The sequence below is a fragment of the Artibeus jamaicensis genome, unplaced genomic scaffold, assembly GCF_021234435.1.
Source record: "Artibeus jamaicensis isolate MK-2021 breed Jamaican fruit bat unplaced genomic scaffold, CSHL_Jam_final contig_497, whole genome shotgun sequence".
NCBI lineage: Eukaryota > Metazoa > Chordata > Mammalia > Chiroptera > Phyllostomidae > Artibeus > Artibeus jamaicensis.
This window is the reverse complement of record NW_026521863.1, coordinates 70,316-202,087: the sequence shown is the minus strand read 5'-3', so window position 1 is coordinate 202,087 and position 131,772 is coordinate 70,316. Positions and strand designations below refer to the sequence as shown.

Sequence of the window (131,772 nt, the reverse complement as noted above, 5' to 3'; positions counted from 1 at the left end):
CGCCGGTGCTCACCTCCCGGCGGCTCCTAGGTGGAGGTGCTGCCGTTTGCAGGGCAACGGCAGCCTGGCGTTTGGGGTGCTCGGCTGTGAGGGGTGGAGGGCCTTTCCGAGGGGTAGGTGTGATGAGCGGGAGGCCATGTCCCTCCACTCAGCAGGCCCCACTGGCCAGGAAGGCAGAGCCTGGTAAAGAAAATGGAGAAAAGGAGAAAATCATTGTCCACACAACACCATGGAATTGTTAGATCTTCCCATATTCTTCCCGAAGTCTTAGAAAACCAATCAGCCCCAAATACAGGTGACTCCAAGTTGAACACAGGCGGGACCACCGAGGTCTGTGCTCTGGGTTTTCCAGGTGCACCCAAGTTTTGTTTGCCCCCAGGGTGCAGCCTTGCAGGCGCAGTGCCACCCCAGCTCATTAGTGATGCGTGTGGCCACGGGTGACCGAGGAGCAGGCTGGGGCAACAGCCCTTCCCGGGGTTACAGCACAGGAGGGGTCCCTCCGGCTCTGTCCACACGTTCTGCACCCTGGGATCCGACCCACTCAGGCCCCAGCCAACATCAGGGACACACGGGGCGGGCTGTGGGCCCTGGACTGCCACCGTCCCCACAGCTTCCATCTGGAGGGTGCCCAGGCTTGTGCACCGTTTCCCGGGAGACCCCAGCAGGCGCCTGGGGATGCTTGGCTTTGTGCCCTGAGCACGGCTGTGGTTCGGGAGCTGGGACAACGTCTGGGTCCTGGCTCAGCTGGGACTGACGAGGTAGACGTGGGCGCGCGAGTAACCTGAGGGAAAGCACAGACCCCTGGGGCCCCCTCGGCTGGCCCACGTGTCCCTCTGGCCCCTGAACGCTGCTGCCCTTCTTTGCCTCCGCCCCGTCCCCCATGAAATAGACACGACCAAGCCTCTGCCTAGTCCGTCACTGCTGTGGGTCGGGCCTGCAGGGCACCTCCTGGGCTCCAGGCAAATCCTCAGGACCGGCAGCCCCAGCAGAATAGGGCAGTTCCCAGAGGGGTGGGGTGTGCACAGTGTGAGAACAGGGTCTTGTGAGTTCGTGGGCCGGGGAGCCAGGACAATGGGTTGAGGATGAGGACTGACGGTGGGTGTGTCCAGCTCCCCCAGTGCCCACCTGAGTGGCCCCACAGCTGCACGTCCACGGGAAGCCCAGGCCACAGCCAGCCTCCTGAGCTGGGTGTGGCATCGGGGCCTGGGGTCCAGCCGTAGTGACACAGCAGAGGTGGCCCTGGGCAGCCCTGCGACGCCCATGTTTGAGCCTCATCTCAAGGGGCTGTGCACAGTCCAGAGAAGGCTCACGAACGAGTCAGCTGCAGCCCAGAGGTGGGTGTCGGGCCCCGGGCGCCAGGGACCTGCCCATCGGACTGTGTCTCTGCCCCACCCCACAGGACACTGAGGAGGCCCAGGGACTGCCGTGGCTCATTAAGGGAAGTCTGACTTCTCCCCAGGCAGTCGGGGTCCTTCAGGAAATGCCCCCTGCCCAGCTTTGTGCTCCTGCAAGTCGCCCTCGGTCCCACAGAGCCCTGAGCGGCCCGGGTTCGGCCTGGGCAGGCGCTGAGCAGGCCCGGGCGCTGCCCACCCTCCATCTGTGCCCACCCTGGGCTCACGGAGCATATGCTGCCTGTTGCTCACTGACCATCTGTTTCGGAGCTGATGAAGTGTCCCTGTTACCGTGGTGACAGAGCCCTTGATTGGCGGTGGCACCACAAACATTCCCTACTCAAGTTTCACTTTTATCTGTGCTCTGGAATGGGGCTGGGGAGGGGCCTGTGGGGCAGAGGGAGGGGCGTGTAGGCTGGGGCAGGGGTGGGGGCAGCCTCCCTCCACCTCTTCCCACACCCGGTTCTGCCTCCCTGACCAGGTACAGGGGGGAGTCCAGACAAATCAGGGCACTGGGTGGGCGCTTGTTTTTGTCTGGTGGCTCATGACTCCCCGGGAGCCTTCCAGAATTCCAGGCTGGTGTCTGAGGCTGAGCCTGTCCTGGGACCCTCTGTGCCCCCCATGCTGTTTGGGGAGCTGCCTGGGCCCTGACAGAGGTGCCCATCCCAGGGCCTCCAGGAGGCTCCCTGGCTGTGCGGCCCCCAGAGGCTGTGTCTGCAGCTCGGAGACGCCTGAAGAGCATCAGGGTGTCCCCAGCCGTCCCCAGAGGAGATGGAGCGAGGCCCGTGAGCTGTGCTGCCGGCACAGGTGGCAGAGGCCGACCCTCTGTGCATCTGGGGCAAAACTGAGCCTTTGTTACTGGGGCGGGGGTTGGGCCCTAAATTGAGTGACTCAGAGTCTGGATTCTGTTCATCCTGCTAATTGTCCATCTGGTAGCCAGGGCGGAGGAGGGGCTGTGGCTTCAGGAGGGACTCTGTCTGAGGCTCTGCTGGTGGCTCTGGGGAGACTTGTCCCTGCACACGGAGGCCTGTGGGGCCCGGAGCTGTGTGCACAGGGACATTGTGTGACGGTCCCCTCCCAGAAAGAAGGGCACCAGCCATGCTGTGCACTGTCTGTGGGCTGGGCACACCTGTGGTCAGGGTCTGCCCGGGCCCCTCAGCCTGCGTGAGGCCACCCCCGGGCCTGGGCACAGTGGGCGACTCGGGCCACCTGGGCACCTGCTGTGCTCCACAGCCACCGGGAAGCCAGGGTCCCTGGACCATTCCGTGCTGGCCCACCAACACATCTCCCCGCCTGCAGTCTGTCCTGCAGGCCCTAGGGAAGGCCAGCTGGCCCACGCTCTGGGCTAGTGCGTGGCGCCGGTCCCCAGAATCCACCCCATTCACTTTACAGGCCCGTCTGCGCTTCAGAAAGTGGCCTCCCCAGGTCACCAGGTGCCGCTGCTGCGGTCTTCCCCCCCTCCCCCCGCCGCCCCCAGGCCCCTCTGCGTCTGGTAGGACGTCAAGCTTGGTGGAGCGGGCACTTCAGGCCTAAGTGACATCGCCCTGCGTCTTTCGGCAGTGCTGTGTGAAACCAGCCTCCAGACTCGCCATCCAGCTTGTGCTCAAGGTCACCGAGCAGAACGCCAGGTCTCACCCACTGCACAGTTCCTGCTGTCTGTGCGCTGAGGGTCCAGTGGGTTCCCTCCCCAGCCCTCATCCGCACCCTCTTCCTGACAGGAGCACACGAAGGGTGCGTTGGTGTGAATTGCCACCTAACAGAGCACGAGAGAAAAGCAGCGCTCTCACCCTTACAGGTTCTGCCCCACGCTGTCTGAGACGCAACACCCATTCTGTTTCTAAAAAGCTACCGACAACTTAGAAACGACTGCATCGTCCCGAGTGACCTCTCTGGCCCGGCGGCCCAGCACCTCGGGGAGCAGGGGACGTCAGGGACGCACCACGCTCACCGCCCTGCGCAGCCTCACTTCCTTCCGGCCCGACCCTGTCTGTGTCCTCTGTCTGGGACTGGGCAGCGTGGGGCACAGGGCCTCGCAAAGCCCCCACTCTGGCCAAATGTCCTCAGGCTCTGTTGTCAGGTCCAGCTGCAACTCTCAGACCCACGTCAGGGGGTCTCAGGCTGCCCAGGACTGCAGACCTGGGCCCCACCCAGACTCAGGCAGGTGGGCTTGAGAACCTGCCTCGCAGCGAGGTCCAAAGAGTTGTTGGTGCTGCTGGCTGGGACCAGGCTCCAGGGACCCAGGACATGTGTGGGTGCTGCTCTGTGGAAGGTCCAGGGCCACTTCAGCCACAGCTGAACACCTCAGAAGCCCTTCCTCTCTGATCGGGGACCCAGTCCAATGTCAGCAGCTGCTCTGTGGCCTTCAAGTCCCCACCCTCTCTGGAGCTTATTTGCCTGCCCCGTGGCCTCTGGGCAAACAAGCTGCTTCTGGAGTCTGCCCTCCCACATTGGTGAAAAGCAGGAGAGAGGAGCTGGGCTCCGCAGATGCCCTGAGCACCAGGTACTGCTCCTGTCCCTGCTGCTGCTGCTTGTTCCGGATGCACCAGGGCGACACCCCGACAGGCAGGTAAGGGAGCCGCCAGGCCCGTTCTCCCACAGGCTGTGCCTGCCACGTCCCCATGTACCAGCTCTGGTCCTGTTCTGGGAGCACAGTCGGCACCACGTCACTGTCACAAATCCATTTCCAGCTGAGGAGACTCCACGCCCACCCTGCCCACCTCCCCAAGGGTCATCACCGCCCCACAGATGGGCCATCGGAGCAGGGGGCAGCGTCCAGCCCCCGTCCACACGGAGTGACGGGTGGCCCAGCATGCTGCCTGGCAGGTGGGGAGGGCCTGGTGAGCATCGGTGAGCGCATGCCTCTTGGCCACAAGTTCAGTCCCTGTTTTCACAACCATCATGTCCCTGTTGGTCTTTCCGCCATCCCACCCACATGAAGTAGTGTCTGGCCCTTGGTCTGTCTCTCTGCCATGCCTGGAATGGCCTCCTTGGTGCAGCCAGATCTGCTAGCGTCAACCACAATAACCAGGTTCTAGAGCAATGGCGGCCTCAGCAAGTGGGCGGGTTTCCCCACAGAACAGGAAGTCCAGAGGCACGGAGCTTGGGGGCCATCACCACTCACTGGCGACAGGACATGGGCAAGCAGCTGTCCTCACAGTCACAATATGGCTGCAGCAGCCCCAGCGGTCACGCGTTCATGTGAGCCCCCAAACCCAGAAGGAAAGATGTGTGAAAGCGTCCCCTGGGAGGACTCAGCAAAGAAAGGTCTCAGAGGGGAGGAGCAGCTTTCTCCATCCCCTGTGAACCCACCCGAGCCCATTCCTTTGGTGGATGGGATCTGTGTGGACCCACCCAGGGAACAGGGGAGATGGGGGTGCCAGGTGCCATGCCAGCTTCGTGGGCAACAAAGCTGAGACTGAAAGTTGAACTGAGCACCATCTGAACCATTTGCCTAAAGCAAACAATATGGAACATGGATCTTGAATCATCACAAGTAGTTGAACAGGTGGGCAGACGGCCCAGGTGGGCGGTCCAGCCCGCCCGCTGGACCCAGAGGCGGGGGTGGGCGTCCAGAGTCGGAAGACCCAGGGCAGACGGAAGCTGCTCCACGTCCCAGGCACCCAGGGCCTGTGGCTGGCAGCGTTGTTATGCTAAGCTTCTTAGCCAAGTAGCTATTACAGTTATGCAACTGTTAAATACGTACAAATCCCTCCTACCAAATGGCAAGCAATGATGGGAAGCGGACAGCTTGCTGCACAATTTAATCTATGAAATGTGCATGAATTCACGCCCACGCGGGGCTGCCACCCAGCTGCGGCGAGAGCCACGTGCAGGAGGGGCCCGGAGCTGCAGGCTCGGGTCTGCCAAGTGCAGAGGGGCGGGGGGGTGGGGGCTGAAGTGGAAGTACGAGGGCACCTGGGGGCTCAGGGGCAGCCATGTTCGGACGCAGCCCAGAAATGCTGGGTCGTGTTCTGAGGGACAATGCATGACAATGCGTGACACAACATTCACAAGTACCTGGCACACAGAAGGCACCTAACAGATACATGCTGAAAGATCGGCTAGTGATAGAACATTTGCATTCTGGTGTAACTTGTATCATTATGTAATCACAGACATCCAGAATTCATGGTGACACCGGCCAAGCCACAAGAGGCCCTGCCTTCCCTGACCCTTTGTTCCTGCCACTGTTCGCAGCCAGCAGTGCCTGCCACGTGACGGCGCAGAAGCACCGGCCACAGAGACACAGTGGGGTGTCAGGAGGCACGGACCCGGGAGGTCTGATTGGGGCACCTCCACAGCCCCTCTCAGCCTCTGAACCGGCAGCCAGGGCCACAGTGCTGGGCGGGGGGGAGCGCCCAGAGGGACGGGCCGGTGGGAGACAGCACAGGGCCGTCTGGGAGGGCGTGCTCCTCAGGGCAGTGGAGGACGGGAATCCTCTTAGGAGGGGTGGGGGTGGCTTTGGGATCCACGGAGCAGCTCAGAAGTTGCCCCTGCAGGGGGTATTTGAGGGGCTGATCGCTCACATAGTAAATACACCTGAGCCCTGGTTGGTGTGGGTTCAGCCTGTGAACCAAAAGGTCGCTGGTTTGATTCCGAGTCAGGGCACAGGCCTGGGTTGCAGGCCAGGTCCCCAGTAGGGGGCGTGTGAGAGGCAACTAATCAATGTTTCTCTCCCTCTCTTTCTCTCTCCTTTCCCCTCTCTTTTAAAATAAATACATAAAATATAAAAAAGAAAATACACCTGAGACAGGGAAGTGGACCCAGTGAGCACCTGCCCAGAGGAGCCTGTTCTAGAATGGTCGGTGGCCCAGGAGAGCGTCTGTCCTGGGCATCCCTCCCTGCTGGACACAGGGCCATGTTCTCAGCTGTCCGCACCTCCCCAAAACACAGAGCAACAGGCCGGCAGCCACTCAGACCAGGGAAGCCTGTGCCCGCCACGCCGAGCACCGCCTGTCTGGCCACGGACCACCGGGCAGTCCCAGCAGCCACCTTTGATCCGCAGGAAAGGCCAGGGGTTTCCTGGGCGGCACGACAAAGGTGCAGAGGCCAGTCTCAGAAATCCTGCAAAGAAAAGAAATCCCCAAGGCACATTTAGATGTCACAGAGAATTTTGACAACAGCTTTTAAAACGTTTGGTAACAAGTTCTGGAATTTTAATGTCGTCTGAGGACTGAAGCTGAGCCTGCAACGGAGCCACAGGAGCGCGGGGGCGGCACTCGCACCGAGAAGCCGGAGCCTGGGCTTTGTTCTCAGGATACTTTGTCGCACCCTCTGGAACGTTGTTTGTGGCGGTGTGGCTTCCACGCAGGCGAGTAGTTCCGTGTGGTTTTCATCTGTGGCCAGTGTCCCTGTCTCGGGGACACACGATGTTCTCAGCACCCCAGCAGCCTGGCCGCACTTTTCACTCAATACGTAGAAAACCCTCGATGAGCCAAGAAAGTGCCTCTCCAAAGCATGAGGGTTTTAAATGGCATGTGTGCAGTGTCACCAGCAAACTCCATGGGAAGCCACCGTGGTGCCACCCGAGGGCGGGGAGGCGGACACAGCGCAGAGACTCCCTCACAAACTCCACCTCTGGGGTGTGCGGTCCCGAAGTCCCCCCCCAGGCGAGATGGACACACGCACACGCATTTGCATGCGTGCACACACACAGCCACACACACCGCTTCCCTGGGGGTGGGGGCTGCTGTGGCTGCTGAAGCAGAGCGAGCGGGCGGGCCACTCAGCCCCTCAGCTGCTGCCCCACCCTGCTCGTGCTGCCGACGGTGGGAGCCCCTGGGCATGGGTTTATGTGTCAACTGGGTAACTCGCAGAGAGCCAGTGGGCTTGGCACTCCCTGCGGACGTTCAGGAGCACCCGCTACGTGAGTGCGAGGTCCGTGTCCGCAGTGCTGGGCGGGGGCGGGGTGACGAGACCAGCGTCCTCACTGAGGCCTGAAGGGCGGCTGGTCAGGCAGGGGCCACACCCCCACGGCACTGCAGCCGGCCAGGGACCTGCTCTCCCTCCTCCGCGCCGGTGGACGGGCTCCCTCCCTGATGGGACCGAGGGAAGGACCAGGGTCCCTATGTTGGTCCCAGAAACCACGTGGTCCAGGTGGCAGCCAGGCTGCTTCTGCGGGTGCGAACGGGGACACTTGGGGTCGGGAACCTGCTTTCCCTGCCTGCTGACAGGACGACCTCTGCCTGTGGGCTTTTTCTGGCCGAAGGACAAACTCAGCCCCAGTGACTAGCGCCCTGGTGGACCAGCATGGCCTGCACGGAGACACCCCCCACCCCCACCCACGTCCGGACCCCAGAGGGAGAGGCCCGGCTGCAGGGGGTCATGGGAAAGCACAAATGGGGAAGTGACAGCCAGCAGGTGTGCTGGGGACCCTCAGCCTAGCCCCAGGGAAGCCCCTCCCGGGCCACCTCTGGGGTCAGTTTTCAGGGCTGGAGGGGAAGAGGCCCCTTTAAAAGGTGAATAAGTCATTTCTGAGCCCTGCAGGAGGCCAGCAGACCTCCTCTGATAGCAAACGCCCAGGCCCTGCCCAGGGTCTGCAGAGCCCCGCCCCCGCCGCTCTCCCCTCTGCGGTGTCTGCCCTCTTCCGAGGGGCGGCCGTCTCCAGAGGCCATCTGTCCCCGCTTGCAGGTGCCCTGCAGGCTGGTCCATCTGCCCCCTGAGCCGAGCAATAAGCTGAGCCATCAACACTTGGCTGAGAAAGGGAGGCTCTCACCTTCTTCCTCCCTGAGCCACAAATGCCCCAAGAGAGGCCGAGATCAAAGCACCCGGGGCCCTCCCGCCAGTCTGAAGTCACCCCAGGACCGGAATTCACAGCCCCCAGGTGTGGGCTGCTGAGTGGGGAGAGGCCGCCTGTGAAGGTGGCTGAGTGTGAACTTTCAGAAGGTGGCCCCCAGGGGTGGCACCGCCCTGCACTACAGAGGTTTGTGGAATTTGCATCCCAGCTGGTCCTTGCTTCCCAGGACCCCCCTGCTTTGAAGGGGCCCCCCAGCCAGGCCTAGGAGCTGGAGCCGGCTGTTCCGGCTGCTCCGGGGATTCCGAGGGCCTCAGCATTGCTTTGCCAGAAGGAGCCAGAACTGGAAAAATGGAAGTGCGGGGGGAATGTGGGGAAGGAGGCTCCCGGACACGTAAACATAAGGGCTTCTGTGCACAACCATTTCCTGAACTCTTCCTGCTCAGCTGGCTTTGTTTCAACTGGAGCAACCACTCTGTCCCCTTGCATGTCCCTGAGGCCCCTGGTCCAAGTGCCTGAGGGGCTGCCTGGGCTCATCAGGGTGGGTCCTGTGACCACGCACAGGCGGGCTCAGACTCCGGACTCGGTGTGGGCGGGGCAGCCTCCATCGGGGACAGCGACTCACCTGGAGCGATTCAGACAGTGTCTGGTGCCTCCTGCCAACCTCAGGCAGCATGTTGCAGGGACGGCTGAGTGGCTGGGCCTCTGGCCCCTTGAGATGCCCACCTCTGTCCCTCGATGGCTCCAGGCCTGTGAGGATGCCCTGCCAGGAGCAACGGGACGTCAGTCCCCAGGAGCTGTCTCAGGAGTGTGCTGACACACCGAGGTGGCGTCCACAGAAACCCTGGGACACATGCTTTTCTGTCCCGAGTTTGCCGGCACGAGATCCGGGTCCAGAGGACTCCAGCTCCTAACAGCGGTGCTGCGGCCGGACTCGGGGCTGCATCCCCCGTGGCCCATCCCAGCTGGTCAGGGGCGTCCTAGGGGGTCACCAGCCACAGCAACAGAGCTTCCTGCCGCGTCTGCCGTGAGTGGGACGTGCGCCTCGTGCAGAGGGGCCCTGCTGCGGGGCTGGACCTACTTCGCCTCAGGCTGGCCGGCGCGTCCCGCAGCCCCCGCCCCAGGCCCAGGACACACCGAGCGACGTTGGGTGCTCACATTAGGTGTTGGCGGGCTGTTCGTGCAGCACGTGAAGGGAAGGGTTAATGGTGTGAGGGCCCTGGGCTGATTTCATCAGCAGAGGTGCCGCTGAGAGAGTGGACCTCGACCAAGACACAGCTGTCCCTCCTACCCACAGGAGGCCCCCCTCCCGTGTCCCTCCCCAACAGCTGTCAGGCGGCCGAGCCTTTGGTCCCTGTGCCCAGCGAGCCAGATTCAAACAGGTGGTCTGTGCAGGTTAAAAAGTCCCCTATCCAGTTTCCCTTCCCTCCTCTGGGGAGGCCCCTGCTCCGCGCTCCGGCGGGGAGCTGCCTCTCCTTCCTGCCTTCGCACACGCCTCCTCCCCTGCGGGAAGGCCAGCGCAGCCTGAGTGCGGCCTGCCGTGCCCGGTCCTCCCACGAAAGCCCAGGGGAGGCTGATGTTGGTCAGACGGCCTCAGAGAGGTCACCCCGCTGCCCGCCCAGCACCAGAGCCGTCTGACCAGTCAGCCCCAGATGGGGGCAGCAGTTCAGGGAGGCGGGTCCGGCCCGGCAGCCAGGAGACAAGGGCTGAGATGGGTGTCCTGGGTTCTGACCTCGGGCTGTGGCCCAACCCTCACACCCGTTGCTCCAGCCCTTCGTGGAGGGGCCCGGCATGAGCAGGAGTGGCCTCAGACAAGCTGCGTCACCCCTCTGATCCACGGTGCCCCTTTCGCAAGAGACTCCCTGGGGGTGGGGGTCGGGAACCCCCAGCTGGCCCCCAGCACAGAGGCCGACCCTGCCAGCCTCCACCACGAGTTCACCTTCCCTCCCACCCCTCCTCCCAGGCCCTGAGACCCGTCACACAGAATGCCTCTGAGCAGAACCTGAATCTGGACGGGACGGGGGCGGGAAGCTGCGGCACCTGGCCCCACACTCCCTGCAGCCACACACGGCGCTGAGTGTGCCCCTTGGTTCTGCCCCCAGCTGCTCGCTGGGTCTGCCATCCTCCCTCCCGAGCTCAGGCCGCCTGCGGCTCTGGTCACAGAGGCCGCGCTCTGGCCAGTGCCGCCCTGGGCCCTGGCTCTGGCTCCACTCGGCCCTCACGCACAGACACGGAGCGTGGAGGGGACCTGGAGGGGACCCTAACCCACTCTGGGTGCTGTGGCATCCGGTGGGGCAACCCCGGAAGGTGCTGAGCCTCGAGAGCCGTTTCTGGGCAGCCATCCCTGCCTCCTCCTGGCCACCCAGTCCCTGGATGCGTGTTCAAGTCCCCTGCCTCAGCCGTCACAGCTGCTGAGGCTGCTCGGGCTGGGTCCCCGGCCCGGCCGGCCTCTGTGGAGGGCTCAGGGGTGGCTTCCTCATGAGCGAGGAGCGAGCTGGCCAGCCTGCCCAGCCCCCGCTGCGGGACTTGATCAGCACGGCACCGTTCTCCCCCCACCCCCCACCCCACCCCCCACCCCCCGGCCGCTGCCGTCCCCTCCCTGCAGAGGGATCTCTCGCCTCAAGGCCCCTGCGCTTTGCGGGCCGACCTCTCGCTCTGACTCTGGACCTGCAGCCCCTTCCCCAGCCTGCGAGGGCCCGGCCCCCGGCCGCAGCTCACTGACCTGTGCGGGATTTTGCAGGCTTGCTCTCTGCCTTTTAAATTTCCTCACAATTGTTTCAGGAATGAGGAGATTCGGAGGTTTGGAGTCAGACAAACTGAGCAAACCAGACACGCTCCTGACACTCCCTGAGCCCGTGTCTGGTCCACTGACTCGGGGCTTGTACTCCAGGGGGCAGTGGCCCCCCGAGGCTGACAGGCGTGTTCCCTGCAGCAAACACTCCCTCCTTCCTGGGCCTCTGCTCCCACCTCCCCGGCTGGGGATCTCTCTGTCCCTCTGTCTCCCTGTCCCCATCTCGGTCTGTCTCTGTTAGGAGTACAGGGCAGAGGGGGACAGGCACGCCCTGGCCACCCCTCCCACGAGATGGCCCTGCAGTGCCCACGGCCCCCTAAAGCCATTCCTGGTCAAGGGCACACTGCCTTTGACTGAGCCCTTGGCCCGGGAGGTGGAAGGCCCAGGGGGCTGATGGGGACTAAGGGGACGGCCAGCTTCCCGGCAGGAGCTGGGGCACGAGCCAGACAGAAAGAGCTGAGCAGCTGGCGGCAGCGACAGAGCCAAAGGCCCGCAGAGCAGGCAGGGGCCCCAGGCCTCAGTGCAGGCACGAGGCGGCCGCGCCGGTCGCTGCGGGTGCCGCCCCCACCCTCCCCACCCCCGCTGCATCCCTCTCTGAACCTCCCCCTCCTGCAGCAGCGCTCAGGTGAGAGGTCAACCCCAACCAGGCCCAGGCCTTCTGTTCTCTTCCCTGGCCTCGCCCTGTGGGGCCCGGCCGGGGCCTCCGGGTACCTGCCCTGGGCTCTCCAGAAACGAGTGTCCTTCCGGCGAGCAGGCGAATCAGCCGAGGAGCCCCCGTCCTCTGTGCAGGAGGGTGGGGTGCAGGCACCTCGGGAAGGGGGCACCAGCTCTGCACAGACAGACCCCGCTGTGCAGGGCTCCCTCCTCGGTTTTCCATCTGGAACAAGCGAGAGGGTTTATCAAGGAGCCCTCACCCCTCGTCCGCAGCAAGACTATAACCATCCAACCCCCCCTCCACTCAGAGATTGTGCTGCGTCTTTGCACAGGGGAGCCTCCAAATGCCCATGCTCTGTTCAGGGTCACCCCTGTGGTGACATGGGTCGCCGGACAGCTGCCTGTCCCTGAGGGGGGAGCCGAATGACCCTCAGAGAGCCTTCCCACCCCCGGACAGAGGCGCAGGGCTACCCCCACCGTCTTCCGGCCACAGCTCCCTGTTTGGGGTTCACTGGAGAAAGGGAGGGTTGTCTGGAGGAAGCCTGGGGGCTGGGCCTCGGAGGCCCCGTGACAAGGGCCGCAGATCAGCGAGCAGACCCAGGGGTGCCGGGGACCAGGCCGAATGTCAGGCAGACAAAGAGCCACGGGGAGGAACAGAGAGACAGGTGGTTGTCACTCCAGTGCCCGGGCTCAGGTGCAAGACCTCCATGGAGGGCGTGCCTCGGGGGAGGGAGAGCGCCGCACAGCGGGGGTCGGGCAGCCCCGCGCTGCTGCCTTAAGGCCAGAGCCCCCACGGAGTGAAGGGTCAGAACGTCCATGGGCCGCTCTGCTTGTGCATGAGACCCCCGTCCCCGAAGAATGCACCCAGGCAGTGGGTGAGGCGCCAACCCCGTCCATCTGTCCTGAGGCCCGAGGTCAGGGAGGCGGGGAGTGGAGGCACCACAGTGGGTTTTGGAGGGCAGAGCTCAGAGATGGCCCTGGGACATTCAGCTGGTGTGCCCCCCAGGCTCAGGTGTCCCCTGGGGTTGGAAGTGTGGCAGCCACCGGTGTTCCCAGGCGACGGATCGCAAAGCAGCTCAGTCATTAGCCCGAAGCCCCACAGCTGGTGCGCAGCCAAGTCCCACCACGCTGGGGGCCCACCGGCAGCAAGAGACATGGGTCTCGGAGCGTCGTTGCTCCGGGGCTTTGTGGGTCACATTTCCGCACATCGAGTCCAGACACACCTGCCACAGTGACTTCACAGCCTGTCCATGTGCCATCTGCGGTCCTTCCCTACGAGTCGTGGCGCCCCGCTCCCCTCCCCTGGCAGGGCTTTGCCCCTCGCTGTGGACAGAGGGTGGACGGTGAAGGCCAGCCACCCGCACTCACTCTGCCCGGAGCCCCTGCCAGGGGCGGCAATCAGCCAATCCTGATCACCAGTTGCTCACTGGAGATGAGGGCGGGGAAAAGGAGGGAGAGCAGCATTTGCCGTCCTACTGTGCTCACCTGGCAGGCCACGCCGCCGCCGCTGCGTGGAGCACCGTCCGGGAGGCGCCCCAGAGGACTGCTGAGGGAGAGGAAGCCAGCCCCGGAGGGTTCCATGCCTATGGTTCCATTCACACAACGTGGTCTTGTTTCGTTCTGTTTTCTTTTTTAAATATATTTTATCGGCTATGCTATTATGGTTGTCCATTTGGCCCTTATTCCCCTGTGCCCTGCACCCCCCACCCACATTTCCTCCCTTTAGTTCATGTCCATGGGTCGTACGTGTAAGTCCTTCAGTGTCCACATTTCCTATACCATTCTTCCCCCCCAGTCTGTTTTCCACCTACCACCTACCTTCCTATTCCCTGTACCTTTTCCCTCTTCTCCTCCTCCCTGCCCCAGCTGATAAGCCTCCCTGTGATCTCCATTTCTGTGGTTCTGTTCCTGTTCTAGCAGTTCACCTAGTTTATTTTTGTTTGTTTGTTTAGGTTTGGTTGTTAATAGCTGTGAGTTTGTTGTCATTTTACTGTTCATATTTTTTATTTTCTTAGATAAGTCCCTTTAACATTTCATATAATAAGGGCTTGCTGATAATGAACTCCTTGAACTTGACCTTCTCTGAGAAGGACTTTATCTGCCCTTCCATTCTAAATGAAAGCTTTGCTGGATAGAGTCATCTTGGTCGTAGGTCTTTGGTTTTCATGACTTGAGATACCTCTTTCCAGCCCCTTCTTGCCTATAAGGTCTCTTTTGAGAAATCCCCTGATGGTCTGATGGGAACTCCTTTGTAGGTGACTGTCCCCTTATCTCTGGCTGCTTCTAGAATTCTCTCCTTCATTTTAATCTTGGCTAATGTAATGATGATGTGCCTTGGTGTGTTTCTCCCTGGGTCCATCTTCTTTGGGACTCTCTGAGCTTCCTGGAAGTCTATTTTCTTGGCCAGATTGGGGAAGTTCTCCTTTATTATTTGTTCAAAGGACTTTTCAATTTCTCGCTCTTGTTCTTCTCCTTCTGGCACCCCTATGATTCAGATGTTGGAATGTTCAAAGTTGTCCCACAGGATTACCTTTGCTTCTCCAAATGCCTCTCCTCATTGTTTTGAATTTCTGTTTCTTCATTCTTTTCTGGTTGAATGTTTCTTTCTCCCTTTTGCTCCACACCATTGATATGAGTCCTGGTTTCCTTCCTGTCCCCGTTGGTTCCCTGTGCATTTTCCTTCATTTCATTCTTCAAGACCTTTACTCTTTCCTCTATTTTATGACCCTACTCAACCATTTCTGTGAGCATCCTGATCACCAGTGTTTTGAACTGTGCATCTGATAGGTTAGCTGTCTACTCATCACTTAGTTATATTTTTTCTGGAGCTTTGATCCGTTCTTTCATTTGGGCCTTTTTCTCTGGGTTCACCTGTTAAGTAGTAAGGGGCGGAGCCTTAGGTGTTCACCAGGGCGGGGCCACCCACATCACTTCCTTGTGACGCTGTCTGGGGAGGAGGGGTCTAAAAAAGAACATTGCTACTTGTTCAGCTCTTGGCTGCTTTCAGTCACTTCCCCGCTGCCCACAATCAGACTGGGCCCTTCTGGTGCTGATTCCCAGGTGGGTGGGTTTGTGTGCGTTCTGGGACCCTGTGGGCCTCTCCAACAAACTCTCCTGTGAGGCGGGAGTTCCTCCCGCTGCCGCCTCCACCCACACAGGTGTTTTCAGTCAGGGATTTGAGGCTTTCTCCCCGCCCTGGAGCCCTGGGTTGCGGGCCTGTCTCGCTCCCCAGGTGCCCCTCCCCGTTTATCTGCTCCCGAATGTGGGGCCGCCCCGTCCGAAACTTGAGCGCTCTGAGTGCTGTCTGCCCGGCTCCTCCCCGCCCATCGGTCCGGGTGAGTGTTTCTTTTTAACTCCTTGGTTGTCAGCCTCCCCTACGGTTCAATTTTCTGTCGGTTCTGGTCGTTGCTGTTTTTAAATCGCTCGTTGTCCTCCTCCTGGTTGTGCGAGGAGGCCCGGTGTGTCTGCCCACGCCTCCGTCTTGGCCGGGAGTCCTCTAGTGTGGCCGCCGTCCTGTTTTTCTAGAAAGCCTAATCTTGGCAAAGATACGACAAAAGAAAAAGGAGGGTCTAGGACCAGGAAGCTGTGGGACAGACCCCACCGGAGCCGGGGAGGCCGCACGGCAGAGGGGACGGAGCGCCGGGTCTGTGGGGAGGAGCCGCGCGTCCCCGTGGGCCCCGCGCCCCGTGGATGTCGACGCCCGGGCTGCGGGTCTGCCACCCTCTCCACTGAAGGAACAGGTTTCGCCCTTCGCAGGCTGCACCCTGTGCGCCTCTGCCCACGGGACGTCCTGGAAGAGGCGAAATTAAAGGCCCGCAGAGCAGATGGGGGTGGCAGGGGGTGGCCGACGGGGGTGGGGCCCAGGACAGACGGCGGCCTGCCTGTGTGGCGTGAAGCGACAGCTCCAGGTCTGGGAACACACACGCCACCGCAGAGACTTGCACCTGAAAGTGTGGACTCTGTGTCTGTGACTATTTGTGTGACCACTTGTCCAAACGGAGAGCGATGACAATGGTGAGGAGGGAAGTGGGCTCTCAGATCTGCGTGTCCTGCAGTGGCCGCAGCTCTGTGGTGGCCAAGGTGTGCAGGTCAGGTGACCGTCAACTGGGACCAGACAGCTGGCAGCGGCAGGTGCGGCCGCCGGGGCTGAATGGGAGCCCAGAGCAGTGGGGTCAGCGAGGAGGGACTGGTTCCAGTGAGTCACCCTCGGCTGTTCCGGGACAGGCCTGGAGGGCTGAGTGTGGTGTCCACGGCCCCCACGAGAGCAGGTTTTCTCCGCACAGGGTGTGAGCAGGTGGATCCCCTCCGCTGGGCTCGTGGGTGGTGAACGGCGCCGGAGAAGCCCTGTGCTCGGAAGGCTGGTTTTATGGCAGCGACGGACCAGGACCCAGGGGTAGAATTTCATAACTTTAGTCCCAGTGCAAGGCTACTGAACTCCAATTTCAAATAGTGTTTCATTGGGATCCTTGGTGGGGGCTGGGGCTGGTGAAAAAGGGACGATGGTTGGACTCAGCCTCCCACACTGCAGAGATGAGCTCCGCCTGGGAGCTGCTTGGGGAGCGGGGCCGAAGAGAGGCGAGGGCGCCCCCCGTACGTCCCACCCCAGGGTCCCCGCTTCTGTCCTGAAGGAAGGCCAGGTGACAGGGAGGAGTTCCTCCCACAAAATGAGGCAGGTTTCCCCGCCACCCAAAAATGAGCAACCCCAGACGCAAAGACGACCCACCCGTCACCCACAAACCCTGAGCTGACACCCACATAGCGGGCAGGGCGACAGGGTCGACCCCGAGCGGGAGTGAGGACTGTGGCGCGGCCTCACCGGCCGGGGACAGCAACCACTGGACACCGTTTCTGCTGTTCGTCTTTTTTCCTCAAAATGAAGATTCTCTTCTGACTTCTCCCTGTGTGTGGAACAGGTACCAATGTAGGTCTTTCATGAAAACTGAGTAGGATCCAGTGAACTTGGGAAAGCGGGTGCCCCAGCCGCATGCCGGCCAGGTCGCGGGCGGGCGGAGCCCCAGGAGGGGCAGGCGGGAGGCACCAGCTTGTGCAGTGGGCAGCGAACGTCCGAGAAGCACGACGTGGAGAAGAGCCCAGAAGGCAAAGGTGCGAGAAAATGAGAGTTCGGTGGCCTTGCCGCGGGTGCAGGAGCCGCCGGAGTCACGCCGGCGTGTCCTGAGCCCGCCTCCCCCCCAGGCCTTCATCCACAGTGAGGTGTATCTGCTATGGCTAATTTCTGTGTGTAGAAACTAGTACGATTAGCAGAAGAAAAAAATAATAATCCCACCGCTGTCCACATTTTATGCATTTTTCCCGGCTGTTTTCTGTGTGTGTGCAGCTGGCCTCCGCAGGACTTTGTTTTCTTGCAGAAGTCAGTCACGCCAGATGTGCTGTTTTTACCTTGCTTCAGAAATGTTATAGTGATCGTGAGTCGTCAGTCGGAAAAACTGGTCGTGTTCTCGAGTGTGAGAGTCCGAGGCGGAAAATGCGGACCTGACTTCTCCGTGTGGCCACCGTGTCTGGATGGTCCGAAATAGTTCTGAACCCGAACCAGGCGCCACATCAGAGACGCGACTCAGTGCCCACGACGTCACACAGCGTCACACAGAAACCGGCGCCCAGACCAGAGAGGAGTCCTTGCCGGGGCTCGGGCTCGGCGCTGGAATGCGAGGCCGCCGTGTCCGCGGGCTGTTCACAAGGCTTTGCCCTTGTTTCTGTCCACGCTTTTCCTTTCCAGCCCCTTCCTCATGTTCTGTGTCTTTGGATGGTCCCTGCGCGAAATCTGCGGTGACACAGGCAGGAGCCTGAGGGTCCGTCCCAAACCTCAGGGTTATTTGCAGCAAAGCGGCCCGAAGGGACCTGAGGGAGTGGCCGAGGGCTGGCGGCCAGCTCGGGCGGCGGGCCAGGTGGGGGAAAGCGGTGGCAGGGGAGCCTGGTCAGCGGCAGAGCCGCGGGCCCCAACCTCTGCGGCAGCTGTGTCTCCTGAGCCGGGAAACACGCGCTTCATCTGCCGACCGAGCTCCCGCCAGGGCGGGACGAGGGCCCGGCTCGGGGGTTCTGGTTCCACAAACCTTCTCCTGCCCCCACTGCCCACCCTGTGCTGGAAAGGTTTTTCCTGCAAAACTGTATTTAGTAACAATTCTTCATAAATCAAAGATAGGTATAGCTGCCAGGCCAAGTTTTATTCAGGCAACCACTGAATTAATTACCTAAACAAACATTTATTAAGTGAAAATGGTCAACAGGAATGTGGAGCCAGGTCCCCGCCCACTGGGGGTCATAGGTGGAAGTTGTCATAAGTGAAGACTCCCTCTGTGCAGGGACCTGGGCAAGAGCAGAGAGGACCCAGGGTGAGGAGGAAGAGGAGGAAGAAGAGGTGGAGGAGGCGGTGGGGGGATGGGGCAGAATTTGAAGCATGCACAGGATAAACGAGAGTTTCCAGGCAGGTAGGGGTGAGGTGGGCTGGGGGCTCTCCGGAGGGAGGTGAGCCGTGCCGGCTGTGCCGGCAAAGGCAGGGACAACCCGGGGGAGCCTGGAGAGGCCCCCACGGGGCAGGGAGAAGCGGGGGCTCCTTCGTCCTCGGGCCCTGTGCCCGTGTGTGTCACAATTCCCAGAACACTGTCCCGGGCCTCCGCCCACCAGGGCTTGTTCAGACCGGGCCTCTCCGGTGCCAGAGCCTCCCCGACTTCGCCTCCTTGTTCCCCCTCCTGGCTGGTGCGGGGCGGAGACAGGCTGGCCCAGCCAGGCCCACAGCCACACTGCGACGGCCACTTGTCCGGCAGAAGCTCAGCTTGGAACAGAGTCACAGAGAAGCGGGACGAACTCGCCTGCGTTTTCTGGACAAGTCTGTGAGGTGCCCTCTGCCCCAAAGGCAAGACATTTAGTTTTGCCCAGAAATGGGTGCAGCTGGGGGGGGCCATGTGTTTCCTCCTGTGTCACCAGCCGAAGGGAGCGGTGACAGAGAACCCCGCCCCACAGCACTGTCACAGGTCGGCCCACGGCGGCGCAGAGTCAGTCTGCAGAGGCTCCCTGCAGACTGCAGCTTGCGGCTGTCACGGGAAGCTCAGGTCCCAGGCTCTCTGAGGCCGGGCCCCTGGGCGCTGGCCAGCAGCCTCTCCTTTGCAGGCTGTCAGGCATCTGAGCCTCAGGGTGAGGTGTCAGCCCTGTGGAAAGTTTCTAAAAGGGAATCTGGGCTACCTGAGCCTCCCAGAAGAGGCAGCAGCCACACTGACCCTGCGGCCATTTGTGCCGGGCAGAGCCGCCCGCAGAGCAGGAGGGCAGGGCACCTGTGAGACACTCCAGCTGGCAGGTTAAATGCGGCCCACAGCTGTCGCCCGGGCTCACTCCCAAAATAGCTGCCGCACAGAGACGAGAAAGCAGACAGCGGCGGTGAGACTGGCCGCAATTTGTTACTGCTTCCCTAGGAATGGGGGTAAATAATAGGAAACCTACCGATCTCACATGTAACAGATAGGCACAGTGTAGAAATAAGTGCGTTAGCCAACGTCCGGCACGAGAAGCGGTGTTGCACACAGCCCGCGCACGCACCAGACAGTCTGCGGAGTTTGTTTCCCGAGAAAGCACGTGGTGTCCTGGTGTCTCGTGAGCAGGGAGCAGAGCCGCTGCTCCGACTCTGCTGGCCACACGGGTCCACGTTCGGCCCTGACACTCACGCTCCACAGGCCACCACGGCCGCACAGCGTCCGGGCCGCACTCCGTCCACTGCAGCACCGCTGCCCGGCTGTGCGTGTCGAGGGGACGGGGCCAAGGTGCCGCTGCCGGACAGGCCCTGCCTGCAGTGGCTCCGGCTCAGGCGCGCGTCCCCAGCAGGTCCCCCACACTTGTCAGAGGGAGCCGTGAAAATGGCAAAACAAGAAGTTAAAACTTCCGTAAATACTTGTAGCATCAGCGCTTCAGCCTCACTCTGGGGCACGACACGGGAATTCCTGTCACTGGCTTCTTTCCAGAAAACCTGCGACGGTGCTGCCGTGAGCTGCCCCACACCGGGAGCACGCGCTTCTCAGAGTGAAGGGCTACGTCTGTGCTGCCTTAGCCCAGGGCCGGCAGGGACGGGGCCTCGCCGGAAGCGGGGAGAAGTCCCCGTCCCCCAGACCCTGCCGTTCCCGGCATCAGGCCTTGGCCCCCCTGCCACCTTCTCCATAACCTTCTCTCTGGAGCAGACGCCTGCCGATCTGCTCCCTCACACAGGGGGTTCCCGCCCCAGCCTCCGGGGCTGGCTGGCTGGCGGGTCTGTGTTCTCGGGAGAGCGGGACACGCTCCCCATTCACAGTGTGGCTCCCAGTGGGGCCTGGAAAACCCATATTGAAAGAACAGACCAAGCTGGTGTGTCTCAGTGGATTGAGCACCAGCCTGTGAACCAAAGGGTCACCAGTTCGATTCCCGGTCAGGGCATGTGCCTGGGTTGCAAGCCAAGTCCCCAGCAGGGGGTGCATGAGAGGCAACTGCACATGGATGTTTCTCTCCCTTTCTCCCTCCTTTCCCCTCTGTCTGAAAATAAGTAAATAACAATTCTTAGAGAAACAGACTGTTCATCGAGCACGACGGGCATCTGAGCGACTGTCTTCACCTGTGAACAAACAACATCCAGCAACCTCTGCCCTCTAGGAAACCCCCTCACGATGTGGCAGCCAGGCCAGCTCCTGTTCCGTGGGGCCCGGGGGGGACCTCAGGAATCACGGGGCTCCTGGCGAAAGCACGGATGGGGTGCCAGGGGCCCGAAGCACTCTGGAGGGGTTCCCTGAGCGAGGGACGGTCCCAGCAAACCCCAGGACGCAGGAAGAACAGGGCCGACTTCCTGGGACTCTGAGGAGCAGCGGGAAGCCCGGAGAGGAGTGTCCTGACATGAAATGAGGAGCAGCAGCAGCACCGTCCCGACTCCCAGGCCCCTCGCTGGTCCCCAGGCAGCTCTGAGAGCGGATGAGAACTGCAGCACGGGACAGCGAAGATGCAGAAGAAAAGACAGCCTACGGCGTTTGAAATAGTTAAAAATAAATAGTTTAAAACAAATGAAAGGACCCTGGCTGGTGTAGCTCAGTGGATTGAGCTCAGGCTGTGAACCAAAGGGTCGCTGGTTCAATTCTCAGGGCACATGCCTGGGTTGTGGGCCAGGTCCCCAGTGGGGGCCATGTGAGAGGCAACCACACACCGATGTTTCTCTCCTTCTCCTTCTCCCTCCCTTCCCCTCTCTAAATAAATAAATAAATAAATAAATAAAATATTTTAAAAAATAAATTAAAGGGAATTCCTGTCTATTACAAATGTTAATATTCCACAGAGCCAGGAATTCAAATATTTGGTCAGATTGAATATCATAGCACATCTCCACCCCTGGCTTAAAAACGTGGTCACTATCCCTACAGAATTTTCTTTTGTCTCCGGCTAGAGCAGGTCTGCCTTGGACCGACTTGATTTTTTTTTCTGTGCAGAGAAAAAAAGCAGCACTGTCTCTGATCCACAAGGAAACCCACTGGCCTCTCTCAGTGACCAGTGGAAGCAGAGTCCAGACCAAGTCCCTTCCGTCCTCTCAGGCACCGGCCGCGGGCAGAGAGCTAGTCTGCTGTTGCTGTTCCTGGGGTGCTGTTGGGCCGGCAGCAGCCTGCTTGCTGGGACTTAGCGTCTCATCCCTCCCAGACTGTGCCACACGCCTCTGTGGGTAGCTCCCACATGAAACCCTCGACCCAGGTCCTTAGATTTTCAGAACAGTAAGGTTGATGTGAAAGGAATTTACCCAAGTACGAGAAACTACAGGACTTGCAGGGAGCAGAAAACAGAACAGTGAGAGAGAGGCCTGTAGAATTCCGAGTGTCGAACTCAGTTCTGCCAGCGGCCAAACCGTGAGTCCTGTTTTCAAGCAAGTTTTGCCTTGATTTTTGGAGCCGTGAGCAGCCCCTCCTGCCTCCCTCCCCTCCCATGCCCTGGACCACAAAAATTGTTACCTACCAACTTTCCACTTTCCACCTGCAGTCGGGTTGGTGACCGATTTTGCTGGGTTTGTCTCCTGCCCTTTCCACCAGGTCTCAGCGTAAGCTGAGGTGTCCCTCCTCCCAGGTTAGGCTCCGGCCTGGCAAGGGCACAGGCACTGGAGACCTGGGCCTGCTGTGGGCTTCCTTTGACCCAGGTCTGCACCGGGCAGCCACACTGAGCAGCCCGGCACTGCCACCTGGTGGCCTCCGGGACAGCGGGCTGCGGACCTGCCAGGTGGGCCATGGAGTCTGTCCCTCTCCAGGGGCCCCACTAACCCCTCCAGCAGCACAGGCCTCCGCTGGGTGCTCCCCAGCGGCGCCTGGGGGCAGAGACGGTGCAGCAGGCAGGGCTGCCGTGGGGCACTGTGGCAAGGTCGGGCCCTGGGTCGCCCGCCCGAGCCAGCTCAGCACCGCAGGCATCTGTCCACTCCCCACATGCTGTTCTGAATGCAGGTCTCTCCCTTGTAGAAAAACGCTTTCCAGAGATGAGGAGCTCCCAGGAACCACTAAGACCAGGGTGAAGGCCACAGGTAGGCATCTGAGAAGCACCTCAGGACAGAGACGGGGGTTGTGGCCAGGTGGCCAGGGCCTCTGTCTTTGTGGGATATGTCCAGTCACGACATGCACAAAGCACACGCACAGGCTACGGGGAGCCCCCTGTCCCAGAAACCTCACCCCAAGGTGCTGGCCAGCAGGCATCCTCTGTCCAAGCAACACAGCCCAAGGGTGACGTTGCAGCTCCCCTGTGCTCCTGGCCTTCTGGCTCCCTCAACAGCCCAACTGGTCCAAGGACACAGCAGCCACCTCCTCTGGGAGCACCTTCCCATGCTTCAGAGGGGACTGTGGCTGGCAGGGGAAACAGGGGCAGTCACAGGGCTGTGTCTCTGGCTGCAGGCCCTCCAGCCTCTCCCCAGAGGCAGGTGTGCCAGCACTGAGGTGGAGGTCTAGGGGTAGAGGCCAGCGTGGCCACACACACAGCCCCAGCTCCCAAGCTCATGTCCCTCCCCGCCCAGCATCTGGCTCTCCGTGGCCCACAGAGACTGTGTAACTAGCTCCTCTTAACTGTGCAGTCAAACCCAATAATCCCTTACACGTCTCCCAGGCGTGTTCCTGATTGAAACTCTGCAGAGGATCCAAGCGACCTTTCTACCGTGTATGGGAGTGTTTGATGGGCTAAACTGCAGATTTTCATGTCCCGGCCCCTCGACGCAGTAGGTGTGTCTGGGATGGGCCCCGGGAGATCACCTATATGACAAGTGCTTGCATAATCCTGACACTGGGGACCATCAACAGACAGAGTGGTCCCCCAAGGACGCCAGGCTTGCAAAATGTCTCATGGGACAATTTCTCTGCTTGCAAATCAGACTGGCAGCTGCCTGTCCCAGGCCCAGTGGGACCAGCACCACCCTGGGTGGCCCAAGCAGCAGACTCAGAGAATTGCCCCCACTGAGGGAGAGGTCCAGCGGCACTGCAGGGCAGTGTGCGGGTCCAGACGCAGCCAGGCCTCGGGAGAGCCAGCTGTGCCCTGCAGCGCCTCTCAGATCGCCGGATGGTTTCGATGCTGTTGTCCCGTGTGGGAAGCAGGAACTAACTCTAGACAGAACTGCAGCTTTCCCAGCAGCACCAAGGGTGGCTGGCGGTGAGTGTCCCTCAGATCTGTCCAAGTGCCGCAATGCTGCCTTCCCCGGGTGAGGAGTTGGGGCTGAGTCACCTAGAAAATCTGCCCAAGTCACCAGAGCCTGAGTCAGCCGCAGGACCTCCAAATGAGGCAGGGTTCAAGGCCTGGAGGAAAACCAGGTGCAAGAACGTATAGCTGAAACTGAGGAAAGACATCACAAATCTGGAGAACTTCCCTGGGAACCTTGAGAGATGAGGACCTCATAGAAAATTCCAGATACACACAAATTTGTATCACTTCAAACAGTGGAAAACTGAATCCCCAATTAAACAAGAAAGCCTTTGAAAAAGAAAGAAAATACTCCTCATTTATACGACTGCAACAGTTAATTTTGTGTCAGCTTGACGGGGTCACAAGGGGCCCAGGCTCCCGTGTGTCATCGCTGGGTGTCTTGTGATTTGTACGTGAGCGTTCGGTGATCCAAATGCTCAGTGGAGCCGGTGGAGGGCAGGAGGGCCTCACCCAACCCATTGGAGGCCAGGAGGAACCCGAGTGAGGGTGCGTCTGAGCAGGGACAGCAGTCCCCTGGTCCTCAGACACGGGGCCCCACACGGCAGCTGTCCCAGGTCACAGCCTTCAGGCCCCACCCGCAGCCTCCGCCTCCAGCTCTCTGGCTTGCAGGCGGCAGCTCACAATCAAGAGTCAATTCCTCAGCACAAACGTGTCTGTACTGTCAGTCCCATGGCTCCAGAGAACACGGGCGCAGTGAACACGGACAGTCTGCGGCTCCCCCATGACCTTGTAGGAGCAACGTGGGGGAGGCCTCACTATTGAGTGGAGTGTCTGTGACTAAGGACCCAACAGATGTTTGTAGAACCAATTTCTAAACAGATACCCACCACTAGCAGCTTTAAATTTTTTAACTAGTTTTTTTTTTAGAGGGGAAGGGAAGGAGAAAGGGAAACATCTGTGTGTGGCTGCCTCTTGCACGCTCCCTACTGGGGACCTGACCCACAACCGAGGCACATGCCTGGTTGGGAATTGAACAGGCGAACCTTGGTTCGCAGGCTGGCGCTCAATCCACTGAACCACGCCAGCCAGGGCAATTTTAATTGGTTCTTAATGAGATCAACAGTAAAATCTGTTAGGCCACAGAGCAAACCCTAACCCCTAGGTTATATTATATGATTTGACTTGCTCAACACTAAGAAAACTAGTCCAAAATTGTATGTAGTAGAATTAAAATGTATGTAATACATCTAAAAAAACTACTTTAGCTCTATCAAAATATTTAGGTCTCAATTTTAACATTTCTAAACCTTAGGAAAATTATCCCAGATTTCTGGCATTTGAACCAGACCATTTGAAGGGCTAGTTTGCTTTTACAATTTGCTTCTATTTTGGTGATTTGAAGATGTGTCTACAAAACCGCCTCTACATTTTTTTTAAGTACTTATTTTTAGAGAGGGAAGGATCTATCGGTTGCCTCTCGCACGCCCCGACCGGGGACCTGACCCCAACCCAGGCATGTGCCGTGACCAGGAATCGAACCAGTGACCTTCTGGTTTGCAGGACAACATAACCCACTGAGCCACACCAGTCAGGGCAAAACTTCTTTTATTCATGTCCATTTAGTGACTTAACACAACCCAGACAGACTGCAGGTCAGACTGGACGGCACGAGCGCCCTCTTCGGAGACAGGCCATCTGCACTGACTGAAAAGGAAGCTTTTTCAGTTCAGTTTCCTGCTCATAAACACACAGAAAAATAAACATGGGCTGTTAGGGTTTTTTCATTCTTAAAAATGCAAAAATGGTCTGAAAGATAGAAAACCGTGGGAAGGATGAGGGAAGTGAAAGGAGAAAGAACTTCAACTTCCTGGCCCTGCCTGCTGAGAAAAGCCGAGCTGCAACAACAGGCCCGGTGGCTTCGGGACACAGGCGGCAGTGCCACGGCTCGGGTCTCAGTCCCTCCTCAGGGGCACGGTCTCCTCCCGGATGCCGTCCTTGGTCACGATGCAGACCTTGAGCGTGTCCCCGGTGTACACGTCCCTCTCAGCAGCAGAGATGAAGACGTCCTTCACGAGCCGCATGGCTCTGTCCAAGGTCAGAGGGACGTGCTCCACGTTCTGCATGTTCTTGAAGCCAACCTGGGGGGCAGGGGGTGCGGGTGAGGCATCACGTGACAGCAGGCAGGTGGGCCGAGCCCCATGCCCCCAGGGGTCTAAGAGCCCAGTCTCTCCCCACAAGGGGTTGTGGAGACAAAGCCCTGGCTCCCGAGAAGCACACGCCATGGGGGGCACGGCTACAGAGTGTGCCGCGGCTGGGGAGGAGGAGGGGCCATGACCAAACCCACCGGAAGGAAGGACACTCAGGTCGGGCTGACGGAGACACGTGAAGGGGTGAGACTGTGGCAGGTTGGGGGTGTGGAGACGGGACAGGCACCGTGCTCCCAGGATGTGGCGTGAGGGCCGGCAGGAGAGGAGGTGGGTGTGCCACGACCACGGCAGGGCCTGCGGGGACCCACTTCTGGGAGGCCAGGAGTCTGCAGGGCAGACTTCAGGACATGAACACGACACCCCTGCCGGACGCCGCGCAGGTCGCCCGGGGCCAGCAGGAACGGGCAAGGGGCGGGTTAGAAAGTATCGGTGGGGTTGGAATGTCGTTGGGAGAAAGGTGTTTTCACAGAACTCGGGTGAAAGGGGTCAGAGAGCAGAGACCCGTGGTCCTGACGACACAGGCGCAGCGAGGCTGAGGAGCCTGGGAGGTCAGAGGTCAGAGCGGGACGCCTGCCTGGTGCCCCCCCCACCAGCTGACAGAGAGGACTCCAGAGTGAGTGGGACGTCCCCACCCCTGGGGCGGGGCCCTTACCTGGTTGTCGAGCAGGGGCTGCAGCATGGCACTCGCTGACCCTCCAGCCTTGAAGGAGTCCCTCTGGTAGGACCCCACCGGGTCGAAGCTGTACACGGCCCCCTTCCCTGGGAAGGGGAAGCAGGGAAGACAGTGTCTGTGAGGCTGCACCCCAACCCGGATGCCACATGGCAGCGAAAGTCAACCCAGTCGCGGGGTGACACCGAATGCACCGCCGACTGGGCTGCAGCCCAGCCGACCCGCAGGGAGGAGCATGGCACTCGGGTGCCACCGGCCTCCCCGCGTCTCAAGACTCGTGGCCCTGACCTGCCCTGCCGAAGTTCAACAGTAGCTGTCACCAGTGTGGCCAACGCCTGAGTTTACTGGTCTGACATTCAATTCAGACCTAGTTTAAGTCAAAAAGGCACCAGACATGCTGTGCTGGGTCAGGCAAGCCCCTGGGTGGCTGAATGTAACGACCCAGGTCAAGGGTGGCCGATCTCTGCTGGCCGATTCCTCTCCTGACATTTCCTCTCAGTTCTCACCAGAGGCTCACAGCCTCCAGAGACACTGCACACACACGAGCCACGGCAGGTGAGAGATTGAAGCTCCCGGAGCCCGAGCGTGCCGGGAACAGCTGCGAGAGGGGACAGTGAAAAAAATGCCCGGGGGGACAGAAGGACGCCGGCCTGGAGCGAGGGGACTGAGGGAGCCTGGCCTCCTCCCGCCCTGCACTGTTCCCTCGAGGTCAGACTCCTCTCACGACGTCCTCACCCAGATGCTGTGGAGATTCCTCTCTACCACCAACCACTCGAAAGGGTGGGGCAGGCCTGTCCTGGGAGGTCACCTCTGGTCTTTGGAAGCAACCAAGCCAACACAAGTCGGACCTGGGAGAAGCACCAATCAGTGCACTAACAGCAGCACGAGGGAAGTCCCTGCTCTGACTCGGCTCGAAAGTCAGGGGAGTTTCAAGAACGTTCCAAAGACACTGGTGGAAACACATGCAATCCTTCTAAGGTGTCACCGTGTGAAACTTTTTGACATCAAAGACATTTGTTAATGGAACGTTGCGATCAGGTTGAGCAGTGAGGCTTGTTTGTGCGATCAAAGTGGTTACTGTTGACCTCTGAGCTCACGCATGACCCCGAGGAGAGAGTGGAGTGACTGGCTGCCTGACGGGCGCCACCTCACGCACTCCCCCTGCAGCTCCAGTGTCCTCGTCCCTTTCCTGGTCAGAAAGGACAAGCGGGGCGGGCCGGCCTCCAGGGCTCTGACCTCTGCACAGACACGCCCGCCTCGAGGAAGCGCCAGCCCCTCCTTTCCACGGAGCACCCACCTTCCTCATCCAGACCCCCGATGATGTTGTAGACGTAGTAGGGAAAGAAGCGCCGTGAGTAGAGGATCGTGGACAGCATCGCGGCGATGGCCCCCGTGGTCATGGCCTTGTTGTTGGAGTGCTTGTACATCTGCGATTTCCAACACAAACAGGTGTGAGAGGCGCGGCCAGAGCAACGGGCAGTCCCGTGAGGAGGAAGCACACGCGTCGGGAACAAAGGCGCCTGTTTCCTTCTTGACCAAACCGACGACTTCGCTGAGATAAAGCAACAACTGTCAGCCCCCTGTCACTCTGGGGTCTGTGCCCATGTGTGTGTGTGGGGGGCTTGCAGACCATTTCCATGCCACCCTGCCCTCAGGACATGGATGCCGGCCCAGGCTCGGACACATGCTCACGGGGCAGAGGCGCGGAGCCCGCTGTCAGCCCACCAGCTGTATCTGTATGCCAAGTGCGGCTGGGCCGCCCCTCTTATTCATCACACATGTCCCCGCCGGCTTTGGCAACAGCAGAACCGAGTCGCTGCAGCGACCACGTGGCCTGCAAAGCGAAACACGTTTCCTGTCGGGGCCTTCACGGAGTCTGCTGGCACGACCCAACCCAGGACAGGGCCTCTCTTCCCAACCCAGGGCGGGGCCACAGCCCCCCACTACAAAAGGACTCCAGGTCAGGGCGGTGGCCTTGCTCCTGGGCGCACCTGCAGCAGAGGACAGAGGTCTCCGAACCAGGGCCTCCACCAGTGATTTCCAGCCCTGCACCTGTGTCTCCTTCTGGACCCCGACTCACCTAACAGAGACCCCAGGAACAGCAGACAGAAAAGGGAATCGAGTCCCCATTTTGCCAGCGATGTAGCAAACACCTCCTTCAGGAAAGACGGGGCACTAAGTCGAACTGAGTGGTTCTTGTTTGATTTAACAAAACACTCTCCCTGTTGTGTCTATTTTTGGCCCGAGTTCCATTTGTAAAATATGCACCAGAAACCACACACACAGGTCAATACATGTCAGTCACTGACGCTTTCAAATATTAACAGCTGAGGAACAGGGAATGAAACTGTTTCTACACGTTCATAAAGCAAGTGCCAGGCAAGGGCACCCCCGCCCCAGCCCAGCGACCGGCACTGGCGCGGACGCCCCAGGCGGTCCTGCTCCTCGGCACAGGCTGCCCACCGTGGCTGCTGCTGCACTTTTCCCAGGTTCTGGACGGACTCACCCACCACTCAGACACCGGGACACACAGCCTACAAGGCCACACAGGAGGACTGAGGGCCGCGGGGCCGGGGACTGCAGGTTTCCCACCAGCCCCGGCGAGCCCCCCAAGGCCGCACTGCGGGAGAACCGCTGCCACTCTGGACGCCAATGATGGTGGCTGGGGCCCCACCCCTCCCGGGCCTGGGTGTCCTTCCTGGTTACTGCAAACACCTCACACAGTCCACACAATCCCAGCTGACTCTGGGAATCACAACAAGCAAACCTGCCTACTGAACAGAGGCCACAAACCCAGCCAGACCCGGTCGGTTTCACAGAGAGCGGGCCCCCGCTCTGGGGGATTCAGGCAGCGCCGGGGTCAGACCTGCGCAGTCCCTTCTTTCCGACACCGCCCCTCTCCCCTAGCCCACCTGCCTCTTGCCAGCCAAAGCCTGTGACGGGGAGATGACAGCCCCTGGCACGTGTCCTGTCTGTAGGGTGAACACCAGCCAACAGGGTCCCTACCAGGCTCCTATCGGAAGCTTGTCTTCTCGAGAGAAATCAGTGGGTTTTGTTTATCAGGGAAGAGAGTCTTCAGGAGAACCACTTGCCTGCAGAACCTTTCTAGTGGGGACTCGGACCTGTGGGTTCACCAGTTTGTGTCCTGGACTTGAAGGAGGAACAGGCCAGTGTCCTGAACTCACCTGGTGCTTCTCCGGCTGCTGAGTTGCAGCCGTGCTGCGTGCTTAAGGGTCTACTGAGTTACCAACTTCCAACACACACGTAAAAGGCATCTACCTTTAGTCTTGCTTCGATAATCTTCGTCAGGGTAAGACAGTCTCCATGGAAACCACTGCATCCAATGACCGTTTTATCTGTTCTGTGAAGAACACATTTCAGGAAACTGAGAGGGTCAGACAGTAAAGCCCAAACATCTGCTGGGCAATTTTAAATTTAAAACTCCTACCGCCAGTATTCACTGAGGGGGGGGGGGAGAGGTCTGTAATCTGATACCTACCTTCCAACACCAAATACACTGCAGAAGAACCAAACATTTAAAGAAGTGGTGAAACTAGGAATGGACTACGGAAAAACAGGGTGATTTTTAAAGAGCAATAATCCATGGCTGAGGGCAGCTAATTTAAAAATGCTACAACCCAACATTCACACAGAAAAGGTTCATATACTTAACTACATAAAAAATAAAACTGCTAGAGAGAAAAATACAAAGTTTTAAAGGAAAAACTAAAAAAACACATCTGCAGTCCACACAGTCGATGTCTGACTCCGTCTGCAACTGGCACCCCCAGGTGGAAACGCCGTGAGCACGGTGAGGGCCCATGGGCGCCACCCTGGCTGACCCGTGTGCGAGAGACGTGTGAGAACTTTTAGGACAGACCCTAAAAGTTCTCACAGGCAAAATCCTTATGCAACCAGGCGCACGGACAGGTTCCCACTAGATCAGCTGAGGTCGCGCATTGTGACCAGCACACACTGACCGGAGTCATGACGCTGCCCCCCTGAAACTGCGGTGGTGAAAGGGGGTAAAAGGTCACGTTCGATGAAACACAAGTCACCGTGAACATGTGAAAAGCGCCTCCATGTCACCTAGAAAGGCAAACCTCAGCAGGACGTGGTTTCGTGGCTTCCACCCCATCACACCGCCTGACGCCTCCACCTGTGCAGGTGGCCCTCTCAGGGGCAGTGGAAGGACACGTTGGTCTCACCTTGGAGAAGGGCCCTGGCAGAGTCCACTGAGAGTCCAAAAGCATGTCGCTGTCACTCCAGGGCTCTCAGGGAGGACGGGGGCCAGCCCCGAACCAGGACAGACAGAGCTCCCTTGTCTACTGACTCCTTGCAGCCCCACCAGACAGAACCTCATCGGTCCTTCCCTGCTGCAGTTCAGGGTTAACAGGCTCTTCGGACTAGTCTGGGAATTAACCACCATTTTAACTGTTCCCAAGAATCTTAAATACAAACCACTGCCACCCTGCGAAATGCATTTAGGTAACTTAGGCAAACAGTTATTTTCTTTCTGCACATAGGACTTTATTTTTATGTTTTAGAAACAAACGTAGCCAGCCCATTAAAACTGTGAGCCATGAGTATGATTACTCAGGACATGGCTAAATGTTTCAGGTCAAAAAGAAACTGGGCAGATTATAATGGGTTAATGTTTGGACAGAAAGATGTGGCAAAGTAATCATGTAAAATGCTAAGACCTTGGTGGTAGCATATGATTGCTCATTACCAGATTTTATTTTTGTTGTATATTTGAAATTTTTCAGGGTAAAATGTTAACTAAAAATATTTAGTTTATCAAAAGTTAGTAACCTAAAAGTTTGGATACCTCTTGGTACCCAAATATGGCAAATATCATGAAGACAGCATTGTCAATTATTAGGAAATGTTAACTTAGAAGACTGTTTCCTAACAAAAATGCAAACTAAGCTCCAAAACAGACAAACTAGGAACTCATGAAAATACATTGTTTGGAAGTTAAATCTCTTACAGCATTGAAGAATCACAAGGTACTGGGGAGATGTATCATTAGGAATTTTTACTTACAATTTGTAACATTTGGGGCTGTCTCGGCTGTGGATGGAAAAGCCTTCACTCAATCGAGTATCAGAAGCAACAATTGAAAAATCTTCTCCAGCAATTGCCAATATCGTACTGAGGAAAAAAAACAGAGAAAATGAATGAGTTCTTCCGGATGGTGAAGAAGCCTGCACCAGCGGAGGTGCGAGGGTCCGCCCCCAGCCACGGCGGGGAGCAAGTGCAGAGTCATGTACACTCTCCTATCATCGGTGTGCAATACATTATCTATTTAAAAAGACACACATGTTAATTAAGAAATGTTACTGCTAGAAACGCTAACCGTCACCTGAGCCTGTGGGGAAAACAGCCCCCACCGACTTGCTCCATGCAGGGTTGCCACAGACGTTCCCTTTGTAAAAAGAAAAAGCGGGGGTGTCTGCGAGCAGAGCAAGGCGCAGTGACATGAGGTGTGTCTGCACTGGGACCAAAACCAGCAGACGGAGCAAGAGCAGGAGTCAGGTAGAGGAGGAAAGGTCAGGGAAAGGAGCCCCAGCCACATGTCATCTGGAAAAACATCAAGAGCTCCCTAAAAACACTGCCCTACATCACAGGAAGGGTCCCTAGAAGGAGGGAACAGAAAAGCCACTGAGTTATCATTATCAAAAAACTAGCCCTGGCTGGTGTAGCTCAGTGGATTGAGCACAGGCCTGCAAACCAGAGGTTCAATTCCCAGTCAGGGCACATGCCTGGGTTGCAGTCCAGTTCCCAGCAGGGGACACACGAGAGGCAACCATACACTGATATTTCTCTTTCTCTCTCTTTCCCTTACCATCTAAAGATAAATAGATAAAATCTAAAATAAATAAATAAATAAACGCCAGCCTGGCTGGTGTGGTTCGGTGGATGGAGAGCTGGCCTGCGAACTAAAAAGCCCAGTTACATTTCCAGTCAGGGAACACCTGGGACGTGGGCCAGGTCTCTAGTGGGGGGCGCGCAGGGACAACCAATCAATGTTTCTCTTGCGCATCGCTGTTTCTCTCCCTTTCTCTTCTCTCAAAAAATAAAATCTTAAAAAAAGCAAACACCTACTTTGTGCGAGGCACTGATCTTACATAACAGCCGAAGGCCACAGCCCTGCCAGCGGGGCCAGGAGGAGACAGAGGCACGACACCCGTTACCCAAGCTCAGAGAGGAGGTTAGGGCACTGCACGTCTAGCACTCAGCAGACACCCAAACACCTGCTGAACAATGAATGAACAGAGAACAAAGTCTTTGCTTTGCGGTTGTATGATTTACGACGACAGTTTACTGAAGAGGCCGAGAGTTTGAAGTCCAAAAGCAGACCATACACCATCTCAGTCCGACTCTTCCCGTTTGCAGATCTGAGATGCTTGACTTCTCAGGGCCTAATGTCCTCATGCGTGCACCGGAGATCACACAGTAGCTGCCCTTTAGGGTGTGACAAGATCAAATGAGTTAATCATCGCGGTGCCTGAAACACAGCTGGTCCCCAGAGCAGCTCCGGTCACAGGCGTGGGAGGCAGCACCGTGCTGTCCCTGAGCACCTGGGTTCTGCACTTTTCTGAGAGCTGGCCTTGTCCCTCATAGAGCTCTGTGAGCTTGACAAATTAACCAAGTTCAAGTATCTGTGTCACAAGGTGACCTCAAGAGCTAACTGACACAATTCACATGCAGCGCCCAGGACGGTGTCTGAGAACAGAAGTGCTCAGGAAACTCCCGCCACCATTTCCAAGGAAGCGGGAAGTGCACACGGGTGAGGCAGGAAGTGCACACGGGTGCGGCAGGAACAGGCGGCAGCCCAGGCAGTACAGACCACCCAGGAAAGGAGATGGGTAACGGTTCATGTAAACCCTCCAGCAGCTTACAGAGGTGTCCCTTTGTGTGTGAGCAGGTGCAGGGACCCGACCGTAAACAAACCCCAGTGCCAAACTAGACTCCAGCATTTCAGTGAGAAACCATCAAGGCTACAGGAGCAAGAAGAAAAAAAGGCTCCCTCTACAAAGTGGAGTTTTAAGAAGGTTACTGTGACACTCACACAACCTGGGAATCAGGGCAGAAACACTTCCGGTAAGGACTGAAGCGAGAGGAGGGCAGTGGTGAGAAGAGGAAAAGTGGGTAAATCCTAACTAACAAACACCCAAAACGTACAAGTTTTCGTAACTACCAAAATGTGCTAGAAGCTGGAAGAGCCATTCACGAGATCCCAGACTTTAAACCTGGGTGAGCAGCCTGACGCCTGATTACAGGGAGTGCAAAGGAGGGACCGAGGGATCGTGAGCTGCGGTCTGTTTTAATGCCTTGAGGTGTGGGGAGAGCAGACCCTCCCAGCAGAAATGTTTTACCTAAGAAGCCAGAGTTGAGAGTCTCCTGAGAGGTGAAACTGGAGCAGCAGATTTGGGGACTTCCATTCAGGAATGAAATGTGTGGCACACCCGGGGCTAAGGGCTAGGAGTTCAATCAACGGTATAAAGACTTTACCTGGACCTGACGAAATGGGTCTAATGACTCGTCTAACCACGTCATTAGTTGTCACAGTAAGCGTTGGAAGGGAAAGTGAAAGTGAAAGCATCACTCAGGGCACAGAGCTAAGGATTTGAGTCTTGGCCCCACCCCAGGCGCTCCATTGTTACCAAGAGAAAAAAAGGTATCTTCTCAAATTCACAAAGGCTGGATTCTCCCCGCCCCACCCCAGGAGCTGAGGAAGAGCAGGGAGGGCATCTGCATTCAAAGTCTGCCCTTCTGCAGCTGAGAAGAGGCTGCAACGGAGCCTTCCACTTTTCTCCCAGCACTTCCAACACCTGCATCAGGGTTTCAGACCCTCATGCCAAGGGACCTGGTCATGTTCCCCACCAGTGTGCTCCCGTCGGGCGTGAACACTGTCAGCACAGTCTGGTTGGTAAATGTAACCACTGCCCCAGCCTACAGCTGCCCAGACTCCTACGGGCTTGGCAAAAGTCCGTTACATTTTTCCTGACAATGGCTTTAGTCGTGCTTAGTTGTCTAACTCCATCTGAACCAATTTTTAGATTGTATTGTGACAGATGCTGTATCGATGTGCATTAAAAAAAATCCAAACTAGTGAATTTTTGTGGATCCATTTTAAAGTTGAAGATGTATGGAAGTATGCAACATTTTTGGTGTATTATGCTTTATTATTCCAAAAAAGGTAAAAACGTAACTGAAACACACAAAAAAAGATCTATGCAGGGTATGGAGAAGGTGCTGTGACTGATTGAATGTGTCAAAAAGTGGTTTGCAAAATTTACTGGCACTATTGACAATTTGGCCAAATAATCCTTTGCTATGGGGCTGTCCCTGGCCTCTGTCCACCAGAAGACAATGGTGGGAGAGAGCCAACATACTCAAAGTATCCAAATCAATGAAGTTATTAGTGAAAATGAAAAATGTGTAAAAAACTAAATGGACTTTTTGGCCAACCCAATAGTCATCTTCCTACTAATGAGGAACTCAAATGTTTGAAAGGTTTGTTTAAGTAATAGCTAATAAACTCAGTAATCAATACATGTCAAAGCTATTGTTCATGGAACTGAAGGTGTGTGTGACCCACGCTGACTCCAGGAGACCATAAGCAGTTCCACCTTTGTGCCTCAGGAGGACTGCATGGCATTAAGATGTTATCTGAACCATTGTGCTCCAGGGTGGGATGCCCATGCCCAGGACACTGCTAAGACAATGACCCAGGGAACAGATTAAAGAATGCTACAGTTTTTTACCTGATTAGCCTTTTCCCTGAATTCCAATTCTCCTACACTCACTTTTCTTCTTATAAAAAGGGTGGGTTTTTGATGGAATGTTGAGACAGTCTGTTAGGGTGCAAACCCCACATCTCAGATCACCACCATCTGAAGAAAGCGACCATCGAGATTCAATCCCTGTCTCTGCCTATTGAGTCTGGGAGGTGATAGGCAGCAGGAATGCCGGCTTTTCCTGTTTCATTACAACCCCAATCCTTTCAATGGAGGTCAAGAAAAAGTACCACTTAAGATACAGCTGGTGTTCTTTTTAAAAAAAGAACTTGACTATAATATGCAAGAATGACGTTTTAAAAGGCCCCCTTCTGAGTATTCCCCCCCTGAACTTAAGTATGGCCAATTAATCCTGCCTTCCATCCAAATTAACAAAAACCATTGTTTGATTAGCCCTTTTAGCTACACACACAACTACGCATCTAACATCTAACAACGTGGACCGATCCACCCCCATTCTCACTCCCCACAGGATTCTGCACTCGCCGCCGCTGGAGCGGAGGCCGGGCTTCCGCGTCCACCTGCGGCCTCACTGCAAGCCTGGCTGTCCACGCCGCGATGCCAGCGACCCAGGAAGGCGCCGCCGAAGACCGCGGCGGGCGGGGCCCCCGCGGAAACAGAGGCCCCCGCGACCCCCGCGGGAGTGGGCAGGGACTGGACGGGGCGCAGCTGCCGGGACCTCACCCTCCGTTGAAAGCGTAAGGCGAGAAGCGCAGCTGCACGGGACCGGCGCTGTGCGGCTCCATCACCGGGTTTCGGCCGGGACCCCAAGACACGGTTGCACAAGACGACATCGCCGATACCACTGCTGTCTCACGGCGAGATGGCTGCCCAACCGGAAGTCGGAAGTTGCGCCACGTTCGGCTGCTTGGCGGCGGCCCTTCCCGTCGCTCCGGCGCGCACCCAGGCCTGGCTCCCGGAGGTCCGCGTCGCAGAGGTCCGGCCCCCCTACTCTAAAGCTGACGGGGATGTCACGGTTTTCTTCCTTAAGAAAACATTCGAATTCACTCTTAATGGACAGAATTTTAAAGTCTAACCATACAAAAAACTGGCAACACTGTGGAGCAAGGAAAAGTCGAATCGTCTATCGGAGTGTAAACGCAGCCGTATTTGGAAAGAGCACTGGCATCACCTGCCTCCGTTAAAGAGGTGCACACCTGAGTCCTCAGCAGTTAACTTCTAAGTATGCATTCCACCAGAAGGCATGTCCAAGAATGTTTACACAAAATTGTTCCTAATAACCCCAATCTGGAAATGAGCAAATGTTCATAAATTCAGGGATATGTCGCAGTGAGGACCATCAGCTGACGCCCGCTATGGGTGGGTCTTAGCTCAGAACACAGCATAATTTAGGAAGACAGTGAGTAGGAAGGGCCTGTTTCTCGATTTATAACAATGTGTTAACCTGTACACATTGTTAATCTGTACATGTGTGTACTAATTTCCTCATGTGAATATCATATATTACAATTTTTTTAAGTTATTTTTAAAACGGACGAAGAAACTCAGGCGGAAAGACAGGTAACTTGCCAAAGGTCACAAAGATTGTCGGTTTAGACATCAAAATCTGGCCTACCAGGAAACGACCAATCAGAAACGCTCTCACCAGGCGGCCCCGCCTCGGAACTCCAGAATAGCCCCGCCCCACCTTGCGATCCCGTACGCCGATTACCCAAGGCAACACAGGAAGTGACAGACGCCCGCACTTATCATGGTCGTCGCTGCAGCCAGGGCCCCTCCCTGAAGCCGAGCTCCGCACTGGCGGAAGTGACACCATAAACGCGCGCCAGGAGTTCATGAGGGGTCGCGGAGGGTCGCGGTGGCGGGCGCCGGGGCTGCCTGCCGTTTGAGTTGTTTTTCGCGGGTGGGAGTCGCCGGCGGCCGTGGCTCCAGGTAACAGCCGTTGTTGCTTTTTTTCTTGTCTGAGTCTGAGCGGCGAGGTCGGGGGAAAGGATGGGTGGAGGCCGGGGACGGGCAGGCCGCGCGGAGACGCTCCCCGCCGTCCCAGCCGCCCCGCCCGGCCTCCGTTGCGGTGGAAGCGAGTCCCGCCCGTCAGGCTAGGGGCCGCGGGGACCGGGCCCGGCGGCCGCGTGCCCGAGGCCAGGACGCCCGTCCAACCGCCGTCTCCTTCTCGGTGGTCTTGCATTTGCAGCACTTCTGTGGTTTGGGTGCAGCAACGTTCCAAAAGTAACTTTTCTCACATCTTCGACCCTTCCTGGAGCAGCGCCCTCATTTTTCTCTGTCGCCGGTGGTGCGGCGGTGGGTACCGGGATGTGTCGCCTGTGCAGCCCTTTGCCCTCTAGGCAGGGGTCGGCGCCCTCGTTCACTAGGGAATCGCCCGCGCCGCGGCCGCGCAAGTTGGAAGCGCGCGGGGGGGGGGGGGGGGGGGTTCGACTTCTAACTTGTGACTAACACCCCCAAGGCGCAAGGCCGAGGGAGACCGTCCGGGTGGGGGGCGGTGTTTACGCCGAAATCGGGTGGGAGTCGCGCTCCGCGTCCTGTGTGACCTCGTGATGTGCCCGGCACCTCCCGCGCACGGCTCCGACGGGACACACGGTCTTCGAGCGGAGGCGCTGGGTTCTTCTGCCTGACAGTTACTTCGGACGTGAGGCCGAGATGGAAGCAGTGATTTCGGGAAAGCCCGGGGTGCGGTCTCGTGGTGTTTCCGTGCTCTGAGGAGCCGAAGCTCTCCCAGCGTCTGATTAAACAGCAGCTCCACCAACGAGCACGCGGAAGTGTATGGGATCCACTGAAACGTTTATTGAACGGAACGCCCGAGACATCGCCGGTGCAACACTGATCCACCTAGCTGCGCGCCCGGAGCCGGCCTGTAGCGCCGTGTGTGCCGCGCGTACTGTTTCTGCTCAGGCACGAAGTTCACTCAGGGGTTTGTCTTCTCTGGGAACTTTTCCCCCCGAGTCTTTAGTGCTGACTGTGGCACCTGCATTTGGAACATCCCGAGAATTTAAATGGAATGCGTACCAAAACAAGCTGGTTCCGTTGCACTTTGCGTCGTCACAGGACACACGGAATGAATGCGATTCTGGCAGCACAGACAAAAGGGAGCGTGTCCGCTGCAGCTCTGTTCTTGGGTTTGGGGGGTGCGTGTAGCCATGACTGGTTATCAGACTGTCTGGCTGTCCATATTCTCACATTAAACTTCAAATTTCAGAGCAGCATCTCTTTCCAGGCAGAGGGAGGACGACCTGGAGGGCTGAGGGAGTGGCGCGGAGTCCCGTGGGGATGCCCTGGAGGAAGACTGGGTGCTGAGCGGCTCCCTAGCGAAGCGTGATTTGCCGGGAAGTGCGCGGCGCCATGGATCAGAACAGCAGCCTGCCGCCCTATGCCCAGGGCCTGGCCTCCCCCCAGGTAAGGAAAGCCTGCTGGTGAACGCTGATCTGTGTGCTTCAAGCCTCCAGTGTGTTGTTGAGAAGGGCCACCGGGCTTTGAGTAGGTCTGATGGTGGGGAGTTTGGGGAGTGCACTTGGAGGCAGAAATAGGTGTTTGTAAGAGCTTTTTGCCAAACTCGATGGTGTTCAGGTGAATGATAGGCTCTTTGATTTTGAAAGTGACTCTCACCAATTATTTTCTAGTTTCATTTTTTCCCTTTTATGTGTAAGGTCCCAGATAACTTTTCTAAGTTTTAAAGGATCTCTGTTGAGATGTAATTTACTCTCAGTAAAAACACCCATTTTAAGTGTATGTGTAACCCCCTGCGTATAAGCTTATAAATTAGGTACAGGAAGAGATGAACAACAGTAACTAATGAAATGGAATGATTGTGACAGTGCGGTAAGAGAAGTTATGAGACTGTGGTCGTTCTCAGGCCACAGAACAATTCTCACTGTGCTGCTCTTCCGGCGTGGAGATGCTGGGCAGAGGACTCCTGTTGGCCGCCCCCGCCCCCATCTGGGATGGAGCAGGGTGCGAGCTTCCATCATGCTCCTCAGAACTGCGCACAGTGTAACCTGGGGTGTTGGTTTCTTGAGTTTCCCACGTAATATGTTTGGGCCGTGGGGAACTGAACCCACAGGAAGCAGGAGTGGGGGTCCAGGGACAGCAGTGCTGAGTTCCCCCCACTCCCCTCCCCCCCGAGACACGTCCTGCAGGCGTTCTGCCCGTCTGTGGCTTACTGTTTATCATCTCAATGGTGCCTTTTGCAAAGTAGTTCACCTTTTCTGGTCTCTTTGTCACTGTTGCTTCATGGTTTGTGCTTCTGTATCCTGTCAGGAAATCTTCACCCACTCGAAGTCATAGGCGTTGCCCCTCATAGTCCTTGCTTTTATATATGTCTGTCATTCATTGTTACGTGCAGCATAAAGAAAGGCACTTGATGTAACCTGCAATTTTTATAGCCAGTACTTTTGCAGAAGTTAGAGAGAGATGCAGTGGAACGATGCCCAGACACAGGGCCACAGTGTAATGTGTCCTCCTCTCCTGTTCTTTCTGCCACCGTGCCAGGAAGACAGTGAGACATACACATCTTGTGCCTATTTGGTTTCGATGTTAGGAGGCGCACAGCTGTAACAAACTGTGCGGCCCCCACGGTCTCTGTGGGTCTCAGTGTCCGGGGAGGACTGGGCTGGGCGCCGGAGAACTGGGGTGGCGACCTTGACTGAGGTGCTGCCAAGACCTGCGGTCATGGGCAGCACAGCCGCCTGTCCTCTGGTTGGAGCTCCTGAGCTGCACGTAGGGAGCGGCCTGTGTGTCCCCTTTCCCAGAGGGCTGCAGTGAGACTGGGGGGGATCAGTAACTGTCACCCTGTCCACAGCGTTTAGGAGCTGATAGACAAGTAAATCGGTACTATTTTAGTAAGTCCATTGGATTTTGGTGGTAGAAACTTTGGGGAGCAGCGGTCGGCCTTTTTGACAGCACTCAGACAATCAGCACTGACGCTTCAGTGTTTCCTGCGTGCCTGCCTCCGTGTCAGGTGCCGCGCGCAGAGCTCTCTGGGGGGCCATGAAATTCCTCCCAGCGGAGGTGGGGTGCAGCCCAGATAGTATGTAGGATCAGAGTGTGAACAAGGACGTGTGGTCACTCTGGTGCACTCCCCGACTCTCGTAATCTTAGGGCATTATTATCCCCTAAGTAGGTCTGAAGTTAAGCAACTTCCTCAGACTCGTGTGGTAGTGAAAGAGTGGGATTTCACACCCAAGTTCAATTCCAAACCCTTACCTACTGTGTGCTGGTAACGAAGAAAGGGATGTGTTTAAGAACAGTAAATTTCTCCCTTCTCATGCCTGATGACCCATTTATACCAAAAGGTACCTGTCTTCCCACACCTCATCTGTTCTGTCACCAGGCAGATCCCGCACACGCTGAGAGCCAGCCAGCCTAACTCCCCATTTCCCTGACTTTCCACAGGGCGCCATGACTCCCGGGATCCCCATCTTCAGTCCGATGATGCCGTACGGCACAGGGCTGACTCCACAGCCCATTCAGAACACCAACAGTCTGTCCATCCTGGAGGAACAGCAGCGGCAGCAGCAGCAGCAACAGCAGCAACAGCAGCAGCCACCACAGCCACCCCCTCAGCCGGCCACAGTGACCACAGTGACGGCTGCGGTTCAGCAGTCAGCGACCCAGCAGGCGACTCAGGGGCCCTCAGGACAGACGCCACAGCTCTACCACTCACAGACTCTTACGACGGCACCCTTGCCGGGCACCACGCCCCTGTACCCCTCGCCCATGACCCCCATGACCCCCATCACGCCTGCCACGCCGGCCTCAGAGAGCTCTGGGATCGTGCCACAGCTGCAGTGAGTACCCGCGTTGTGTCCTCTTGCCGCCCTGGAGGGTCCCTGGGAGCCGTGCCGCCGACCTTGTTTTCAGAGGGATTGCAGGTTCAAGGGTGTGGCGCTAGCGGTGTCCCGGATCTTGGCTCACTGTCTCTTGGGTCAAGGGATGCAAAGCCGCCTGAGTAGGAAGTGCTCTTGACGTGTTTAGAGGTCAGTAGCCCGTGTTTGCACACTTGGACCGGTGAAACCCCAGCTGCACTCCGTCGTGGCCACTCCAGCACTTCCCTGGAGCCGACAGCTCCGCCCAGCCAGGCAGTCTCCTCCCCTGGGGTATTCTTCGGGGAGACCGCTCCTCACACGCAGAGCAGCCTGGTTCACAGCGGTCCTCGTTTTTCTGCATCGAGTGTCAGGAGGGCTTTCCACACGTCCTTGCTGAGCTGTCTTTCTCACCAGCTGAGGATGGCTGTTCTTGCCCTAAGTGGACTTTCCTGCCTCAGTGAGGTGGGGCCTGTGTGTGACAGAGCCAGGGGGTAGGGACAGAGTTGCAGGGGTGGATGGTGGTGACAGCTGCACAGCCCTGGGAGCCTGTGAGAGACAGGGGAAGAGGCTGCACTTTACCTTGTAGCCAGAGACAGCTCTTCACAGAGAGGAAGAGGGTGTGTGCATCGGCTACTTGGCTAAGTTTGTGAGAGGTGGCCCAGAGGTGACCAGGTGCCCTTCGTCAGTGGGCCAATGCTGTAGGCAGGTGTGTGGGGGCAGGGCTGACTAGAAGGACACAGGTGATGTGGAAATGAAGACACTTGCCACCCGGATCACCCACAGTGGCCTTCCAGTTGTGCCCTCATGCAGACAGGCAGGCTGTGAGCCACCACGTCTGCAAAAGTGTGGCGTTCTGACAGTAGGAACCAGAAGGGGCAGTGAGGGGAACCCATGGGCCATGGACCCGCGGTCTGGCCTTGGGGTTCACAGGACAGAGACGGCTTCAGTCACGGGTGCTGCTTTGCACACACAGATCTCTGCCGTCAGAGCCAGGAAAGTGCAGAAGAACTTAGTGTTGCTTTTAGGTTTGAATTTTTATTAAAATTTCTGATGAAGTTGTTTTTCACTACATATTCTTTTGTAAGTGATTCATAAAATATATAAGGGTACTAAAACGGGGGCATTCACTGATAATATCTGAGGGTTAATCAGAAGAAAACAGTGTTTTCCTTCCTTTGCCAAGATACCGAGTTGTTTTGTTTTTTGTTTTTTTTTAAGATCTTTCTTATTTACTAGGCCCTGGCTGGTGTAGCTCAGTGGATTGAGCATGGGCCTGGGAACCAAGCAACCACGGTTCGATTCCCAGTCAGGGCACATACCTGGGTTGCAGGCCAGTTCTCTCCCTCTCTCCTTCCTTTCCCCTCTAAAGATAAATAAATAAAATCTTTATTAAAAAAAAGATTTTACTTATTTACTTTTAGAGAGAGAAGAAGGGAGGGAGAAAGAGAGAAACATGTCTGCCGTTGCCCCAGGTGCGCCGCCTACTGGAGGCCTGGCCCGCAACTCAGGTGTGTGCCCTGACTGGGAATCCAACTGGTGATCTTGCGTTTAGCAGGCTGGTGCTCAATCCACCGAGCCACACCAGCCAGGGCCAAGATATCAAGTTCTTGATCTTCCAAAAGATACTTACTTTGAGAGGACGGAGAAAGTCATCCTGCATTTTCCTTTGTAAAAAGCAGTTTCAGGATTGGGAACGGTGGTGGTTCACAGCGCAGGGCAGAGCTGCGCCAGCTTCAGTGGGCAGCTGGGGCTCTGGGCAGGTGCACCCTGTTCAGGCCTCAGCATCTTCGTCTGAAACAGTCACGACTCCGCAGTGCACGGTGAGTGTGAAGCAGTAACATGTACAATAAAATGCTCACTATGGTTCGTGGTACCTGTGAAACACTGCATAAGTGTCAACAACTTACTATTTGAGAAGTTCCCTTAAAATTAAGAGAATTTAATGAAGTTAAATAAGTTCTTGCGGAAGAAATAGGTTTCTAGGCAATCATCTAACATCTCATCCTGTAAAAGTGAGTAAATTGTGTTTTCCTTTCCATTTTTTTCACAGAAATATTGTATCCACAGTGAATCTTGGCTGTAAACTTGACCTGAAGACCATCGCACTTCGTGCCCGAAATGCTGAATATAATCCCAAGGTGAGACCAGCTTACGTGTTTCACACCAGAGGACAGGAATCACTTCCGAAGGCTCCAGGATGAAAAGGCTGTGCCGTGGCAGGACGTTCCTGCTCTTTCCAAAAGCCGGTGGGAAACAGGGGTCACTTCAGTGCGAACGGATGTGCTTGGAGTCTATGTATCCATTCCCTCGGGAGGGGAAGGTTTTATCCAGCAGGAGGGTGACAGTTGCAGAAGCCAGTCACGAGGAGCAGCACAGGACAGGGAGAGCAGAGGCCCTGGAGTTGACTGGGGGTGCAGTGAGTGCAGGGGAAAGCTGCAGACACTGCTGATCTCACGGGTGCAGGGAAGAACGCACAGGCTGCGGTCCAGCTCAGTCCTCACAGCTCTGCCCCCTGTGCACCGTTCACAGGGGGGCCGGCGTGGGCAGGGGGCTAGGGAGGGTGCTCGGCTCAGGTGCCCTTCTCGGTCGCTGTGGGGCTCCCTAACCCCCCACCCTCTCCGGCCGCTGCAGCGCTTCGCTGCTGTGATCATGAGGATCCGGGAGCCCCGGACGACGGCGCTGATCTTCAGTTCCGGGAAGATGGTGTGCACGGGCGCCAAGAGGTGGGTGTGGGCGGCCGCTGTCTGTGTCGCGGGGCTTCTCGGGGTGGCCAGTGCTGTGATGAAATGTGGTTGGTTCTGATCACTGTGGTTCGCAGTAATTCCATTTTCTTCACAGCAGGCAGGAGTTTTAGACAGAGGTTACTGTTGCTTGTGTCCATGCAGCTCAGTGCATTTTATATGTGTTTGATAATACGTTACATCAGAACAACTAAGAAGGTTCCCTTTACGTAAAAAGTTGTGTACGTAACACAGATTCCTCTGCAAGGAGAAAAATGTGGTTAGGGATGAGGAGCCACAGGCCTCTGGGCTCTGGCGGTGCCGCGAGATGTCACAGGGCCACAGGTGCAGCTGCCCTTTTGCTGAATGACGTTTGCCCCAAAGGTCCGAGTCGTGCGCCAAGTCAGATGCTGCTGTCTGTCAAGGTCACAGAGCATTTGGGGGCTTGACTAGGCTACCTGGTCGCACAGCCCCTGACTTGGCAGCAGGCTAGCACAAGTGAAGTACGTTAAGCACTTAAAATTAGATGATTAAAATGCACTTGGAGGTGCGAAGCCCTAGAGTGGGCTGTGGGTGCCTTTGCTTGTTCTGAACTTTGAAGTTGTGTTTCGACCAAGCGAAGGCCGTTGGTGTGGACTTTTGGGCTCCGGTCTCAGTGTTTTCAGGGGGCAGGACAGGGTCTGCCCTGGCTCCGCCCCCTCCCTCAGGGGCCTGCTGTGCAGTGTCCTCGGGAGCAGCGCCAGGAGCCTGGGGGCTGCTGGGGCGGCTCCGAGCAGCTCCCTTCCTGGGGGGCAGTTTGTGCTGACTCTGCCGCTGCTGCCCAGAGCACTTGCTCAGACTGAACAGTGTGTACCGTTTTGGGTGAACAGTTTGTTATAAAAGAAACCGAAAATGAACTTATTCTCCTGGAAAAAAGCACCATGTGTGGTGTTTTCATCCCTGAGCTGCACCTGAGAGCCATGGCGGCCTGGGTGCTCTCACTGTGTTTCACCCCCTGTCACAGTCGTGTCCCGCTCACGGGTCCCAGAAGGGCCTCAGGAGTGGGCAGAAGCAGGGTGCACGTCCCCAGGCACAGGTCTCCAGAGGGTTTGTGGGCCGACACAGAGTAACAGCCACGCTAATGGTGACGGCCACATGTCTCACACCTGTAAGTTATGGGCTGACTGGGATTTTGTGCGTTGGAAGGGTGGCTGTTTCGGTAGCCTGGTTTCCTGCCAAGGACACAGGATGACTTTGCAGTCCAGTTGTTTGTGTCTGCTGATCGTTACTCTTACTGGGAAGGGGTGACCTTCCAGTCACCCCTTTTGGAGGAGCTGGTCGTCGAAGTAACCCCTTGAGCCGGCCTCGTGTGGACACAGCGCCCTGTCCCCTCTCCCTAGTGAAGAGCAGTCCCGCCTCGCAGCAAGGAAGTACGCCAGAGTCGTGCAGAAGCTGGGCTTCCCAGCCAAGTTCTTGGACTTCAAGATCCAGAACATGGTGGGCAGTTGCGACGTGAAGTTCCCCATCCGGCTGGAAGGCCTCGTGCTGACCCACCAGCAGTTCAGCAGGTGAGTCCCGAGTGGGCAGGGCCGCGCCTCGCAGCTCGGTTGAGATGTGCGTGGTAACCCGTCCGGGAGAGCGGTCGGCTCGTAGGAACAAACTGTCGTCCGCTGCGTTTGCTGTGGAGCGTCTCCGACAGCTGTGGGGCGTCTGGTTCTTGCCGGCCTCCTTTCCACTGCACGTGGTGATGTGAACCTCCCTTCATGGGTGGAGTTGCTTCCCTTTCTGGACTCCATCGGTAGTTTCTTAGCGAATGTGTTTCAAATGCGTGAATTAAACTCACCACCTTGGGCATCGACTTCTCCCCCCATTGTTTCAATCTTCGGTGAGCTCAGCGTTACCAGATCCGCCAGCGACGTGGGTGCCCTTTCCGTGTCTTCCCCTGCTGCTTCCCGCCGAGACCCCCCGGTGGGAAGCCCCTCTGCAGCCCTTCAGTGTGAGGCACCCGGCTCCCCTCAGGTTTGCCGTGGCTTCGGGGTGCCCGGACCTTTCATGTCTACTGAGCACCTCTTCCTCAGAGACACCTTCCTGAGTTTCCCACGGTTACTGAGTGACGACGTGATGTCGCCAGGGTCAGAGTGGGACACCGAAGCAGAGCGCTTGGTCGGCGGAGTGAGGGCAGGTCCATTCTGCACCCAGCGTGTTTTCTGTCACTTGGGTTAAATCGCCTGACCAGCCTGATAGCCAGAGAGTATTTCAGTTTAAGGAGACAAGGCGGGGATGATTAGAAGGCATACCGCCAGATCTGAGAGAGAAATGTTACCCCCAGACTTGTCCGGAGTGGCACCAGGTCAGGTGGGACAGCCTGCAGAGCGTTAGCGTGGAGCTCTCCCTCCACCGAGAATCCAGGTTCGTGGAGAGCAGAGGTGCCGAGTCCTGCGGTGCCGGTGCCTGCTGGCCGCACAGGCCTTCTGTCCCCTCTCCCGGGCCTGGGACTCGGGGAGCTTTGCCTCCTCCCAGTGGCCGTTGTTCACTCCTGCTCACACAGGTCTTCTCTCTGAAAGCGTGGGCAACTTCTAACTGACACATTGTTTTTGCCATTTTTCTTCTAGTTATGAGCCAGAGTTATTTCCCGGTTTAATCTACAGAATGATCAAACCCAGAATTGTTCTCCTTATTTTTGTTTCTGGAAAAGTTGTACTAACAGGTAAGTTTTGATAGCAAGTCGTATCTGAAGGTTTGAAAATTTCAGAATGGCACTCTTTCAATGCCGAGGAGTAATGGTGTGGACTCGGGACAGTTGGTAATGACTGGTAAAAAGGCCTCTTCTTGTCCTCCCATCCCAAGATGCTGGCCGGGTGGCAATGCCCCCCTCCCCCCACTGCCCTGCCAACTCCCACCATGAGGGAAACCGAACCCCGTACCTGCTGGGGCTTCAGCCTGGGCTTGGCCTGGTGGGGAGGGGAGGAGCTGAGGCTGACGTTGGCCATGAGATGCAGTGTTAAGTGGGAAATGGCTGGTAAAGCCTTCACATCCACCCCTGCGGCGTTTCGAGACAACAGAGGGAGATTCAGAGGTGCTTGGTGGAGGAAGGTGGCAACTGGAGAGGAAAATTCGGCCACTGTCACCGCACCTGTGCCTGCGACCTAGTGCAGGGGCTCGGCCACAGCTGTGGAGAGGGAGGCTGAGTCACCTGGGGCATCGCTTTCGTAATTCGAAAAGCCCTCTCATGAAAATACTGCTTTAAAACAAAAACAGGATGATGACAAGGGGCCCATCACTCGCGTTTTAATGCCTGTGTCTGCCCGTCTCACTGCAGGGAGAGAATGGTGCTAGTGGTTTCGTTGTGATGCCGTGATTCTACCTCTTCACAGGCCGGGCAGTGCCGGTTCAGACTCTCAGACTCTCACGGCTGCTCCGCTTGCCTTCACAGGTGCTAAGGTCAGAGCAGAAATTTACGAAGCCTTTGAAAACATCTACCCGATCCTCAAGGGCTTCAGGAAGACCACGTAACAGCTGCGGCCCTCCCGCCCTCCCCACCCGCTTGGTTCTGAAAACAAACCCGTTTTGGTACTTAGGTGGTGGCAGTGTGGGTGGTGGCCTGCACTCGCGCCAGACGGCACTGTCCTGGCGGCGCCTTGCGCCCTCGTACCTGGATTTAGAGTTTTAAACACTTCCTGCTGCCGACAAGTGGGTGTGAGGGAGAAACTTCAGTGTGAAAGCTGCCTCTGCAGTTGCCTGGGCTTTTCATTTTGTTTGCTTTCTTCCCCGTGAACCACAGTTTTTATATTTCTACCAGAAAGTAAAAATGTTTTTTAAAAGTGTTGTTTTTCTAATTTGTAACGCCTAGGGTTTACCTTTGTGCCGACACGTCCCGCCTCTCCAGGGTCGCGGGTCACGGCAGAGGGCTGCCGAGGGGAGTGGGCCTCACGCCTCCTCCCGTCAGCACGCTGTGCGATACACGCTGTTTGTGAAAGTGTTGGGTTGACCTTACAGACGATGCCTTGTAAGATTTCTGTGATCACACTGTTGGAAAAGTTGTATTTTAGATACAATGCCTGAAATCACCTCTGTGTGTGCCTGTGTTTTGTTTGGATCAGCATTTCACTGTGCGTTGCAATGAAAGTGGAAGAACCATCTGAACATGTGAGGTTGCTCTCCACACGTGTGTTGATCACGTTCCACGACTGAGCTCCTCCCGTCCCCAGAGACGTGGCCTGCGACTGGCGGCCCCAGCAGCCGGCCTAACGTCTGTCCGTCCCACGGAGATCCCTGTCCCTTTGTCACAGCTCAGTGGTGTGACCTTTCGTTAGGAATCAAACGTTTGGTTGACTTTCTTCCCTTTGACCAATCACTGATTTGTTAGGGGGTTGCGAATGATGAAAGTCTAATCATTTCACTTTTTCTTATTTTCACTGGAATAATTTTATAAAGTGATACACACTTCAAAAGTTTGCAAGATAAGAAACTTCATGAGTTCTTACCACCCAATTCAAATTGAGGACTACTGGGGTTCTATTTAACCAATTCCATGTTAAATGTTATCTTTTACACAGGAATTATAATTTAAAAAAACAGTCAATGAGTTCAAATGTTCCGTAATACATTTTTTCATGTTACACACACAGCAGTCATAGAGTACAGGAGACTACCACCAACTGATGATCAAAAGCGTTACAGTGTATTTTTCTTGCTGTGCTTTCTAAATTGTCAGAAGGTGCTGAGACCAGAACCCAGGGCCAGCTGGAGCGCAGTGCGTGGCTGTGCTGTCTGGCTGGGCGGAGCCGCCAAGCAGAGGTCTCAGAAGCAGGAACTGGGTGAGGAGCAGTTACAGTGTTTCTAAATGTCTTGCCATGTCTAGAGGTAACTAAGTTGCATGAGGTAGTATCTCACATATATTTTTGATATAGTTGCTGTTTTAAAATCTCAGTTTATTATAGGAGATGCGTAGGGAGCCACTCACAGGCTGTTGGAGGAAGGGGCCCTCCAACCTGCAGGGACTGGAGCCGAGACTGACAGATGTCAGAGGGGAAGGTCAGGGCCTGGGTGAAGAGGTAACGGGATTAAGGGGACAAACTCTCAGACACAGACTACAGTGTGGGGGGAGGTGAAGGGGGGTGAATGGCGACGGAAGGAGACGCGGCTTAGGGTGGTGAACACACAATTGAACATACAGACGATGTGTAGAATTGCACACTTGTGTGATTTTATTAACCAGTGCCACCCAGGAAGCTCAATTTAAAAAGACCCTGCAGGGAACGGGCGCACCTCTCCCTCCGGCAGTGAAGTAGTGGGTGCGCCGGACCTCCCGAGGGGCAACTTCTTTTCCTGCAGGTGAAGGGAAGTTGGGGTCCTAAAGATCAGGAGAGACACCGGGGTTTCACTTCTGACTTTACCAAGGGGAAGGGAGGAAGGTGGACAGCAGAGGCCTCATAATTGGTCCAACTGAGAACAAGGAGACCCCTACTGGGGCGATTTCCTCCGGAAGCTGAGGGAGCTGTCTGTCTTGTGTTCAGCTGGCTGGGCAGCCGTGTGGAGGAGGCCGAGTCAGTAGGTGAGTCTGACCAGAGAAAGGAAGGGTGCAGGGTGCAGAGGGAGTGTGCTCCAGGGTCAGCCTGTGGAGTCTGAGCCAGCTCCTCTTGTGTCTGTCAGTCCCTTGCTGCTTAAGTGACTGGAGTTGTGTCATTTGCAACCAAGGGTCCTCAGGCTGGGCTGGATGCACGTGCGGGCAGGAGGGCAGTGTTGGGGAGGACAGCGCCCGCAGTTTTGAAAGCCCATGGTGTCCTGGGGGGCAGGGGAGCACCAGGGGGTGAGGGGCTTGCGACACAGCCCACCTTGCAGATGGTCCTGTGGATCAGCACCTGTCAGACCTCACAAAAGACCTGCTTCTCTTTTCTAATTTTTATGCCATCCCAGGCCAGTACACTTGTGAAACCCGTTAAACAAACAATTAGAAAAAGGAAATAAACATGCACACCACGCTGGCTGAATTTTTAACTGTGAGACTGTGCTGACAGGAAGTCACCCTTTCGGGTAACCGAACGATGGCTCGCAGTCCCTGCAGGCACCTCGCTGCAGACGGAGGTGACCGGCTGGCAGCCCTCTGTGTGCTCACAGCCCAGGCTGCCACGGCTGTTTGGAACGTGTGCCGCCATGTAAGTTAAGTTGTTTAGAATGACTATGTCTTTGACGAGGCGTCGCAAAGTCGGCTCTGAACCCCACCCAAAACTTCTCAGACCTGGGAGGGACCCCCAGAGGCAGCCATACCAGACGGACGACACGCGTTGTTGATCTTGCTAGCACTCAGACGACCGAGTTAGGGTTTCACCCTTCAACGGACAGAGCCACCTGCGGGCGGCTGGGCTCACTTGGGAAGCAGCAGCTTTTGTGAGACAAGGTCAGTGCGTTCAGGGCATCCAGCCTCAGGACAATGGGTTTTTGACACTGGCGGGAGGGAGAGGCTGAGCAGAGAAGTGTGTGCGTATGTGCACACATGCGGAGAGCACAAATGTCGTGTCTTCTGCGTCCTGCCCTCCACTGCCTGACTGGCGGCCGTGTGACCGATCACACACAGGTCACCAGCCACACGCCTTCTCTCTGCAGCCCTGACATGCTAGTCGAGGGGGGACCTCTGCGCCTTCACTGCCGGTGCTTTGGTTTTCAAACAGACTGTCTCCTGTGCCAGAACCAGTGCTTCTAAAGGGCCCTCCACAGTGCATCTCTATAAAAGTTGTGTTTATTCTTTGCTTAAAAAAAATATGTTCTAAAGGGCAAGTAAATACCCTCAAACCCTCAAAATGGAAACATAGTCTTGGAGTGAATTTTGAAAAGATAGATATTTCAAAACTCTGCAAGTGATGGGAAGAATTCTCCACGTGGGGTTAAAACCAGGTGTCCCTTTTGTGTGGAACTAATAATCTGTAGGAAATGGTCTCTCCACCTGCCTCTGGCTGCCCAGCGCCCGCTGACCTCCACGAGCTGTCAGACACGTTTTTGGAGTGTCTTTGAGGATGATCTTGATGGAGTCCATTATTTTTCAACAGTGCTAATATTGTTTGCTACTCTGTTGTATGAGTCTTTTATGTAGTGGGGTATTAACCCCGTATCAGACACTTGGTTTGCAGATAGTTTTCCCATTCTATAGGTTGCCTTTGTTTCTTTCTGTACAGAGCTTTTTAGTTTTGTGTCGTCCCACTTTTTTTTTTTTTTTAATTTTGTTGCTTATGCTTCAGGGGTCATGTCAGAAAATGCATCACCAGCACCCACTTCAAGGAGCCTTTATCCCTTTTTCCTCTAGGAGTTAACATGGTTTCGGGTGGTACATGCAAGCCTGTAACCCGTTGGGAGTTCATGTTTGGGGGGGTGTAAGACAGGTGGTTTCAGTCGTTCACATGTGAATATCCAGTGTTCCCAGCAGTGTGTGTTGAAAAGACTGTTTTCTCCATCGAGTCTCCCTGGAGCCCTTGCCATGCACTTGACCGTGTGTGTTTGGGTTCGTTTCTGGGCTTTCACTTCCGTGTCATTGAACTCAGTGTCTGTTTTCATGCCTGTGCCTGCTGTTTTGATGACAGTTAATCCAGAGCACAGCTTGAAAGCAAAGTGAGACAGCCCTGCTCCGCTCTTTCTCAGGATTGCCTTGGCTATTCAGGGTCTTTTGTGGACCCACAGAAATTTGAGGAGTTTTTCTCCTGTAAAAAATTGCCATTGGACTATTGCTAGGGATGGCAGGCACTGAAGCTATAGATGGCTTTGGGTGGTAACCTTTTTTTTTTTAAGATTTTATTTTTAGAGATGGGGGAAGGGAGGGGAAAAGAGAGGGAGAGAAACTTTCATGTGCAAGACAGAAACACTGATTGGTTGCCTCTTGCAGGAGCACCGACCCCAGGCCTACATCCTGACCAGGAATCAACTGGCGACCTCTTGGTTTGCAGAGTGACACCCAGCACACTGGTCGAGGTGGGTAGTAACACTTTAACAATATTCTTTCGATCCATAAACAATGCTTTTTTCCATGTTTGTGTCTTCTTCACTTCATCGGTGTCTTAGTTTTCAGAGATCTTTCATCCCAGTTATACTCATCCCTGAGTGTTTTTTCATGCTATTATAAATGTGACCAATTTTATTTCCTTTTCAGGAAATCTGTTGACAGTTGCTTTTTTTTTTAAAAAATATTTTATTTATTTATCTTTAGAGGGGAAGGGAAGGAGAGAGGGAGAGAAACATCAATGTATGGTTGCCTTTCGTGCGTCCCCTGCTGGGAACTGGCCTGTAGGGAACTGGTCTGCAACCTAGGCATGTGGCCCGACTGGGAATCGAACCGCGATTGTCTGGTTCGCAGGCCCGCGCTCAATCCACTGAGCTACACCAGCCAGGGCTCAGTTGCTTTTTTTTTAAAGATTTTATTTATTTATCTTTTTTAGAGGGGAAAGGAAGGGGAGAGGGAGAGAAATACCAATGTATGGTTACCTGTCGTGCGTCCCTTACTGGGAACTGGCCTGCAACCCAGGCATTTGCCCTGACTGGGAATCGAACCTCAATCCTTTGGTTTGCAGGCCCTCACTCAATCCACTGAGCTACACCAGCCAGGGCGACAGTTGCTACTTTTGAACATGGTTGGAGGTCAGTGTGTTTTATTTCTGGTCTAGTCTAGACTCAGACTAGTCTGTCCCCCAGAGGGAGACCCTATGAATGCCCTGTGCATGCTCACTGTCACCTTCAGCATGGTGGGGATACACAGCTAGAGCACAGCCTGGCTGGTTCCTACCAATGTGCCTTTGAGAATGTCCCCATCTTTTTGGGTTTTTTTTTAAAGATTGCTTTAATTTTAGAGAGAAGGGAAAGGAGAGAAAGAGAGACACATCGACATGTGGTTGCCTCTCAAGCGCCCCCTACTGGGGACCCAGCCTGTAACCCAGGAACTTTCGGACTGGGAATTGAACCTGTGACCCTTCAGTTTGCAGGCCAGCACTCAATCCACTGAGCCGCACCAGCCAGGGCTGTCCACATAGGCAGACCTTAATGAATTTGCTGAAAAAATCCTTAGCAGTCAGGATGCTGTAATGACTGTAAGAATTATCTTAACTTGGGGTATGAGGCCCCACTCATCCAGTGTTTCAGAAGCCACTGAGCTCTTTACCCATGTGTGTGACTGTCATTAGTTGATGAGAACTTTCAGTGTGTCCTCCTTTATCCATGCTCTACCACCACTTGGGAGTGACTCGCAGATTTAGCGCCCCTCCCCCAGCCTCAAAACCTTTCTCTTTCAGGGTTGTGCCCGACAGTCTCCCTGTGGGAGGTCCGTACTAGTTTTCCGTGTGGTGCTGTCTGACCGTGTTTAGGTACACAGTTCTATGAGTCACGCATACTTTCACAGGATGTGGACTTTCCGATATAAATACAGGGAAACAGCCAAATGGCAACAGTAGCAGATGGTGCGGCCTCCACGAGGACTCGTTTCTGGTGGCAGTCAGTGCACCTCAGGCACAGCAGGGCCAAGTGTGGGAGGACGTGACCCAGGGCAGACTCAAGTGACCACGAGAGGAGGCAGTCATTGGTGTGCAACCACCGGCCGGGGCAGTGCCTCCAGGTTTGCGTCAGGGCTGGGCAGGCAGCGCGGGGCAGAGGGGAAAGGGGCACAGGATCACTGTACCACTAGAGGCTGGCGGGAGCCTTCCAGCGGTTGACAGCTCAGGCTCAGCAGAGGCCTGTGTGAACAGATGCACCTGAAAGGCGGCCTCCTGAGCTCGATGGGACCACCCGGGGGCTGCCCCGGGGCCACTTCGATGGCAGTGCCCCCATCCGTACCTGGTCATCTGCACCTGGTTCCTTCCCCGGCACAGTGGTGGGGGACGTGCAGGGCCGACTAGTGCCCTGCCTGCTGGTCTCGTGTGTGGGCTTCTCTCCAGTCGGGCGGTCTGATCACAGACCCGGTCCCCGTCTGCCAGCTCTGCTGCCGCCTGAGAACACGGGGCATCCCACCCACTATGCTCCGCAGCCCAGGGGGCCCAAGTGTCTCCTCGAGTTCTGGGCTTCCATGTGCACCAGAGCCTGTGACGACCGCCTGGTCATCAGACATGCCTTCTTGAGTACTTCTGGACTCAAGTACTTTTCTCTTTTATTCGAAATTCTAGGGGAAAATTATCTGAGTGATGTTTTGACTTAATTAGGCATATAACCCACTTTTATTGAAGAAAAATACAAGTAAACACTTCATTTCACATAGTACACCATTCTGGTAACCTTCACACCTAGTGTGCACCTTTCCAGATTTACTTCCATGCGCGTGCGCGCACACGCACACACACACACAAGCATTTTCTTAAACATTTTCTAAAAGCCCTACCAGGAACGCCATCTGTACCAGCACCTCAGTTCGAGGTGCCCGTGTGACCTGCGCCTCATGTGCTGTGCACACAGGTCTGCATCAGCGAAACCGCACGGCACCCCCTGGGCTGACCCACCAAAACTTCAGGTCGCCCCGTCACTGGACGTTTTCATGTCACTAATGTTGAGACACAGTCAACAATCCCTAGAACATCTTTTCGTCTGTCTCACGACATGCCCTTGGGACGCGGTCCTAAGGAAGTAGACGTGCAGGGTCTGAGAGGTCGAGAGGTCACGTGCATTCTGAAGGCTGGGCAACGTGGTTTCCCGGTGCTGCTGTCACGTCTTGCCTCCACACAAACTCCTCCGTGTAGCCCGCGCCCAGGCTGCAGCTCTCCGCACAGGTGAAGACGGCCAGGACGCCCCAGTCCACGCTCCTGCCCAGCCTGTCGGCCTTGAGGTGGTTGAGCAGCTGAGGCATGACCTGCGAGGGACGACACTGTCAGCAGCGCCACTGGCTTCCCGGCCTCCCGGCCACTGCAGGGCCTTGGGCTGTCGATTCCCAGGCACACGGCAAACTGGGGAACGGCGAGGGGCTGCCGGCGATGTGAAATTCTGTGCACAAGCTGGCCCTCTCCTCGCACCACGGGCTTCGGGACTAAGAACCCGTCGGCGCTTGATTTCCCCTTTTCACCCCAAGGAACACAAATTACCTGTATACTCTGTAAGGTCAGTGAATCCACAGTTAAAGATTTCCACCCAACCCCAGAATGACTGTGATGCTAACAATTTCTGTAGACAAAACATTGATGCTCACATCCATTTGTTTTCTTACTGACTCCACAATCAAGACTAAATAGAGAAGTTCTAAAACACTCCTCTCCCAAAGCACAGAACCAGACAGACCCTGACAAAGCTAACGAGAGGCGTTAAAAATAGCTCTGAGCGTGCACTGGGAGGTGGGTGGGGTCAAAGGGCTGGGAAGGGACCCTCACTACTGTGGAAGGCAGTCGGTGTGTCTGAAAACCAGTACCCTGACAAATATCAGAAACACTATCATTTAGGGATGGAAATAATTACCAGATAAAACAGTAAAAGACCAATTTTAAGCCCTGAGGGGGGCAGGAAACTACTGAGTTTCACAGCAAGACAACTTCCATAACAGCATACAGATCCCATGCACAGGTGACTTTGGACAAGTTCTGCAATGTTAAAACCGTACAGCAGTGTCTACAGAGTAAAACAGCCCCTGCTGAAGGTCATACCTGGAATTCAAATATTCTCTTGGCACCACAGGGGCAATCAGGGATATCCTCTTCTCGGGGGATACTGTCACCGGAGATCCAGATGGGGGCGATCCCCCTGCCGTATCTGAGAACCTGAAACCAATTAGGGTCGTGTTCCAACCTCCCACATCTCACCTGAGACACCCCATTTGCTCCCACTTTTGGTGGACACTCCTCTGAAAGGCAGGGTGCTCTTCCCTGCCCCACCCAGCCCCTTGTCAAAGCGAATGCCTCCTCCACCTCACCAAAGCCAGCATTTCAGCTTATGTCATGCAGGGCAGAGAAAGTACATTTCTTGGCTGATGACAGGGTTTGAATCTCAACCTACAACTATTCTGTCTGTGCCCATTAACAGGTTCTGAATCCAAATGCAGTCTGTGCTCACACAGATACACAGAACTCAGGCCAACACTGTCAAAGGGACCAGTATCACATGAAAGGTGTTTAGGCAAACATTATACGACCTCATACAATGGCCCGAGTGAGGCCTGAATTCTGCTACGAGCTCACAGTGCTCCAGACCACCTTATCAGCATCTCCAACCCAGAGCCACTCTTCCCAGACTCCCGTGTGTTGACTGGACCCAGGGACCAGCTTATGGGAATCTGGCCAAGTTTCCTGCCATGACTGCTGTTCCCAGGGAGGGCGGGAAGGGGAACAACAGAGATGAGCGAGGGAACCGTGCTGAGCATCTCCCTGAACCCACAGCCACCCTGGTTCCTCTCACTGTTGCTGTGACCTCAGCAGCAGGTCACAATGCAACACCCGGATCCGGGACTCTGCCCACAAAGCCAGTGTCTCAGTGTTCACGTCTCGTGCTGGTTTCACAAGCCAAAGGGCCTGATAGGAAACTGGGAAGAATATCTTTCCCTTCTGTTTTCAGTGCCTAAACCACGTGTCGCCCTCAACGCCCCACCCGACACTGTCCTCAGAAAACCAACCCTGCGTGGCACACGGCCTGATGGCCACTCATTCAGCGCCCAGGACAAGAGCAGCCCAGCAGACATATGCCTTCCACGCCAGAGGCTGTGGTGACGGGACCGGTCTGGGGACCCTGCCAGACAGAACCCCTCCCAAGAACACAAGGGCCAAGGGTGAGCAATATGCTCCACTTTACCTGTTCTGGTTCCAGGGCTATTTTAGTTTTAAACTTCTGGAAAATCTTATCTTCCATGGATTCGTGTTTTGCCAAGGAATCCAATTCTTCCTCTGGTGCTTCAGCTGAAAAACCCCCAGCATGACTGTCAGGCCAACAGACAGCACCCCACACCATGACAGCCCAAACACGCCGAGTGTCAAACCACCAGGCAAGCGCTGAGCCAGACAGGTGGGACTTCTTCCTGTCGCTGCTGCGAGACCAGCTGAATCCCAGGTCTCCGTGAACCGTGAGTTACTACTGTGCAGGCTCCTAGTGAGCACTGCTCTTCAGTAAAGCTTCAGGTCTAAAAGCAGACCTCAGTCCAGTTGAGATGGTGGCAGAGGTAAACATGGCTTGCCTCCTTGCGCAACCACATCTCAATCGCAGCTGAACTACCGAAAACCTCTGTTCAGAACTGTCAGGAACTGGGCTAATGGAAGGCCTACAGCTACAGAATTAGAGAAGAAACCGCGCTGTGACTGGTAGGAGGGTCGCAGACGTGGAACGGGCTGGTCCCACACCTGTGTGTGGGAATAAAAATCAGGAGGATATCTCGGGAGCAGGGGATCCCGGCCCCACAGCAGGCCCCCAGCCAAGGGTTCTAGTGCCGGGAAGAGAGGTCTCTCCCTAACTTCTGGCTGCAAAAATCAGCAAAGATTGAGGCTGTGGAAGACAGAAACCTCTGGAGTCCCAAGCAGTTTCCCTGAAAGAACCTACACACGGACTTCCTCGGACTCACGCCCTCCGAGCTCCAGGGCTGGGGAAGCAGATGGAAAGGTATCAGGGACACACAGGGTGGAACTGAGCTGCCCCGTGGGGACAGAGGTGCTGTCAGAGGCTGCCGTTCCTTTTCTGAGCCCTCCCCCACGGAGCCACAGGGCCAGCAGGCAGGGGCTAGAGATGAGACTCCATCAACCCGGCTCACACTGTGGGCACCACCCAAGTTTCAGGCCCACCCAAGCTGTTTCCAGTGGCTTTTCCATGTGAATGGCTTGTCTTGGCCCCTGCTTCAGATTTTCCTAAATTCTCTCAAACAAGCGGCATCTGGCGTCAGTGCACCCCACTCTTCCCCTTCAGTTACCCCAGGCCCAGCACTGGGAGCAGTGGCCTTGGTTCACAGCGTGGCCTCATTTGGGCACCTGCAAGCCCAGCACAAGTAGCAGCCACCTGCAGATCACTTTGTAGCTTTTGCTGTTACCCTGGACAGAACACAGGCGGCGGATGACTCTGGACTTGCCAACAGAAATCAAGGCTCAAGTACAACAGGAGGGTGTACTCAGCCCGTACCTCAAGGACCCAGCTTGGGTGATGGGGAGGCTGTGCCACTGGACCATAGAGGACACCTACTGCGTTAGGCCACACTATCAAGACACAGTCAAAGCAGCTGTACCGAATACGTAAAAAACGAACACAGGGAGGCTGCCAAAACAAGGAGACAAAGAAACACGGCCCAAATGAAAGAACAGATCACAATTCCAGAAAAAGAGCTAAATGAAATGGGGATAAGCAATCTATCAGATGGAGTGTTCAAAACACTGGTTACAAGGATGCTCAAGGACCTTAGTGAAGACCTCAGCAGCATGAGAGAGACCCAGTCAGAAATGAAGGACACACTAAATTGAAATAAAGAACAATTTACAGAGAAACAACAGTAGAGTGGATGAAGGCAAGAATCAAATCAATGACTTGGAACATAAGGAATCAAAAAACAACCCATCAGAACAAGAAAAAGAAAAAAAAAAGGATAGTGTACGCAGCCTGTGAGACAACTTCAAGTTTTCCAACACTCGCATCACAGGTGTACCAGGAGAAAAAGAAAGAGAGCAGAAAATCGAAAACTTATTTGAAAAAAATAATGAAAGAAGTTACACGCATGACCCATGGTCAATGGTGTGGGGCCTGAGGTGTGGGAGGGTGACTAAGGGGGAAAACTGGGATAACTGTAAGCATAAACAGTCAAATACAACTTAAAAGTAAAAAAATAAACAACAGACCCAAGTCCTGGGCTCAGGATGGCTGGGCCCAGCCCATGAAGGACCCTCAGCAACTGTGAGTCCTTCTTATTGCTGCTGCCCCTCGGCCATCTGGACTCTTTCTTCCAGTCTTCTCACATTTCCCGCCTCAGCCAGTCCACGCACTCACCCGTCACCCTCACTGGGGACCTGCCAGCTCCTTCCTCTGCGCTCTCAGCTCCTGGGACCCGGGTCCCTGTACCACTGCTGTCCCTAGCGGGAGTCAGTTTTTATGACAATTATTGGAGCATATTTCTGATGTCTTTAATATGAACTACAGACCTGTAATTTGACGCTCTACTCTGAAATCTAACCTTGTAGCAGTTCTAAGAGCACGAGTTCTATGGTCAATGAGACATGAGCTCAAACTCCAGCTGTGAAACCAAACAACTGAGGTCAGTTACATGGGCACACACATGGGGTGCAGCTGGTAATTTATTGTGATCTTCATGGGACCCTGAAGGAAAGTCCTTGGTGCACAGGGAAGAAGTAAATGCTGGCAATCAGTCTCTTGGGTGTGTGATCAGCAGAGGCACTCGAGTGTGATCAGCTCTAGAGAACGGACCAAGTCATGTGTCTAAAACTGGCCCGATGAAAGAGAAACCCACTTCGGTCCTGGCCGGTGTGGCTCACTGGACTGAGCGCCAGCCTGTGAACTGAAAGGTTGCTGGTTTAATTCCCGTGAGGACTCACGGCTGGGCTGTGGGCCAAGTCCCTGGTTGGGGTGTGGGAGAAGCACATCAATGTTCCTCTCCCTCTCTTTCTCCCCTCCCTCCCCTAAAAAAAATAATATAGTATTTTTTAAAAAATTAAGAAAGAAACTCAGTTCGGAAGCACCCTGCCTCCAGCAGTTCAACCTGAGGAGTGGACCTGGGACCCGAATGACCTCACTGATTTTCCAGCATCCCGTGCAGTCCTACCCAGCGACCAGCAGGACACTCACTCATGTTTTCATGAAACCAGAACGCCCGACTTGCGCCAAGGTGGGAGGCACAGGGAGGTGCTTGTCAAATGAGGCGATATCTGAGAATTCTATATTGCAGCCTCTAAAATGAGCTGACTTTTCCTCTTAGTACCTCTTCTTGACACACTGAACCCTGTTCCCAGCATCATGTTTAGTCGCCTAGTACATCAAGTTCTCAAACTTACCCATGGTCCCTGCAACTTCCGACTCATCTTCCCTCTCCAAAACTTCAGGTGTAATCTCATCTTCTGTTTCTATGACGATTTCAAATTCAGGAAAAAGGAAGTTGTGGTCTGGAACTGTATTGTCCGAATTATCTGAAAGACAAAAGGTAACCAGCGCTATTAGAGATGATTGGGTTTTGAAGACGGTTGACTGTTCTACTTCTACAGTACATTTCACGTAGTAACGGTTTCCCCTAGTAAGTGATGCCCTGGGCGCCAGCAGTTCAGGTTACAGGATGAAACTGGGTCCAAGACCTCCCGGCTCTTCTATCACACAGGTATTGCTACCAAGCTTGGGAAAAGGATTAGAGCTTTTCTAATTTTAACTTTTCTACACGAGATAAGTGGTCTAGGTGGAGAGATGGCATGAAACCAAGCTAAAATCCAGGCATCCGCAAGGGGGCTCACCTGCCTGTCCACAGGCCTGCCTGTGCCCGGCTCTCCAGTCCAGTGTCTGGTGGTCCCTGCCACAGTAGTGCGCGCGGTGGCATCCGGAGCAGGTCTTGGGGCCCAAGCAGCCGCACACCCTGCAGAGCCGTGGCCCGGACGTGAGCTGGAGGCGTATGGGTTCTCCGGTCTCTGGCGGGGGTTCCTCAGCAGGTGGCTCATGTGAGTAAAAGTCATTTTCTCGGGGTAGCTGATTCCTAAAAACTGAGGAAAACATAATATTTTAAATAAACAATATGTCAATTCAAATATATGAATACTCATTCCACTCAGGACAGACAAGACACTCGTCTCTTACAAACAGAAGGCAGTTTTGCTTTCCGGGAGCTTATTTTCTGAAAGGAGAGAAAACAAAACAAAAGTGGAAAAGAACAAGAAAGTCTTCGTCTCTGAAGCTTGCTCAAATTACGTTAATAAGGAGAATAACAGATCGTAAAGTCGCGGAAGAGCTACTGGAACCCAGCATTCTGAAAAGTAACACACGCAGCATGAGCACCGGCTTTTCGGGGCGAGGACGCGCGGGGGCAGGGACGCAGACGCCAGGGAAGCCGCCCCCGCCCGCCTCCCGGGGCGCGCCCCGCCCCCGCGCTCACCGCGCAGGCCCGCGCAGCAAGGCGGCGCGCGGCAGCAGAAGAGGAACAGGCCGCGGTGAAAGGCGTCAGTGCGGCCGGGCAAGGGTGCGTACAGCTGCAGCAGGAAGGCCAGCGGGCGGCCGCAGCGCGCGCACGCCAGCTCCGCGGGCCCGGGCAGCCCGGCCTCGCCCAGCCACGCCGGCCGCCCGCCCACCTTGCTGGGGAACTGCTCGCTGCGCAGCCTCCACGCCGGCGCCGCCTCCACGAAGCCCAGCTCCGCCGCCATGACACGCGAAGCGCCGTCCGGACGCTGCCCCGCCGGCCGGAAGTCGGAAGTCGGCTCCGGCGCGTGAGGACCGGAAGCGATTGGACAGCCTGCTGGTCTCGTGACTGGGCGGGGCGCGGCCCGCCGTGGGCGGTTACAGTCGTGGGGTGGGTGGCCGGCCGCCGGCTCGGAGGGCTTCGGGGCTCACGGGCACACTCCTCCCGCTCTGGGCCGCGCTCTGTGGCGCGGTTCCTGCTGCGACGGAGCGAAAGCTTCCGGACGCAAGGGGAGGGTTAGTAGGGTTTTAAGGACCAGAGCCTAGGGTTAAAGGGTAAAGGTTAGGGTTCAGACCTAGGGGCGTGTCAAGCGCGTAGACCGCTGTGCGGTCTTTCCTGTAAGTCCGCGGGGCCACGGCTGGGCGAGCTTCCTGCGGAGCAGCCCGGCACCACGGACTAGATGAGAGTCACACGGTGTAACTGTGCTCGCTCTCAGCTGTTACCGAATGCGGATTCCCTTCAAGTCACATTCCGCACCCATTAATATCCTACTCACGCTGTAACCGTCTAAGAACACGCGCACGCAGCAATCAGTGGGGGATAACGAACCGAGTCCCAGAGTCTCAGCCTGTGGGTCCGGGAGACAATACGGTGGCGGCAGGGCTGGTGAAGCCCTCGGTCCAGCAGGGCAGAGCCTTCAGCTGCCGATGCCCAGGGAGCAGCCCTCCGGTGTGTGGAGCTCGGCTGTCTCCGCAGTGGTCTGGAGCCTGACTCGTCTGGACAACGTTGCACGCAGACCCAGAGGGACCTGCTCACTTCTGTGATCCAGCCGAGTGGGCGTCGTGGACACCGACATGGGCACACTGAGCCCGGACACTGGCCCGGACCTCGGGGAGCGACACTGGCTTGTGCTGCACAGATCGTTTTTGACCTGGTGTTTGTGTTTGCTGAGCAGATGGAGTTTTATGTGATTGTAGGTTCTGTATCTCCCTGGTTCTCATTAAACAAAGATACTGCAGGCATCGTTCTTTGTGAGCATTTTCTGTGAACTTTGAATTCTCCCATCCAGAGGGGCTGAGACCCAAGAAGTTAAGTAACTTGCTGTCTCTCCCGAGGCAGGGATTCAAGTGCATGTGGAGGGTTTGGGACGCAGCTGGGGAGAGCCGGTGTGGACAACATCCGCGGAATCCCACGGAGCTTTGGAAACCCGCTCACAGCACGGGCCTGGAGGTGCCTCTGCAACGTTGGGGAGTCAGGGCCATTGGGGGCAATGGCCTTCTGTCCTCGGTGGAGAGCCGCTTCCAGGGGCTCAGGAGGTCACACAGCTAGGGAGTGGCAGGCCCCCAGCGGAACCGGGCAGTGCCTCTGCCCAGGTTCTCCGTAGGTTCCGGACATGCGTCCAGATGCGCCCAGGAAGGGGTGGGCGTCTCGAGCACCTGTCTGAGTCTCAGTATCTGCCCTGTCTCGCTTAAAATATGTGGGGCTTGGCTGTTAGAGGCTCCTCCCTGGTCTGGTGATGGGGAGCTCACTACCTTGCAAGCGGCCTGGGTTTAACTGTCTCCTTTGCGCTGAGCCCAGAGCTGTCCCTTCAGTTTTGGGCGAGACCCCAGCAGCCGCAGCCGACGGGAGAGGCCATCCCCGCCCAGGTCCTGCATCTGTGGCCTCACGCACAGGGGTGAGGGCTTCACTGGCTTTCGCTCGTCCTTCGCCAACGCCACCCAGCACGAGACTCCCTCCCGGACCCGGCTCGCGACCTTCCCTTTGGTCCGCAAGCAGCAAGGGTGGGCAGGGGCAACAACGTCCGGCCGCGGCCCCGCCTCCATGAGCCAGGTGCGCTCACTACCCTCTCCGTCTTCAGCATCGCGAGACATGGCGGCGGGGGCCTGTGCGGCGGGCGCCAAGGCTTCAGTCCCACCAGGAGGAGGACTTCTCGGAGGAGGAGGAAGACGCTTGGCGCTGATCATGTTCCGACCCCACGAAGAGGCCCGGATCTGGGCGTTCCCAGACTGCTGCGTCCTCTGGACGATGCACCTGTTCGCGTCCGGCCCGACAGCCCCCGTCCATGCGTGTTCCCTTCGGGGTCCCCGCCGCACCCCTCGGTCCCGCAGGGCTGCTGGGGTACCGAGCAAAGCGCCGGCCGCCCCCAAGCTGAGGTCTACCCAGCAGCTACCCAGCACCTCCCTCAGCCTCTTACTTCTATGTTTGCGCTCCTTAAGAATTTTATTTATTTGGCTCTTGGGGTCCGAACTCCTTTGCGGCAAAATGGCTAAATGCACCAAGAAAGTCGGAATCGTAGGTGAATACGGCACCCGTTATGGCTCCTCCCTCAGGAAAAGGGCGAAGAACATTGAGATCAGCCAGCGCGTCAAGTACACTTGCTCCGTCCGTGGCAAAACCAAGATGAAGAGGCGAGCGGCGGGGACCTGGCTCTGTGGCTCCCGCATGAGAACGGTCGCCGGCGGCGCCTGGACTCCCAACGCCCCTTCTGCGTCACAGTCCAGTCCGCCGTCGGAAGATTGAAGGAACTGAAAGATCAGTAGAAACTCCACAATTTGAAACATTACTAGCCAACAATGAATGGGTTAATTTATGTTACAGTTAAAAAAAAAATTTTATGTGTTTTTAGAGAGCGGGGAAGTGAGGGAGAAAGTGAGGGAGACATGTGAGAGAAGCCCGGGTCAGTTGCCTCTCGTACAAGCCCCAACCAGGGACCGTGCGGCTGCACAGCGACCAGCCTCACCACGGGTCTGCGCTGGCGGGTACTGAACTAGCGACCCCTAGCTCCACTGAGCGGTGATGCCAGACCCACTGAGCCATCAGCCCGGGCTGCGCCTCTCTGTTCACCTGATCCTGCAGTGGTCCTGCGGCGGCCCCCTGCAGCCGTTCCCCAGGTGGCCCCGTGTGTCCAGGCGCTTGTATATGTCACGCCCCAATAGATTAAAGTTTAAAAAGCAAAACCACACAGCACACGCTGGACCCATGAAGCCACCGCCCAAGAGAAGGTTGTGACGGGGAGAGCGGCGGTCACGGCCGCGACAACCCCACTGCCACCCTGAGAGGACTGGAGCCGCGCCGGTGGGAGAATCTCCAGCCTGGGGTCTCAGACTGGGGCAGGCGGGCGGCCGGAGGCCCGCCCACCCCACTCGGCCCTACCCGCCTGCCCGAGGGCTGTTCCTCTCTCCGTTTACTCAGTGCTGGGATTAGACCCTCAGTTTATGTGGCTGTATTTCCAGTGGGGGGTGTCTCCTCCTGGGACATGAAGTCTGGGCGTGATGCGCTTTTGTTAGGGGGCGGGGGGGGGGGCTGATTGCCTGAGCATCGCCAGCCGAGCCGCGCGCGGGTTTGGCTGTGGTAGCCCTGCCGCTGCCGCCCACGTGCCCACCTGTCCAGGGCGCTCCTGCGGGCCCCCAGTCCTAGTACCGCAGCTGCTGCGCGTGTGTGCAGCGGGACCTCCTCCCAGAACGCCGTCCGCCTTTCCGCTTCGGGGGCCACGAGTTCTGTGCGCTGCACAGCACAGCGCGCACTCGTCTCCTGGGACAGGGAGAGTCGACAAGGACGCAGCTGCTCTGAGCGCGCGGAGCGCCAGCACTTGCCAGTAAGGGCGCTGGCTCAGCCCCGAACGCTGGGCCGTGTCCGGCTCGCTGAGCCCTCAGCGGCTCCTTTGGCAGAATGTGCTGAAGTGAGGCGGACGGCGGTCGAGTCCAGCCAGCTCCCTGACACTGAAAGGACCTTGCGATCAGGCACCAGCGGTCTCACAGCACAGACCCAGGGACGAGGCCCGCTGTGACAGAGGAGCCGCTCCCACCGACCCTTTGCTGTACCTTGTCCCGCAGTGGGCGTCCTGGGGCTGCGGCTCCCACCTCTTCGGTCCGTGCATGCGCCCCCCCCCCCACCGCCCCAGGCCTGCACGTATGCGCTCTGCGCCCTTGGAAGAGGCGCCTGGAGGACCAGGTACCATTGTCCCGAGCGTGAGGCCCCGGGTTCTCCAAATGAAGGCGGTGCCTACGGTCTGCCGCAGCCTGATGTCCCTGCTATGCGGGACCTCCACCCTTCCTGGTCGGGCGAAGGAAGGACGCGGTCCCTGCTGGTCTCGGGGCAGCCTGGTCCCGCTGCTTCCCTCCAACGGGAGGAGCGCGCTGGCGGTTGCCAGGTAAGAGAAATCTCCGCCTGAGACGCACAGGAAGGTTCCAGAACCGACTTAGGCAGCACGGAACTGGGACTGGGAGCCTGTGCCCCACACGCTGCGGGACGTCCAGTCGGTGCTGCGGGTCGCGACTATGTGGCTGCGGAGACAGGTGCGCCACCGGAGGGCGGGGAAGACTGCTAGTGGGGTGTCCTCAGAGGGTCGCAGAAGAACACTGCCTGTGGGTCCCTCCACCTTCCAGACCCTTCCAGACGCACCGTTTCCCACGAGGCACTGAGGTCTGCGCGCATCTGTGTCTGTGCCGAGTGGGCGCTGCAGGGGAGGTAGACAAACAAAGGCCCCGCTGAGCGCCGACGCCAAGGGTGGACGTGGCCCCGCCCTTGGTGGGGGTCTGGGCAGGAACCTCCCGAGAGAAGATGATCATTGAAACTGAGTGGAAACAAAGCCGAGACCAGTGGCTCCTGGCGCGGCCCCGAGCAGCCCTCGGCACTACCCGGTGAGAAACAGCAGGTAAGTGGGGTGGAGAGCTAGCGGAGGCCCAGGGAGAAGACACCCGAAGGCAGGTGTGCACTGGACGGGGGCGACTGTCGCCTGCTTCTCACTGAGGCCTTTTCATCAGAAGTCTGGGTGGGAAGAGTCATCAGCAAAGTCACATTCCCCTTGGACAGAGCTTGCTTTTCGGTCGTTTCTCAGATAAACTGGGGACCCTATGGGGGTGGCGTCCTGAGGTACCACTGGGAGGGGGGCGTGACCAGGTGGCTCTGGCCGCTCTCTCTTCTTTGGGTTTGGTGCCCAGCGCTCGGCATCATTTCGGTGCTGGGAACGAAGACCCGCCTTCTGCCCCGCGTGGCCTGGAGACGGTCGGCCCGACAGGCACGTCCCGCCTGCACGCGTCCCTCGGATCCACATCCTGAAGTGGGGAGGGCACCTCAGCTGGTCTCCTGTGCGCGGCTCCCTCCCGACAAGACTGGGTTACCGACAGGAGCAGGAACGCCTCCTCCCGGCGGTTGATCCCAGAAACCCCGAAGTCTGAGCAGGTTTTTAAAAACAGCCGCGCGCACCCACCCACCTTGACTTCAATGGGTTTGTGAGGGTTTTCTTCAGCGATGGACTGCAAACAGAGCGTCGTTATGCTCCTGGGAGGCAGCAGGGTGGTCAGCAGCCCTTTTCTCGTTGTTTGGCCTGTTGTGAAGCTTTTATATTGAGCGTCGGCTCCTTGTGCGATCAGAAAACCAGCGCCGAAGAGGGAATCCGGGAAAACACATGTGACCCCTCCTCGGACTCTTCCCTCTCCTAATAAGTCCAGCTCACGGACCAGGACCACCCACTGGCACCTAAGAAATCAACTTGTGACGCTTCGAGTAGGTGTTTCCCGCCCCAACCCCCAGACCGAACAAAGCTTCGGAGTCCGGTGTCGGCGGAGAGCTGCAGACTGGCCCGGCCAATCCGACCGCCGGGACCCCATGGGACCCGTCCTCCGCTTCGTCTGCCACTGTGACCGCCTCCTGGGGCCCCTGCCTCAGCATCTTCCTGCCCCCCTGGGACCTGGTCCCCGTGTTCTGTGGAGACAGCGCCTAGACGGTGCAGGAGCGGAATCCTGGGACAGGGTGAACGGCCCATCACTTACCGCCTGGGGGAGGGGGCGGTGCGGTCTGACAGGGGCGAGGGGCGGCCGGGGGCTTGTTCTTGGGGAGATGGAGACGCGTGGGAGCGGAACACCACCGCGGACTTGCAAACCTGACGCAGAACCGAGAGCGCGGCGTTTCTCCAGCGCTCTCCGCGCACGCGGGGGCGTCAGGAGGAGGGTGTCGCTGCAGCCTAGGCTGGCCTGACCCACCACCTGGGAGACCAGCCCCCGGCTTTGCAGACACGCGGCTTTGCAGACACGCTTCCCCACCGCTGTGCCCAGCTCTCCGTACCTGGGAGCGGGCGAGGACGTTATCTGGGCCTGCGGTGAGGGGGTGCAGTGGTGGCTGGTGGGGTCCCTCGGGTTCACTCACTGGTTCCTGGGGACCGCACAGGCGGTGTGGACATTAAGATGCCGGCCTTGGGTGTCAGGGGAGGCGCAGGCAGGCTCTTCAGACCCACAGATGCCAGTTGCACAACGGCTGGCGGAGCCGTCCGCTTCCTCCCTTCGGACTTGCAAGATCCCGGCCGGCGGGCAGGGAGGCGGGAATGCGCTCAGAGCGGGAATCTTCCTCCGATCCCGAACCTCCCTGGGGCGCCCTGCGCACCACCCCCCTTGAGTGGCTGTGCAGCTGCTCCTCTCATTTTGCAAGGCCCCTTTGAAGCCCCACTGCCTCTCCCACCATCACGGCCTCAGGACGTTTTGTGTGTGCACGTTTCCATTCTCTCCCCGACGCTCTTCTGTATGTGAGGTTCCTGACTGTGTCATGTGGGCGAGTCTCCCATGTTCATGCACATCTCAAATTTGGTTGTTTCACTGGCTCATCTGTGTCATAGCTGTTGGGTTATTAGAGCAGCCCAAAGATTCTTGAGGTCACAGGAAAGGTTGTTTCCCCACCACCTAGGCAAGCAGTCAGGTATTTAATATGAGGTAAATTTGGGGAGTACATGCATGTCACCATTCACTTAAGTAAGATGTAGCAATGTAACTGAAGTAACTGATTCTCAAAACTGAATGATCATGTCAGTGAAATATGGAGCAGTGTAGCTGGTGGATATACAACTTCTATGTAAAGTATCAGGGGCGATCATGAGAGGGCCAGCATTGTGCACTTGGCACGTTGATGTTAAACCAGGTGTTAAGAAAGGGAAGACTGAGAAATTACTTAGGATTGTCATCTCATTTCTTCCTAGGAGATTTAGTTGCCACAGTTTGGTTTCGGAAGAGAGCTTCAGCACAATCACCTCAGCTTCAGACAGTAAGACTCCTGGCAAGAGCTTGTTGACCCTCTTACTGTACTCCTGTGTCTTAAAGTTGTGGGATTTGCCCCCCAAAATTTAATATGCCAGGTAAGGTACCCTTTTTCTAAATTACCTGCATGTCCTCCATTTCTCTGTTGAAATCTAAGAATCTGTTCTTCCATTTTCCAAAATACCTCATACACCCAATATTACCTCATGGTGTTTGGTATTCATTTTAATATAAATTCCCCTTGCCCGTGTAGTAGTAGACATTAACAATCCTGTTAATCCGATTATGTGACTTTGATTGTTATCCCACCTGTTAGAATTTAGAAGGTACGATAAAAATAATTTTTTCATTCCCTATAGTGTTGGTGAACTGGCCGTGTGACGTTCATGGCCGGGACCCTAACTTCTGGAAAGTGCAGCCTCTGAGAGATCATGGACTTTTCCCGGTAAGAGTAAGCATTATTATTATTTTTTGTTCTGTCAGCCTTTTTGGTCTATTTCTGCAGGGCTTGGTATAATTTAGTAGTGCCGGGAGTTATTTTCTTTCCTTATACATTTACATTGATATGAAAAACTATTTCTGAGGCCAGCTGCTCAGACTTTGAGAGTCAAGAATGTTCTTTATCAGCTCCTGGCTCTGTTTAAATGTCGAGGACTCGGTTCCCCTCCTGCATGTTGCAAGTGGGGTCCATTGTCCAGCTTCAGCTCTGGGGTCTGGCTGTGGGGTCCTGGTTCCAGATGTGGGTTCTGTCTCCTGGGTCTGTGGCCTGGGGTTGAATCTGTGTCTGTGTGTCTGGGATCTGGAGTCTCTTTGGGTGTGGCCTCGTGTCCTGGGTGGGTGTGTGGGTCCATGTGCAGCTCTGGCTCTAGGGTCTATTGTACAGAAGAACCTGGTTTCCAGGGTTCTCTGTCAACAGAACTGGGTTTCCAGGGTTCTCTGTCAGTCTCTGGTGTCTGGGGTCTGGCATTCAGGGTCGATGGTCTAACCCACACTGTGGGGACAGTTTGGGGGTTGGGTCCTGGGTCTGGGGTTCAGCTTTTCGTTCTGGGTCTGCTCTGAGGTCCAGGTTCTGGAGTCTAGGGCTTGTGTCTGGTCCTGAGTCTGTCTGTGGCTTCTAGTGTCTGTGAACTGATGGTCATTGGCTCCAATTCAACGATGCCAGCAGGAGTTCCAGAGTTGGAGTGTGGGGAAGAAGGAAACTCTATTTAGTGCAAATAGCTCCATTTTGGTACTAATGGGTGTGAGTGCAGCATGGCTGTTAGGAAGCTCAGTGTTGTTCCAGGTGAATCATGAAGCAGCCCCTGTGTGGGTCAGCCCAGTGGTGCTGCTGCTTAGTTGTGAAGCGTCTTGGCTGTGAGGGGGCCCTGAAGTGAGGCAGCCCGAGGGCAAGTTGCCCCTCAGGCTGTGCTGCCCAGCTGTGCTCTGCTCATTCAGGTCTGGTCCTGTCATTTCCTCTCTGCTGGGCTGCATTTGCAGACAAAGGAGCCACTTTGGAGAAGGGGCCCCTGTGAGGTCAGCCTGGGAGAGCAGAGAGAAGGCCTGTGGTGTTGTTTCCGCGGCGGTCTAGGTTATCGCTGTTCTTAAATTATGTCACGTTTTCCTCTCGTACTGTTTTATTACCCAAAGTGAGGATGGTTTTTCTCATTGTTGAAGCTTACTTAAATTATACAAAAAAATGAAAATTAAATCAAACTGCCACCCAAACAGGTAATAGCTGCTATTGTTTTAAGTATATGCCCTTCCAGGCATCTCTCCTTGCCTATTTCCATTCTTCTAGTTTCCAGGATTTAATTTATTTTTCTGCGTTTGTAGTATGGATGCAAAACATGTGAATTTTCAACTGTTTCCCCCTAATGTGCAGATCTGTCACTACATTTTCCCATAGGTTTTTGGTGTATTATTTTTATTATTACTTAGTTCCTATTATTTTTAACTCCAATTGTGATTTATTTTAAGTGTTATTTAGAAGTGTATTTCATAACTCTTAAATATAAACTTTCTTGTTAACTTTTTTAAAGGATATTACTAATGTGTAATTTTATTTTATTTTTAAAAAGATTTTATTTATTTATTTTTAGAGATAGGGGAAGGGAAGGAGAAAGAGAGGGAGAGAAACATCAGTGTGTGGTTGCCTCACTGGCCCCCCACTGGGGACCTGGCCTGCAACCCAGGCCTGTGCCCTGACTGGGAATTGAACCATGACCCTTTGGTTCACGGGCCCATCCTCAATCCACTGAGCTACGGCAGCCAGGCTCTTGTTAACTTTTATGACTAATTTCTAGATTAACTACAATGAGAGCAGGAAACATACTTTATATAATTTCAATCCTTTGAATTTTTTTGAAACTTTCTTCAGGACGTTCTGGTCAATGTAACAAATGTTCCAAGCGTGCGTCTCTGCTGCCATCTCGTGGTCATTTTGGGGACAACACCTTAGGGCCGGCCAGCAGGAAAAGCTGTGCATAGTTGGTTATCTGTGAATGCTGAAACCAATTTGCTGCTCCTGGTGTTTCTTATACCCTCACTGAATTTTTTTAACGTGAGTTCTTGTTTCTGAAAGAGGTATGCTCTGTTCTTTATGGGAGAGGTTTGTTGAATCTATTATGATTATAAATATTTATAATCATAAATAGAGGGATAAATGGATATACAAAGAGCCATTTTAACACCAAAGCAAGATATTTTTCCTTTGTTCAAGTTTCTGTTATTGTGTAGCAATTTCCAATTTTGTTCATATAGATCCTGTACGTTGTTGTTGTTAAGTTTATTCCTAGGTTTTGTGTTTGTTTTTTTACCTGTTGTGTTGCTATTGAGTTTATTTTATTTTAATTTTATTTATTTATTTTTTAGAGAGAGAGGAAGGGAGGGAGAAAAAGAGGGAGAGAAACATCAATATGTGGTTGCCTCTCATGTGGCCCCCACTGGGGGACCTGGCCTGCAACCCAGGCATGTGCCCTGACTGGGAATCAAACTGACAACCCTGTGGTTCATAGCCTGCACTCAATCCACGGAGTTTTAAAAAAATATATATCTTTAATTTACTATTTCTAAATATTTATTTTTGCATGTTACTTCCCTGTAATTGTGCTAAATTCTGTTTGTGACACTTTTCTGTTGATTCCCATGAGTTACGAGGGTAAACATGCTCTCGTGCAATCATGATCATTATATGATTGTAGCTGTAGGTGACCTAGAAATAGTTAAAGCTTGAATGAAAACAGGAAGAAGTGAAGTAATCTGAGGACCTAGAAAAATTTTTGTTAGTCATAACTATATTAATGAGTAAATTTTAAAAGTAACATAATTCTTAGCATTTTAAATGAGTTTAGGGCCTGGTGTTCCAGAAATCAGAAGTATTTTGTGACAGGAAATGTGCCCCAGGTAGGTCATCTGAGGAACACAGAAGGTAGCAAATGTCCACATTTTCAAAGAGGAAAACTTGAGCTGGTGAAATCTAGAATCTTAACAGAATAAGACTCTTTGTTCTAAGTAATATCACGAATCAGTTATGAAAGTGATGTGTGAGCAATGGAAAGAAGCAGGATCCTCAGGTGACTACTCTGTGTAGTCACAGTGCGATCTGGTCTCCTGAGTGGACAGATCTTCCTTTGCCGCCTGACCTATTGCTCAGGACACTTCTCCCCAATGTTGGCAAGATGGCTGGCATTTTTTGTTCTTTAAGTTTTAGCCTCCATGCTTCCTGTTCCAAGAATGGCAGTATTTCAGAGGTAGGATGCAAAGGGACATGTTGTTTGTATTTTAATGGAGTCTTCATGATACAGAGCAGGGGTTTTTATTCTCAGCACCTGGGACGTGTTGGGTCAGAGAATTCATTCTCCTGGGGGATTGTCCTCTGCATTGTAGGTGCTTATTAGCATCTGGTACCTCTATTCACCGTCAATACCCTCACTTCCTTTCCCCTCAGGACAATCTAAAATGGCTCAGTACATTGCCTAAGTACTAATGGGGGCAAAAAATCACCTTTGGTTGAGAAACAGTTTGAAACTTTGGTCATTTTTGAAACCAGAAAGATCTTGGGCTGCTATGCAGTATTTTTATTATTTTTCTATGCAAATTATTTTCCACTCTGACTGTGATTTATTTTGGGAAGGTATTTAGAAGTGTATTTTAAAACATCAAAATATAGGGACTTTCTAGTTATCTTGTGACTGTTTTTCAGATTAATGACAAAGAGAGCAAATAAGTATAGTTTGTGAGACATTTGTAGAAACCTGTTTATTGCTACATATAGTCATTTTTTTAAAAGTTCCAAGTGTGGTTGAAAAGCATTTTTAACTTACTTTGTTACTGCTTACTTAAACAATGAGAAAACATTTGCTCAAAATTCTACCTCAAGAATTAAAAAGAACAGCCATCATTTTATGTACATACACTTGGAGATATGTCAACATGCATGTTTCTGTCTACTTTCTCTGGATTTCATTTACTATTTTAGGTTATAATTATGGGCACAAGACTTGTATATTTTCAGCTTTTATTTTTGATACTGTGATTTAGGGGTGAAGATTTTTTTTTTGAGAGAGAGGGGAAGGGAAGGAGAAAGAGTGGGAGAGAAACATCAATGTATGGTTGCCTCTCATGCATCCCCTGCTGGGACCCGGCCTGCAACCCAGGCATGTGCCCCGACTGGGAATCGAACCTCGACACTGTGGTTCGCAGGCCCGCACTCAATCCACCGAGCTATGCCAGCCAGGGCTGAAGATGTTTTTAATAAGTTTTGGTATGTAGTATTTTTATCACCATTTTATTTTATAATTTAAATTTGTTTTATTCTTGAGGTTATTTAGGAGTATATTACATAACTACCAAATATAAGGACTTTTAATTCACTTATTTTTAGTGAATTCTAGTTTCAGTGCAATAGGAGCACTTAGAGAAATGTATATAGTATATACTGTCAATGCTGTGATGCTTGTTGAAACTGGCTTTTTGTTGGCTTGGCCAAAAGATAAAAACTTTTGGGAAGATGGAATTATGAAAGTGCCTGAAAGACTGCAGAAAGCAGTGGAACAAAATGGTGAATACATTGTTCAATGAAATCATTGGTGAAAACAAAAAATGTCTCTTTCATTGTGTCTTTAACCTAAAAATCAAATGAACCTTTTGGCCAAGCAAATAGTAGTGTTCCAAGTGTATATCTCTGCTGCCATCTCGTGGGACTATTGGGAATAACATGTTAGTGGCAGGTGAGCTTGAAAAGTGGTTGAGTGTTATGGAATATCAATGAATGTTTTTTTTTTCATTTTTTAAATTTTATCTAATTATTGTTCAAGTACAGTTTTCTATCTTTTACTCCCAGCCCAGCCCACCCGCCCCATGCTCCCTACCTCCCTCTCTTTTCCACCCCCCTTAGTTGTTGTCCATGTGTCCTTTATACTAGTTCCTGTAAATCCTTCCCCTTTTCCCCCTGATATTCCCTCCCCACTCCGCTCTGGTCGCTGACCCCCTGTTCTCTATTTCAGTGTCTTTGTTTTTATTTTGCTTGCTTGTTTGTTTTGTTGTTTAGGTTCCTGTTAAAGGTGAGATCATGTGGTATTTGTCTTTCAACACCTGGCTTATTTCACTCAGCATAATGCTTTCCAGTTCCATCCATGCTGTTGCAAAGGGTAGGAGCTCCTTCTTTTTTTCTGCTGCATAGAATTCCATTGTGTATATGTACCATAATTTTTGATCCATTCATTTACTGATGGAATATCAATGAATGTTGATTGAAATATTATTTAGATGTGTGTTTAGTAAGTTTTAAGTATCAGGACTTAGTAGTTACCTTTTGTTCCCGATTTCTGTATTAACAGCAACGACAGAAAGAAACATACTGCATATAATTTCAGTCCTTTGAAATTTGTTCAAACTTGCCTTAGCACAGGATGGTCCCTTTGAAAAATGTCCCAAGTGTGGCCCTCTGCTGCCATGTCATGTGTCACGTGGGAATAACAGCTTCGTGCAGACCAGCAGGAAAAGTCATTGGCTATAGCGAATTATCTATTCTCTCTCTGCTCTGCACTGGACAGAGATGCTCAGACCTTTGACCCCCTGTGGGTGAGGCAGGGCCCTCCTGGCAGCTGGTCGCTCTCTCAGGCTGTGTTTGCTGCTGTTGCCACAAGATTTAACAATTTTAGCAAAGTAACCCATTCTTAACTGAGTGATTATGTTAATGAAATTTGGAAGAGTTGATTAGTTGTGTCCTGTAGTTTGTGGGATTGCCTACCTACAAGTAACATTCCACGAAGGCTACACTTTTCATAAATGTCCTATCACCCATTTTACCGCTATAAGACCCTGTTTCCTCACACTCCCAAAGGTCCTGTATACCTGATATCACCTCATTGTCTCGTATTCATTTGTACTCATGCATGTATTAAATGTTGAATATCTTGTATTGATCTGATAATGTTATTGTAATTATTATTCCACAGGTGTTAGAACCGACAAAGTTTGTGGAAAATAATCCCTTTTTAGTCTCCCACAGTTTGGAAAAGCCAGTGGTATGGAATGAATGGTGAGATAGTGCTAATCCTTGAATACGTTGCAGCTGAGAGATCATGGACGCCTGCCCTCCAAGGTCAGCATCCTTTTTGTTCACTCTGTCTTTGGCCCATTGCTGCTGGGTTTGGTAAAACTTTGAAGTTTGCATTTGGAGAGACAAGGGTTTTATCTTATTGAATCACAGGTTTGTTTACAGTGTGAAGATCTGGTTCAGCTCCTGCCTCTGTCCTCTGGCAATGGGGGCCCAGTGTCTGGCCCCAACTCCAAATTCTGGCCATGGCATCCTGGTTAGAGAACTGCATCCTGTGTCCAGGGCCTGTGCTTCAGAGTTCAAATGTATTCGGTTGTGTGTCTGCAGTCTTGCACCTCTTAGGATGTGGCTTTGTGTCCTGGGCTCTCATGTGAGGTCCATGTACAGATGAAGTTTTTGGTTCTGGTGAATGGAATCTGGCATTAAGAGTCCTGTGTCAGTCCCTGGCATCTGGTGTTTGACCTTCAGACTGTATGGTCTGGCTTGGGTGAGGGTACACAGTTTTGGGTTTGGGGCTTTGGGCCTGGAGTCCTGGTTTTGGTTTGGTTCTGCTCCAGGTTCCAGGTTTCGGAGTCAAGGGTCTTGTGTCTAGGGTGCTGAGTTTGGCTCTGGTGTCTGGTGTCTGTCAACAGATGATTACTGTGTGAAATTCAATGCCAATACGAGTCCCCAAGTGTATGGAGTTGAGGCAGATTAGTAAAAAAAAGTAAGAAAATTCCTTGGCAAATGGAATGGAAAAAGTGAGTTTGATAGCTAAATAGGGACAATGATGTACAGCCCATAATAAGTCTGATGTCATCTTCCCTGACCAAGGATATTGGAGAGCAAATGTTTTATACATTTCGGTCCACGCAGGGGAAGACCCACCTCAGTCTCAGGCCTTCTCTGGTGACTTTTCTGAAGGAGAAATTCACCAGTGAAGGACCCTGATCACCTGTGTGCTTGTTGTGTTGCATGAGCACATCAGTGACACCCCTGGAAAGCTGAGTATTCTGCGCAGATGTGCCCCAGAAGCAGTGCCACCTATGCTCACTCCTGTTGCTGTGATTTCACCTCTTCTCTCTGAAGTCATTTCTTTATTCCACTGCCCTTAGATTTAATACACAAACTCTCAAAATTCTCTAGCTTTGTGTTGTGAAATTTCTACTGCATGAAGTCAAGAATCTACATGTACGAGACCTCGCCAGGGCAAACCTGCCTTGGGTCCAGTACCTTTTTGGTGACAGAATAACCAAATTTTGTGTATTCATTTATTTGTGGATGGACATTTAAATACTTTCTACCTTTTGGTTGTTGTTAACAGTGCTGTTATGAATAATCGTATATAAGTTTGTTATAATATCTGACTTCTATTTCTTGGGTTTGTGTTTCAAAGTGGAGTTATTGAACACAGTAGGGTAATTTTTTTGAGGAACTGTCAAACCATTTTATTCAAGTTCTGCAATATTTTACATTTATGAAAGAAATGGTCAGTCATTCTAATTTTGTTTGTGATCATACACATTTCATTTCTCAGTTTTGCTTTCTCATTATAGCCTTTGTAGTGTCTGGGAAAAGGTATTGCGCTGTGATGCAGCCACTGAACATCTTCTCTGGTATTTTTTTTTACCACTTCTATGAATGTCTTCTCATTAGAAGGGACTATTCAAACTTTTAAAGATATAGATGTCTGCCTGAGTGGTGTGGTCCAGTGGATTGAGCACTGGCCTGTGAACCAAAGAAAGGGGTCTCTGGTTCAATTCCCAGTCAGGGCACACACTTGGGTTGACGGCTATGTCCCCAGTAGGGGGTGCGTGAGAGGCAAGCACACACTGATGTTTCTCTCCCTTTCTCCCTCCCCCTTTATAAAAATAAATAAATAAAATGTTTAAAATAATATTTTTATTTTCTCTTCATGGATGAGTCATAAAGTTCTTTGTTGTGGAAGAAAGAGTCTGATCAAAAGTATAATGTGCCACCATTTTCTTCAATTCCATGGGTGGTCTTCTTACTCTGCGAATAGCTTCTCCTGCTACCCAGACTTTTTTAATCAAAAGGACATCTCATTTACTCATTTATTTTCATCAATTTTGCCTGGGAAGGGTATACCTTGATATGCCAGCAGCAGCCTCATGTATCTCGTGTTTAATGTACACCATCATTGCATTATTTAATTTGCTTGATTTACTATAACTTGTTTCACAGAAACCTGCTTTATGGTATTAGACGTGAGATGATTACATTTCAAGGGTTTACAGGTTTAAATAGGAGGACACACTGTTCTCTGTGGTATGATGTCTAGAGTCAGGCATCTGGAGTCAGGGACAGGCTTTGGACACCTGATCTGGTGTCTGGTGCGTGGCATGGTGCGTGGTTAGGATTAGGGGTTGGGGTTGCAGTGGATAGCATGACTTGTCTTTAACTGTATTTGAAACCGTCATGTTAGACTGTATCACAACAAGTGTACTATCAGCGTGTGATAAAACAATCTCAGTACAAGTGGTAAATGTATGGTCGGCCATTTTCACAGAGAAGAAGCATGAACATAAGCAACATTTTCTGTCCCTTTGGCTTAGTCTTTCCAAGAAAGGTACAAGGGCAACTGTAAGGCAAGAAAAGATCTGTGGTTTGTGTGGAGAAGATGCTGTGACTGACCAAACATGTCAGAAGTTTGATGCTGGGGGTTCCTCCTGCAGGCAGGCAAACCAGGTGCCGTGGAGAGCCCTCCATGGCAGATGTTCACTGAGACTGATCATGTCATGGCAGGTGGGAGACAGGCAACATGTTCAAGGTATCCTAATCAGGCTTTAAAAACCATTTGCACCAGCCTGGTTACATTAATAAGAAACTGGTGAGGGCGTTATGCAGTTTTGGGGGTGGGGGTGGCGGGGGGGGGGGAAACAATGAAAAAAGTGCCAGTCATTGAATCTCAGGGTAAAAAGCAAAGGAACTTTTCAGCCAGGCCATTAGTAGGATATGCGTTGTATCTGTCAGCCTCTGCTGCCATCTCGTGGTCATTTTTGGGAATGACAACTTATTGCAGGTCCGCAGGAAAAGTGGGTATAGTGTATCATCTAGGAATGTGGAACCCAATGTTATTTAGATGTACATTTCACCACTTTTAAAAATGAGGACATTTTAGTAACCTTTTGTCACTGATTTCTAGATTGACCACAGTTAGTGTCAGCAATATGCTTTGCATAATTTCAACTTTTTGAAGTTTGTTGCAACTTGCTTTACAGTACAAAATGATCAGTGAAAAAATGTACCAAGTGTGCCTCTCTTCTGCCACCTGGTGTTCACGTTGGGAAAACACCCTGGTGCAGATCAGAAGAAAACGATTGGTACAGTGGGTCATCCCTAAATGTTGAATCGAATTTTGCTGCTCATAATGAGTTTATTTTTTAAAGATTTTATTTATTTATTTTTAGGGAGAAGGGAGTGGAGGGAGAAAAGAAGGGAGAGAAACATCAATGTGTTAATGTGTGTAAGAGATACGTGGATTGGTTGCCTCTCACACACCCCAAACTGACAATCTGGCCTGCAACCCAGGCCGTGCCCTGACTGGGAATCTAACTGTGACTATTTGGTTCGCAAGTCTGTGATCAGTCTGCTGATCTACTCCAGGCAGGGCTCATGCGAAGTTTTTTATATCTGTACAGGGGTTTGGGGGAGGGTGGTGGTAAACAAGGCTGCAGGTTGGTCCCTGGTCAAGCCACATGCAAGACTCAAGCAATGGCTCTGACTGGTGTGGCTCAGTGGGCTGGGCCACAAAGGTCACCAGTTCCATCCCCAGTCAGAGCACTTACCTGGGTTTGAGGCAGGAGATGGTCAGGAGGAATCTTTGGGGGTGCTCCAGGGCTAAGAGAAAGGACATCGATACAGGACAGAGACCCTGTTCTAAGACCAGTTGTTCCTGCTTTCTGGAAAAGCACTGAATCATGACAAATCATAACTACACCTGCACAGAAGATGCTACATGACCCCTACTTCATTATAATAGCATTGTAATAAACCAGCCTTGTGGGACCCCCTTCCCTGGTGGTCAGTCAAGGAAGATCATGGGAGACCACATGTGCAGTAGCTTTAAAGTAATAGAACTACTTGTACACGGGCAATAAAACCCTACCAAAACTAGCCAAGAAGTATCACCCTGTAAGCATAGAATCCCTCCAGCCCCTGAGATCAGTCTCTGCTCAGAGTCAGCCCATTCCCATGGTCTGTGGAGTATATTATAGCTTAATAAATCTTCTGTCTGTCTGTCTGCTATAAACTCTCTGTGTTCAGTTCAATTCTTTGTGATCGTCAAGAACCTGGTTAGCTGTTCCCACCTGTGACAGGTTGTGGGCCAGATTGCCAGCTGGGAGCATGTGAGAGGCAAAGGATAGATGTTCCAAATGAAAAATAAATCAATAAATTAAAAAAAATAAGCAAACACAATTTCTATGTGGATCTGTATATATTAATGGACACTGTATTCTTTTCCATCTGTCTATTCGTGAGGCATTAATCCACTGTTGTACTTAGTGTAGCTTCGTAATACAATACACCTTTTAATTCTTCCTTATTTTTACAGGTGAACTTAAGTTGAGCTTGTTTTATTTTAAAAAATTTTGCTGAGCCCTGGCCAATGTGGCTCAGTTGGTTGGAGCCTTGTCCTGTTAGGTAGGGTAGAGAGCAAACCCAGGCAAGAGGAGGAGGGAGACATGTCTCACCCACTGACTCAGCCGTCCTGAGCCTGATCTGATAACAGTGCCAGGTGTTCAGAACAGCACAAGAAACACCATGGCAGCATGGGAAGAGGGAGACCTTGAAATTCTATGTATTGTTTCCACTGTCTGGGAAAGAAAGCCTTTGAAACTGTGTGTTAATCCCAAGGTCTGGTCGGTGGGTGGGAGGGGGTCCACAGCAACCAAAGGAAAAGCCCACAAACCAACTTTGGTTAATTGTCTACCTCTGATTATTGTCTGTTTTATTGGGGATTCCCTAATGTCTACAGAAAGAGCCTGTAAATAACTTTGGGTGACTTCCCCAACTTTAACTGCCTCCTGTCATGTTTCTGTTTTACAACCAAAGGAACAAATGGGGTCTGGAGTGAGATAAGGATTCAGGCTAACAGACCCCCACACCTAAGTTTGGGTAGTCACACCCCCTGTGGAAGCTGGTACCACCCTTACCCACCCATCGATATGTAACTTCTTCACCCCCATCCTGTCAGTTACCTAATTCCTCAGGACCAAGGACCTGAGGCTCTTGCCACCTTCGCCCTTGCCTGTTGCCACCCTTACCTTGCCCTGCCCAGAATCTACACCTCTCACCCCACCTTGGCAAGGCCCATTCTCTTCCATGAGAACGTATCACTCGTAAACCCTGCTTGCTCACTAATAGACTGGCTGATCTGTAATTCTTTACTGTGTCAGCAAGGAGAACTGAGTTTCTCCCATAATAATTCCATAAACTGAAAGTTGTAGTTCAATCTCTAGTCTGGGCACCTGTCTAGGTTGTGGGTTTGGTCCCCAGTGGGGACAAACACGAGAGGCAGCCCTGCGATGTTTCTCTCTCACATGGATGTTTCTCTCCCTCCCTTCCCTTCTTTATGAAATCAATAAGCATGTCCTCAGGTGAGGATTAAAAAATTTTAAAATCTAGGTCATACTACATTTATAGGTAACTGTGGGAAATTGAGATCATTGTGTATTTTTTTAATCCAAGAACATGCTGTTGTTACTTTTCCTGTTGTTCAAGTGTCTTTTTGAGAAAAAGATGTTATTTATATTTAGAGAGAGGGTATGGGCGCTGGAAAGATAGAAAGAGAGAGAGAAACATCTATTAGTTGCATCTTGCACACCCCCAACTGGGGCCGAACCCTCGACCCAAGTACATGCCTGGACCAGTAATCGAGCTGGTGACCCTTTAGGTCTGTGGCACAGCCCCCAAACCACTGAACTCCCCCAGTCAGAGTTTTTCAGGTGTCTTTTTTCGGGTAGCATGTTATGAATTGGTTCATATGGATCTTGCACATTCTTCTTAAGCTTATTCCCAGGGGTTTTACCTGTTTTATTGGTATTTGGTCTTTTTAAAAATTATATCTTTAACTTACTGTTTTGTATGTAAAGGATATTTAATTATGCATGTAATTTCTCCCACACATTACTTAATTCTATTATTTGTAATAATGCAAAAGTTGATTCTAACGAGTTTCAAGATAAGCAAGCTATCATGTAATAATAATAATCACATTGTTTTAGTTATATTTAACTTAAAAATAGCTAAAGCTTAGAAGAAAACATGAAGAAATAGGACAATGTGAAGAGTTAGAAAACTTTTTGTTAGTTATAAGTTCATTATTAACTAAATAAAGTAGTAACAGCATTCTTAGCATTTCAGATGAGTTAGGGCCTAGATGCATGGCGTTCTAGTTCTCAGAAATGAGAAGTATCTTGTAAGTGAAGTTGTGCCCCTTGTAGATAATCTAAGGAAATTATAATATGGCAAATGCCCACATTTTCAAAAGGGAAATTATAGATGGTGAATTCTGGAAACTGAACGACTAAGATTTTTGATTCTTAGTTACATTGTAGAACAGCTATTGAAGAGTGAGTGTGGGCAATGAGAAGAAGCAGTGACCCTCAGATGTGGGTCGTGGCGTATCACAGTGTGGTTCCGTCCCTACGATGTCAGACCTTTTTGCTTCCTGACTTTCTGAGGGTGTCTTCTCAGCCTAGGATTTGCGCCAGTCTCTGCAAGATGGAGAAGCTTGAGGCACTGAGAGAGGGGCAGGGTTTCAGATCTAGGGAGCAAAGTGGTGTGCAGTTTCCATTCTGGTGGACTCTTCACTGAGTTCCATGCAGAGCAGGGCTTCCCATTCTCAGTACTGCTAAGCAGGATAGACAGCAAACCAGGGCAGTGAGGGGGAGGGAAACATGTCCCACCCAGTAATATAGCAGTCCTGAGTGGGGTTGGGTAAGGTTTTCAGAGGTTCCAAGGTCACAAGAGAGCAGGATGAGCACACCAGCATCTGGAGGGGAACCTTTGAAATTCTTTGTACTGTTTTCTCCATCTGGGAGAGGAAGACTTTGAAACTGTATGTTAGTCCCGAGGTCGGGAGAAGGGCTGGGAGGGGAAGCCTGGAGGCACGAAAGCCCTGGAACCCCAGGAGGCGGGCAGTCCGACTAGATGGGTGCAAGGCTGCAGGTTCCCGTCATGTGCATTGCACAGATAAACCTGCTACCTCACTTTCACTGTGCTTGTTGTCCCTTGTCTGAATCCATTCTTTCGAGCAGGATGAGAACCAAGGAGGGGAAGTCCCCCAACTCCCCTAACTTGGGTCTTCCCAGTAACAGTACTGTGGACCATTTGGGCCACGAAATTCTTTCTCCTGGGAGATTTTTCTGCATTGTAGGTGCTTATTAGTATACATTACCACTGTTCACTGGTGGCCAGGAACAACCTCCCTCACCTGTGACCTCATGACAATCTGAAATGTGTCCCTGCTTTACCTAATGTGCCCCTGGGGGCAAAATCACTTGTGCTTGACAACCACTGACCTTGATCAATTGTGGAACCTGAATGATCTGGCTTTGCTATGCAGTATTTTTATTATCACTCAATTGAAGTTGTTTCTAATTCCAATTGTGATTTGTTACGGGGGGGTATTTAGAAGTATATTTTATAACATATAAATAAACGGACTTTCTAGTTACTTTCTGTTCCTGACTTCTAGATTATTAGCAATGAGAGCAAGTAACATGCCTTAATACCTTATATAATTTCATTCAATGGAAATTTGTTGGAACTTGCTTTATAGCACAATATGTTTATTTATTTATTTATTTTTGATTCGTGTTATTTTACTTTTGCTCTTTCCAGTCCAAAGCTATAACCATGGGCATGTAGAGTTTTGCAAATGACACTTACAAAGAAGAAAGAAACCAAGTACCAAGACACCCAAGTGAGACGCTTGGCGGAGACAAAGCACAGTCAGGGCTGTTGGTGGGGGCAGGGCTGGGAGCCGGGGGTCAGGGGCTGGGTGGCTCCCCACAGGCTCCTGGCTGACGGTCAGCTCCATCCCACCCCAAGACCCAGAGTCCAGTCAGACGAGGAGCACCGACCCTGCCGGCAGGGGCCGAACACGTCACAGCCCTGACCCCGGCTGCTCCGCTGGCAGGAGGAGGAGGCAGCAGCGGCCAAGACTGCAGACCCTCAGGCCCTGACTGTGGCCCTCAGCCCTGCAGGGCTGGGAATGGAGGCAGAAGTCAGGCCCGGAGTGTCCTCTGCTGCCAGTCCCCCCACCCCCACCCACCTCCCTGTCCCAGCCCCTCTGACTGTGTTTCCGAGGGGAGCAAACTTCTCCGTCCTGAGCCAGGCCTGTGCAGCCGTCAGTGGGGCCCAGCTGGAGTGCCCGACAGTCCCAGGTGAGATCCTGACATCCGCCTGTCACCTGGGGGGCAGTGCTGGCTTTACTGCTCGGGACCATTTAGATGAGAGAGTAGTGTCCAGACGTGCCTTCGCATTTCTGTCATTGGAACAAGGGCACAAACTCCTGCCATTCTGTGTCCTGGCATCTCTGTCTTGGGATCAAAGGGCACAAACGTGGGTTCATCCAGAGAGGGGAGGGCTCCCCAACTGTAACACGCCCAGCAGTAGCAGCCTCCCAGTTCAAAGGAACTGGCTCCCGCCCCCTCCCTCCCTGTCTCTGGGACTGGAGGCGTGCGATGCTGGAAGTGCAGGGGCCCCTCACTACCAGGAGGACAACGCACAGGCCCAGGAAGACAGAGCAGAAGGACAGGTGGAGCTGTGTGCCTGGTGCTGCTGCCGGGCTGCCTGGCAGCCGGGCCTCTGGGCCTGGACTGTGAGATGGAGCCACAGGCCAGTCGTGCTCTTGCACCATCTTGCTGACATTTCTGGGCTTGTGGCTGAAGGTGTTTTTGCCTCACAGATTAGAGACCATGCAGGTAAAACACGCAGCACACGGTGCTCAGTAACCTGGAACCGATGGTCCTTCCTGGTCGGCCAAGACCCTGAGCAGAGTCCTGAGAACTTGGCTGGTCTGGCTGCTGTCTGGACAAGCACCGACCACAGGGAGGCCCACACGCCACAGTGGCTGGACTGTCACCGGAAGGATGCCTGTGCCCATCCCCGACGCCACTGTGATGGGAATCTGTGGTTGAAGTCGGAGCTCCTCGCCTGACCCCAGAGCAACTGCATCCAGATTTTGTCACGGACTCTGTCTGCTTCACTGGTCTCCCCATTCGAGTTACTGCCCAGGCCAGAGTTGGCTGCCCTCGCTCTGGGACAGAGGGTTGGTTGGTGGGTCAGCGAGGCCCAGCGAGGCCTCAGCCACCTTGCTGAGGACCATGGGCTTCAGTGACACTGCGGCTCAACAGTGACGCACAAGCCACCAGTGAACACAGTTCACAGGACGTGCGCTGGCTTCTGCTGGACACGGTCAGGCTGGAGACGGGAGGGTGGCTGTTGCTGTCAGTGAGTGTGAGTCCAGTTGTCACTGTGGAACTTGACTCATCACCTAGGAGGCCGTCACCTTGAACCCTTGGGCTGTACACGGGCACGCTCTGCAGACAGACACGCGGTGCTCCACCCTGGGGATCAGGGGCAGGTTGGGCTCGTCCACCCAGCGCCACCTAGAGAGCAGATGAGGTGCCCCTGAGGCACCCGCCTAGAAGGACCATCCTCTCCATTAAACGACCAGCTTCTGGGTGGGGTCCTGTGAGATGTTCAAGGCAAGGCTGACAGGCAGCTCACCTTCTGCCTTGGCCCCCTGGCTCCATAGAGGCAAAATTTGGTGATTTGAGACCTCCCAGAACTGACCTGAGGAGACTTTACCTGGATTGGGATCTGATCCATGTGTTCCCAGTCCCAGCACCAGACAGTGGGTTCTGGGTCCCCCTCAGTTATGGTGGCGGGCGATGCTGGAAGTGTTTTCTATCTTCAGCAGAGAATGTGGTCTAATTTGCGAGAGGCCGTTTCATCCTGCTACGTACAGGGCGGTCTTGTGAGCACATTTCTGATGTGCTCTGGTGATTCCTTAGGGCTTACTCTGCTCAGGGCTCAAAGTCAGCCTGTGGGCACCGGCAGGACCCAGTCTGCAGCAGGTGCCCCTTCTGACTGGTTGGCCCGTGTTCTAGTTAAGAGTTTGTTCTGATTGTCCTACGTCTGCTCTGATTGGCCAGTCTGTGCCCACCAGCTGGGACAAATATACATGGACCCCACCCCACCCAGTGGCCCCTCCTGCCCCCACCCCATCGGTCCGGCCCTGAAGTGAGCACAGCGACGTTGCCCGTGTGCTGGTTGATGGTGAGCGTGCTGTGCTGAGGCACCGTGACGTGAGCCGTGGCTGCGTCACAGGTGTTCTCGTTGGCGGCTGTGTCCATTGCTGTGACTTGCATCGTGGTGGTGCCCGCAGGGAAACGTGGAGAGGAGTTGATATCCCAACAGTCCATCAGAGCTTGTCCACGAGCACAGAGCTCAGGTCTGCACCCAGCCCTGCCCACCTCCACCCTCTGAACCTTCGTGTGCAGCCCCTGGAATATGAAAGGGGCTTACAAGTGTGTCATGAATGACTTCACAAGACGAGGGGCTGTCTGAGGTCTTTAGGAAGTGAGGCCATCACCCCTGGTTCTAGACCCCCCTGACGCCACACAGGAGACACAACAGTGCAATTGCTTCTCCCCATCCAGGGGTGTCGTCACCTGCAGCCACCGACTTTCCCTTCTTACAACAAACTCCTAAGGAGGCTTGTCAGCCTTGGCCAGAAGCTCAGTTGGTTGGAGCATCGTCCCGTAACTGAAACGTTGAGGGTTCGATCCCCCTGGTCAGGACATGTATGAGAGAAATATTGATGTTTCTCTCTTTCTCCCCCTCCCCTCTCTCTAAAAGCAATGACAGAAATGACCTTGGGTGAGGATAAAGAAAAAGAAAAGAGGTGGGTCAGCGCATGGGCCAACGATGCTGGAGGAAACCTGGTCTTTCTCAACCTTCTTTGATTTGATCTGAAGATGACACAGGATCAGAACCTGCAAAGAATAATCCCATCGGGTCTCACTCCCCTCAGTGGGCTCCCTGCGTGAAACCAGAGTTTGCCCTTTGTCGTTTCTGACCTACGTTTTTGGGGATTGACTTCCCAGTCATTCTCTGGGAAGTAGACGGGAGGGACAGCCTAGTCTCTCCTTGCCTTCTGAGACCAAGGGGGGCATCAGGGAACATCAGTACGTCCACCTGGTGCCCAGAGAGAGCTTCTTAAAAGGACAACAGGAGAGAGACCGCAGCACAAGCCAACTGTCCAGTAAGCCCAGCGGCTGTCAGCGCCACGCTGACCTGTGGGAGGGGCTTGGGCTGCATCCTGACCTTCCATAACCAACCACAGCATCTGAGACATCTTGGGGACCCCCATTAGAAGGCATCACCTGGGCAAAAAGCTGCAAAACCAAAGAGAAGTAGGCTAGGACACAGAGGACAATGCCCGTGGTCCCGCCTGAGAGCCACCACTCAGCCTCGTGTTTCTCCTCTGCTCCCCAGAAAGCAGTGCCCCCACCCCCACCACAGCCCCAAGGATTTTGAAACACCTTCCTCAGGAGAAGAAGGCTGAGAGGAGGACGCTGACATCCTGTGAGGCCTGAAGGTGGAGTGTGCTGTCCCCTTAAATGCAGGACACTGGAGAGCTTTCCTGGGCCCTGAATGCACGGCACACACTGCACGTTCGCGTCTGCACTGAACTAGGTCGATATGTGCTGTACAGACTCTCTCCGGAAACACCATTCTGGTCCAACAAGGGGGCTTGGTGCAACCTCAGCCCAGGGATGTGGGACCCAGTGTAAGTATGGAAACTGGAGGAAGGTGTTCAAGGCGTTTGAGAGGGAAAGAGGCTGCTGAGGAAGTCAGACGGGCTCCGTAGCGTTTGTAGAGGAAACTGCAGGTGTGCCCATGTGTTGTGAACAGAAAGCTCTAACTGGCTGTGCTAATTGGTGTGGCTTCTGGATTATGGAGTAATGGGTGCTTTTACTTTCTGTACTTCCCAAACTCACTTTTTAAAAACAGTAACTGCATATCATCAGAAAAAAAGTTCCCATCAAGTGTGAGAATCTGCAAAAGAAGATCTTAAAGTGCAGATTTCAAAATGTTCGTTTTCTCCAGGTGATGAGATTAATGATCTCTTACTGTAAAAATTATTTTTTTAAAAAGCTTTCTTTAGTAATTTTTAAGAAGTCTGATATTTGTAGACAGCATCTATGGGTAACATATCTCCCCAAGGGCAGCTCTCAGAGGCTGGGTCAGGAACTTTCCGGAGCAGTTAGGACCGAGGCCAGACCAGGGGCCAGACCAGTGACAGATAGGGCAGGGCCTGGGTGTCAGGACCCTTTTGCCAAATCTGCCAAATTTCAGAAAGGCCTACCTGACTCCAGCTTGGAAGGCAGTGAGCTGTTCTGTGTTTGTGGCTGACCATTCTGGCCAGTGACCCCTCACCTGCCCAGCTATGCTCCCCAAGCCAGCTCATAGCTCCCTTACCTGGGTGGCAGACAATCAGAATATAAACCAGGTGGGCCTGGCCATAGCCATGGTGGCCACTGTAGTCACAGAGTCAAGTGTGTGATGAAGGCAGGTGGCCATGCTGTCTTGTCACCTCAGCAACTAATGTTGTTTTTGGACTATTTGACCAAGGACTATTGACCTGCCCCATCCATGTCCATCACGGTGTCATGTGGAGGAGTTGGGAAGCAGGCAGGTGCAGTTGGAGTGGCCTTGGAGGCCCACCAGTTGTTACAGGGACAGGACAGTGACTTCAGCTGCCTGTCAAGGACAAGAGATGCAGCATCCAGCAGATGTCAGGGTACACTCACACCTGGAGCCTCCACTTCAGAACAAGGATGGAGGCTGCCAGCCACTGGCAAGTGGGAGGGGGTGTGTGTAAACACCCAGCTCCCTGCACAAGGTGGTCTTTGACAGTGTGAACTAAGCAAGCAAGGCTGAAACAAAAGGGCGGGTTTATGACTTAGCTTTGAGAGCCACACACCATTTTCACAACACAGATCAGCTCGGTTGTGTGAAGGAAGGACTGACGGTACAAGGGCAGGGGTGACAGCATGTGGATTTGGGGGACACCTTGGAGGCTGGCAGCTGCACTAGGAATGTGGTTTGGTGCTGAAGGGGAGGGAGAGCTACAGGGTCTGTCCTCGTGGGGTGGTAGTGACCATCACATGGCGTCTGTGGGTTCCCCTTCCCACTGTATTTCAGTCCCAGCCCCTCTGCCAGCATTACACCAAGACTCTGCCCCTCTCCCGTGCCCCATGCTGAAAGCCACAGAATATTGAGTTTATGGTGTTCTCTCTGGGCTGTGGTGGGGGGTGAGAAACAAAACCCAAGACACACACCTTTCTACAAAAAAGCATGAGAAAGAAAATAATAGTGGATATTTATTATTGAAATCCATGTAGTTCATGTAGACACTCTTTACAAGCTTGGCACCGGGAAGACAGAAAGGTCATTGTTCCAGTTCATGGGGGTGGGTGTCCCCCACTGGTGAACCCACCCCAGCAGGAACAGGGTGGGTCATGCTTAGGTCTCCCTCACACAGGAGAGGGTACGATGGGGTCCTCACTAAATGTTTTCCATCTCTGTGTATTGAACTCAGCTCTGGTTCTTAGAAAAGTGCCTCTGGGAGCTGTTAGCACCCTTCCTTATGCTTATGCAGATGTAGATGTTTACCCTGTTCTCACCCTGAGTCCTGATGGACTCCCACCCACTGGGTCCATGGGAATTTTGTGCTCCTGGGCCATTGTGGACATTATTTGTGGATGGATGGCTAGGAACGACCAACATTGTGCATGTGATTATCCCATCAGACTTACAAACAAAAGTTTAAAGATAAAATAAGTACTCATTTCAATATGGTGTCAGTGATGTATGAAGGCCTGTGGGACCCAGGCACAAGGAGAGTGGATTACAGAACCTGCTGTGTTGAGCTTCATGAATTGCCACATGCAGACTGGGTACACCTGTCACAGGAGAAACCCGGTCCTTCTTGCCAGCACAGTAAAGGATTACAGATCAAGTGTATTAGCGTGCAAGCAGGGTTTATTAGTGACACATTCTCATGGAAGAGAACAGGTCTTGCTGAGGTGGGGGTGAAAGGCAAGAGCTTGGATGGCAAGAGCACCAGGCCCTTTGTCCTGAGGACTTACATAGTTGGGATGGGAGGTGAAGCAGTTAGATACTGATTGGTGGGTAAAAGTGGTGCCAGCTTCCATGGGGAAAGTGACTACCCAAACGTAGGTATGTGTGGCGGTCATTAGCCTGAATCCTTATCTCACTTCTGACCCCATTTGGTCATCTTGTACAATAGATCTGTGACAGGAGACAGTTACAGTTAAGTTGAGGCCGTTACCCAAAGTTACCTATGGGCTCTTTCTGTAAGCACTAGGGACCCTCTCATAAAACAGGTAGTGGCCAGAGGAAAGCTATTAGCCAAATTTGTTTTATGGGCCCTTTCCATGAATGCTGCGAATCCCCTCCCATCTTCTAGGCCTTGGGATGAATACACTTTGAAAGCCTTTGCCAGATAGTGGAAACAATACCTAGGATTTCAACGTGTTAGCATGGTATTTTTTGTGATGTTGGAACATCTGGCAATAGAACTGGACCAGGCGAAGGACTGCTGAGTCAGTGGGTGAAAACCATCTTCCTCGTCCTCCCTGCCTTGGCTCGCCATCTACCCTAACACCCCAGTGCAGGCAGGTGCTGTTCCCAGTGTCAGTTCTCAGCAAGGGGTGGGTGAGGGTCTTTTTTCACAGGCCACTCTCAGCACCACCTGCCTGTGTTGAGGAGGCTCTGAGGATGCTCAGGGTCAGTGAGAGGGTGGTGACCTAGAGGGAAGCACATCTCCTACCTCAGGCCTCCTCAGGGCAGCTGAGTCTATGTGGAGAAAGCAGTGAGGTCTGCTCAAATTCTGAATTTGGCTGCAGACCCCTACCCTGTCCTTATCTTCCTTAGTCCAGCACTAAAGACCTGCAAGACATGGGCACTGAAAACTGTTCAGCAGGACTTGCGATCTCAGTGACCTCTTGCCAGATTCTGTCTGTGCTGACTCAACTTTGAATGTCAAACTGAAAGGCTGGAGTTCCCATTTCCACTGAACAGACTAGGAAGCAGAGAGAAGTTGAGAATCTTGCCTTAGGTCACACAGCTGGAGGAGACAGAGCCGAGACTCTCACCTACTATGGACTGATGTGGAATCTGTGTGCTGTGCACCAGGAAATGCTGACCCTGAAGGGGCAGCAAGGAGTAAGGAAGACCAAGTGCCCAGACTGAGCCAGGCTCACACCCGTGCACAAGCATCCATCCCTCCCTGCCATTCATTCACCTCTGTGGCTCCAGAGGTTGTAGGAAACTAGGAGAAGAGCCAAGAGAAGCCACTGAAGGAGGGGTGCGGAGCTGATTAGGAGAAAAGGCCCCTTTCTGAGGAGTCCAGGAAATTCCCTTCCCTGATGAGTCTGTCTCTAATCCCTCTCTCTGCGCAGTAACCAAAGTAGACTGACTCCAGATTATACATTTGCAGGCCTCAAATTTCTGTGGCTGAGAGTATGAGTCTTTTGTGGCAGGGAGTTCTTCAGAAACCCTCTGCTTTCAGTGATGAGGAAAATGTGTATGGAGACAAAATGTTTTATAACAGGTCAAAAAACCATGAATGAATTTGTTGCTGGCATTCCCATATTACTGTGGAACTGTTTGTCCATCTCTTGTCATGAAACTGGAGGGTTTGTTTAACCAGTTACTTCTCCACTAATTACAATCTTGGGGAGAGTAAGGGAATGTAGACTTCCTATGGCTATTGATATGTGACTTAATGCTAATAACTCACTCACTCCACCTGCAAACATAGGGCTTCTCCCCTGAGTGTGTCCTCTGGTGTGTGATGAGATATAACTTCCGTGTAAAGCCTCGCCCACACTCCCTGCAAACATAGGGCCTCTCCCCAGAGTGTGTCCTCTGGTGTGTAATGAGATATGACTTCTGTGTAAAGCCTCGCCCGCACTCCCTGCAAACATAGGGCTTCTCCCCAGCGTGTGTCCTCTGGTGTCTGATGAGATGTGACCGCTGTGTAAAGCCTCGCCTGCACTCCCTGCAAACATAGGGCTTCTCCCCAGAGTGTGTCCTCTGGTGTGCACTGAGATATAATTTTCGTGTAAAGCCTCTCCCGCACTCCCTGCAATCATAGGGCTTCTCCCCTGAGTGTGTTCTCTGGTGTGCGATGAGAACTGACTTCTGTGTAAAGCCTCGCCCACACTCCCTACAAACATAAGGCTTCTCCCCAGAGTGTGTCCTCTGGTGTGCAACGAGATGTGACTGCTGTGTAAAGCTTCGCCCACACTCCCTGCAAACATAGGGCTTCTCCCCAGAGTGTGTCCTCTGGTGTGCAATGAGAACTGACTTCCAGGTAAAGCCTCGTCCGCACTCCCTGCATACATAGGGCTTCTCCCCAGAGTGTGTCCTCTGGTGTGTGATGAGATATAACTTCCGTGTAAAGCCTCGTCCGCACTCCCTGCATACATAGGGCTTTTCCCCAGAGTGTGTCCTCTGGTGTCTGATGAGATACGACTTCCGTGTAAAGCCTCGCCCACACTCCCTGCAAACATAGGGCTTCTCCCCAGAGTGTGTCCTCTGGTGTGTGATGAGAACTGACTTCCAGGTAAAGCTTCGCCCGCATTCCCTGCAAACATAGGGCTTCTCCCCAGAATGTGTCCTCTGGTGTGCGATGAGATATGATTTCTGTGTAAAGCCTCTCCCGCACTCCCTGCAAACACAGGGCTTCTCCCCAGAGTGTGTCATCTGGTGTGCGATGAGAATTGACTTCCAGGTAAAGCTTCGCCCACACTCCCTGCAAACATAGGGCTTCTCCCCAGAGTGTGTCCTCTGGTGTGCGATGAGATATAACTTCCGTGTAAAGCCTCGCCCGCACTCCCTGCAAACGTAGGGCTTTTCCCCTGAGTGTGTCCTCTGGTGTGTAATGAGAACTGACTTTTGTGTAAAGCTTCGCCCGCACTCCCCTGCAAACATAGGGCTTCTCGCCAGAGTGTGTCTTCTGGTGTCTGATGAGATGTGACTGCTGTGTAAAGCCTCGCCCACACTCCCTGCAAACATAGGGCTTCTCCCCAGAGTGTGTCCTCTGGTGTCTGATGAGATGTGACTGCTGTGTAAAGCCTCGTCCACAGTCAGTGCAAACATAGGGCTTCTCCCCAGAGTGTGTCCTCTGGTGTCTGATAAGATGTGACTGCTGTGTAAAGCCTCTCCCGCACTCCCTGCAAACATAGGGCTTCTCCCCAGAGTGTGTCTCCTGATGTGTGATGAGATGTGACCCATCATTAAAGCCTTGCCAACACCCTCCATGATCGATGGTTACAATTTTTGACATTCCTGCTTTCACAAAGAACTTGCCTGTGTCCTCTGGGTTCTCTTTCTGGCCTCTCTGGGGCTCTTCTTCCATCATTCTCTCGTGCTCACTAGAGCTCATTTGTTCTTTGGAAGGTTGGAAAAAGGGTCTTGAGATTCTCCTCTGACTGATCCTTTTAAGCAAATGTTTGGACCCTTCTTTCACCTCTTGACCTTCAGCTTTATCATTCCAGCTGTGCGTACTAGTATGTTGCTGCTGCTGATTCTGATCCTCTGGGCAGGGTTCCTCTGCTTGGAGGTGTTTTCTTGCAGATGTTCCCTGGAGAATCTGAGAGGGATGATTGAGTTTCACGTGTTGGCTGAGAAATTTCTGACTGGAGAAGGCCAGAGAGTAAGAGGGACATGGGTGCACCTCTGGTTTTGGTTCTGCTGGAAGAGAAAGGTTTGGTCAGGGCAGATGCTAATGAGAATGCCTGGGCCATATGACTTCTCTCCTGGTAAGACCTGCCCCGTGAGTCGTTCTTACGGTGGTGATAACACAACCTCTGTCTCCCACAGTGTCTACTCGCCATCTATTTTCCTTGTTATTTTTATGCAGTGCATCTTCCTCAGAAATCCAGAAGGCCCACATCAAGGGTCTTTACTAATTATGCTCAGACTAGGGACTTTTGAGAAACATGAGAGGCCATTTCACTCCTTGTGTGGATGGAGCACAGTGATCTTTCTCATCTGCAGGTACCTTCTAAGTCATGTTAAAGAGGAAAACCACCAGCCCCAACTAGGAATTGCTTCTCTCACGTTTTCCAAAATAGTAAAATTGTCCTTGCTCAAGGCTCACACCAAATATTTATGCTTCATCTCATTTAGTGTTACCCATTTCTAATACTCCAAGACCTGTTTCAAAATATTTCAACCACATTTCTTACACGCCTGACTCCTGTTACTCTCATGCTCTCTCACTTGGAGATGAAGTAATCTGAGAGGATTCCCCACTGGAGCTCATTTTCTAAAAACTAACAAAGCATAATCAGAACAGAGAACACACCACTCTATAGCTGTCAACTGCACACTTTCACTCAGGAAAGTCCCCAGTGTCTCAACTCAGGTCATGGGCACTGCATTTCGGGGCTGCTAAGCATCCGTCTGATCTGTTTTTACCCTCTGTGCTGAGACGAGACCTGAGTGACCCTCAGGGAATTCAACGCAGCACCTCTTTTCTTCCCTGCACTAGCTGCTCCCCCTGCCTCGGATCCTTTTGCTGGCAGGTAGTTTTGTAAATGTTGTCTCCTGAGGAGCCCTTCCCGGACCACCTGCCACACCACACCTCCCCTCACACTGATCCCCAGGCACTTGTCCTGCATTAGTTTTCTCCGAAGAACTAACTGCTGTGTGGTGCCATGCACATGGAAGCTCACGTACCTGGGCTTCCCTACTTCACCTGTCAGCTCCTGAAGAGCAGTGATTCTCATCCTCATGTTTATCTGTATTTCCAGATCCCAGGACGATGTGCACCAGAGTAGGACCTCACATAATTCACTGAAATGAATGAATGAATGTGCCCTGCCTGAATGGTGTGGCTTGGTGGGTTGGGTGTTGTTTGAACACTGAAAGGTTACAAGTTCGATTCCAGTCAGGCACATGCCAGGGTTGTGGGCCAGTTGGGGGTGTGCCATAGACAACCGGTTAATGTTTCCCTTGCACATTGATTTTTCTTTCTCCCTCCTTTCCAATCTCTGTAAAAATAATCTTGTTTAAAAGGTTTCATTTATGTATTTATTTATTTTCAGAAAAGGGGGAAGGGAGGGAGGAAGAGGGAGAAACATCAATGTGTGGTTGCCTCTCACATGCCCTGTAGTAGGGACCTGGCCCAAAACCCAGGCATGTGCCCCAACTGGGAATCAAACTGGCAACCCTTTGGTTCACAGGCTGGCGCTCAATCCTCTGAGCCACACCAGCCAGGACAAAATCCTTAAAAAATAATGAATGCCTATAAACAAAAATGTTTTATGTAGGAGTATAGAGGAAAATTAAGGAGACACAGCTATAAAAATGTCAGAAAAACTGCCTTGGCGAGAGAGCTGGTTAGTGCTTGAAAACTTCTTTTTTACCTCTCGGTCTTTCAGCACTACATGCGGTTGTGTATTTTGCTCATGAAATATTTTAAAAATAAAAAATATGCAAATTTTGCCTAAGAGTCAAAGGCATATGAATGAATTGTGAATTTTTGAAGCATGTGATTTGAAACTTTACTGACTTTAGAGTGCATTTTACTATACCTAAGAGTTAGATCATAAATATCTCTATGGAGAATTCTCTTTTCTGTTTTGAATAACAGCGGTGCCCACCTCTCCCAGCCGTGAGCTCTCTCTTCCACTTGCTGCCCCACTTGCTGCCCAGCTCCTGGCCATACTCGTCCCCGCACCAGACCAGCAGCTCACAGCCTGGCCTGATGACCCGGCAGGTTCGGTAGAAAATCTGCCTGTGGTACTGAAAGGCCACCAGGTTCTGCTCTTCATCATCCCGGGCACAGTTCACAAACCTGGGATTGAGGCAGATGAAGGGAAAGAAAAGCACAGTGATGAATTCCCACTACCTGTTACATCCATGTCCAGCTCCTCACTGATTCGTAAGGCCCTCAGGCTCTGGTGTTGCCCACTGCCCCTAATGCTCCCAGGGAATCCTTGTTCAGTGTCTGAGTGTCTGTGAGCATGTCATGTGAATTCCTACCTCCAAGTCCTGCTTGCAGTGTTCATCCTGCCTAATACTACTTTCTAAAACCCAGACTGGACTCCACACTAACTACAGATGTCTGATTCCAGTTCTAGACTTAACCTCCACCCTGACTGGCCATAATATCCAGTGATCTCTGGCTGCTCCAAACTCTAAATCAAGTTGTATTCTATTTTGAGGACAAACTGTAATTCTATTTTGAGGACATATCCTATACTTTTTTCCTAAAAGTCCCCTGAAATGAAAGAACACTGTATGGAGAAAAAGAGGGGAAAAAAGATTAAGGGAGACCACTGAGCAAGGCATGATGGGAGGGAAAGATACATGGGCTTGTGGGGGATGAGAGTCCCCTTTGGCACCAAGAGACCTGTTGACCTCACCTCATCCAGTTGGCCCAGGATCTGTCCTTTCCATCCACATACTCATAGCAGTTTCTCCCTTTGGCGATCTGTGTTTCAGAAAAGAAGTTAAAGACCTTTTATTTTTTGTTGATGGGGAGATTATAGTCAGAAGAATTATTTCACACTATTGTCATCAAAGCTCTTTCAGCCTGCATGGGGATTCAACTGCCAGCTGTGAACACATGATATTTTTCTTACTCATCACCTACACATCTGAGGCTACCTGTCCAATCAGAGCAAGAGGCCCACAAGGGAAGAGCTACTCTTTTGTGACTGCATTGCTTTGTTCCTACTTACCTTCTGATCCTCAAAAGGAGCTCTGTGTTCATATGAAGTCCAGTTAATACACAGATCTAACCATATTGTCCCCTCCATGTCTAGCATATAAGAGGTGGTCCCCCCAAGCCTTAGAAGGAATGAGGGAAGCCAGAGGACAGTGAAAGAGGTAAATAGTTCTCACCAGCCAGGAGTATCTGCTCTTGGCTGCCTCCTCATCTTCTGTGATGTGTCCTTCATAAGGGCCAAAGTGCAGACCCACTGGCAAATCAGCTGCTTCATTCCACACTCCAAGCCCAGCCTCAGGGATGCTGGATGGCCCAATTTGCAACCCAGGGGGCAGGGTGAGGGCTGAGCGGTGGGGATGCCCCTTGTCCACTGCACGGTCCTTTACAAATGTAGGGGGCCCATGCATAGCACAGCTGTCGATGAAGAAGTTCTGACACTTCTCACAATCTGGAGGCAAGAGCAACAGGGGTTGGGGAAGGTTTAGCGCATATTCCTGGACACAAAGAGCTTCAGAGGAAGTCCAGACTGACATCATTGAGACTCTATCCTGTACTCCAGGTCACTAGAGGAAGGGAATGATTTGGGGACCAAAGGACTACATGAAATTATTGTATCATAAGTGGCTTCTTAGTGAGGGTCACTTACAAAGGTAGTCATCATCCTGGGGCTCGGTGACCTCTTGGTACACATGGCCCTTCCTTTCCTGTAGGCTGTACATCTTCACGTCCATCTCCTTTCTCCTGAGTTCTGAGTTGGAGGAGGGCAGGTGAGCGAGGTTGGTGGCGTCTAGAGTGTTAGTTCCCATTTTGTCAGATAACACAAAATCTCCTCCCATCAAATTATTACCTGTCCTTTTGTATAATCTGGTATTGTAGTCCATTAACTATTGGTTCAGAAAACTAAGACTCCACACTAAGTAGAGATGAGTGATTCAATTTTAGTTTCTAGATCTTCCCATTACCAGGTTTAACCTGCCAACCTTTAATCATTCATAAATTATTTGAGTGCACATTATGCGTTAGGCATTGAGTAAAGGCCTGGGCACACAACACCAGTACAGTGTGGTTGCTATTATCACACATGGATTTTTTGGACAGCTTGCATGTGTCACCTGTTTTAAACTCAATTTAATGTTTTCAAACAATATATGAGTGATGTTTCCTTATCTTCACTTTACACATTAGCCTGCAGGAGATCAGAGAATTTATAGGATTTGCCCAAAGGTCCAGTGGTAACTTCAGTCTCAGCTTCGCCCACCTTAAATCCAGGCCCATCCATAGTCCACCCCACATACCTAGGTCATACTTATCAGCCCTTCTGTAGGACTTAGAGGAACTTAAGTTTCCAAATTATTTTGTCTCACCCGATTTTCGTCTAGTGTGCTTTCCAAAGACACATGCTTCTCCAGGAGAGGACACTGGTTTCTGGGCCTGCTCTGAGTCACTTGCAGTCATCACATTTGCTGTTCCTGACAATTCCTTTAAACTGTATTCATTGCTTAATGGCACCCTGGATGTTGCCTTCAATATAAGAGTCACATAATAGAAGATAACATGTCCTTAATTTTTTAAGGCTTATGATACATTTTACATGCATGCCTTTAATACTTGAACCCTTGGAAATATTTAGGGAGCATGAATATAGAGAGGATAGGGCCAATGTGGGTAATGAATCAGTATTAGAACCCATGCCTCATGGCTCTCTTCTTTCAACTGTCTCTATAATATTGAGTGAAGGATATTGGGAAGACAATAAATAGTTGGCAAAAACATATCTAGACAATAAATTAAATGGTGATAAAATCTGCAATACCTTGGAAAGAATATTTCCAAGCTACAAGGCATTGCAGCTATTTGATTAGCTGGTTCCCACCAATTGTTTGAATAAGACTGTATCAGTAGCTAGTTGTCCTCAGTGTCCTGATCTGTAACATGCCAATTTTTAATATTATAGTGAATATGTAATTAAATAATGTTCAAGAAAGTGTTCTGTGAATTACATAATATAGCATGACTGTGCTGTCAATTTACCCCTCAGCTCTCTTCATATTTCAATTCCACAGAAATTACCTTCAGTGTTCATTGATCATCATCTAGTTTAATTTGTAATTGTGAAATCATTCATTCAGCAAACACTCAGGGGCCCTCAGGAGCCCTGATATCTGGTCCTGTGACCTCTGAGAAGTCTCAGGTATGAACCAGGGTCTCAAAGAGCTCACAATGCAGAGTTAGGCAGACTGAACAAATGAGAGTGACCTCATTAGAACTCAAAGAAGCTGTTACTTCACCCTATAAGAAAGGGCATTTGAAATTAGTTCCTGATGGATGAGTTCTTGTTGAACAACGGTGTGTAACCTATATGAAGTCCTTAAGTCATTTTATTATTTGTTGTTTCTCAATCATGAAACCTGAGGCTCCTCTGGGGTGAGAGATGCTTTCTTTGATTAGAGTGGAAGGCTCTGATCATGGGGATTTTACATTCTTCTTCACCTGGGGCCATCCGCTGTACCAACTGCCTACACATCGTACACTTTCCTTATTCAGAGGGTCTTAGTGAGTCTCTTACTTCAGCATAGCAGTGAAGAACTTTAGTTGAAATTGTTAGTGAGATGCATGATGTAATGACATGTATAAGACAATGTAAACTTTAGAAAACTGAAGGCTTTTTTTAATTTAAAGATTTTATTTTTTTTGAGAGACGGGAAGGGAGGGAGAAAGAGGGAGAGAAACATCGATGTGAGAGAGAAACATTGATCAGTCACTGCTCACAAATATCCCCACTGGGAACCTGGCTTACAACCCAGGCATGTGCCCTGACCAGGAATCAAATGGGCCATCTTTCACTTTGCAGAATGACACTCAACCAAGTCACACTTGCCAGGGAAAAACTATGGAAGTTTTAATAAGTTTGGAAGTGGTTTAGATAAGAGACTATGGATTAAACTGCACAAACACTGATACTGTGATCTTAGACATATAGTCAAATATTTCTCTATCTCTGAAAGCTCACTTTCCTCATTGTAAATGGTGACAGTTACAGTACCTTCCTCACTAGGTGGTTGTAATGTGTAACTGAGTTTATTCACATAGAATTCTTAAAGTCTGAAACATTGTGAGAATGAAACAACTTGTAGTTACTATTGTTGTTGTAGTTACTACCTGTTAAGATGATGATGAGCCCTGGCTGATGTGGCTCAGTGGATTGAGCGCTGGCCTGCAGACTAAAAGGTCACCAGTTCTTGGTCAGGGCATATGCCTGGGTTGTATGAGAGGCAACCTATTCATGTTTCTCTCCCTTTCTTTCTCCCTCCATTCCCCTCTGTCTAAAAAATTGATAAATAAAATCTTTAAAAAAAGATGATGTCAGACAATGTGTTGAAGAAACCAAGAAAGGAAGGCAGCAGTTCCTAGGATACTCTCTGCATTTTCCTGTTCTTACCTGCATTTCTATCCTTGAGGAAAATGTTCTTGTCAACAGGATTTGGGAAATACTCACTTTCTGGTGTTTACTCTGTTCCCTTCTGAAGGCCACCCAAGAAGGTTTCACTGAAAGATGATGAGAAATCAGCGTTTTGGTTGGTAAATATTTCCAAAATCTGGAGAGTCTTATTAAGGACACAGAATTGTGAATGAGAGTAGTCCAAGAACAATCCGAGGATGGTTGGAAAATGTTCTGAGGTATCATTAAGGCCTATGCTTCTATTGGGGCCATCCACTAATTTCACTAGAATGTTAAAAAAAAAAAAAGACAAAGTGTCATCTACACTTCCTCCTATGTTCATAAAGCATCTATTACATTTATTAAAAAATAAATTGGCCTCTGACAAAAACATAATAAAAGTAACTGCACAGAAACTCCATATCTTCAACATAACCCTTTCTCTGCTCTGTTGTCTTCATTCAAACTGGCCTCGTCCAGGCTAACGGCCCTACCAACCCCTCTCCTCCTTTCTCTGGTATCCTCCCCCCTGTGCACATACTGGCCATCCACGCCCTTCCTTAATCATTAGACTCTGGTCGGCATCCACAGTCTGATGACCACAGCAACAGAATTCCAGTCAAGTTAAAGATCACATCTTGGCTTCAGCTGTGTTTCAACCCCAGACCCATGAAAGTGGACCGACCCCACCAATCAAACACTCATGATACCAGACAGAATGACACCATGGCCGACACCAGGAAATGATACAGTGATCAGCCACTCCCCACCCTGGCCCTCCCCCAGCTCCCATCATCACCATGGTTAATACTGTTCCCATCTGTCTCCATGCAGGCCATCGGGTGCCATGCCTATTCTGATTTAGTTATTTCTTGTTCAATTGTATGTTCTTACACATTTACCGCTTATTAATGTATCCATAAATATATACAATGATGTTGCACACTTGATAGTTTATGGGAATATCCCCTCACTGTAACATACACTGTTCTGCATCCTGCGTGTTCACTGGACAAGCAAAGCATGTTCCTTGGTTATGTCCTGAGATGCAGCCTGACCTAAACCAGGTCCGAGTCAGGAGGACAGATCCTGCCCCTCACCTCGCTGCCTTGGAGTCCATTCTTCATCAGAGTCCTCGGGGTCCTCCTCCTGGAGCCCGCGGTGGTGACACGGGAAAGCTGGTCGCGGGGCCCTGAGACCTGGAAAGAGACAAAACCTTTGTCCTGAAAGCAAGAACTTGGAGGAGGAAGAGGCCCGTGGGACCGGCCCGGCTGGGATGGAGAGTGAAACGAGTTGCTGTGAGCGCCGCACCGAAGGAGCACATTCCCCCGATCGATCGGTGCGCACGGGTGGAGCGGCCCGGCAGCCCGGCGGGTCACCAGGCCCCGGGCCCAGCGCCTGCGCTACCTACAAGGGGGTGCGTCCAGGCTCCGCTGCACGCTCCGGCACCGGCCTTCCTCCCGGTCCCCCGTCGCTGCCCACTCCTCCCGGGAGAAGCGGAGGGAAGCGGCTTCCAAAGCTTCTTCGGCCTGGAGAGGAGTGGAAACGCCAGTAACCCGGTGATGCAGTGAGGACGCGCTGGAGGGTCTCCCCCGCCCGGCCCTGCGACTGCGGGTCCCGTCGCGCTCTGCGCCCGCACAGCCAGGGTCACCCGAGGGCCGCGCGTCTGCGGAGCCCCGTCCCCTCCGCTCACCTGCGGCGTCCGCCCCGCTTCTCCCCCGGGGCTGTGCTGCGGGCCCCCGTCGGGGTTCATGGCGTCCCAGGCGCCTGTGGAAGGAGAAGGCGCTGAGAGGGCCGAACGCCTTTCTCCGGCCGGCAGGGCGGGGCGCCGGGCGGGGACGCGGGCCTGGGAACGCGCCGGGGGGCGCCCTGGTCCCTCCCGTCCCTCCGCGCCCCTCAGCGCGCGCTCCGCAGGCCTCCGCCGGGCGTCTGAGGTGCCATCGTCCGGGCGGGCTGAGGCGGCGCAGGAAACGCGCTTCTCCCCGGGGAGGGCCCCTCACAGCTCGGGGTCCTGAGACCCGATCCTGCGTCTTCCGGGCTGAGGACACTGAGGCCGGGGGGAGGGTCAGACCCTGCGGCTGAGGAGATTTGGGGCGTCTCATCGAGGGGCTTCCGGTCCCCACCACTGAGTCGGTTTCCAGGACGACGGCGTTTAGCGTCTCTGAGTTTGGGGAGATTCGGTCTTTCCGGGCGAGCTGCAGGTTGGGGGCCCCGAGCCGAGGGGAACTGGGGTTTTCGGGCTGTTTGGGGGTCCAGGCGTTGGGGGTCAGGAGATGTGGGTCCTCCGGGTTGGCGGACGCGGGCCCCTCGATGCTGACGGGGTTTGGGGCCCCTCAGGATGAGGGCGTCTGGCGTCTCTCAGACTGGACTTTGAAGGTCTCGGGCTAAGGGCGCTGCGTGGCAGGGCTCCCCGCTTACCGGTCAGTCTCCGGCGGCCCCTGTCGCGCTGCCCCCCTCAATGGAGCGTCTTCTCAGGGATCCTGGGCTTCCCGCCCTCGGAAGGAGTGAGGGCGCCCGTGGCACCGTTCCGGCCTGGATAGCCACGTGGGCGCAACTCACCAATCAGTGCTGCAATCGCAGCCCTGCCCACCAATGGGCGGTCAGAAGAAGCTGTGAGGGCGGGAGAGGGGGGCGGAGCCCCCTGGGTCGGATAGCAGGCGGAAGACCCGCCCCGCCCCACCGGGATTGGCTACCCTGGCTTTCCCCGAGCAAGCTGTCAGAAGCCAGCAGTCAGGACTGAGGTTTACCTTGACTTGTTTTCCTGCAGCTGTTGAGGAACCCACCCCGTAGGAGCTGGGAGCCGCGAGCCAGAGCGGATCTTAGGGTGGACAGGGCCCTCCTGACAAAGCGTCTTTGTTCCACCAGACTCCGGTCGGGATCCCCAACTTACATCTAGGCCCATCCGTGCCCCGCCTTTTCAAACCTACTTTTAGCAAGAGCTGCGTAAGCAGTGAGGATGCAGCTATGACTGCATTGCATTCCGTGGAAACTTAAGTCAGTAAATTCTGACCATACAATTCATGTACACAAAATGAGTCCCAGAGGGCTCAAACATTTAAACACAACAAATAAAATAAGTATACTGCATAACACACTGAGAGAATTTCATGTCTCATGAAAGTAGTGGCATTATGAGTAATAGGTATGTTTAAGTAACTCAGGTGTGAAATCATTTCAGAAGGGATAAAAGTTAGGAAGACAAGATAAAAACAAACCAAATAAATGTAAAAATACTAAAAAACCTACGAGTATTTTTTGTGAAAATAACACATCAAATTTGAGGGCAGGGGTCCACAGAGCAGGGTCCGTTTTGCTGCTACTGGCTTTCATGGGATAAAATGGAAAGAGTGTCTCTGGCCCTTGCCTCGTTTTGAGCACATAAATATAACTTGATTTCCATGGACTGGAACTGCGCCTACTAACTGTAATTATTCCTGCGAAACTGCATAAAGGGAAACCTCACTAAAGAGGAGTTGGGGGTCAGTGGGGGCGCTCCACATAGCACCACCCAGGGTCAATTACAGGAAAGATTGTCTGTTACAAGCCCCAACATATAGATGCACCATGTGCTCCCAGGAGAAACGGACTCCCCAGCAAGTCAGCCAGAGAGAAACCATTGTCACCCTGGACTAAGGATCTTCTGCACTGCACTTTGCTTTGAAATGACCCCTCCCAACCTCCTCTTTTTTCCCTGTAAAATAACGTTCCTTTCTTTTACTTGTGGAGCTTGCCAATTACTTTGCTACATCTTTCTTGTCCTAAATTGCATTTTTAACTGTTTTTGAATAAACCCCTTATCTGTTGTTAAAATAACTGACTGCTATATTTTTAAGGTCAACATAGTTTGGTGGCCCGTATAGGGATCCAGAGGACTCCTGAGATCTCTGAGGCTGATGAGCAAGCAGATACAGTGTCCTTGCTCTGAAGGACTCTGGGAAGGGTCCTTTGGTGCAGACTCCCTGATGATCATTTTGACAATAGTCATCCAGAAATAACATCCTCATACCCTCTGACCCCAAAATTCCACTCTTCAAAAATTTCCCCTACTAGCCCTGGCCTGGTAGCTCAGTTGGTTAGAGTGTCCTGCCTATATGCCAAGGTGGTCAGTTCATTCTCCAGTCGGGGCACATACAAGAAGCAATCAATGAATGAATGAATGCATAAATGGAGCAACTCTCTCCTTCAAATTAATAAATGAAATTAAAAGAAAAGCATAAAAAATTCCCCCCAGTTATGCTTCTCTGTGTATGAAATGAAGTATGTTTAAAATATTGTATCCAACAGTTATATAATAACAGATATAATTTTTAAAAGTTTTCAGTAGAAGAGAATTTGTTAAATTATGGTTTGGTCACACTGTCAAATATTATAGAATGTTAAAAACAGGTGAGGATACATGGTATTTCATTAAAGAAATAAAACCTAGTAAGGTGGTTCTAATGGATTTTAAGAGAATAATTTCTAAGTAATGTTGTTATGTGAAAAAAATATTCTACAAAACAAATTGTGTTAAAAAAAAACCCAGACAGGACTTCCAGCCAAGATGGAAGTGTAGGTGGAAACACTGTACTTCCTTGCACAAGCACATTTAAGGAAGACAAAGATTTAGAAACAAAAACACAACCAAAATAGACAGAAAATTGAACTGTACCAAGTCCAAAAACAAAGAACCATTCATCCAGACAGGTAAGAGGAGTGGAGTCGGCCACTGGCGGAGAGCGGTCTCGGCAGGAAAAAGTGGTGGCTACGGGACCAACCCAGGCACTCAGGCTGCAGTTGGCAGATCCCAGGCCTGGGGTGGCAACGGGCAGACCCAGTGAGGCTGCAAGGCGGCAGGCTGACTGCGGTCACACATTTACACGCAGATAAACCAGGTGAAAAAATGAACAGTGAGACAGACCACGCAATGCAGGGCCCCAGCGCCAGGAAATAAAGACTAAAAGCACCAATTGAAAAAACTTTTGGGTATTGAGGTGCCAGGAGAGGCTCCCAGATTCACAGGAGAGTTCATTGGAGAGACCCACAGGGTCCTAGAATGCACACAAGCCCACATACCCAGGGACTAGCACCAGAAGGGCCCAATTTGCTTGTGGGAGGTGGCAGAGGGGACTGAACTCTGAGAGAGAGTGGAACAAATGCCATTGCTGACTCTCTGACCTTGCCCCCGGTCACAACCCAGTGACTGGGGTGACCTGCCCCAGTGAACAACTAAGCTTTCACCCCTCCTACATAACAGTCTTGAACAGACCAAAACATTATGGCTCAAGCAAAAGAACAACTCAAAGCCCCAGAGTTAATACTTCTAAGTGACCAAGAGATAGCCAACGTATCGATGCACGGTTCAAAACCGTGCTCACAGAAATGGTTGATTTTAGTCGCAAATTAGATGAAAAAATGAAGGCTACACTAAGTGAAATGAAGTGAAATGCACAGGGAACCAATAGTGATGGAAAGGAAACTGGGACTCTAATCAATGGAGTGGACCAGAAGGAAGAAAGAAACATCCAACCAAAAAGAATGAAGAAATAAGAATTCAAAAAAAAAATGAGGAGAGGCTTAGGAACCTCCAGGACATCTTTAAACATTTCAAAATCTAAATTATAGGGGTACCAAAAGGGGAAGAGGAACAGCAACAACTGGAAAACTTATTTGAACAAATAATAAAGGGGAACTTCCCCAATCTGGCAAAGGCAATAGGCTTTCAGGAAATCCAGGAAGCTCAGACAGTCCCAAAGAAGTTGGACCCAAAGAAGAACACACCAAGGCACATCATAATTACATTAGCCAAGATTAAAATGAAGGAGAGAATCCTAGAAGCAGCAAGAGATAAAGGGACAGTCACCTACAAAGGAGTTCCCATCAGACTGTCAGCAGATTTCTCAAAAGAGACCTCACAGGCAAGAAGGGCCTGGAAAGAAGTATTTCAAGTCATGAAATGCAAGGACCTACATCCAAGATTGCTCTATCCAGCAAAGCTTTCATTTAGAATGGAAGGACAGATAAAGTGCTTCTCAGATAAGATCAAATTCAAGGAGTTCATCATCACCAAGCCCTTATTATATGAAATGTTAAAGGGACTTATCTAAGAAAAAGAAGATACAAAAGATAAACAGTGAAAGGACAGCAAACTCACAGTTACAAACAACCACACCTAAAACAAAAGCAAATTAAGCAGACAGCTAGATCAGCAGTGGAACAACAGAAATGGAGATCACATGGAGGGTTAGCAACAGGGGGTGGGAGGAGGAGAAGGTACAGAGAATAAGTAGCATAGATGGTAGGTTGAAAATAGACGGGGAGGGCAAGGATAGTATGGCAAGTGTAGAAGCTAAAGAACTGGTGACACATGGACATGAGTTGAAGGGGGGGAATGGCAGGGAGGGGGTGTGCAGGGTCGAGGACAATGAAGGGGGGAAATGGGACAATTGTAATGGCATAATCAATAAAATATATTTTTTATAAAATCAATAAATATATACTCAAGTGAGGATTAAAAAAAGAACAAGGGGAAAAAGCCAGACAGAAGACATGTGCTGAAAGGACACACAGGGACTATTCACAGGGTCGGGGTCGGGGCAACGTGCAGGGGAAAACTTGGTTTTCCTTTATGTCATTTGGAATGTTGTGTCACTTGTTTTCTCCTTTACTTAACATAAACCTATCTATATATTATTGTAGATAAAAGAAGGGAGTAGAAGTAGCTGGTTATATATGTATACATTTAAAAATAACTCAACAAAAATTCTGCACATCTTTATTACATCCAGTGGCCCGTGCTGCCTTCCTTATCTGAATAGCACCTTGACCACCCAAAGTGCCCAATTTGCATCCAAAGCTCTTTTCTGGCAGGAATATTTCCCTAGTGCAAAATATACTGTGTTATGCAGTTACTGTTTGAAAGATGAAAACTGTTTAATATGAAGACAATAAATTTTATACTTAAGTACTGGATCCAAGGTCATTTATAGAAATGCAATTAAGAATGCATTTATGGAAATGCAATTAAGAATATTATAAACCCTGAGTAGTGTGGTTCATCTTCTGTGTCTGGCATCTGGCAACTGGGGTTCATTGTCCAGCTCTAACTCTGGAGTCTGGCTGTAGAGTCTTGGTTATGGATCTGGGTCCTGTCTCTGAGGTCTGTTGCCTTGGTTTGAATCTATCTGGGTATGGGTCTCCGACCTGGGGCCTCCTTGGGTGTGACTTTGGGGTCTCTGGGTTTGTGTATGGGATCCAGGTGTATGTCTATAAATTTATAGTCATTGGTTCCAAGTCAATGCCAAGAGGAGTCCCAAGGTTGGGGTGTGGTAGGAAGGAAGGAAACTTTAGGGCAAATACCTCAATTTTAATACAGAATGACTGGGAGTACAGAAGGGTTGTTCAGAAGCTCAGTATTGTCACAGGTGAATTATGAAGCAGCGTGATGTATATCAATTCAATACTGCTGTTTCTTCATTAGGTATCATCAGGGCTGTGAGGAGGCCCTGAAGTGAGGCAGCCCTGGGACAACTCCCTCTCCTGCTGTGCCGCTTAAGGCTTTTCTGCTCACCTACATGACTCCTGGTGTAGGCCTTTCATTTCCTCTGTGCTTGGCTGCATCTGCACATAAAGAAGTGAAAATTGAAAAAGGCTGGGCAAGCAAAGAAAGGCCTCTGGTGTTGTCACCAAAACAGACTAGATTATTTTTTTTAATTTTATTGATTATGCCATTACAGTTGTTCTATTCCCCTCCTTCATTCCCCTCCACCCTGTACCCGCCACCCCTACGATTTCCCCCCTTTAGTTTATGACCATGTGTCTCAAGTTCTTTGGATTCTATATTTCCCATACTACTCTTGCCCTCCCCCTATCTATTTTCTACCTACCATCTATGCTACTTATTTTCTGTACCTTCTCCCCCCTTCTCCTCCTACTCCTCTGTTGCTAACCCTCCTTGAGATCTTCATTTCTATGGTTCTGCTCCTGATCTAGCTATCCTTTTATCTTGCTTTTGTTTTAGATGTGGTTGTTAATAACTGTGCATTTGCTGTCCTTTCACTGTTCATATTTTTTATCTTCTTTTTCTTAGATAAGTCCCTTTAACATTTCATATAAGGGCTTGATGATTTACTCTTTGAACTTGACCTGATCTGAGAAGCACTTTATCTGCCCTTCCATTCTAAATGAAAGTTTTGCTGGATAAAGCAATCTTGGTTGTAGGTCTTTTTGGATTTCATGACTTGGAATACCTCTTTCCAGCCCCTTCTTGCCTGGAAGGTCTCTTTAGAGAAATCCGCTGACAGTCTGATGGGAACTCCTTTGTAGGTGAGTGTCCCCTTAGCTCTTGCTGCTTCTAGGATTCTTTCATTTTAATCTTGGCTAATATAATTATGATGTGCCTTGGTGTGTTTCTTCTTGGGTCCAACTTCTTTGGGACTCTCTGAGCTTCCTGGATTTCCTGGAAGTCTATTTCCTTTGCCAGATTGGGGAAATTCTCCTTTATTATTTGTTCAAATAAGTTTTCCACTGGTGGCTACTCCTTTCCCCCTTCTGGTACCCCTATAATTCGGATGTTGGAGCGTTTAAGGATGTCCTGGAGGTTCCTAAGTCTCTCTTCATTTGTTTGAATTCTTGTTTCTTCATTCTTTTCTGGTTGGTCATTTTTTTCCTCCTTTTGGTCCACTCCTTTGATTTGAGTCCCAGTTTCCTTTCCATTACTATTGGTTTCCTGTGCATTGCCATTCATTTCAAGTAGTTTAGCCTTCATATGTTCCTCTATTTTGTGACTAAAATAAACCAGTTCTGTGAGCATCCTGATCACCAGTGGTTTGAACTGTGCATCTGAAAGTTTTGCTATTTCTTCCTCATTTAGATTTGTGGACTCTGGGACTTTGAGATCTTCTTGAGCCATTTTTGGTCTGTTCAAGCCCATTAAGTATGAGGAGCAGAGCCTTAGGGGCAGAGCAGGGCCTCCAGGGCGGGGTTGCTGGGTTGTGACGCTGTATGTGGGGGCAGGGTCAGAGCCGGGAAATGGTGGCCCTCTCTGTTGCCTCCCGTTGCTGTGACCCGCTGGGTCCCGTCTCACTGCCCACTATCTGCACAGAAATGCGCCAGCACAGTCATCCTTCACCCTTGCCAGATCCGCTGGTCACTCACTGGGTAACTCACTGGGTCACGCTCACTAGGTCGCTCACTGGGTCCGCCCTTTGCAACCCCAGGCCTGGGATCTGCGCGCCTAAGTGCCTAAGTCTGTCTGACCGAGTTTTCCGGTGCAACCCAGCTCCACCAGCTGCTGGTTTCACCCCTCTTACCAGTCAGGCTGAAGCATTAGTTGTTATCAGACTTCCGAAAAGTTCAATTTTCTGTGTTCTGACTATGTTTTCTGTTACTAAAATTTTGTTGTCTCTAAACTTGGTTGTGTGAGAAACCACAGCGTATCCACCTATGCCTCCATCTTGGTGGAAGTCCCAGACTATATTATTATTTTTTTGTGTGTGTTCTCATTTTTATTTTTTATTGATTATGCTGTTACAGTTGTTCTATTCCCCCCTACATTCCCCTCCACCCTACCCCTCCGTCCCCACCATTACCCCCCTTTAGTTTATGACCATGTGTCTCAAGTTCTTTAGATTCTATATTTCCCATACTATTCTTGCCCCCCCATCTATTTTCTATCTACTGTCTATGCTACTTATTTTCTGTACCTTCTCCCCCCTTCTCCTCCTCCCACTCCCCTGTTGCTAACCCTCCTTGAGATCTTCATTTCTATGTTTCCACTCCTGATCTAGCTGTCCTTTTAGTTTGCTTTCGTTTTAGGTGTGGTTGTTAATAACTGTGAGTTTGTTGTCCTTTCACTGTTCATGTTTCTTTAACTTCTTTTTCTTAGATAAATCCCTTTAACATTTCATATAATAAGGGCTTGGTGATGATGAACTCCTTGAATTTGATCTTATCTGAGAAGCACTTTATCTGTCCTTCCATTCTAAATGAAAGCTTTGCTGGATAGAGCAATCTTGGATGTAGGTCTTTGGATTTCATGACTTGGAATACCTCTTTCCAGCCCCTTCTTGCCTGGAAGGTCTCTTTTGAGAAATCTGCTGACAGTCTGATGGGGACTCCTTTGTAGGTGACTGTCCCCTTAGCTCTTGCTGCTTCTAGGATTCTCTCCTTCATTTTAATCTTGGCTAATGTAATTATGATGTGCCTTGGTGTGTTTCTTCTTGGGTCCAACTTCTTTGGGACTGTCTGAGCTTCCTGGATTTCTTGGAAGTCTATTTCCTTTGCCAGATAGGGGAAATTCTCTTTTATTATTTGTTCAAATAAGTTTTTCACTGGTGGCTGTTCCTTTCCCCCTTCTGGTATCCCTATAATTCGGATGTTGGAGCGTTTAAAGATGTCCTGGAGGTTCCTAAGACTCTCCTCATTTTTTTGAATTCTTGCTTCTTGACTCTTTTCTGTTTGGCCATTATTTGCCGCCTTCTGGTCCACTCCATTGATTCGAGTCCCAGTTTCTTTTTCATCGCTATTGGTTTCCTGTGCAATTCCATTCATTTCAATTAGTTTCACCTTCATATGTTTGTCTAATTTGTGGCTATAATCAACCAGTTCTATGAGGATCCTGATCACCAGTGTTTTAAACCATGCGTCTGAGAGTTTTGCTATTTCTTCATCGCTTAGATTTATAGGCTCTGGGGCTTTGAGATCTTCTTGAGCCATTTTTGGTCTGTTTGTGCCCGTTAAGTATGAGGAGCGGAGCCTTGGACTCCCAGGTCGCTGGGTTGTGACTCTGTATATGGAGGCGAGGTCAGAGTGGGGAAATGGCAGCCCCCTCTGCTGTTTCTCACAGCTGGATGAAGAGCAGAGCCTTAGGTTGTTCACCGGGGCAGGGCCACTTAGGTCGCTGGATTATGACGCTGTATGTGAAAGGCAGGATTAGAGCGGGGAAATGGTGGCGCCCTCTGCCTCCACCGCTTGCCGCTGGAGCTGCTGGCTCTCATCCAATCGCCCACTCCCTCGCTTGTCTATCCACACACGAAATGCGTGACCACAAGTCAACCCGCAGCCCTGCTCCCTTGCTGTTTCCCCGCGATTGCTTGCTGAGTTGCCCACCAGGTCCAACCCTGCGCCTGGATTCCGCGCACCTGAGTCTGTCTGATCGAGTTTTCCTGTGCTACCCCGCTCTGCCAGCTGCTGGTTTCGCCCCTCTTACCGGTCAGGCTGATGAATTTGTTGTTATCCGACTTCCGAAAAGTTCAATTTTCTGTGTTCTGGCTGTGTTTTCTGTTGCTATTATTTAGTTGTCTCTAAACTTGGTTGTGTGAGGAAGCACGGTGTCTCCACCTATGCCTCCATCTTGGTGGTGTCCAGACTAGATTATTATTATTTTAAAATTATTCCATGTTCTCCTCTAGTACTTTTTTAAAAAGATTAATTTATTTTATTTATATTTAGGGGGGAAGGGAAGGAGGGAGAGAAATATCAATGTATGGTTGCCTCTTGTGTGTCCCCTGCTGGGAACTGGCCTGCAACCCAGGCATGTGTGAACCATGTGCGAACTGGGAATCGAACCACAATACTCTGGTTCGCAGGCCCGCACTCAATCCACTGAGCAACACCAGCCAGGCTTCCTCTAGTACTTTTTAAGCCCAAACTGAGATGGCTCTTTTTTTTTTGTTGCCACTTATTTAAAATATATAGAAAAGGAAAAATAATTGAAAATCCTACCCAAACAGGTAATTACTGCTATTATATTAAGTATATATGCTTCTAAACAAGGTAGGGGTGTGTGGGGTGGGACGGGTGAAGGAAGGCAAAAGGGAAAATCTGGGAAACTGTAATAAAATAACAATAAAAAACCATTTAATGAAAAAAAGTATATACCCTTCCAGACATCACTATTTGCACATTTCCACACTTCCACTTCCTCTGGATTTAATTTATTAGTTCTGGGTTTGTAATATGATGCAAAATTTGTGAATTATCAGGCTTTGTCCCTAATGTGTAGATTTATTAATACATTTTTTCCAGAGTGTTTTTTATTCACTATTTTTATTATCATTCATTTCAAATTATTTTTTAACTGCAATTGTAATTTAATCTGTGGGTCATTTAGAATTGCATTTTATAATTTTTAAATATAAGAACTTTCTAGTTATCCTTTATTACTGGTTATTGGATAAGCTGAAATAAGAGCAAGAAACATACTTTATATAATTTCAATCCTTTGATACATTTTTTTGAAACTTGCTGCAAAGTACAATATGGTCAATGTAAAAAAAAAGCTCCAAGTGTGGTTCTCTACTGCCATCTCTTGTTCATTTTGAGAATAACAGAATGACACCTTAGTGCTGGTCAACAATAAAAGTGGTGGATTCTGGTGGAATGTCAATGACTGTTGATGGCAAAGGTATTTAGAAGTGTATTTTAAAATGTCTCAAGTTATGGACTGTCCAGTTACCTTGTGACTGGTTTCCAGATTAGGCCAAAGGAAGCAAAAGTGTGTTTTATGTGCCATTTGTTGGAGTTTGCTGTATAGTGTAATAGGCAGGTTTTTAGAAGTTCCAAGTGTGCTTGACAATCAATTGTCATTTGCTTTGTTTGTTGCAGCTTTCTTAAACAATGAAGAAAATAAAATTTATTTAAAATAAATTTTAACCCAAGAGTTTAAGGAAAATAAAACTGCTATCATTTTATACCTAAAAATCGATCAAGCCCTTTTGCCAAGGCATTAATGTGTCCCAAATGTGCAAATCTACTGCCATCTTGTGGGAGTTTGGGGGAATAACATCCTAGTCAGCCGGAAATGTGGTTGATTATGGTATCAGTGACTGGTGATTTTAAAAGACTGTTTTGAAGTACAAGTGTCAGGTTCCAATGTCAGTGATCAGTTCCTTGGGATCACTTTTTATGAGCACACCATCTAGACCAGACACCGGATTTGGGAGTGCACCATTGGTTCTTTTCTTCTATTATATCTTTAAATTACTCTTTATATATAGAAAAGATATTTATTTCTGCATATTATTTACCACACAATTTACTAAGTCATATTGTTTATAATAACCTTAAGTTGATATTCACGAGTTGTCAAGGTAAATAAGATATCATGCAATAATAAAATTACATTAGTTTAGCTATATAAAGCATAAAAAATAGTTAAAGCTTGGAATAAAACAGGAAGACAAGTTAAAAATGTGTTAGTTATAAGTTCATTAATAATTAAATGAAATAGTAACATGATTCTTAGCATTGTGAATGAGTTCAGGACCTGGAGCAGTGGTGTTCTGGAAACCAGAAGTACTTTGTAAGTAAACTCGTGCCCCTTGTACGTTACCTGAGGAACTCACAATAGGGAAAAGGTCCACATTTTCAAAACAGAGAATGTTAGATGCTGAATTCTGGAATGTAAAGGAGTAAGATTGTAGATTCTATGTAATTTTAAGAAACAATTATTGCAGAGTGATTTCTGGGCAGTGAAAAGGAACAGTGACCCTCAGTGCTGTGGTTTATCACACTGTGGTTCAGTCTCTTAAGGTGTCAGATCTTCCTTGGCTTCTGAGTTTTCCTGGGTGTCTTCTTAGCCAAGGACATTCCTCCCCACTCTTTGCAAGACAGCTGGCACTTTTATTTATTTTTTGTTGTTGTTCTGTAGCTCTCAGCCTCCAGGCTGCCTGTCCAGAGAGAGGGGTAGGGTGCAAAGTCACATGCTGTTTGTATTCTAATGGACTCTTCAGCCTGCTCCATTTAGAGTAGTGTTTCTCATTGCTGTGACATTGGGGGATTTTCTCCACATTGTAGGTGCTCATTAGCAATTGTTATCTTTATTTAGTTTATGACACTTCCACCTTAACCCCCTGAGGATGACCTGAAAGGTCTCCATACAATGTGCCAAATGTCCCCTCAGTGGCAAAGTTCAACCTTAGGTTGAAAACCACTGATTTTTTTTCGAAATTTTTATTTATTTATTTTTAGAGAGAGGAGAAGGGAGGGAGAAAGAAAGGGAAAGAAAGATCAATGTGTGGTTGCCTCTCACATGGACCCCACTGGGGACCTGGCCTGCAACCCAGGCATGTGCCCTGACTGGAAATCAACGGGCAACCCTTTGGTTCCCAGCCTGTACTCAATCCACTGATGCCACCCAGGGCTAAAGCCACTGAGCTTGAAGCTGTGATCATCTTTGAAACCTGAGTGATCTGGCCTTCATATGCAGTATTTTTACTATAATTCCATGCAAATTATTTTCTTATTCCAATTATGATTTATTTTGGGGTGGTTATTTAGAAGTGTATTTAATAATTTGTGAATATAAGTATTTTCTAGTTATCTGTTCTTACTGATTTCTTGATTAATGGCAATAAGAGCAAGCAATGCACATACACACAAATTTTCATCCTATGTAATTTATTGGGACTTGCTTTAGATCACTATATGGTCAGTGTTAAAAAAAGTTTCAAGGGTGCTTGGAAAGCACCTGTAATTTGCAGTTCTGGGGTGTAGTGAAGTACTTATGCACGTTGAATGCAATTTGCTTCTCATATTTTAAAAATATTTTTACTATTTTTGTGGGCTTTATTGATTCTGAAACAGAACCTACATGATGGAGGTTTGTTGAATCACCTAATAATAATTATGATTATTATTTTGTGTATTTTTCTATGTAGCTCTGTTCTATGTAATTTTGAGTTGATGTTATTAAGTGAATAAAAATTTGGAACTAACTGGTACATTGAACTTTCTGATATGAAGCATTCCTGTTTATGTGTAGTAGTGTTTTTTTTGTCTTCAAGTCTACTATGTTATGATATAATTTTCATTTGGTTAATGTTCATACAGTATAATTTCCTAATGTGGATTCTGGCCGGCAGCATCTGTGTGTGTCGTGGCTGCTAGTGAACAAATACATGCGGACAACAGAAGTCCTGTGGAGAAAAAGGGAAGGCATGGCCACTCTCTGAGAGAGAGAGGGTGAGAGGGCCAGAGGCCCCTGCCTGGGTAAGCTTTTATTGTTTTGCTGGGTATATCACATGGAGGGTAGTCCTCATTTACTATGCACAGGTTCAATGCAGGGAACTACCTTCCACACAACAAAGGAAAGAATGCTACTAATTACTTCAAAGGGAAGGATGTTGCAGACCAGGGGGAAAGTGGTTGAACAGTTCACACTCCATACTCGGGAGGGCTAGCTCTGATTCTAGGAAATTGCAGTAAGCACTTTCTGCCTCAATTCCGGGTGAGGGAGTTTTAGCAAAAGAAAGTCTCATAGCAGTCTAGGTACAATGCAGGCCTGACTCCGCACAGGAAAACCTCTCCATGGGCGTGGTCCTGCACAGCACTTGTTCTCCACTGGTTTTCCACCTGAGTGCTGAGCTACATTTCCACGCCACTCGAAACAGTTCCCTACATTTTCCCCATTCTTTCACTTTAGATCTTTTTGCATATTTCAGATAGCTCTCGGTGTTTCCTATTAGTTATGAGTGGCTATTAAAATCAATCAAAGAATTGATTTTGGCAGAGGATGTAATGTGGGGGGAGCAATATTTTTCCTATTCAGTTGTTCCAATACCTTTTATTATATTACAAATATTTTCCCCCACATCTAAGGAGAGATTTTTGTCATAGAAAATTTCCATCTGACTTTTCATTTATTATTGGACTTTGTATTCTGTTTTATTAATTTGTCTATTCCAAGGCCATTACCCCACTGTTTACATTAGTGTAGATTTATAACACAATATATAGTTATGTTCGGTTGGTCTAGGTTGTATTTATTACATTGCTTTTCCAGAAATCTCTTTTCATTACTCATTTTAACAAGTGTACTGAAAATGAGTTTTAGCTTTAAAATGTTAATATTTTAAACTGTATCACAGTAAATTTATAAGCAACTTTGGGAAATTGACATCCTTATGTTCTTTATGAAAGAATATGATGTTACTTTCCATTTGTTCAAGTGTCTTTCTTTGGGCATCGTTTTAACACTTTGTTCACACAGAACAAAGTGTTAAAAAAAGAACAAATTGGTTCTTTTCAAGTCTGTCTTTAACTTATTGTTTCTATATATAAAGGTATTTATTTCTGTGTTATTCCCCCTCACTGTAATAAATTCTATTATTCGTAATCATTACATTGCTTTTCATGATTCATCAAGGTAAATAAGCTATCACACAATAATAAAGTTGTATTACTTTAGTTATGTAAAAACATGTAAAAATAGACAATGCTTGAAAGAAAATATGAAGAAATGAGGTAATGTGATGAGTCAGAAAAAATTTTGTTGGTGTTCATTAATGATGAAATAAAATAGGAGCAGAATACTTATTTTTAAGAGTTCAGGGTTTGGAGCCTTGGTTTTGTAGAAACCAGAAGTGTTTTGTAAGTGAAATGGCGCCCCTCTAGGTTATCTGAGGAACTCAGGATACGGCAAATGTGCGCATTTCCGATAAGGGAGATTGTAGATGGTGAACTTTGGAATGTACAAAGCAAGAGTATTTACTTTTAGTGACGTTACAGACAGTTATTAAGGAGTGAGGTGTGAGCAATAACAAGAAACCTGTCATCCCTGCACGCCTGCGGTGCTTCACCACCATGACTCAGTCTCCCCAGGTGTGCGGTCCCTTCCTCCCGCTGCGCTTTGGCAGGTGCTGGCTCAGCCTGGACGCTTCCACCGCGGCTTGGCCACAGGCCGGGACAGTGAGCTCCACGAAGGCACGTGTGTCCCTCTCACCAGTGCGTGTCCTGTATTACGCACGAGATGCCCGTCCCCGGGCCTGACACCAGCAAATACATCTTCACAGGCACTTACCGAGTGAACGCGCTTGCTTCCAGGGGCCAAGGCCGCGCTCTGGTCCATGTCCTCCGCGTCCGCGTGAGTCCGCACTTGTCTGGCGCTGGCTCGGCCTCCCTGAGGTCCTGTCCGTCCAGATGATCCAGCCGGTCACAGAGCCCTTCTCAGACCCAGCCTGTCCCCCTCCGCCGGCCCTTTTTCCTCCCAGCGGTCGAAGGACGAGGATGAGCTAGAGGAGAGTCCCGCGTGGGCGGAGGGGCGTCAGCAGGATCCTGCGGGGGCGAAGGTCTCGGGAAGGAGAGCGGAGGGGGGTGCAGGTGATGCGGCGCCCGGAACTTCAAGAACTTTGAGAGGCGGAGTGATTAGAACGCTGCCCGGTGAGGGACCAAGGGGTCGGGGAGGGGTGTTAGGATCATGGAGGTGTTGGCAATCCTGGTGGGTCGGGGTTCTCAGGGCGAAGCCGGGGTGAGAAGGGAAGGGTGCGGAGTGTCTGGAAGGAGGACTGGACCCTGCTGGGAAGCGGCGCGTACTTAGGGGGCGGGACCAGAGCCAGTTAGTGTAGGTTGGAACCGGTCACATTGGGGACGGGACATGGAAGGGCCGGCTCTGAATTCGGGTGGAACCGAGAGACGGAGGTTTGCAGAGGAGGATCTGCTGGTGGGCAGAGGTGACTCCAGCAGGGTTTGGGGGGAGCGATGGCGTGGGAGATGGAACACGGGGTCGCGCGCTCACGCAGCTTTGGGGGGGGGTCCCTCTTTTCCGTGGGAAGGAAAGGAGAGCGGAGTGGAGCGTCCTCACACGCTGCGCCTGAGGCCCCTCACGGGCGCGCGGAGCGGAGGGTTCACAGTGCTGGGCACGGCCGCTTAGCTCACCCTTCTCTTTCCTGGTTATGAAAGAAGAAAAAACGGAAAAATAGGCGTCCGGGGGGCGTGGTAAAGGGGTGAAGGACTTCTCCCTTTTTCCGCAGTGCGAGAACAGGGAGAGGTCGCTGGTCCCCACTTGCAGACGCGAAGGTTCCAGATGCCTGAGCCAGAGACCTGCGCACACGGGCGGCCTCCGGGCAGCAGGGGCGTTACACCGCGCTTTTCTCTCCAGACCTTTCTTTGGCTTTTCGGTGCCAGTAGGAAGAGTCAGCGTTTATGTCAGAAATGCCCCTGGTGAGAGAAACGTCCCTGTCCGAGCAGACACCGCCCCAGTGGGGGTCTGGTTCTCACTGTGTGCTCGGCTGGGGGAAGGGCGGAGGTAGAGTTTGGGGACAGTTCTGGTCCCCTAAATGAAGTGAATGACAGAGAGGGTCTTCTTTGCTGTGGCCACTGTGAGCAGTTCTCCCTAAAGATGAAAGTGAACTTTGCTATTGCAACGAAACTAGGCGGGTCGCATATGGACTGGAGGAATCAGGCAGAGGCGTCAGAGGATAGTAGCTCCTGCCCAACCCCGTTGCTGAAGTTGGGACCTTTCTTTTTTTTTTTTTTTTTAATATTTTATTTATTTATCTTTAGATAGGAAGGGAAGGAGAGAAGGAGAGAAACATCAATGTATGGTTGCCTCTCATGAGTCCCCTGCTGGGAACTGGCCTGCAACCTAGGCATGTGCCCTGACTGGGAATCCAATCCTGAACGTGTGGTTCACAGGCCCGCCCTCAATCCACTGAGCTACACCAGCCAGGGCTTGGGACCTTTCTTTACAGGAGTTACTGCCTCCGGAATTCCTGGGTTTGGTGTTGGTCTGTGACTTGCATTGCTGAGTAATTGGGACCACAGCATTGGCTGCCTTCTTCTGCCCTCTCCTGTCTCCAGTGTGACCTGACCCCAGGGTTGCAGCACCCAGAGCTGATGTGAGAGGATCCCCTGCGCTTTCCAGGATGGACCCGTCGGGGAACTCAGGGCCCTCAGAGCCAAGGCAACAGGAACCGCTCTTCTCCCTGGTGGGACAGTTTTCCAAACGCACAGGCGACAGAGCCAGTGTGACGGGCTCCCTACTCTGTCAAGTTGGAACCCTTTCCACATCCACAAGCCTCGGCTGTCAGGCAGGACTCCTGTCTTTCCCAGGTCAGGTCCCTCTTCACTGTGACAGGACCCCATTCCTCACAGGGAGAGACCCCTTCCCACACTCCCAGGACCCAGAGTTCAGATGGCAGGGCCCCCTAGTTTCTCAGTGAGGGGCCCATCCCACTTTCACGAGACCCCCAGGTGATGAGACAGCACCCCAGAATATGTCACATTGGACCCCCCCCCCACTCTCTGGGACCCTGGCTGATGTGAGAAGACCAGGTGTCCTCTTGGGGTTGGGGGGGGAACCTCTCCTGCTCACAACACCCAGTGCTGACTTGAAACCATGGTTTCCTCTCCCTGGAGGGGCTTCTTCCTTCAATTCCCAGACCCAGGGCTGAAGTGACAGGACCTACAGCTCTCTCTGAGAAGCCCCTGTTGCTGCATGCACAGGACACAGGCGATGGGACTGGACCCGTCACACTTACAGGCAGAGATGTTCCCTGCAGTCATGGACCCATGGCCTCTGAGCACCTTATGGTCACAGGGCCGGTGTGGCAGAGCCCTGTACTCTTGGAGGGGACCTGTCTTCAGGCTCCCAGGACACAGAGCTGAAGTGATAGGACCCCCTGCTCTCTCAAGTTAGACCTCTCCCCACAGTCACCAGGCTCAAAGGTGGAGGGTCAGGACACTTACATTTCACAGAGAGGGACCTTTCTCAACCTTCACAGGACACAGGTGTGCAGTAACAGGACACTCCTGTCTCTTGTGTGGTCTTCTCCACACTCAAGTGGCCCAGGCCTGAGGTCACAGGACTCTTGGACCCCCACATCTCAGGTGGGGCCTCTCCCCTTGCTTATAAGACCCAGAGGTGACCTGACATGACCTTAAGCTCTCTGGTGAGGACCCAGAGCTCATGTTATGTGCCTCCATCCTCTCTTAGGTGAAAGTACTTTTCCTAGCAGTCAGAGGACCCAGGGCTGACTTAGCAGGACCCCTGCTCTCTGGGGGTGGGGCCCTTTTTCACACTCTGCTGCACACTGCCATCTAGTGTGCATCTGTGGAATAGCATCTGAGTTGAGGCCAGCAGGAGATGCTCTTTTTTGTTGCCACCTTGTGGACATCTTGGGAATAGCACCTTTTCATAGCATCTGCTCCTATCATTTTGCAAGATCACTTTGAAGCCCCATGGCACCTCACACCATCACAGCCTCAGTACATTTTGTGTGTCCACGTTTCCATTCTATCCCTGATGTTCTTCTGCATGTGGGGTTCCTGACTCTATCATGCGAGTGAGGTTCCCATGCCTATGCATGTCTCAAATTTGATGGTTTCATTTGCTAATCTGTGTCATACCTGTTGGATTATCAGACCAGCCCACAGATTCTTGAGGTTAGAGGAAGGATTGTTTCTCCACCACATAAGCAAACAGTCATATATTTAATAAGAGGTGAGTTTGGGGAGTACATGTTTGTAACCATTTACTTAAGATTTAATAACTGAAGTAACTATTCTGAAAACTGAATGATTATCTGAATGAAATATGGAGCAAAGTACTAATTCAGTTTGTTGATATAAAACTTCTATGTGACGTTTCAGAGGCAGTAATGAAGAGGACCAATATTTTGCATTTGGCATGTCGATTTTAAACTGGCTGTTAGGAAAAGGAAGACTGGGAAATTACTGAGGATTGTCATCTCATTTATTCCTGAGAGATTTAGTTGCCAAACTGGGTTTAGGAAGAGAGCTCCAGCACAGCTCTAGACAGTACTACTACTAGCAAGAGCTTGTTGACCCTCTTACCTTACTCCCTGTGTCTTAAAGTTCTTGGAAGATAAAAACCCTCATCACAAGTGGTGAATGTGTGTGTGTCCCTTTTCCCACTGAAGATGCAGGAACATAAGCAACATTTGCAGCCCCTTTGGCTTTGTCCCTTCAAGAAAGGTACAAGCGCAGCTGCGAGGCAACAAAAGGTTTGTGGTGTGTATGGAGACATTGCTGAGAGTGATGGAATGTGTCAGAAGTGGATTGAGAAGTTTCATGCTGGAGATTTCTTCAGCTCAGTTGCACGAGTTGGTAGACCAGGTGCAGTGGAAAGCCATGGAGGGGAGACATTCATTGAGGACACACCACGTTATGGCATGCAGGAGATAGGCGACATACTAAAAGTGTCAAAATTGAGTATGAAGAATTATTTGCACCAGCACAATGATGTTAATCGCTTTGACATTGGATTCCACAGCAGTTAAGTGTGGTGCTGCGGGATCCCTTTTGATTGCATTGCCACAAGTGGTTCTCCACTGAAACCTAAGGAAAACATTCTGCTTCCAAGACAAATTTTGAGGGGGGATGAACTGTTGATGTGTTAGAATAATGTGGAATGGCAGAGTTGAGGGAAAGAAAGGAACCACCGCCACCAGCCCCTCCAAAGGCTGGTCTTCACCCATATGTGGTGGATTCCCGAGGGTGTTCTGCAGTGGGAGCTCCTTGCAGAAACCCAGCTGGTTCCTCCCATCAGAGCCACTGAAAACCGCCTACGGGAAAGCATTCAGAATTTGTCAGCAGAAGATGCAGGAGGTGAAAGGCCATTTCGTTCAGTCTTTCCAAATTTGTCTTAATGGAGAGAAATTTCCATTCCCTGGAAGACTGCAGAAGGCACCTGGAAGAGTTCTCTGCTCCGAAAGAGAACAATGTTGTGGGATTGATGGAATGGTGAAGTTGCCTGAAAAGTGGCAAAGGGCAGTGGAACAAAGTGGTGACTATGTTGTCCAGTCGTCGTTCAGTCAAGTTGTTGGGGGGAAATGAAAAGCGTGCCTGTCATGGCAGCTGATGGTAAAAAGTGAACTAACCTTCCCACCAAACCAGTAGTTCGATGTGTTCCAGGTGTAGGTCTCTGCTGCCATCTCGTGGCCATTTTGGGAAATGATGCCTCAGTACAGGTCAGCAGTAAAAGTGGTTGATTCCAGTGGAATATCAATGATGTTTGATGGCAGGGGTTTTTACAAGTGCATTTGAAAAGATCTAAATGTCGGGGCTGTCCATTTACCTTGTCACTGGTCTCCAGATTAACGGCCAGGAGAGCAAGTAGCGTGTTTTATGTGACATTTCTTGGATCTGGTTGTGTAGTGTGATCGAGTTGGGTTTCTACAATTTCCAGGTGTGCTTGAAAATTGTAATTTGCTTTGTTGCAGCTTTCTTAAATGACACAGAGGTAAATTTATTTGAAATTCTCCACCAAGAGTTAAAGGAAAGGAAAGTAAAACATAAGCACTCTCATTTTATGTATGTGCCCCTACAGGCATGTTGATGGGCTCATTTCCTCAGTTTTGCCTAGATTGACTTTAGTATTTTAGGTTCATTGTACCTAAAATGAACCAAGGAAAAAGTTAAGAAATCTTTTTGTGAAGCCAATAGTAACAATGTGTTTCCAACTGTTGGTCTCTGCTGCCACCTCGTGGTCATTTGTGAGAATGACACCTCAGTTCAGGTCAGCAGGAAATGTGGTTGATTCCAGTGGAGTATCAGTGGCTTTTGATGGCAGTGGTATTTACAAATCCATTAGAAAATGTCTAAATATCAGCACTGTCCAATTACCTTGTGACTGGCTTGCAGGTTAAGGGCAAAGGGAGCAATGAATGTGTTTCATGTGATGTTTCTTGGAACTGGCTTTGTAATGTACCAGCAACAGGCTTTGACAAGTTTCAGGCATGCTTGAAAACCTTTTTTAATTTGCTTTGTCTGTTGCAGCTTCCTTAAACAATGAGAAAAGTAAAGTTTATTCAGTATTCTCTACCATGGTGTAAAATATAAAATAAAATACATAAATGAAATAGAAGTGCCATCGTTTGTGTATGTGGCCTTAGGGACATGTCTTGGGCTCTTTTTCTCTGGATGTTTTTGATTCTTAGTTTCCTCATATGGGTACAAAAACTGGTACATTTCCAGTTGCTGTTTCTAACATGCATATTTCTGGGTGAAAATTTCTTTCTCAAGTTTTGGCACGTAGTGTGTTAAGCATATTTCAGTTAAAGTTATTTTGTATATCAAAGGGTGGTTCATTTTGGAGATTATTTAGGTGTCTGTTTCATGAATACCAAACAACAGAACTTTCTGGTCACCCACTTTCAGTGAATTCTAGCTTCAGTGCTATGAGAGCAAAAAAACACATTGTGTATGATTTCCACGCTGCAATGCTGGTTGAAGCCTGCTGTATCCTGGGTTGGCTAAAAAGTCAGTTCAGTCCCTCACCACCCCCACGTTCACTCTCTCATCATGTGGCTCTGGTTCACGTACTTGTCTGTAACTTCATTTGAAACCCTTTGGGTAAACTGTATCATGACAGATGTACTATCAGCATGTATTTAAAAAAAGAGCTCATTAGAACTGTTGAGTGTGTGGCCATTTTCATATTGAAGATGGATGAATAGAAGTAATATTTTCAGTACTTTACACTGTGGCATATTAAGAGGGTTAAATGCCAGTTGAATGGAATACCAGATTTCCGCTGTGTAGGAGAAGGTGGTGTGACGGCTTGAACATGTCAGAAGTGGTTTGAGAAGTTTCTTGTCAGAGATTTCTGGTCTGAGGGTTCCCACGTGTTGGATGGACCAGTCACAGTAGATAGTCATCCAGTCCAGGTGTTCATCAAGGAGAGAGCACATTATGCCAAGGAGACAGGTGACACACTAAGAAAAATCCTAAGCAAGCATCAAAAATCATTTCCACCAGTGTGGTTACAGTCATCGCTTTGATGTTTGGGTTCACAGAAGTTAAGGGTGGAGGAGGTGGGATCCCTGCCTGACCACATTTCCACATCAGACTGTCTGATGATACGTAAGAAAAATGTTGTGTTTCCAAGACATTGTGGACAGGGGGACGAATCATTGATATTTGACATTAACATGGAACGGGAGAGATGGTGGGCACATGAAGGGAACCACCAGCAGCCACTCCCACCTGTGGTCTGCACCCAAACAAGGTGATGCTGTGGATATGGTGGGATCACTAGGGAGTCTTATACTAGGAACTCCTTGCCAGAGACCAGGCAGTTACTTCCAAAGTACTGCTCCCCATTGGACCAATGGAAGTCACTGCCCCAGGGACACAGTCCTGAATTTGTCAGCAGAAGATGTGTAAGCAGTCATCCATCAGGAAAAGGCAAGAGAGTATGTTTCTCTTTGGTGACCAGGGGAAAACGGTTCCAGTCTGGCTGGGCAGTCCTGATTCATCCACAGTACACATAAGATGTTGTATCCTTGGAATGCCAGGTATTTCCGCTGCCTTTTCTAAATTCTTTTAGTGGAGAAAAATTTTCAGTCCGTGGAAGACTGCAAAAGGCACCTGGAAGAGTTCTGTGCTCCAAAAGATAACAATGTTGTGGGCAGATGGAATGGTGAAGTGGGCCAAATGATAGCAGAGGACAATGGAAGTAAACTATGAAATTGCTGTCCAGTCACATTGTCGAGAAAAACGAAAAAATGAGCCTATCATTGCATCTTACTGGAAAACCTGAAGGAACCTTGTGGCCAAGCCCATAGTACAGTGTATGTTCCAAGTGTCTATCTTTGCTGCCACCTCGTGGCCGTTTTGGGGAAGGACATGTTAGTTTAGGTCAGGAAAAGTGGTTGATTCCAGTGGTATTTACAAGTGCATTCGAAAACATCTAAATGTCAGGACTATACAGTTACCTTGTGACTAGTCTCCAGAGTAATGGCCAAGGGAGGAATAAGCGTGTTTTATGGGACGTTTCTTGGAAGTGGCTTTGTAGCATAATAGAGGCAGGTTTTCACAAGTGCCAATTGTGCTCGAAAGTCATTTGTAATTCGCTTTTTCTGTTGTAGCTTCCTAAAACAATGTGAAGGTAAAATTTATATATAATGCTGCTACAAGAAATACAAAAACAGCAAAGTAAAATACCAGCGCCATCATTGTCTGTACCGCCCTTTGGAACATGTCTGAGGGTTCGTTTCTTCCCTTTCCCTGGACTTCGTCTACTATTTTAGGTTCCTGGTACGGGTGCAGAGCATGTGCATTTTCAGCTTCTGTTTCTAAGCTGTGCATTCAAAGGTGAAGATTTCTTTCTCAAGTTTCATTACGGAGCATCTTTACCAGCACTCAGGTCCAGTTACTTTGTAATTCCAATGGCAGTTTATTTCAGAGGTTCTGTAGGAGTTTATTTCAGAAGTCCCACATCACAGAACTTTCTAGTCATCCATTCTCAGTGAATGCTAGCTTAAGTGCTAAGAGGGCAAAACATACTGTATAGAATTTTGAGGCCGCGATGCTGGTTGAACCTTGCTGTAAGTGGGGCTGGTAGAAGTGTCAGTATTTTAAAATGTCTAAATGTAAGGAATGCCCAGTTACCTTGTGACTGGTTTTCACATTAGGGAAAGGAAGCAATAAATGTGTTTTATGTGCCATTTGTTGGAACTAGCTTTATAGTGTAATAGAGTCTGGTTTTTAGAAGATCCAGGTGTGAAAAGCACATTTGTAATGTGCTTTGTTTGTTGCAGCTTCCTTAAACAATAAAGTAACATCTATTTAAAATGAATTTTTACCCAAAAGGTTAAAAAATAAACGCTATTATTTTATACATAAAAATCAAACTATCTGGTCGAGCAACCGATACATCTCAAATGTGCACCTCTGCTGCTATCTCATGGGACATTTGGGAATAACATCTTAGTACAGGACAGCAGGAAAAGTGGTTGATTATAGTGGAATATTAACAGATAAATCAAAAAATAAATCAATGAACTGTTGATTTGTTTTAAAAGACTGTTTCGAGGTACAAGTCTCAGGTCCCAATGTCAGTGACCAGTTCCCTGGAACTACTTTTTATGAACACACCATCTGGACCAGACATCGGACTCGGAGGTTCACCCTTGGTTCTTTGATTATGTCTTTAAATTATTCTTTGTATATATAAAAGATATTTATTTCTGCATGTTATTTACCACACAATTTACTAAGTTGTACTATTTATGATACCTTTAGGTTGATATTCATGAGTTGTCAAGATAAATAAGATATCGTGCAATAATAAAATTACATTAGTTTAGCTGTATAATGTTGAGGTCCAAAACAGATGTTGAAAAGGGACAATCCCGAATGAGCCCCGGATAAAGTTAGGCTGACCAGGAACTAAAGTTAGACTGGCCAGGAGCAGGGAAATTTTTACTTCCTAAAAGGGCTAACCGCCAATTTCCCTAATAAGCCAATGGCAATCAGCTGTTTAGAGTTAGCCAATAGCTAACAGCCACATCTGCTTCTGTTCAAAGCTTGCTTGCATACCCCTATATAAGGACATAGCTGTAAGCGCCGGGGCGCGGCTCTCATCTGCAGCTCTCCTGAGCATAGTGTCCTCGGACACTCAGAGAGCTCGCCCCTGCGCAGGTAAAACTTGGCCAATAAAGTAACATCTTGAAAATTCTGAAAGTCTCCGAACCTCTGTTTCTCGTGACGGCGGATGCAACATATAAGGCATGAAAAATAGAGCTTGGAATGAAACATGAGGATATGAAGAGTTAAAATTGTACTAGTTAGCCCTGGCTGGTGTAGCTCAGTGGATTGAGCACGGGCCCGCGAACCAGACAATTGCGGTTCGATTCCCAGTCAGGGCACATACCGAGGTTGCAGGCTGGTTCCCTGCAGGCCAGTTCCCAGCAGGGGACCCATGAAAGGCAACCATACATTGATGTTTCTCTCCCTCTCTCCTTCCCTTCCCCTCTAAAGATAAATAAATAAAATGTTAAAAAAATTGTACTAGGTATAAGTTCATTAATAATTAGATAAAATAGTAACATGCTTCTTAGCATTGTAAATGAGTTCGGGGCCTGGAGCAGTGGTGTTCTAGAAATCAGAAGTATTTTGTAAGTAAAATTGTGCCTCTTATAGGTTATCTGAGGAACTCACAATATGGCAATGTCCACATTTTTGAAAAGAAGAACGTTTGATGGTGAGTTCTGGAATGTAATAGAGTAAGATTGTAGATTCTAAGTAATTTTAAGAAACAATTGCAGAGTGATTTCTGGGCAGTGAAAAGGGACATTGACCCTCAGTGCTGTGGTTTATCACACTGTGGTTCAGTTTCTTCAAGTGTTAGATCTTCCTTGGCTTTTGAGATTTCCCGGGTGTCTTCTTAGCCAAACACATTCCTCCCCAGTCTTTGCAAGATGGCTGACATTTTAATTTATTTTCTGTTGTTGTTCTCTAGCTCTCAGCCTCCAGGTTGCCTGTCCAGAGAGAGGGGTGATTTCAGATCTAGGGTGCAAAGTCACATGCTGTTTGTATTCTAATGGAGTCTCCATCCTGCTCCATAGAGAGTAGGGTTTCTCATTGCTATGGATCATATTTTCTCCTGGGGGATTTTTCTCCACATTGTAGGTGCTTATTAGTAATCCTTCCCACTGTTCAGTTCATGCCAGTAACTCCCACCTTAACCCCACCCCAAGAACAATCTGAAAGGTCTCCATACAATGTACCAAATGTCCCCTTGGGGGAAAAGTCCACCTGAGGTGGAAAACCACTGAGCTTGAAGCTGTGATCATGTTTGGAACCTCAGTGATCTGTCCTGGGTAAGAAGTGTTTTTACTATCATTCCATGCAAATAATTTTCTAACTCCAATTGTGGTTTATTTTTGGGTGGTTATTTAGGAGTGTATAATTTGTAAATAAAAATATTTTCTATTTATGTGTTGTTACTGATTTCTTGATTAATGGCAGTGAGAGGAATAAACATATACGTGTTTATAGATACACATATATGTGCATATACATTATATATACATATACACATACAAATATGTAAATATATATAAATATATATAAATTTCAGTCTTTTTAAAGTTTGTTGGAACTTGCTTTATATCACAATATGGTCAGTTTTTTGTTTTTTTTTTAAAGAAGATACAATTGCAAGTTTTTTTTAAATTTAATTTATTTATCTTTAGAGGGGAAGGGAAGGAGAGAGGGAGAGAAACATCAATGTATGGTTGCCTTTTGTGCATCCCCTGCTGGGAACTGGCCTGCAGGGAACTGGCCTGCAACCCTGGTATGTGCCATGACTGGGATTCGAACTGCGATTGTCTGGTTCGCAGGCCCGCGCTCAACAATATGGTCAGTTTTTAAAAAAATTCCCAGGCAGCTTGGAAAGCATTTGTAATTTGCAGTTTTGGGTTGTAGTGAAGTAATTATGCACACTGAATGCCATTTTTTCTCATGTTATTTTTAAAATATTTGTACTATGTTTTGTGGGTTTTATTGATTCTGAAACAGAACTTGAATGATAGAGGTTGGATAATTCTCCTATTATGATTGTTAATTTGTATATTTTTCCATGCATATATTTTTGAGCTTATGTTAGTGAATAAAAATTTGGAAGTAACTGGTACATTGAACTTACTGATAAGAAGTACTCATCTTTATTTGTAGTAGTGGTTCATTTTTTTGCCTTCATGTCTACTGTATGTTGTATTTTTTTCATTTGGTTCATGTTTCTATAGTATATATTTTTTAATTCTTTCTATTTAGATTTCTTGGTATGTTTTAGGTGGCTCTGAGTGTTTTATGTTAGTTATGAGTGGCTATTGAAATCAATTAAAGAATTGATTTTGGTGGAGGATGTAATGTAGGGGGCCCAACATTTTTCTCATTCAGTTGTTCCAACCCCTTTTATTACATCTCAAATATATTCCCACAGATCTAAGGATAGATCTTTATCATAGAAAATGACCACGGCACCTCACATCATCACCGCCTCATTTATGCTCTTCTCTGTGTGGGATTTCTGACTCTGTCCTCTGAGTGAGGTTTCCTGGCTGTGTATGTCTGACAGTTGGCAATTTTTAGTTGCTAATCTGTGTCATACTTGTTGAATTATTAGAGCAGCCCAAAGATTCTTGAGGTTCCAGAAAAGGTTGTTTCCCCACCACATAAGCAAGCAGTCGGGTATTTAATATGGGGTGAATTTGGGGAGTACATGCATGTCACCATTTACTTAAGTAAGACTTAACAATTTAAAGTAACTGATTCTCAAAACTGAATGATTATGCCAGTGAAATATAGAACAATGTACTAATGTAGGTGGTGGATATACAACTTCTGTGTAAAGTATCAGGGGCGGTCATGAGAGGGCAGCATTTTGCACTTGGCACGTTGATGTTAAACTGGCTGTTCAGAAAGGGAAGACTGAGAAATGCCTTAGGATTGTCATCTTGGTTCTTCCTAAGAGGTTTAGTTGCCACAATTTGTTTTAGGAAGAGAGCTTCAGCCCAATCACCTCAGCTTCAGACAGTAAGACTCCTATGCTCATAGGAGCTTGTTGACCCTCTTCCCGTACTCAATGCATCTGAAAGTTGTGGGAGTTGCCCAACAGAAATTGATATGGGAAACTTTGAAAAACCTCTGTTTAACCTTTATTTGCCCAGGCCCCAGGCGCCCTAGGGAGAATGATGGGGCTGTCTAGGATAAGTAAACAACAGTGGATTAGCTAGGACTGAGATTAACACCCCTGCTGTTAAAAACTGACCTTCGAATTTGGCCTTTGTCCTCTGCTTCTGCCCCATAGCTAGAACTAACTTCTGCATTCCGCTTCTGTATCCCGCTTTGCTACATAGACAAGAAGACCCTGTAAACTATAAAAACCCCAAGAATCCTTTGTTCGGGGCTCAGAATTTGGAGATGACTCCTCTGGGCCCATGCACGTTAAATAAACCTCATATTCCAGAAACCCTCGGTGTCTGGTCCCTTCATCTTCCTGCAACAAGGAGACAGCGTCCACCCCTCCTCCCCCAGAAGAAAGTCTGTGTGTTGAACACCTTCACACACACTCGCTTGTGCCTCTGTGTGTGTGTGTGTGTGTGTGTGTGAATGGAAGTTACCAGGCTCTCCTGTCATGTTTGGAAGACTTAACTTTATTTAAATTTTCTGCTACCACAATACTTGATTCCTCCTAGGTTAGACAGCAGCCCACTTTCCTTTCAGATACGACTTATTTTGTTGCATAATTTTTCAAAATACAGCGATGCTCATTAATATGAATTCCATCTTATTCTATTATAACACTTTGGAAACCCATCGCATGAAAAGACCACCCGTGCCAATCACAGTTAAGGTATAGTTCAATGCACTCCTCACAACCTACCCCCTTGCCTCCTGAATACAGAATGAAGAGCAGCGATTTGCATGGGTAAATTACTTCTCTCTGCAGAGAAGCCAGATGACATGGAATTGAGAGTATTAAAAATTCATGGGGAAGATATCAAATATCTACATATCTCGCTGATAGGGGCCATGTGGGGTTGGCCTGTACTGTAAAAAGATTTCCATTTTCATTGGATTTGGCATGCCTAACAGATAGACAAACCATGGATTGGAATGAGAAAATGTCGTTATATTGAGTGAAATAAGCCAGTCAGAGGGAGACAAACACCGCACGATTCCACTTATGTGTTCGCTCTGATGGACGAGCTGAACTAACAAACCAAGTAGAAACAGAGGCCGGGATGGAGAGAGCCGGCTGACGGCTGTCAGACGGGAGGGGGCTTGGGGGGCTGGGCGGAAAGGGTGAAGGGGCTGAGCAAGGAAAAAAACTCGCAGACTTGGAGAGCAACATGGTGATTTTACCACAGGGGAGGGGGTAGGGGGGTGGGGGAGTGTTCGGGGCAGCTCAGTGGTGACAGAAGGAAACTTGACTTTGGGGGTTCACATACACTACAGTGTTACAGATGACATGCTACAAAATTGTACACCTGAAACCTGCACAACTTTATTAACCAACGTCACCCCAACAAACTCAAGAAAGTTTCATAAAGATGCACTTAGAAAATTGAGCTGTATTATTTCTTTTATACCAGTATTAAATTCAGAAAAAAATCACAAATGGAATGACAGTGTATCTTCTATGACTAATTTGAAACTTTACATATGGTTACAACTGTTGTTAAATTATCCATGGCTAATTGCCCTTAAACTGAAATAGACAATTAAGCATGTTCTGGAATATTAACTAGTTTATATTTTAGGTATTTGCCTAATTAGACATTTGCAAAACTATTCATTCGCTTTGGTTAATTTTTCTATGGCATTCTATTGTGAATTTTTTAAACTATCGTTTTCTTTGATGTTTATGCTTTTGAAGTTATCTCCATAAGGACATAGATATTGTAAAACATAATCCACTATAATTGTAATCATTGCCGTGGACTTACTTTCTCAGCCTGTAAAGAAAATTATGGCACAATACAGAAATAGGAATTTCAGCTTCTTGGGGTACATGGGGAGTTTTGATGCATGTAAACACCCCCACACATATATTTTTAAAGGGGAGAGTATAATTTTACTTGTCACACAGAAATAGCAATATATAATTTAAACTAATTTAAGCTTTACAATTTTACTTATAGTAAAACTTAAGAGAAAAATATCCATTGGTGTCCGGGTCATTTTACTCTCAGAATGTTTTTGTTCCTGAGGTTTAGCAAAAGTGTACAAAAACACATTAAAACATGGTGGCAATGCAGTGTGATAAGCATGGAACAATAAGCGTTTGTCTCAGTAAGTTTTTAGAGTTGGGACTTTTATTTTTTTAACGAGTAAACATATCATAGATGAAGTTTTGGGAGTGGTCGCTGTGTCCCTCTCTGGCATTCTGCTCGGCAGGATCTTCTCCATCGCATCTTAAAGATCATGACGCGCAGGTGCAGTTTTTGTTCGTCACACCTTGGGGACGGGGAGGTGAGGTCTGAGCTTCAGGGAAGGGCCGTTCCCCTCCGGAGAGAGAGCTCGTGGTTCTGGGCCACCGGTAGGGGGCTCCCGCTGCAGAAAGCTTCAGCCGCAAGGTGTAGAAAACTCTATGCCTTGCTACAGTATCCTCGGGAGTGCAGTGAGAACCGGCTCGCTGCCAGACAGCAGAAAAGCAACGTGTTGCCAACAGAGACATACCCGCGGAGCAAGACTAAGGCAGGCTCTCTGAACACGAAAGGAAGGATGCCAGGAGGAACCTCGGAGCGCCGGGAAGAAGAGAGAGCACCGGGAGACCTGGTGTACACCACAGACTCCCTCCCACCGAGGCTTACAATCCCGTCTGGTGACTGAGCTAGAAAAGATGCCACCACCGCCTGTGGCACAGACGACGGGGTTTGAACGCGGGGGAGACGTGAAGCCCAGGACTCCCACTTGGTGCGAGGCGAGCGGGGCCTGGGACTAGACCAAAGGCTGAACTTGGGATGTGACCGGATGTCTGTCTGGGCTGGCCCAAGGGACGATCAGGAAACCCGGCGTTTACTGGCAGAACCAGCTCCCGTGTTGAAGCAGAATCAGAACCAGGACCAGAACCAGATGAGAGCAATGGCCCTTCTTTCCAGGGGGTCTCTGCTGGGCCCAGGACTCCGCCTTCGAAGCAGCGGCTTTTAAACTTGAACGATGCCTTCCAGAAGAACGTGCGGTGGCAGCCCCTGAAAGTGCTGTTCCCGATGAACAAATTATCTCAACAGAGACAAGTCGGCAAGACTGGGTTTGGGAGTTTCGGAAGATGAGGGGCCCCACCCTGCGTATTCGCACAGTTCTGCCCCCAGTCCAGACGGTCCTGGGTGGGGAAGGCAGAGAAGGACTCTGCCCACAGAGAACAGCTGAAGCAGCGCCCTCAGTTCTGCAGCAGACCAGGCAGGGGTGTGGGGGGGCGGGGTGACGAGGCTCCAGCCACAGGAGGGACTCCTTAGCCAGGCCCTCACCGCACACCTGAGGACGCAAGTTCAATCAGAAGCAAACAGGTGAAAACAAAGAAAACCGACATCGAAGCTATAATCCAGCGGGCACACTGGATTTCAGGGCACCCTGTGGGGTGCGCAGGGTCTCCCCATTTCCCCTTTGTATGGCTCCGCGTTGCCGAGTCCACGCAGGCAGGCGCTGTGCCAGGGCGCCAGGGCAGCCTCAGGGCAGCAGGGGATCAATAAGTGGGGTGATGTCCATCAAACGCCTCTCAGCCTGCGTCTGACCCGCCTGAAAAGTGTCCCGCTTTGGAGGTGAGCCGCAGGTCTGTGCTGTAGCAAACTGTTCCTTTGCTCTGGGTCTGTGATAAATGCAAGTTCATCTTGGTAATTAAAACTAAACTGCGGGTTCATTCAAGATTCCTTTCTTCCTGTATATCCCCAGCGCCCTTGGAAATACTCTTCACCTAAGGATTGATTTCTATATATTCTATATAGAAAAAATATATATATAGAGAGAGAATCCCCAAACTAAAATTTTGTGTGTTTTGAGAGTTTAAATTCTTCATTTCTAACAAAACAAATACGTATATTAGCAAGAGCTTTTCAGCTGATGAAACAATTAGGATACTTCCCTTTGTGGCTCTGTGCACGTGGAGTTCAAAGTCAAACTAGCAACACTGTAAAATCACAGCAAAATGCATCCGAATGAGAGGCTTGCAATGCGGGGTAATAAACATGAACTCGCTCTCTGAAAATGTCTAATTTAGGTTTCTTTAATTGTGTTATTTCTCAAGGGCAGTTTTTTGTTGTTGTTCTCTGGGTCTCCGACGATATTAGTGCTGGATTTGTATGAGTGACGTGTTTTGTGAATAAGACCCAGCCTGGGGCTACATCATGAAGCCAGCAGGGTGTCTATCTGGGTGCTTTCTGCCCCACCGGGCTCCCCTCCAG

At 51.1% G+C, this 131,772-nt stretch overlaps 5 protein-coding genes across 11 annotated transcripts; 2 read left to right on the top strand and 3 right to left on the bottom strand.

Annotated features, from left to right (window-relative positions):
- Nucleotides 1-24,767: 24,767 nt before the first annotated feature.
- Nucleotides 24,768-35,718, bottom strand: PSMB1 (proteasome 20S subunit beta 1). The gene is made up of 6 exons (XM_037126092.2): nucleotides 35,551-35,718; nucleotides 31,106-31,213; nucleotides 29,336-29,417; nucleotides 27,354-27,483; nucleotides 26,039-26,145; nucleotides 24,768-25,317 (listed from the first exon to the last, which is right to left on the bottom strand). The coding sequence occupies exons 1-6, from the start codon at nucleotides 35,658-35,660 to the stop codon at nucleotides 25,132-25,134; spliced, it is 723 nt and encodes a 240-aa protein (XP_036981987.1). The 5' UTR covers nucleotides 35,661-35,718; the 3' UTR covers nucleotides 24,768-25,131.
- Nucleotides 35,719-36,614: 896 nt separating this feature from the next.
- On the top strand, nucleotides 36,615-47,409 carry TBP (TATA-box binding protein). 3 transcript variants are annotated; one of them, XM_037126161.2, is made up of 8 exons: nucleotides 36,615-36,759; nucleotides 38,057-38,235; nucleotides 40,231-40,625; nucleotides 42,694-42,781; nucleotides 43,275-43,366; nucleotides 44,743-44,910; nucleotides 45,955-46,049; nucleotides 46,662-46,754. In XM_037126161.2, exons 2-8 carry the CDS (start codon nucleotides 38,182-38,184, stop codon nucleotides 46,676-46,678), a joined length of 909 nt encoding a protein of 302 aa, XP_036982056.2. In that variant the 5' UTR covers nucleotides 36,615-36,759; nucleotides 38,057-38,181; the 3' UTR covers nucleotides 46,679-46,754. The 3 variants fall into 3 exon arrangements, with proteins under 3 accessions (XP_036982056.2, XP_036982054.2, XP_036982055.2); XM_037126159.2 differs by lacking the exon at nucleotides 46,662-46,754 and adding an exon at nucleotides 46,776-47,409 and having other exon boundaries at nucleotides 36,618-36,759; XM_037126160.2 differs by lacking the exon at nucleotides 46,662-46,754 and adding an exon at nucleotides 46,776-47,409 and having other exon boundaries at nucleotides 36,618-36,759; nucleotides 38,039-38,235.
- A 6,095-nt stretch (nucleotides 47,410-53,504) lies between these two features.
- On the bottom strand, nucleotides 53,505-60,802 carry PDCD2 (programmed cell death 2). Its single transcript, XM_037126157.2, has 6 exons — nucleotides 60,330-60,802; nucleotides 59,698-59,940; nucleotides 59,251-59,382; nucleotides 56,069-56,172; nucleotides 54,931-55,044; nucleotides 53,505-54,149 (listed from the first exon to the last, which is right to left on the bottom strand). The coding sequence occupies exons 1-6, from the start codon at nucleotides 60,592-60,594 to the stop codon at nucleotides 53,958-53,960; spliced, it is 1,050 nt and encodes a 349-aa protein (XP_036982052.1). The 5' UTR covers nucleotides 60,595-60,802; the 3' UTR covers nucleotides 53,505-53,957.
- Nucleotides 60,803-62,650: 1,848 nt separating this feature from the next.
- Nucleotides 62,651-63,089, top strand: LOC119034971 (60S ribosomal protein L37a-like). Its single transcript, XM_037126191.2, has one exon. It carries the CDS (start codon nucleotides 62,832-62,834, stop codon nucleotides 63,087-63,089), a length of 258 nt encoding a protein of 85 aa, XP_036982086.2. The 5' UTR covers nucleotides 62,651-62,831.
- A 24,433-nt stretch (nucleotides 63,090-87,522) lies between these two features.
- On the bottom strand, nucleotides 87,523-100,885 carry LOC119034925 (histone-lysine N-methyltransferase PRDM9-like). Of its 5 annotated transcripts, XM_053668756.1 has the most exons (12): nucleotides 100,781-100,885; nucleotides 100,056-100,129; nucleotides 99,792-99,891; nucleotides 99,463-99,585; nucleotides 98,420-98,469; nucleotides 96,288-96,444; nucleotides 95,570-95,671; nucleotides 95,100-95,371; nucleotides 94,619-94,686; nucleotides 93,854-94,047; nucleotides 91,162-91,934; nucleotides 87,523-90,908 (listed from the first exon to the last, which is right to left on the bottom strand). In XM_053668756.1, exons 2-12 carry the CDS (start codon nucleotides 100,113-100,115, stop codon nucleotides 89,976-89,978), a joined length of 2,832 nt encoding a protein of 943 aa, XP_053524731.1. In that variant the 5' UTR covers nucleotides 100,116-100,129; nucleotides 100,781-100,885; the 3' UTR covers nucleotides 87,523-89,975. The 5 variants fall into 5 exon arrangements, with proteins under 5 accessions (XP_053524731.1, XP_053524728.1, XP_053524729.1 ...); XM_053668753.1 differs by lacking the exon at nucleotides 99,792-99,891 and having other exon boundaries at nucleotides 90,307-91,937; nucleotides 98,363-98,469; nucleotides 99,463-99,561; nucleotides 100,781-100,797; XM_053668754.1 differs by lacking the exon at nucleotides 99,792-99,891 and having other exon boundaries at nucleotides 90,307-91,937; nucleotides 99,463-99,561; nucleotides 100,781-100,797.
- Between the last annotated feature and the right edge of the window lie 30,887 nt (nucleotides 100,886-131,772).

What these genes read in the sequence shown, in the direction of transcription:
- LOC119034971 (XM_037126191.2), top strand. Translation starts at nt 62,832, where the DNA reads ATGGCTAAATGCACCAAGAAAGTCGGAATCGTAGGTGAATACGGCACC.
- TBP (XM_037126159.2), top strand. Translation starts at nt 38,182, where the DNA reads ATGGATCAGAACAGCAGCCTGCCGCCCTATGCCCAGGGCCTGGCCTCC. An exon ending in GTGTGCACGGGCGCCAAGAG is followed by an intron (nt 43,367 to 44,742) that starts GTGGGTGTGGGC and finishes CCCTCTCCCTAG; the next exon opens with TGAAGAGCAGTCCCGCCTCG. An exon ending in ACCCACCAGCAGTTCAGCAG is followed by an intron (nt 44,911 to 45,954) that starts GTGAGTCCCGAG and finishes TTTTTCTTCTAG; the next exon opens with TTATGAGCCAGAGTTATTTC.
- PSMB1 (XM_037126092.2), bottom strand. Translation starts at nt 35,660, where the DNA reads ATGTCGTCTTGTGCAACCGTGTCTTGGGGTCCCGGCCGAAACCCGGTG. An exon ending in AGCCCCAAATGTTACAAATT is followed by an intron (nt 29,418 to 31,105) that starts GTAAGTAAAAAT and finishes TGTTCTTCACAG; the next exon opens with AACAGATAAAACGGTCATTG. An exon ending in AGCCCCTGCTCGACAACCAG is followed by an intron (nt 25,318 to 26,038) that starts GTAAGGGCCCCG and finishes CCTGCCCCCCAG; the next exon opens with GTTGGCTTCAAGAACATGCA.
- PDCD2 (XM_037126157.2), bottom strand. Translation starts at nt 60,594, where the DNA reads ATGGCGGCGGAGCTGGGCTTCGTGGAGGCGGCGCCGGCGTGGAGGCTG. An exon ending in GGAAGTTGCAGGGACCATGG is followed by an intron (nt 56,173 to 59,250) that starts GTAAGTTTGAGA and finishes GGGGTTTTTCAG; the next exon opens with CTGAAGCACCAGAGGAAGAA. An exon ending in TAGCCCTGGAACCAGAACAG is followed by an intron (nt 55,045 to 56,068) that starts GTAAAGTGGAGC and finishes AATTGGTTTCAG; the next exon opens with GTTCTCAGATACGGCAGGGG.
- LOC119034925 (XM_053668756.1), bottom strand. Translation starts at nt 100,115, where the DNA reads ATGAACCCCGACGGGGGCCCGCAGCACAGCCCCGGGGGAGAAGCGGGG. An exon ending in ATGGACTCCAAGGCAGCGAG is followed by an intron (nt 98,470 to 99,462) that starts GTGAGGGGCAGG and finishes ATCATCTTTCAG; the next exon opens with TGAAACCTTCTTGGGTGGCC. An exon ending in AGAGCAGATACTCCTGGCTG is followed by an intron (nt 94,687 to 95,099) that starts GTGAGAACTATT and finishes TCTGAAACACAG; the next exon opens with ATCGCCAAAGGGAGAAACTG.